We start from the raw sequence: 144179 nt of genomic DNA, 5'->3' as shown, positions 1-144179 counted from the left end.
ATTTGGTTTATCACGTACTGTATCATTGCAAAAGCTCACATAGATTTCTATAAATTTCTAGTGTTTATATTAAATCCTACAGTCCTACAGTAACTGTTGCATCTAGGGAATTTCTGCTTGTCTGATTGAAATAACGCTTTAGAGTTAGAGCACTTTGTTACAGATGTCAATATATTTTCAGTAGAGCAGCTTGAACACCAATGCAATTAATGTTGCATTGACTTTGATCAAAAGAAGACAACTGTCTTTACACAACAAATTTGACTCCACTCTTATGTAGTTATTCATAGGGCTGTACCAATAACCTCAGAATTGAAATATCACATTACAGACAAGCCAACCACAGTGCATGGTAAGCAACTGTCACAACTTCGGGTTTTTTTTTCTTTTCTGAGGCTTAAATAATTTGTGAAGCCTCAAGAAGATCAAGAATGTATTTTCTTTGCAAAGCAAAATGAAAAAAAAAAAACTGGCCAACTACTTTATATGGCCAAAACCTTAGTTAATTGTAGAGCATTGCATCGATTTGATCAACCCCTACTTTCATGTTTATTTTCTCGCTCCCTCTCACAAACATACTGTTATCTGTCAGTTGAATTGGCTAAATAACAACATATTTAAGTGCATCAAGGAAGTGAGATCTTATCACAAGTGGTCACTCAAAATGCTTATGGAATTGCATATAAATGCATTCAATTCAGGTATGAATTGACAGGCTTAGAGTTGTCCACTTGTGAATATGAAACTCACAATAAAAAGCAAATCTGATTTTAAGATTCTGCAACCAAAGCACAACAGCAATGGAAACAGCGCTACAGTGCTACAGCACTGGTGCACAGTCCTAGCAGCTTAAAGTAAAAAAAAAAATGTCAAGAATGATGTGTTATGCGAGCTGTCCCCCAAATAGTCGACCAAGCACTGGTCGACCAAAAAGTAATTTATTATTATCATTATGATTAGTCGTAGGAAAAAAAAAAAAGGAAAAAGAAAGCCAGCAGCAACACTGGTTTTGAGACAGTTAAAGCAGAAGTAAGCGGAATGTTTGTGTTAATATAAGTCTTAAATAGTTATATCTTCCGACGGCAATCACTTACATAGACTGTTTGGTCTGAAACACGGGTCTGTCAGTCACTCTGCTCTGCTGTAAGCCAAGGAGAAAACTTTCCTTGTATCCTACAACCTTTATCCAATGAGGAGAGAGAATGGCATAAAGGGGCGGTCCTCTGTGTGTGTGCAGCCAAGGGATGCGCGTGAATGTGGTGACGTAGGGACGAGGGCGGGGACTGCTAACTCCATCAGCTGACAAGAAGTTAGCCAAAACGACCAGATCACTTACAAGTTCATAAGCTGTGTGATGTGTGTGTGACTATGGCGGGATGTGTCTGACAGGGGATGTGGGGGATTAGTCGACTAATTGCCATAAATGACGACTATTGGTCGACCAAGAAAATCTTTGGTCAGGGGCAGCCCTAGTTATGCTCAACATACTACTGTAGGGATGGAATGGTTTATGAAAACCATCCGAACCCAATGGTTCGACTGTCTCAGCTCGGTTCACGTGTGTTGCGTTTGGTTCATAGGCGTGCACTGCTCCTTTTTCTCATTTACTCCAGCACGACCTGTGTTGCAGCAGGAGGAGGGGGTGACTGACACCACAATAATAATAGTTTTTAGACACTATGGCAGGCCCAAACGAGACTGTGGTGGGACCATAGACTGTAAAAAGAATGGACGTAGCACCCGTGACGTCACCCATTGGTTTGGGGGAGTCTGTTTTGTGCCGCTACTACGGGGTTTGAGCTGCGCCATGTTGGATTCTACTTGCCATATTTGGAGAGGTGCGGCGGTTGGCCGGCCGAGAACCCGCCCACTGGCCTCGAAGCAGCGGTCTCCGGACCTGTCACTCAACGTTTCCGCGCCCTAATTGGTCAGAATTTTAAACCTAATAATAGTAAAACGGTAGAGTTTTAAAAAAAATTCACCCCCCTCAGAGTGTGTGCGGGGATAGAAACTATCGGTTGAGACCAAAAAAATAAAATGTACCAGGCTGTAAATATGTTTTTTTAAGCTGTAAAGTCGGCTATTTTAACATGGGGCTCAATTGGAGTTGCTCCCTTCTGGAGCCAGCCCCCAGCGACAGCCGAGGGGATTGCAGTTTTTTGAACGCGGAAGTGAGCTTCACTTCTCAGACCGACAACTGCCCCCTTGGGTGGGATGCCTATTCCTATGGAGCCAATGCTTCACTTTATGTTATTGGTAAATAATGTGGTTGTAAAAATAGTAAAGTTAAATTATTCTGTGTGCACTAATTCAAGGGTCAGAGCTTTAAAATACATTTTTACTTTTATATTTTGTAAGATACAATTTTTTGTAAGAACCACAATTGATAAAGGTTATACTGTATATTTCAGTGAATAACTAATTGTTCTGTTAAATATAACTTTCTTTGCCCAATAAATTAAAAGCATGTTGGAACTAGCAATGTCTCCTCTCTTGCAGCCAGGATCTCACCTACTTTTAATCTAAGACTGTCACAGTGTTTTATCAAATGTCAGACTGGCTTATTCTTTCAGTTTTAACCTGAATATAGGCTACAAGACATATTTGATTTTCCCAACGATCAACATATACTGAACCGAACCGAAAACCGTGACCACAAAACCGTGATGCGAACCGAAACTAACTGTGGATTTGTGAACCGTTCCACCCCTACAACGAAGTGAATACTTCTAAGTACAGTATTATACTGCTCTTAACTTAATGTATGCAATCATTTTGTAAAGTAGCAGGAAGTTTTTCAAGTGAGAATAATGTTGAGGAGAATAGCTCAAACTATGCAATGATTTCAAGTGAAATAAAGTCCCCTCAAATGTATCATGAGAATGTATAGCCAAAACAGCCATTATGTTCTGCAGTACATATTAGTAGTTATAACTTATCATGGTAAATAAAATGCCACTGCATGCAATTTCTGCAAGTTCAAAGTCACTGACAAAGTGACTAATGAATTCTTAAGCGGATAGTGAGGAATAATATTTCTCAACACACTCACACATACGTACACCCTTCATGCTTCCCAACCATACTATCACTACCATCACTGTATGTATGTGTGTGTGCATGCGTGCGCGCGTGGGTATACAGTAGGAGGGGGTTGAACACAAGCATAATTGGAGTGGAGTTGAGTACAGTTCTCTGAAGCACATTACCACAGAGCCCACAGTGTACCATGGTTCCACAGAGGGCAACACAGCTGCACAAAAACAGGTATATGGAAAACCAAGCTGACAGAAAACAGAGACGTCTGAACAGAACAACATGGAGGGGCGACGGGTGGGAGGAGTGTCTCTCCATGAGCAGGGACCACCAAAAAACGGATTCAGAGTATCCAGGGGGAAGAAAGTTGATATTGAGCCAGTATGCCATGGGATTTCTGTGTTGTCCTACACTGAGAGGCTGTTACAGCATGCTAGTAGAAAAACAAAAGATCCATTTTGACTCAGCGGTTTTTGAATAGACACGAGAAATTGTGATACACTGATCTTTTAGTTTTCTTTGCCTGAAGGGTGTGCAGAGTGTCGCCATGAAAATCAGCCCTCGTTTGACTCTTGGTGTTGGCTATAAAAAGAATGATGGAAATGTTTTGACAATGATAATAGCGGCTTGAAAGAAAATGGTGCACATTCATCATTTACAATCATACGAATGACAATTGCAAGCAATTACGGCTACCTGGTTACAAATCAGTGTCAACAACTCCACTATGATTACCAAAGAACTCACGGCTTCCAGTAATACCGCGTCAGTCTTAATTCAACTCAATCCTGGCACCACAGAGCAGAAGACACACCCCACATCTCAGTTTAGAGAGGGTGAATCCTCAAGATTGCAATGATGACCACCAAGTTAAGGTTAGAAAACAACATGGGTCTTAGATTAAAGGAAAGGGGAAACTGTCTCCCACGTCCCAAATTTTATTTACAAATCCATCTGTATGTAGATTTTGTTGCTCTGTAACAAACAACATCATCACCCAACTTCTTTGCTTCAGACCGACCGGTCTAAACTGCTAAAGGCCCTGGAGACTCTTTTAAAATCTGATCATAAATAATGTTGGTTTTGGACATTTACTGAAATGATTGATGCCGTTCCATTTCAGGCGTAGCATTTTTTACACTCAAATTTCAATACTGTATGCTTCCGTAATAATTGAGTTGCAGCCCAACACCTTAATCTACATACTTTTTTTTTTTAAATCACTTTCCAGTTATTCCGCCCGGGTCATTTTGATTTGTTGTTCTTAAAAGTCAGTATCTGGTAGGTGTTTAAAGACAAACCATGTGCTGCAGTGGAAGCAGTGATCATGTTTCTGGCAGCAGTTTCCTCTGAATAAACAGAAGAATATAGAAAAATAAAAGACCCACAGTTCTACAGATCTATAGCCACCTACAGAAGCTACACTGGCATGGACAGAGAATCCAGGGAAAAGACAACACAGCACAAGCCACATTGTTTGATTGACAAGTGAACTCTGGGAAGTACAGCACAGAAACACCACAGCAATGAACGCTTCACACCAAAGATGCTGCCAGGATGACAAAATAAGGCTCTTGTGGATTACCACTTGAACTTTTAACCAGATGAGCACAAACAGACACAAAAACCAAATGAAGTGCATTTCTTTCAGCATGTTATATCATCATCACTGCCATAACCATATGGTCATGAAACCAGAGTGCAGCTACACATTTTGTGATTACAAACATATGGTAGCGATTAAGCTCATGCCAGTCGGGCTAGCCTCTTGTGGCTAGACCTCGTGGTAGTCACACCAGTTTCACTGAAGTCATAGTGCCAAGTATGGTTAGTGTCACAGCAGATGATTTGAACCTGACGCAGCCATGTCTTCACAGAGAGAGCGCTGAAACCGTCTGGTAAGCTGTATGGTTATATGCCGGATGACGGTGAAGTCGGATTAGTCTAATATCATTGTCTGAGTAACAGTTTCCAAAGATGTTAAGAGCAGCTTGATGAGCTTTTTCCTGCTGTCCGTTTTCCTGTCTAAAGGTTGTGGTTCACCACGGAGGGCGGGACCAGAGAGTTTGATTTCTTTGCGACAGGCACTGAGTCAAGTGAAGTGATGCAGGCTGGCATTTCATCCAAGAGTGCGGTGGCTGGATACGTGCTGATTTGCAGAGGCACACTAACATTTCCTCTCCTAAAATAGCCTCTTTCATAAAAAAATGTATGGTCTTTCTTTCCCGATCAGTTTTAGTAGGCAAAGGGATGATCAGCAAACATTTTGATATTAAACAGCAGCACCACCAAAGAAGATAAAATAATGTAGGTGCGTCTTAGCTGCTTCCAGCTTCTCTGAAGTTCAGACTTCAAGGAACCAGCACTGAAGCTCCTGTTTTATTTCTCATGTCAGTGTCAGTCAATATCCCACAAGTAAGTTAACCCCCACAGATCCAGTTCAGCCCTGAAACCTTCAACATTTTGGCAAATTCGCCCATTGCCATAATCCCTATAGTTTTAGGAGTAGGTTTTTTACCTTTAATTGTCGGTGCAAGCTGTTTTGATACTGGCCGGGCAGAGATGCGAGCTGCTCAGCTAACGCCACAGAGGCTCATGGTATTTCCGGGCTTTCCCTCAAAACTCATGCACAATCCAACAACTCCAAAATGCTCTCATGGACAAGTTGTGACCTGCACTTTCACCACGCTCTGAGATAATAATGGAACGTTACGAGACTGACGGGAACACGCATCAGTGGCTTTGCATAATGCATTTGCCCTGAAAACAACTCCGTCTTGTAACATTCCATTATTATTTTATAGTGTGGTGAATGTGCAGATAACACCTTGTTTGTGGGAGAGTTTTGGAGTTGTTGGATTGTGTATTTGATGAGTTTTGAGGAAAAGCCCAGAAATACCATGAGCCTCCGTAGAATTAGCTGAGCAGCTCGCATCTCTGCCCAGCCGGTCTCAAAACAGCTTGCACCGACAATTAATGGTTTAACGAACCTACCCCTAAGACTATAGGGATTATGGCAATGAATTTGCCAAAATGTTGAAATATCTCTGTTGCAACGAATAACAAGATTCAGTGACAAAAACAGAAAATTACAAAAACAGATTTGTGCTATGAATGACTTTGGACTTTGAATGACTCACAGGCATATGCAACCTGTGACTGAGTCACAAGTAGATGCGATTTTGCTTTCGAGGGACATCTGTCAAAATGGTTGTGAACAAGAGCCATAAATTTAAGAAAAGGATAACATCTGGGACATCCCACACAGGTAGAGACTTCTGGATTAATGGATTTTGGTTTACAGTTTCCACCATCATGGATTCTTAACTAGATTTTAAAAAATCCAAAATAGTGCGATAAGGATGGAGCCTGCATGGACACACACAGACGAAGGAACCATATCACATACACAGAAGGCATACCATATCCGCAACCAGAGACTCCAAAACGATCTCACGTCTCTCCCACCATGAAACACAGGGGCACTGTAACAACAGTCTTCTTCTCGCTTGTTTTCACTGTGTAAACGGTCGTTGTCCATGGTGGCACCAGCAGTTTTACATTCTCCGGCTGCTAGCGATGGGGGGGGGGGGGGGGACGTGTCTGATTGCCTGCTACTCCTGCCCCCCATACCTGACTGGTGGAAAATCTTCGGGAGCGGTGGATTTTGGCAAATACAATTACAAGCTGTAGGGGGAGCCAGAGGAGTTGGATTTTGTCCTAAATTACCCATTTAATGTCCTACTATCAGAATACAGTGACAGTTCCAACACATATGACTGAATAAGTGTTACCAACTGAAGCTTTAATGTCTGATAATGCTCATTTGAAGGATACATGTCTCTTGACATAAAACTACAACAGGTGTGACCCTGTGCATTATGATACTGTTCAATAATAATCATGTTTATGCTGTGACAGAAACTGTTGCTGTTTCTCTTCACCAAAGTGTAGGTAATTTTCCACACTGAAACCAGTGTGGAAAATTACCAAATTACCGTAATATGGAGACAGAAGAAGATGTATCCTACAAACAGGAAAAGGTGTCAGCCTAATTAAAGACGAATGGATTTATAATGACTTATTTTAAAACAGCAGGAGAAGAGTACCAGACTGCTTCAATAAAGGCCAAATCAACCGCTCAGGTAAACTGCATTACCTGACTCATGGCAGTTTTGTTAGGCAATTTTCAGTAAAACACACCCCACACATTCTCCTCCTAATTAAAAAAGAAAAAAAAAGTAATGGAAAGGGCAAGGAAGAATTAAGGGTAATTAAACCTAGAGACCAACAACATAACAAACTGCTTACTAGGAGAGGAGGCATGTTTCCTGTATCCAAACTTATCTTTCTGGTCCGCAAACTTCTAAACAGTGTCAAATGGTAAAACAGAATGTTTGTCTGTTTGCTCTGAAGGCTTAGCCTAATTGTTCTTGTTGACTCATGCTCCGACTCCTCAACCGCAAAATATGCCACCATGGCTTCAGACACCCTGTCCACAGCCACATTTGTTTAATTTTGTTTTGGTGGAAAGTGACAGTGATTGAATTTCCACTTTTGCATTCAAAGAACAAATGAGAATATTTGTTCCAAAATTAGATAAGCACCATCTGAACTATTTTTTCCACTCTCAACTGGAAATTATAAAGTTGTGAATGTGTGATAACACATGGACTGACAGTATACTCCATCAATCAAAATCATTTTAGAATCTGATTTCCCCTTCAAAGAGTTCTTGATATTTTCCCATGTGCCCCCAACTTTCCACTGTTTTAGTCATCTCTTTTGTCCTTTTTACTTTTCCGCAAATAAACTGATCCTTCTGTTCTTGATAAATGACTTGGCATTGAGACTGCTCATTTGTATGTCTTTCAACACATGTAATGAGTGAAATTTCTGTGGCAAGTTGATGCATCATACAATGCCTTCTATTCAATATCATAGGACACCACAACAGATACAAAACATGCAACAAATTCCCTCACCCACTATGTACTGATATCAATCCAAACGTTGGCAGTGATAACTTCCTCTTTAACAATGCCCTTAAGATTGATGTTTATGCAGAGCGGCCCAGAATTACATTATCTAAACTAATAGTCTTGCTCTTAATGACACCAAGCCTTTTATTCTGTGCCAAATTACACTAGTCGAACGCCTTTCGGGTGTTTCTTCCTACTATTTGGTTTCCATCCCTTTATTTAGTTCATATCAACATCCCCACCCAGAACAAATGGTCTACCTAAAATGACTCTCAAAACAGATCACACAGGATGAGTCCAGGTCTCCAACCGTGTTTCCTATAACCTTTTATAGCCCTCTGAGGAGCCTCTCCTTGTCAAGTGTTTGAGTGGATCAAAGGCAGATCAAAGGTTTTTATGTTTTTCTTTGCTGTGTGTTTCCTGTCCTGTCAGCTGACCAGATGACTTCAACGCAAAATGAGAGAAAATGATGAATGAAATAACAGTAATGTGGTAGACACCAGAAACTGGGAAATGATTGCATAGCCAGATTCACCCTAAACTATTATGCATCATCATTTGTCGTAATAGAAGTCTTATTTTTCTGCTTTTACTTGTTGAACGGTACCCAGCCAGTTAATTGCATTTCATGAAAGACTTTTGAAGAGGAACAAGGCAGGTGGATTTTAGTTATGAAAATATCACTCAAAGCAAAATTAGACCCTGGATATCTCATTGGCTGAACTGAACCTGAAAGCCATAGTAGGCAGAGACCACAGACGGCTATTGCATTGAAGAAACTAACTTATCACTCATTCAGGAAAGAGAAATTGCAGCCCCAGGCACTGTGTTTACTTCCTTCCTCCTCCTTCTCTTCTCTTGCCTTGTGCAATGCTCCCTGGACAACAGTCTGACATTACTTAGGCAGAAAATTTGAGGCTTGCCCACTGAGGCTTGATTCAGCCAATGGGATTACTTTAAAATGTTTGCATTGTATAGCTACAACTTGTATTGGTGATCGTGCAGAAATGTGCAGCCCCAAGGGTTTGTCTGTCAGATGCAGAGAGAGAGAGAGAGAGAGAGAGAGAGAGAGAGGAATGGGGAGGAGGCAGGAGAATCTCCCTCAGGGAGGATACGGCAGGGCAGGAGACAACATGGCAAAGGCAGCAGGAACGCTCAAAGCACATGGCAGACTGCCAAGAGTAGTTTGGCGGACCTCGGCTGACATAGCAGTTCACTGCAGCGGCCACACAAGCTCTCTTTGGTTAAGGTTTACAGGGCTTTGCGCTGAAACAAGCTCCTCCCGTGTATGTAAACAGTGCACACACATCAAGCTCAGATGCAGTCAGACATGACAATACTCTTACAAAACCAATATGTGCACACTTGAGGGGCCATATTAAGCCAAAATGCCATGCTAACACAAGGCACGCTGCCAGGTAAACAAAACCAATGCCAGAAGAGAGAATTACACAGACCACACAAAAACACCCAGTGCACACCCAAACTTGTGATCTTGTCAGAATTTTTATGGACAACATTTATTCTCCAACCTCTAAACATTTTCCTGTCTCTAATAAACGTACTTAAAAAATGAGGTGAAAACACTTCATTCATATTATTAAACCACACACATAATACACTGAATAATTAATTAGGATGCACTCTCATTCAGATGCTCAAACCGTTTTAGGTGTTGCTTTCACTGAAGATCAGCATTTAGACCGCGTTCAGACTGCCAGCCAAAATCCGATGTTTAGCCCATCCAGATTCTTGTCGCTGTCACAATTATATGACGTAACACAATACACACGCTGGATGACGGCTCTGCTCCGACGTCGTTGCTACAGCAACCTGTCAGATCGGTCAATAATGTGGCCCAGTCTGAACAGAGCCAAATCCGATTTGGAAACAGTGTGGACAGTCAGCCCTAAAAATCTGATTTGAGAAGGAATCTGATTTGAATCAGGTCCACCTGCAGTCTGAACGCGGCCTTAGAGCTCAAGTTACCCCAAGAGTGCTTGCTTGAGGGATCTGATAATGCACTTGGTAAGGCAAATAATTTTGGATACAGTTACTGTATACCTGCCATTGTGTATTTATAAGTATCCTAACGTGTGTCCAAATGTTTAATTTAAACAGACTTGCATTCAGTATGCATGTATGCAAACATGCATGTACGACACACACACTCTACAGAGTAAGAGTGTACCTTATCCTGCAAAACAATTGTGTTTGCAGGTAGATTTCTTCAGTCAGCATGACAGGATAAGACAAACAGCTTGATTATATAAGTAGAGTCTTGATCTCCGAGTGTTTGAAGTTTGAAGCCTGACAGTTGATGCTGTCAGTGTTCGTAAAAGGGGTTAAGTAAAGGGGGATATTTGTGATGACAGCAATAATTCCTCTGTGGCAAGTGCTTAACAAGAACATTTATAAGACCTCCAGTGACTAATTGCTATTTTACATCTGTTAACCTCCTAAAATGCATTTTATGTTACGTTGAACTGAGCATTAATACTTCACAAAATAAACCCAGTAAATATTCTTACACATCACGTTTTGTATTGCTCAGGTTATCATTTGTTACTTTAAATATTTATGACACACTTATCTATTCTTAAGCTCAATAAATCAGGAAGAGTAGCACCAGCAAATTAAGTCAACTTTGTTAATATAATGCCTAACATATAAAATACAATAAAACACTATGTTATATACACAACAGGGTAGCTTAGCTGTGTACATCGCAATGAACACATAGCAAGGATGAGTTCTCAAATATGTACCTTAAAATTAGTACACACACCTAACTATGGTAAGGTAGTAGTTTAAGGTAACTCTACTGTAAACACTAGAGCTTTAGATAATTTATCACTGAGGTGACAATGCTGACAAGAGTTTTAAATGAGCCATAAAGAAATACATCCAATGACTCCAAATAAGTTTCCTTTGGCCTTACTACCCCTTTTTTTCCACATCATAATTGCAACAATAATAGCTTCAGGGGAGAAACTATGGCTTCTCTGCAGCAGAGTTTTTGGTGGTTGGGTTGTTGTACGACAGCCAAACTGATCACAGCACAGGTTTTGTTAACAACACTGACTTTATGGTTTTGAAAAAGACAGACTTTACAATAAAACAATAAAAGAGCATAAAAATGTTGCCAACAGCAGTGAATGAGCAGGTGGTGAATCAATGTCCTACTAAGAGAAAATCACAAGCCACACACTAAATGGTGGCTACAGACCAGCTTTATGGTAACGTGAACTCAGTGAAAGGTAAGATTGTGAGTTTGCCAGTGAGGTAAAGTAAGCTAATATTAGCTCACTATGACAAAGGAGCAATGTTGTCACCAAACTGTTTCATGGCTAATTACATGCCAGAGGAATCTTGCCGCTCCGGTGTTTGACACAACCATCCGGCGCTGTGCTGTTTTAGGAAACAAATGTCCACTTCCAATGTTCACTGCCAGCTGGTAGTGTAGCGACAAATGATGGCAATAATTTAGGAAAAGCTCCTCCCAGATGTGAGGGCAGCTTCAGGTCTTATAAAATGAATAGGTCTTGCTTTTACAGCCACCCACTCAACGTCTGTCGAAAGGTTTCCCTTCCGTTCCACAAGTATATTGCTTATTTGGAGAACCTAATAACGATTATTCAAGGTGGCAGGGTGGCCCAGTGGTTATAGTGACCGTACCATCATGTAGGGGACAAGGGTTCAATTGCAGTAACAGCCGTATGTCCTGGCCAAAAGCCCCTCTGCAAAATGCTGCAACCACTCAATCAGTCTCTGAGAGTCACTCTGGATATGACTGCTCGCCACATGTTAACATGCTCTGAATTAAGTGGAGTGTTTTTGAGATTTTCATTTTAACTCTTAGTAAGGGCATTTTAGCAGATATTTGACCAATCTGGGAACTAAATCCTTACCAAGAAATTTCTTCACAATTGTCTTTAGGAACGTGCGTAGTATCATGTCTTAAAATGTTGAAATTGAACTCCCGTGGGAAACCCCCTAAAAAACGACTCAAAGTTGGGGTACCCCGTAACTGGATTTTTGAACATTCCGAAATGTTAAATTTGGCCTTAAGAAACTTGTGAGGGGTCAAACTAGGGGTTTTTCATGATTCTGAGTTGATCGCAAACATTAGTTTTACACCCAAAACACTCCTTGGTGGAGAAAAAAACAGCCACACCCACTTTTCTTGATCATTGGAACCCCCACTACCACCAATAGAATGTTGGTGCAGAGAAGCCATTCCATTCATTATCATTGCAGAGGTTGTGTCACATAATACTACTAAATACTCAATATAATATAACTTTTATTCTACCCTTTTTTCTATAGGACATTATACAGACCCTCCAGGATTTTGTGGTGTTGCTAAATTTATTAAAAAAGTTATTATAAATGTCATTTATTATGCAGATCGGTAGCAAGCGGCGAGAGAGAAAAGACAGAGTGGACATGCACCAGATTTCACATACCAGCAACAACTGAAACAAGTTTGTTCGAAATGAAGATAGGAAAAGCACAAAAAATACACAGTGGTGCTACATTGATTGCAAACATGGTAATGTTAATCTGCACACACACTGAGCATCAATCTCCATCGAGCATCCAGGCTCTAAGAGGTCGTTTTTGAAGAATGGAAAAAGATGTTGCAGTGTGTCACAAACTTGTTCATTCCACCTTGGGCCTATTGCTTGGTCATGACCGTGGTAGCTGTTGTAGTGTATTATGGGATTTGTAATGTGAGTAATGTGAATGCTATATTGGTGGGCCATTATTACATAACATAATATTTTTCTTGACGGCCATATAAAAGTGTATCGCAGGACAGATCTGGCCCCCAGGTTTTTGACATGAGATTGACGTGTGTGCTAGATTAATGTCCAACAATGGAAAAAGGTAGAATATAGTTATATTAAGTATTCAGTAGTAATAGTCGAAGTTTTTTTGTGACATTAAAGAAAACCTCTGTCATGCACAGGAATAGCTTACTGTATCTCTAATGTATTCTATTGAGTATAGTAGATCACCGCCTAAACCTAACTGCAAAAATCCTCGTGAAGACAACAGGCCTACACCATGTTATCCTAGTTTGATAGCTAATGGAGCAGTCAGCTAGCATTTAGGAAAATAAAATGGTCAGATGGTCATCAGATTCAGTCGCACATTGGAGTTGGCTTACTAACCATATTATTTACTGTTAGCCAACTAATAACCATTTTGGTAAGACTTTGATGCCTATCTCTATAATGCATTATAACCATACTTATAATGAGTTATAATGTGGTTATAGCATTGTATAACTACAATTATAAACATTCATAAATGATCATAATACTTTATAACAATAATCATAACACACTATAAAGCATTTTATTGTGACTTAGGTATAATACGTTATAATTGTTAGTAACTCGCTGACAATGCCCATATCGATAATACATTATAAATATAGTTATGATGTGTTATAATTGTCTTATTAAAGTGTATAACCATCATTATAAACACTCATAAATGATCATAAGGCTTTATAACATTTAGCATAACACATTATAGAGCATTTTATAATGGCTTAAGGTCAAGTATTATAATAGAGTTATAATGCTCTATGATGTGTTATGCTTATTGTTATAAAGCCTTATGATCATTTATGAGTGTTTATTATGATAGTTATACATGTTTATAAGCCAATTGTAACACATTATAACTATATTTATAATGCATTATCGATGTGGTCATTGTCAATGAGTTACTAACAATTATAACATAATACCTGACCTTATAAGTCATGATAAAATGCTTTATAGTGTGTTATGATTATTGTTGTTATATAAAGCATTATGATCATTTATGAGTGTTTATAACTATAGTTATACAGTGCTATAACTGCATTATAAGTCATTATAAGTATGATAATAATGCATTATAGAGATAGGCAGGTGTGTGTGTGTGTGTGTGTGTGTGTGTGTGTGTGTGTGTGTGTGTGTGTGTGTGTGTGTGCGCGCGCGCTGTGTAGTCTATGTTTCCGTTTTTACTGGTATGTGAAATCTGGTGTGCATCTGATTTCTTTCCTTCTCTCTCGCTCCCGATCCGCATAAAACGTAATGTTATATGAAAACAATAACTAGTAATATATAATATCTATCTATCTATAATAACTAATAAAAACACAGACATGCAAATAAAATGGAAATGGAAAATGGAAACACTGTGGCCACAGCTGAAAACAGCTAGCCACAGCGGTCTATGATAGCAAATTTGCTGAAAAGTTGCAGTGGCAAGGCCAAAGAATTCATGATTGAATTTGCATTAATAGTTGCAATCGTGACATCATAAAATCCTGGAGGGTCTGTATAATGTCCTATAGAAAAAAGGGTAGAATAAAAGTTATATTATATTGAGTATTTAGTAGTATTATGTAACACAACCTCTGCAATGATAATGAATGGAATGGCTTCTCTGCACCAACATTCTATTGGTGGTAGTAGGGTTTCCGATGAACAAGAAAAGTGGGTGTGGCTGTTTTTTTCTCCACCAAGGAGTGTTTTTTGTGTAAAACTTATGTTTGCGATCAACTCAGAATCATGAAAAACCCCTAGTTTGACCCCTCACAAGTTTCTTAAGGCCAAATTTAACACTTCGGAATGTTCAAAAATCCAGTTACGGGGTACCCCAACTTTGAGTCGTTTTTTAGGGGGTTTCCCACGGGAGTTGAATTTCAACATTTTAAGACATGATATTACGCACGTTCCTAAAGACAATTGTGAAGAAATTTCTTGGTAAGGATTTAGTTCCCAGATTTTCATATGTTGCCCTTACTATCTAGAACATTAGGCCCTAAAGAAACATTGTGACTCATGGAGCAGATAAACATGCAAAAAGAATTTATCACGACATGTGCTGTCACCTAATATTAATACCACATCTCAATGATGAGAAAGACACATTTTGTGGAATCAGCTGTGAACTAGGTGAAGGAGTATGAAAAACAATGTAGGTATGAGTTGGGATGGAATAAGATAATGTCTTAAAAATGTGTCACATAGCTTAATGTCATAGTGAACCAAAAAGAGAGACAGATGGTTTTGCTTTACACTCAATGTAAATGTTCCTCGTGTATGAGGGGAAAGGACTTTCCACATAGAGTACAATCATTTTACATAATATTGACATCAATATTGTTGTCAATAGCCATCATATCTGCACTCACAGTCTCTGATTTTTACCAAACCGTCATTTAATAATACTGAGATAATGAAGTATGCCATACTGAGATACGAAATATTTGGATTTCTATACAGAAACAGATCCGGCCTCCCTTTGCCTTGTAGGAAAAGTATAGTTGAATCTTCAATTATGGTGACATCTACAAGCTATTGCTTCCCTTATCAAACCCCTTAATAATTCTTTCCTCAGATTCATTATCAGTGATCCCTGTGACACCACCATTACATACTGCATAACTAAGGTGGTTGGTTCTCTTTGACATTTTCATCCATAGAGCCCTTTATTGAACTTGTGTCACCCTAACATCTATGATTTACTCTGAGGAAAATCTGCATTTAGCTTTTGTGCACCAAACTATTTGTAGTTTTTATACATGGAATTATATTTAATACAGTCTCAAGATCAACATGCTCACCTCGCCTAGACAGTTCAAGAGAATGATCACAAACCACCTCACCTCAGAAACTTTCATTCTTTTATCAGTGTATTAGTGTATCTATCTCAACATCATTGCCAACAAGGGAAATATCAATTATTTCAAGGCTTAAATAATAATAATAAAAAAAAACATATTCACGCATACGTACAATTAAGATCCTCAAATCAAACTAAACTGAGTGCTATAGCAAGAAGCCCACGCATAAATATTTTGTTTACAATTTATCAGATAAGTCCTCTGATATTTGTTTTTATTAATAAGCAAGATTCCTATCAAGTAAAATTATTTATTATTATTCCCCTGTGCATGAATCTCTTATTAAGTGTGATGTAAGTGTAATGTCCTAGGAGGATCAGAAAGAATGAATGTTTGATTGCAGCACAAGTGTTGGCACTTTGCTGCCGCTGTAATGCCTTTAGGAAGGCATGTAGACTGAGCAATCAGAGCAGCGGCACTGACTTAGCTGCTATAGCAAAGTAAACAGAGATCATATCTGCTATTATTTCTGAGGGAATTCTGCAAGTCAGAATATGTGAGAACCTAAACTAGAATGACAGGTGTTGAGCAAGAAAGTAATCATTACGGTGCTGTTCTTACACATCAAAAGCCAAGCAAAGGAGTGTAGAGTACATTGCGCCAACAAAATGCCACAATATAATTTCAATGCCTTAGGGTCCCGCAGAGAAGAAAAAAAAAGATGATAACATGAGAGCTTCCAATATTTCATAAGTAGCAGTCTGGAAACACTTCAAATTTTCCTCTTTTTAATAATTGATATTTAAACAAACAATAATTCAGTGTTCACATGCCCAGGGGAAAGGGTATGTGAGGATAAAACTAACCAAACAGCCACAGTTAGTAATTAGTAATTGTATGGTGGCTACTGTTTACATATTCAAGTAGCTTCAAATGCTCCCACATTGTGATACAAAGCATGTGCCTGCAGTTGTTCTAGACAGGAAAATGAATGCTTACAAGGACTTTCGGTATTTCAGTTACTAAGACTTAGTGAGTAAACACAGCGGGATTCCGATCACACACACAACAGAGCAGGACATGCACCGCGATGTAGGACATTATTGGATTTTACAAACAACAGCAAAGCATGGGGCCCACTCATGGAAGAACAAGCATGATGTATGAGTTGGCCAATTATGAACATACTGTTGAATTGTGGAACATCACTCTCTCCCACTGATTTGTGCTTTTTTTATGTGTTTGTTGTTTTAGTTACAAATCCTCCAGATTAGTTGGTAATGAAAAAAAGCTGACAAACCCGCTCAGAAAGGGGGACGAAAGGAAATGCGGATGGGAAATGTGAGGTGGGCCCACGCCCTTGAGTATAATGCCTCCGACATGGACTTTATGGCCATTACCAGTCCCTAATTTGATTCGGCCTTATGATCCGGAACAATCAGGAACAGGCTTGTCTTTAAGGACGACGGTAAAACCCAGCCAATGGAAAAGTCAGTCTGCATAGCAACATGGAGACGATGCAAAAACAAGCTCTCTCAGACCCCTCATGTGTCAGCTAAAACGTCAGGAGGAAAAAAAAACTGACAATGCACACACCTGTAGCCACTAGAATGAAAAAAGGAAGGACAAAATGCAGACAAAACCTCGAACTGGACACTAAAAAGCCACTACATCAGAAATAATAGGACTATCTCACAGAAGAGAAGTCTATATGGCACTGCAATATCTGAATCCCTTTGTAGCTAGTTAGAACATGACGGAAACTTGTTCCTCATCCTCACTACCATGGCCATTTTAACAGCCTTTTCCATGGGAACGCTCCCCAGTATACCCCAGCTGCCGGAAAGGAGCCAAGAGATGCAGGGTTTGAATGTGGGCTAGGGCGAGCCTCCATTAAACTGGTGATCCCAGCATGGCGGTAAACCTCGGTGTGCTTCACTCCTTCCTACTGTAAAAGCCTGGTTAAGGCTTCAGGGCTGGCTAGGAAGAGACAGTCCCCTGCCCCTCCCTGACTAAGGCCCCGTCCAGACGAATTCGTTTTTTTCGAATCCGGATAAATACTTTATCGGATCGGCCTCGCGTCCACACGGATGCGGCGTTTTCGGGGGGTGAAAACGGTATTTTTTGAAAACGGGTCCCAGAGTGGGAAAATTTGAAAACGCCGCCCCAGCGTTTTCGTGTGGACGGCCAATACGGATTTTTTCTGAAACGATGATGTCATGCCCCCCGCTGCTCTACCTGTAACCTGACACACACACACACACACACACACACACCGCTGCAGCAGCTGCTGCACACTGACAGTCTATGCACGTAACAACAACAACGGCCGACTAACGTCGCGTCGCTCAGACGCTGCAGCTGAATCACGGCTGTTTAATCATCACTGATCGTAATATTTACTCTGACACGACTCCATGTCAACATTTAATCCATGTTTGAGTTTGAATACAGCGGGGAACTTCTTCTTCTATTGAATTACAGCGGGGACTTTCCGTCTTCTTCAGCTGTCTTAAGTGTTTATGTGTGGCAGGCAGCGCTGCAGCGACACACACACTCCACACACACGCCTGCAGTATGTAGGTACTACAGCGTTTTGGGTCGTTTTCAGGTGATCGTGTGGACGCAGATATTTCTGAAAACGATGCCGTGTTTACGGAGATTTTTTTCAAAACGGTTAAGAAAAAGATCGGATTCAGTGAAGCCGCGTTTTCGTGTGGATGGGGCCTAAATACTGCACCTCCAACCTGATGCTGGAGTTGGAGAGAATGCTTAACTTTCATCTATGCTAAAACCCTGAGGGATCCTCAGTGAAATCCTAAAGCCTAGTTAATGCTCAACGCAGTCGCGACTCGCGAGTGTGTGAGGTTCGCGCGCCAGAAATGACGTAAACGTGCACCTTGCGACGGCATTGCACGCTGGTGCGCACCTCCAGGATTTTGAAACTTGTCGCACGCTACGCAAGTGTCGCTCGGTTCAAAATGGATGAATTTGAAGGAAGACTGGCTGAGCTGGTACTGCTACTTCTTCTTCTCTGTTTTTTGGTTGCTTCTGCTACTTCCTATTGTATTTTTTCCTCTACTACCCCATCTTTGCTGCGAATATTGGAACGGATAATGCACAAAGTATAAACGTCTGTGCGCTCTGCCGAGATGTGCGCGGCATCCGTGAACGCCAGCAAAAGTATAACCAGGGCTTTAGTCTTCATTATGCACTTCTTTACACTGGTAAAGTAAAAAGTGGTCCTTACCTTTTACTTGTTGCTATTAGCTTGTTCACAGTGGTGTGGGTTGATCTACTCGTCCCATCTGTGACCTCAGCCTTTTGAATGTCAATTGATGTTTCAGTTATACAGTGTTGTTCAAAGCCAGCCTTGGAGAAATTAAACACATTATAAACTGTTATTGGATATGCAAGGGAATAAAATGTAGGTTATATACACTGTGTATCATTTTAACAATCAACATTTCAGGGGACCTAATGTTCTTGTAAATGTTTCATCCAATTGCAAAGAGGACAACCAAGCTTGGAAAATGAGCTTCCACTCAAATTGTGGAAGCCACTCAACTTCATATTTAAATTAAGGGTGTCACAAAATGTACAATAAGTTACATTTAATACAGCACAATTAACGCATCTCTTGAGCAGTGAAAATGCTGGAAAGGGTTTTGTTTCCAGAATATACTACAATGAGTTACAAAGAAAGTCTATAGTGTATATCAGTGGAAGTTATGAGGTTCTAACATTAGAAACGTCTTTAGCCTATTTGTTTTAATGACTGAATTACATAACAAATTGTGAGGTAAATACGTAGGCCTATATGTTGTATATTTTAGGAGGAAAATATTATAGGCCTACGTTTGGGTTGTTTGTTTTGTTTTTTTTACGTCATCTTATTATCTTACTCAGTGTATGAGGGGCTTTGGATTGTGCCAGAAGTGGCTGTGGATCATTGGGTCAAAGCTCAGGTGCATAAAAAGCTTAAGCAATGGATGTTGAAACGTTATGTAAATCTCCAGTTTAAAAAAAAAAAAACGTGTCTATTGTAGCTTCAATTGTAGGCTTGCCATACCTACCATATCAGCAGCATGGAGGAAAATCTCATTATCACGTTAATCACAAATCGGCAGTGATACTCCAGTTGTAGCGTCCTGATTTCCAGCAGTGTTGTGAACCATTTTTGGCTTCAGTCATGAGGAGCTGTAGCTGTAGTTAAAGCGCAAAGAGCCAAAACTGAACATAGCCTACCTTAAACTGTAGGTTTAAACTATATAACTGACAATTAACTATCAAGCTAAGCCTCAGTCGCTCAGTAAAGTTATCCAGAAATACATTTAAATCCATTCGGTGCACAAAGTAGTTAGGGTAAACTATTTTAAGTCAGACTGTGGTGCAATGAATTTTGGATAAGTAGTCTACTTTTTCTAAATAAAAGAAAGAAAGAAAAAAAAGTTCGTCCAAGCCTCCTACCTGTCAGCACCGTTGGGAAATTACGTTCAAAAGTAGCTACTGCCTAAAAGAAGAAATACCGAGTCAGGGAGCAACATCTCTGGAGGAGCCAAAAGACTGCAGAATGGACAGTGATATACGGTATGTGAAGCGATATGGCTGACAAGAGACTCGGCGCCATCCACCTGTAACGTTTGTTACCTGCTCACGTTAGCAGCCTATTAGCAGCATCCGAAAGGGACGGGAAGAGGCCAAAAAGTCAACAAGTAACACGGGACTTGTAATTTCTCTCACGGTTGCTTGGATGACAGTGGTCAAAAGAGTGAGAAAAAAGTTTTACTTATCAGTGTTTTCAGTATGCTAACAAGATTGTGCCGGTAGGTAGCTGCTAGCTAGCAGCCAGTCACTTATCAACAAACACAGGCAGTGCATTCTGTGTTTGTGCGTGCGTGCGTGCGTGCGTGAGCGTTTGATGACCGTGAGAGAGAAAAGGAGCCAGGTGCTCAGACACACAGGGGAGTGGACGAGAGATGGGGAAACAGCTGCAGCTTGCCCGTTCATTTATTGTTGTCAAGGTAATGTTGGTGTTAGTTATTTTGTTATTTCAAATAACTTATTTGGTGTGGTTACTACTTGCATTATGTATGCTAATCTATCAGCAAAAGTAAGACTGGCCAAATTTGACAGACAAATGTATTTGTGAAACTGGATAAAGAAGAGAAATATTGCTGCCACTTGTCCATGTCTATTTTGGGTGATAAACTACACTGATGAATGAAATAGATATAATTTAAGTAGTTTAAGGCTATAGCTGAGCAGCTGAGTGCATCAGCTAATAGGCATTAACCAGAATAAAACTACAAAATGCACATACTCGTCCATACAAATTAACAAGAATTATGAACATTTGTTTGGAATACTACCATAAACAGAACAGAAAATAAGCACCTTTCTTTAATGGTGACTGGGTTAGCTAGAAACCGCAGGGAAAAAAAGACAAAACACACAATTTTCTCATGTTGAAAAATTCAGAAAATATTAACAATGATTAAATAAATTAAGAGTATCTCATTCACAATAAGTATCTTCAGTAGTTAAAATGATGATGAGGATGAAGAAACCAAAAGACAGCTCTTATATTCCCTTGTAAATTAATTCTCATTTTTTGACTGCAGACAACCAAATAGTGGTAAGAAATGCACAGCAGGTGTTGTAAATAACATTAATTAGGCCTATATACCAGGACACTGCAAATGAAGCAGCAAATTAAATTCAGTCATGATTAATTTTATTATTGACACCTGTTACCTGAATGTACCATGGTAAAAAAAAATAATAATAATAAAAAACTGTCCCTTTGACTGCAAAAAGGAATGACTAAATGAGACATCAGCTGGATGTAAGAAATCCCAGCCATTAAATTAACAGCACTGGCATTGATCAGCTGCTCCTGCCAGCTCCTGCTCATAGTCATTGTCATATTGTGCAAAGAGCAGAGGAAATATGACTTATTTAATCTCTGTCTTGCCACTTAATCAAGTGTAATTTTGTTCTTGCATATAAACCTTTGCCACATTGCTTTGAGGATGCCAGGAAGTCTGTTGGTTGAAAGCCTGTATGACAATAGTGATTTTTTTCCCCTGCATTCAGTTGAGAGTGGTGCCTCCAATGGTTTGCCTTTTTAATTATGCCCATCTTTTCACAGTGGACTATCTCTTACAGCTGTGTGAGCATGACTTTATGTCAAGTTACTTATCCTGTAGCGGCAGCCAGTTTCTTACTGAGCTACACCTATTTAATCCCAACTCCAGTAGATGACCTCACTTTCTGGTTGATAGCATGTTTGTGGTTATTAGTATACGTATATAATGGTTACAATTAATTTTGGGGTGGAAGATTTGTGATTCAGTATCTGCCAGTCAGATAAAATAACATGATGTCTATGAACACTGACCAACATTGACCATTCTGTCTGGAACTGTCTTTGACCTCTGAACTGAATTATAATACAGATGAAGAAGTCACCTAAAGGGTATGGTGCAGTTCATTCACAGCTGCTATACAGTGTGTGACAGGAGTTTATGAGAGCAGTGCTTAACGCTGCTTGACGGCAGCCTGAATTTTCCTTTAATGTAGCAAATCAGACTCCCTTTCACAGCACTTGGGTTACTGTCTCTCTCATTTTAGGCTCAACTATAGAGGCATACTGGGTGAAAAGAGATCTTTATTGAATTAGCTCCTGCCTGTGAAGTTAACTGCCATCAAGTGAGAGTTTTTTTTCTCAGGTCTCAGGCCAACAGGTTTCTCTTGATGGATAAGGATCCTAGGCGTCTGCCTTGCCATTACGTGTGCAGTCGCACAAAGGTAAACGAGGCTTTCAGTTCAGTAAATCACACAATTAAATCAAATTCACAACATTAAACAATATGTCTACAACATCATACAAGATTAAATTCATGCATATTCAATGAAACCTGAGGCAAATGAGTTTATGAGCCAAATCCAGACTCCTAAGCACCTTGCACGTGTTGTATTCACCAACACAAACACTCGCCCCCACAAAAGAACACAAAAATTACAGAATATGCAAATTACACACATTCTGTAAATAAAAAGAGTCTGTATTTTGCTCTGTGCTAACTCGTTCATTATAGACCTGTGTGGCCTTTGCGCAGGTCTACCTAACTTGACGTCAGAGATCACCCACTAAATAGGAGGCACATGGAGGTTAGGTGTTAGGGTTATTTTGAAAAAACCCATCACCCAACTGGCTTGGTTTGTTTGATTTGGGTTAGACCTCACATTGTCATCACGCCTCTGGTTTAAAATTGCCCTCATGTGCAAGTGACTATCGCAGTACCAAGCTGCTGCTAGACTCCAAAAATGCGGGTTTCAGTGAGAGGCAAAGCCATAATGGCACCTCATTTCCAGTCAGCCAGAACATTCCCTAACTTTTCCAGAGTTTTTTTTTTACTTAGAGAAATTGGCGACTTGGCATCTGGCAGTGTAGGTTATGGTGACAAAAATCTTTCATCGGTAATATCACAAAAAAATAAAATCCATCCTTCTTGCTGACTTGTGGTAGACGTCTTCTAGCATGAACAGTGAATTTACTTAAAGCAGAAGTAAGTGATATATTTGTGTTAATATAAGTCTTAAATAGTTATATCTTCCGACGGCAATCACTTACATAGAGTGTTTAGACCGAAACACGGGTCTGTCAGTCACTCTGCTCTGCTCTGAGCCGAGGAGAAAACGTTTCTCGTATCCTACAGTTTTTATCCAATGAGGAGAGAGAACGGCATGCAGGGCTGTGTGTGCAGCCAAGGGACGCCGTGAATGTGGTGACGTAGGGACGAGGACTGTTATGGTGCGTTCAAGGCAACTCGTAACTCGTGTTTTTCTGACCTGTGAAATCGTACCAGTTCGATCTGGTACGAGTTCACGGGTCGGAAGTTACGAGTGGCCGTTATAGTGACTTTCACCGGTAAAACAGGTCGGAAAAACACGAGTGGGTTGCCTGGAACGCTACAAAAGTCGTAAGTTGTGACTTGAAGCTGTAATTTACGATTTCAAACGCCTGCCTGGAATGCAGCATTAGCCAAAACGACCGGATCGCTTACTTCTGCTTTAAATTGAGAGAATACAAGGATGATTTTCTGCTAAATTAATTTCCCAGCAAATATAACACACATAAAAAAATATAGTGATGTTCTTTATTTGAGGAATGACATGACCTAAAACTGCTTATCAACCCGAAGCAACAAGATATGCAGCTGCTTTTTTGGAGCAAAGCTAAGATAAACTTCCCCTTCCTTATCAGCTGTCCTTTCAAACTCAAATGCACAGTATGAATGAATATTAGCTGAGAGATAAGGGTGCTGGACTCTCCATTTGCAGCAATTGCAAAGCTTTAGTGCCTTGCCTCAGAGTAGTTCATTTGGGATTGCCACTGTTAGGTTATTAAACCTGCACCTTCTTGGTTATGGGACAGCTGCTGGACAACATCAAATTTTTTGGGGAAAAAAATAGTTTTAGGTACGAGATTTTACTAAAATGTTAGCTATTACTCTTTGTTTTTAAATGCATATTAGGAAGTTTGTCAACAAAAAAAATATTGCTGACTGTTAACTTTTCTTTGTCATAACAGGAATCCTGAAAGTAGTATTAAACCACTGGGCAATGTTCAGGCATGATGAGCCTTCAAAGTCATGGATGTAGAAGTCAAATTGTCCTTCTTGCACTGCATTATATTGTCTCACCAATCTGAAACCACTGGCCCTCACCACCGTAGCCACTTTGTTTTTAATCCAGTGCTGAACACCCAACTTTTTATTTTCAGGTCAGATTTTCAGTTTTATTTCTGTATCAGTTCATGACACTTTTAATTCCTATTTTTCATTATTCAAAACAAAAAAAAACACCACCAAACTGCCCTGTCCAACTTTGCTGGTTGACTTTAAGTGGCTCCTGGTTAAAAAAAACATTAGCTAGATGCCCTAAAACCTTTAAAAACCCTTTGAATTTCCTTTGTGGTTGCCCTGACACACATTCCTTATTGTTTTTCAAGTGTTGCAGTGACCTCACGTGAAGCGTCTGCTATAGCTTTGTGTTTGAAGTTCAGCTGCTGTCGGGTTACATCACACCCTGCATGCAGTTTGTCATCAGACATTACGACAGGAGCGATTTATACATCAATCGTCCCACACAGTGGGACACAGTGAGAATTTGTTTTTTAGTCTTAGGTCAAAGTAATTGTATCACACCTCAGTGTCTTGGCTGGCTCCTTTTGTTTTTATCCTGCAGTCATGTTGTATTGACACAGCAGTTGGTATAATTAACACCAACTGAATGATGCTCCACATGAATTGTTTGATAATAGTTGTAGAGCATACCTCACTCTGTAGCACTGATTAAAGGATTGTGTGTCAGTGGAATAGTGAATAGCAGCAGGTTGTCTTCTGTTGAGCGCAGAAAATGACTTTTAATACTTGCAAAACCATATACGACATATTTTACATCCTCATGACTCACTGCAAGTTATAAGGCAATTACTCATAAATTAGATATTGGGGAAATACTGTCCTCAAATAAAAAAAATAATTAGGGAAACAGTGTGTTACAGTGTGTTTGAGCTGCAGCAAGAAAAAGGACACTTCATTTACAGTCAAGCAAATTATTTGGAACCTTGATCCAAGATTATATATCTGCGATGAAATGTCCTGTTTCCATGTGGTTTTGTCACAGCTTGTGCCACCCAAACCCCAAACATGCATTTTTCCACATGGTTTGTAGAACACAAGTGACACACCAGTGTTAGAGTGGCTTAGAAAAACATCTCTGCCACCAAGTATGTGTGGCAATGCTGTGAACACTGGAATAAATGCCCTTTAAACAGTCTTTATATTATTCACTTTTATGATTTTACTAGTAATGGTAACATTGGCAGTGACATCAATAATAAAGGGGGCTATTTTAACATCTGAATAATTACTATTATGATTGTTGCTATCTATAAAAATGAAGCCATTAGGAGAAACATGCTGCCGCACCGATATCATTGGCTCACTATTTGGCAATGTTAGCAATTTGTGTATGCGCCGCTATATGGTCATTTCATCTGTTAAATACAAACCCAGCAAAATAAGGAGCCAGACAGCATCTCTTGCGGTCCAGAAAACAAAATATGTACAAGAATAACTTCTGACCTAAGAGCGTCTTTCATATGTCCTATCCTTGTGCCTCCGGATTGGAATGTTTTTGCGACTGAGACAATATGCCATGAGAGCAAAAAATTACACACGGGAAACAATCTGTGGAGTATTTTTGGTAGAGTTAAATATATGAACAGCAGTGGCATGTCATCACATGTGGTGCAACATTTTCTAAATTAAAATCTTCACAGGGAACATGGCCTAACCGTTCACTTTACCTTTTTCGATGTCTCCCGGTATGTTTGGAATCCAGCCGTGGTTTTCTTCTGGCTGTTTAATGATATCATGAGACGTTAAATCTCACAGACAATTCAAGTGTTTTGTAGATGACTGAACTTTTTCCACTTTTTAGTCATCTCAGTGTCTCCTCAAAAATCATCAGTATATTTTGGTTATGGAATTACAATAAAGTAACAAAGTGCATGTTTTGGAACGGGCAATAAAACTCTATTGTTCATATGACGATATTCCACTTGTGGCTTCTTCATCCTTTGTATTTGGCTTCATGCATGAGCAATGCTGAACAATATTTTGGCAAAGTTCCATAAGTCATCTGCCAGACTGTTGCACCTGCATCACTGGGTCTGTGACACATGACTAACTGGTCCACCAAGGCATGTGGAATTGTGGTTTTATTACAGGGCTTCCTGTGTTAATAGTATTGTAGAGGTGTGAGGCAAAGTGATTCTTGACATTTTAACAACATTTTAATTAATGAATAATTGTTGACACCAGACAAAAAAGCACCCCACTCAAAGCACCACCTTAGCAAAATGTAATACAACCACTTATAACAACTCGGTAGGTCAAGGAAAGATGGACTGTGAGGCCTCCTGTGAGACTAAAAAGTGTCATTATAGTATGTAAAAGAAAAAAGTGCACATTCACACTTTATAAGATGTTGAAATGTAAAGCTAAATTCTGAAGTGGTCTTGAATGTGCACATTCACACAGTTGAACATCTCACGCACGTATAACTGGCTCTTGTTTACGTTGCACAGTTTAAGGTTAAATGTCACTGCTTGCTGATTAGCAACAGGAACAACGATGTGATTGGTGAATAGGCGTTCGCCCCTTCCCATGGAAAAAACAGTGCAAAAACAGAAAAAAAAGAGAGTGTCTGTGTTTGTATCCAACCACTGACAAATACACAACCAAGATTTGTGACTCACAGTGCATGTCTTGTGTTAGTTAGTGTCCATTTGAGAATGATTTTTTATGCAAATTTACACCACTTTCCAAGGAAAAATTGCACCAAATGGTATCATGTAGATAAGTGTGTGTGTGTGAGAGAGAGAGAGAGAGAGAGAGAGAGAGAGAGAGAGAGAGAACGTGAATCTACAGAATGAAACTATTTTGGATCATCATATGCACAAATGAAAATGCACTGTACTTGCGGCACCATTCGAGAGATCCAGACTTTCATTTTTAAATTCACAAAACCTAATTTAAACTTGTAAATCTTCTATGTTAATATAGTATGTGCTCTAATTTCAATCCACAGTAAAACAAATGTAACATTTCTTAGTTCATTAAATCTGCCATCTTAAAAAAAGCCCACAAAACATGAAATCAAAGGGCAAAAGTGACAGCATTTCTGTAGAAAAAGTCATTCTTGACTTTATTAAGTGTGTATACATGAGTCTGAAGTAACCGTCCATCGCCACTGAAGGTAAGCCTGTTATTGGCAGATGCGAAAGCCTTCAGAGCACTTATGTAAAAAGCATTAAAATTCCCCTCGCAATAAAACCGTTATTTATAGGACCATAACAGCCTTGTAGTTTGTCTTACACAAACCCCAGAGGAGGAACCAAGACACTCAATCCTCCCATAGACACTCACTGTAAAGGCTACTGCAACACATGGCCACTCGGCTGGTTTGTATGGCTTCCTGATGCAAACCAGTCAAGTTGCTTCATTTTTTTTCAGCCACATGAAAGCTGAAAAAATCTATTGAAAATTAAGCGGATAAGACTTTGCGGCGAAGGCAGAGCGAGAAACGGAGGGAACAAAAGGCACAGAGCAAAATAGGTGCTCTCAGTAACCCATGTGATGTCATCGGGAAAAGAGTGTAACATTGTTAAACTATACAAAAAAAGACAAACTTGTGACACAACACTTGCGGCATTAAGGAAGAATGTGTCACTTACTTGTTAAAAATCAAAATAAAGGATTTAGCAATCAGAGAAAAATGTCCATGCGCAAAGCGGAGGAGTCGTCACAAATTTGAGGTCAGCAGAGTTCACTAGCTCCACATTCTCGCCGTGGAGATATGAAGCTGCTTTCCCATGAGACCCAGCATCCTTCACTCCCCTCTCACTACAGGTACCTCAGAGCGTGAGTGGGATTTTCCAGTTGCAGTTGCTGAGAGGGGCAAACCCTCAATTAGTTCATATAAAGAGCTCAATGAGACTTCCTTTCGTCTTAAGTATGGGAAACAAAAGCATCTCTCCTGACGATAGCTGGCATTGCGGCACCCCACTGCCACAAAAAGCTGCAAAAGAGCACAGAGCCTGTCATTTTTGGACAAAATCTTGATGACAGGGCAAGCCCAGGTCTGGAAACTTGCACTTGAACATATCAGAATTTTTCATGGGCCTTTGAATCTAACTGTCTCAGCTCACCACAAACACACCATATGAGTGTCAGTAAGCACATTGAATGTACATAACGTGGTGACCGATGTCGTGGGCATCTTCCCAGTATATCTTTTTCTATGACAACAAACAGGTGATATTCATTCTAACTGTTTTTCACATTGTTTTAGTAACATTCTGTTATTTTTGATATGCAGTAAATGTATGTATTTAACGTTAGTCTGAATACAAAAAGGTACAAAGTAGATCATTACCACACTTCAAGCTACCCACTCACATGTCACTAAGCTCCAGCAGCTTTCCATCAGCATTATATTTTCAGGTTGTCCATCTATGTCATTCTCATCACAATGCTATGAGAGAATCCCATCAAATTTGACACAGACGTTTGCGTTGACGCAAGGATGAACTGTTTCGATTTAGATGGTTAAAGGTCAAAGGTCACTGGGACCACACAAGATATGTTTCTGAATTCACACACTATTGGCTGCAACTTGAATGCAGGGATTTGTCATTTTTTTGGACAAAAAATAATACCTGTAAAAGTCTTCATGCCAACTGCTGAATCAAAATAAGCAGTAACTGAGAAATAAGAAAAAAAAAACAAAAGGTCCATGGCTGAATGACAATGTGCCCCTGACCTCACCCTCACAAATCACCACAATTCTGCAGCACCTTAAATGTGATACTACTGATTAGGGAAATGTGTCAAACTGTGCTGTGGTCAGAGGAGGGCAAATCTCAGGGTAAGAAATAATGCATGTTCAGTAAACATTCTTTGAATTAATAAATTCAACTCTAATCTGCTGTTTGACGAACGTGAACGTCTTTGTCCCTACAGACCCAGTTAGTGAACAAACGCATGTATACATACAGGAAGTTTCATTTATCTTACACAATCATATATAGCAAACCTCCAGAAATATTTTCATATCAGCCTGCTTTTGCTACATACTGTTGCTGGTGGGTATGGCACAATCGTGTTTCCCAGTTCATGAGAGGTTTAGAGGTTGTTGTTGGAGTGTCTGGTTGCTCCTTCCTGGGAAAATTCTGCCCAGCAATTCTGCTTATTCCTGGGCATACAGGAATGAGCAGAAGAGCTGGGTAATGATAATCACCATGGCTGAGGAGAAGCAGAAAAGAGCAGCCAGACACTAAAAGTCAAACAAGCAGGCTAATACACTGCTTTGTTCAGAAACTACCCCTGAGAAGTGGGGTGCAGAATCACCACCTCCTGATGAAACAATGAGGAGACGCAAAGAAGACAAATATTTTACCCGTGGTCACAAGATTGACAACCTGCATGATTTGGTTCGAACAAAGAAAATATCCTTTTGCAGATCATTGGTTTCCCCTTCAGTGATAGAGACTGAAGAATACACTAGTGTCTAAAACCACAGCCTGAGTCTCAGACTGACTGTTAAGGCCTTTCTGGATATGTTTGCTTGGTGATATATTGGGGGTGTTGGCATATAATTATAAAAGTGTAAATATCAGATACTGATTCCTTCCTGATAGATGCAGCAGAAAGAAAAGACTTTCCATGAAAAATTAAATAAGATTTCAGACATTTATTGTAAACTTTAACACTGCAACTTATTGTTTAAGTAACAATACTTCTTATCAGTCATGCCCTGGTAGTGCAAAGAATACCAAAGAAAAAAGAGCAGTGCATGTTGGAAAAACTGACATAATTATGATGGCCTAAGCAAATGGATGTCATTAATGACTTCTCTCACCGCCTTTGTTGCTTAATAGGAATTGAACCGACATTCACACTTCCTATATTCAGCTTTTAAAGCTGGTAGAACTCTGGTTGTAAAATAAATACGATCCACGCACAGAGATTTAGAGATGTATTCATTTTAACTCATCCATTTCCTCACCTTCTCTGCACGGCCTCATTGAGATTTTAACGTACCCAAGATTTGCTGTGAGCAGTGTCGTATTTTTCACAGGATGGTATTGATCCAGTAAACATGCGACTACAGTATAATGGGGTATTCACTTTTCGACACAGCAAATACTGCCACTCTGTGTTCCAAAACAGATGGTGCTGCTTAAGTTTGCAGCTCCGCTCTGCAGGGCCCTGACTGCTCCACAATTGTTCCACACCGCAAAAAAAGTCAGATTTTTAATGAGGCCTTTTGTTTCACCTCACAGTGTGCACATCATTTTCTTAAAACAAGTGAATCCGCCTCTCGATGGGGTGAAATGGTTACACTTTATGGTTCCTTGGTGAGGTGTCAAACTCCTGACACCAGTAAAATAATGAGCCAATTGCAACTTGTTTAACATGCTTCTAGCACATTGCTCTGGATGAAGCCAAAACTATTGCAAATATATGATATACATTCCCTAATATTGGATGTGCCTATGTGGTATTATATTTGTGCCTTATTTGAACACACTGAGGTAAGCATCAGAATTATGCTGTATCAGAAGATGAGTCTTTAGGGTTGTACTTAGTGTATAGCTTCTTCTGTGTTGGACTTGGACCTCTTTGGCAGCACATGGTATTTTCTTAAAAGCTTTATTAAACATAAAATAATAAACTGTGGCATAAGGCGCCTTCAACCTTCTGAAACAATAATCTTCCATTAATAGTTCTCTCTTTTTATTTCAGCAGGCTTCAAAGTGCTCTCTTATGTTCTGGACCTTCATTGTGATGTAAACACTTTAGAAAATTGTATTTTGGACTGACATTGGAGTAATTGTTATAGGCATAGGGTATAGAAGCTGTGGCAGTAATATAACAAGGGTACTAACCACCAACATGTCAATCAGCCCTTGTGTGTGAGCAGGTGGCTGTCTGTATGGAGGCACATACAACCTCATCATAACGCTGCCATGGCTGACGACCTGGTGCAACAGCGACAGGTCTCACTGCAGTACCCCCCCCCCCCCCCCCCCCCCCCCCCCCCCCCCCCCAAATAAAAACCCCCAACAACAACCACAGGATGCAGACCTCCAAAATCCACAAAACTGAATTATCACACATTTGTGTTGTGTTGAAGCTGTCATTTCTTTCGTATGATCCAAACCAGATCTATTTCATTATGAATGTAGGCTACCAATGGTGACACATCCAACAACCCAGTTTTCCAGTAATTGTTGCGCACAGATGCGTAAATCTGATACAGGACACGTTGACACCCCTATTTATTCGCAGCGAACCGCAAAAAAAAAAAAGGAAAAAAATCATATTCATCAATCCGTCACTCGTTAAAACGTCACATTAATTTATCACTTTTAAGATAGCAGACTTATCCGTTTAATTCTGCAAGGTCACTCGTTTAAGATCGACTGAGACAGGATTTAGACTGAGAATCCACTTGATCAGAGGAACTTCTCCAAAAGTGAGTTTGATTGTTTGATTCCGGTGGAATCAAATGAAATGATCAGTAGTTCAATCAAGTAGTCTAAATGTGTCAGCCTCACTCGCACAGTACAGTATATGACTTGTTAAGATGTTTCGCAGGCTGCTGGCATCTTCGGAGTCTTTCATGTGTCAAAGTCGCTCTTCAGCTCTTATAACCCTCAGCCTTTGAAACCACCTTTAATTTCAGCTTCTGTTTCTCAGCCAGAGGTACAAAAGTTAAAAAAAAAGAAAAAGAAAAAAAAGTGCCTTTCGATAGCTCCTAGCCTATCTTGTTTCTTCCCCACAGCCCCCGATGACCGAGCTTGTATCATTTAATTAATCCCCGGCGTGACGCGCTCAGAGGCAGGTAGAGAAAACAGGCATTTGGCGAGAAGGAGGACCATTACGCAGGTTGTCATGACATCACCATGGGTTGGCTATAAAGCGGTGAGGACTAATACACAGAGTTAGAGGAGCACTTGAGGAGCATTGGAGTAAAGGACGGACTGAAGCCTCTTATGTTTAACAGCTGACTGGCTGCTGTTACCGTCCCTCTTTCTGAACTTGAGCGTAAAGGAATCTCCTTAACAGAGAAAAAAAAAACAAGACTCAAAATGAACTTGTCGTACTTGGTAGCCTGTGGACTTATGGTCACCCTGCTTTCTGTAAGGATGGGGGCAAAACCTTTATCTCAGGCACAGCAGAAGGTAAGAAGAAGTTCTTTATTTATTCTCAACACTGAGAACTGAGGTTTAGCTGCATGATGGGAGCTGAATGCTGAATGAACAGCTGTTCTGTGGTTCAGGCGCCCAAGACTGTTTGTTTTACGCATCATATTTCATAACTTCAGTCATGCCTAGCAATTCAACGAAGGCACATTTTTCCACTCTCTCAATCTAAAACTTTAAGCATTTTTTTCTAGCACTTAACTTCTTAGAGACAGCATGTTTTAGTAATGTCTAACCCCGATTGACACCATCACCACCTCAGTCGTTTTCTGCTCTCCAGCATCAATTCTCAGTTTTGCTCATTTAGCGCACTTTTAAGCAATGTGCCAAAAACTCCAAAGGGAAAAAAAGAAATCAAATCCTTTAGATTGAAAACATTTAATTTCAATAAAGTCACTAAGCAATATATGGGACGACTTTTCCCAGTATGAAGCAATTCAATTCAGATTTGATTTAAACGAATCTTTGCCGCTAATAAACCACACCAAGCTCAACGTGTTGTGCGTAATTAGCTACTGGAAACAACCGAATAACACAGAACAAGTATTTTGAATAAGAGTTTTAGTTATTAACTCACATGGCAAGAAATAATTACAACTTTAAGTGTTCAGACCACAGAAGCCAGCTCCAGGCACCTGTCTTATATGACTCTTGACTGAGGACAATGGAGAACTGTTCTGTTACTACATTAAAAAAAGAAAGAACGTTTTTGATTTATAAAGGGTTTTCTTTGAGGTTTGAGTAATGACAGAACCACTTGCCCATCTCAGTTATAAAGCTGTGCGAAAAAACCTGCCAAATAAATAATGTTTTCCCTCTTTGCCAATGCACGTGTGGTTGGAAGTGCTTAATTACGCACCAAGCTGAGGGTTTATCTAAATCAAACGTCATTGTTCTGCTCAAACAAGCACAGAGCATGTATTCTCATCTTATCAAAAGCATATCTCTTTTTTTGCACAACGCACTTGCCTCAGGGAGACATCGTTTTTTATCTCTGTTCCAGTCTCTTAGAAGTTTGCTGGGCGAGGAGCTGGCGGAGTTTCTGGAGTCGGAGGAGAGGGAGCGGCGGCTAGATGCTGTGCGCTCTCGGATACGGTTACTGAGAGATTTACGCATGGACACCCGCGCCAGAGGGATGTGGGCTCGTCTCCTTAACGACCAACCCGCACCGAGGAGGCACAAATCGGGAAACAAGAAAGGGGGGTCCACGTCGCGGAGTGGCTGCTTCGGACACAAGATGGACAGGATAGGAACCATCAGCGGCATGGGCTGCTAAGGCTGGAGCAGCGCTGTGATGGTGAGTGGACTTATACTGTATTCACCACTTCAGCCTTTGATAGGCTGGACAACTTCACACATTGATAAACAGACAGAAGCAGTGTGGTGTAAAGGAAAAGAGAATGTGAAGTAATGGATGAAGGAATGGAAGGAAGGTGGGAAGGAGGAGTAAAAAAAAAGTGGTAGGGTGGAGGAAAGAATGAATGGATGGTAGTCTGAATAAAAGGGGAAGATGAAGAAAATAGAATAGAAAGTGACAGGAAATGAAAGGGAAGAAACAATGAAGCTGTTTTCTGTGACATCAAGGGTCTACACAAGGAAGAAGGGAAAGAGAAAGAAAACAAGCAAGAAAGAAAGATGTTCAAGTCCGATTACAGTTTTTTGAGATGTCATCTTGGGACACGGTGACTTGTGACATCCACACTTAGGCCAGTTTAGACTAATCAGCTCTTAATGGCATCAATATACAGTACAGCAAGTGGACAGTGGTGACTGTCAGGTGGTTAATTCAGTCTGCATCAAAGGTCAGCTTGATGGAAGGAATCACATGAAGTACAACACATTGGACACACAGCTCCTCACAAGCAGAATACTTGATACTTGAGATCATGTTAAGACGCATGGAGGGGTTCAGCAGTGTCCTTCTCGGACAGGAACTCCCATAAGACATTAGAAAAGCTCACTTAGACTGATGTAAACTGATGTATGGGAAACAGTACAAAGGGCTTTTAGGAAGTCAACTCTTGTAATTATGCGCATCATTATGAATGGTCCCATCTGCTTCATCTAGAAAAAAACGGGAGGAGATATATCAAGTTTAAGATAAAAGAGGACAGGGAGAGAGACGGAGGAAGGAAGTGGTGATGCAGACCCACACGCATTTATACACACTTGAAAACACAGCACCCTGTGGTGGCGGGAACCTTTCTGGGAAACCCATTCTCTCTACTTAAGTGATTTTGACAAAAACAACAAAGGGGCCTGTGGCTGTGAGTGAAGTAATGAGGAAGCTAGGTGGCGCACAATTAGTCCTGAGGCCTTTTTGTGGTTGCAGCAGGCTATGAGTTCCTGATGGGGGTGGGGGGTGATTTTGTGACTAACTTTAACGAGTATGTGTGTCAGAAGTGTGACTGTCCGTGTTGGACGTGCGTCGGTCAGTGGTGAAATGGTTAACATAAAGTAAATGTGGAGATTCCCAGAATTGTCTGAAGAGCATGAGAATGAAGCTGCTGGATGAGAGAATTGTTATGTTTTCTCTGAAAGCTCAGTCTAACCTTATGCCTCCTTTTTTTCCCTCTTCTCTTTCTCTGTAGATCTCTGGACGATAGGTTTGGACACCAGAAGGTTCAGTTTGTTCTAAACTGAGGGGGAAAAAGAAGACAAACTCAGCAAGTGACAGATTTTCGGTACGAAAGGCACCACGACCAGCATAAACAAAGACTGGGACGACAATGCTACAAAACCCTCATATAAATATATACATAATAAATATGCAGGTATATATACATATATGTATACCATACAAAATGGTCAACAGATACAAATACAGATGCATACGATAAGATGGCAGGCAAAGGTGTAAAAACTACAAACTGCAAAGCTGTATATTGTTGCTGCTGCTGTACATTCATGTACTTCATCTTCCCCTGCATAAATGTATTTATGTTTTAAAAAAACTATTTATATGTTTATAAAAAAAGAGATATTTATAAATATGAGTTTTATTTATGTAACATTTTGAAAATGGACGCAAACTGCAGGTCAATTCTGTTTGTAACTTTTTTTTTTCCTTTTGTCTCAAATAGTTGTAAATGTTTTCAAAAATGATAAAAAGAACATTCCATGTGCACTTATATGCATCTTCTCTGGGTTTTATGTTTCAACAAAGCTGGTTCATTTCAGCCATTGGTCATTTTCTGCATGCTTACCAGGTGGGGGAAAGAAAAACAGTATCTTAAACAGAGTGTTGGGTTGTAACAACAAGCTGTGATGCTTTTAACTTGACTGCAATTCATTCCAATGCAGTTGTTTTCACACCATTTAACAGTAAAATCTCCAAACTGAGAAATGGCATCTACCATACGTAATAGGAGTGTTCATATATTACACTCTGACTTAATTATGATGGATAACCCCGAAGTTGGATAGTTCATTTTTTCAACCTGGACCTGGAGGGAGTTGTATAAATGGCATCATACCCTTATTAGGTGGCACTTTTATTTTTAAGCTTCTTTAATCGACATGAGGTACCGTACAAAGTATCAAGCCACTTACAATAAATCACTTACTGAGGTATTTGCCAATGATTAATACAAGGAAAACATATTTTTGACACTCTATGGCCTTGACTGATTTCGACTGAGAGTAATATATGACAAAGCTTAATCCTCTAATAGTAAGGAAGTCACTGGGTTTCAAAAACAGGCATGTTCATGGTGGTCTTTTGGCCTAGAAGACATTTTCTAGGCACTTGCACCCTCTCGGAACCTAGATCTGAGTCAAGCCTTGAATTTTTAAGTGTCATGATAATGCTTTATGGTTTATGTTTTTATCTAAAACCAGTCTCCAAAATGACACAAAAAACATAATACCTCTTCACAATATTACAGTGCACTTTAATCCACAAAGTTTTGGTCATGAAAATTATGTTTCATTATGATTAATACAACTCCTCCTTGTTAAGGGGTCACGGACAAACATGACAGGGCAAGAAAACTCATTCTTTTTTATTGTGGGAGGCTTGAATTCATGGTGATACAAACTGCGACTCACACATACAACCACATGATGTGGTATTAGTGGAAAAGAACAAATATAACACTATGGCTGCTATGTAACACACTGGTTGTCTGACTGTGACAATAGAGACAATACAGTCACCAAACACTGAAACACAAAGACAGCACATACACACATGTCATTTAGTTGGTGACCCAAATGAACACTGGTCACAAAAACCTGAGAAAAAAGGAAGCAATGTGGCCAATCATGATAACACCTGTCAAACACAGATAAAGGCCTCTCACAAGCTGAAGCCCATCAACAGGGAAAGACGTAAATGCTGAACAGGATAGTTGTTCAAAACAAACCCCACAGAACGAAAGCAGCACCACTGTGACTGCACCATGCCGTAAGCTTCGTTAAGCCGATATCTGTTTTATTTAGTAAGTTTTCAAGTTCGGATCAAAGGCCAGCGTGAAGATAAACCACCTCACGAGAGAGCACAAACTGTGTAGACCCTCACATATGATGTCTGACAATTGCTGTGAATGGCTGCATAACAGAGTGGTAATATGGGTAATATTTTATGGGACTCATCTCTCCCTCTGGCTCACACACAGCATCCCTCCACCCCACTCACACCCCCAGCCACTGACACCACAATAAAACCTCCTTGCTGAGGTTTTTATGACCCTTCTTGCAATGCTGGAGTATCTCTAGCCATTTTATTATAATACCGCAAATCATGCTTAAAACAATTTTTTTCAGTTTTCTATTTATAACTGTCTGACTTTTTATATTACTGCATTTTTAAACCCTGAAGATTAATCTGAGCCATATTTTTGAAGCATTTGGGGCTGAATTGTTTTATAAAATGCCTTGGACAAATTTATTGTTTCTTTATTATGTGTGAAGCCTAATGGTAAGTTCATGGGCAGTAGAGTAGATATACAGATATTCCCGCTTGAAAAAAAGTCCCAGGAGGAGAATGTATATATGTTTCTGTTATTTTGTCCACCCCGTGTGATTCACTGATTATGTAATGCTGCTGTTCTTGTTGGAAGAGCTATTGCAGTCATTAAACACATAACAGACACGCGGTTTTAGTAATTATCTCCATTAGAAGGTTGCAGACGCTGGCAAAAATAAATGACATTTAAAGAAACATTACCAAGGATTTACTTCTGCTTGTTTAAATATTACTTTGGACCATTTTGGGTGGTTGCCTAGAAATAAATGTGCATTATCCTGTGATAAAGGAAATCCCTTCTGACCTAAAATCCCTCAATGCATTAATTCCCCTCTGTGTGCTTTCTGTTCACTGGATTCAGTCACTTTAATCCATCCCTGGAAGCAGCCATGAATAAGCAGGTAGAGACAGGGCTGGTAGACTGGGGTGTGAGGAGGGGAATTTGGAAATTCAACATAGTTCATTTGACAGCAAGAAGATATAGCAATTAAACGCATGATTGCAACAGGACTAAAAATAAAGACTGATTTTGTACCACATTGCCAGGGGGGAGTACAATTCACTAACAGCGATTAATTCTCATATGATAAACACTGAAATGTGACAAAAATGTAATTCAGGCACACACTGATGTTGACTGCGTGGATTAAATCGTTTTTGCTGTAACACACTATATATATGAATTCTCCAGTACCACTTGCTACATAAACCAATCAAAATTCCCCATAATATATTCTACGTGACAACTAGAGAGAACATGAGAAATACATGCTGTTGTGTGTAGCCTACATGAGCCTACATAGACATGCATTTATTGTTTTTCACACAAGGGTAAACAAACATTTACAGCAGAGTAAACTTTCTTACAGCTGGCCCTGTAATTTGTAGTTCAAATAAAGTTATTTGACCAACCATATTCATACTAAACTGACAAAAATACACAAATGTTAGCTAAATTAAACATAAATTGTGCTTTCAGAATACCCCCCACCCCTCAATCACTGTTTAAACGAAATTCTCAGCATGTCCAACTGAGCACAAGTGGTTTATTCAAGGAAAAAGGTAGGGCAGAGCTTTTTCACAGCAGTCATTTTGAATGTCAATGAAAACAGATGACTTTGATGATCTCTCCAACCCATCTATATGTTCCAGCACGCCACAATGAGTAAGACTGCACAATACCAAGGTGATTAAAGTACATGTCTTGTGGCTTTAATTCCAACTGTGTTTATCATCCTATTGCACATCCAGAAACTATTACAGAGAAAGAATGTTATTATACTCAAGCAAAACTAGATAATTTACTTACTTCATATAATTCACATGGGTTTATAATTATGCTATTATACACCTGTCCTCTTTTAGGGGAATACCCATCACACCAGTAATCATCTGAAATTACAATAGCCTATAGCCTATAATACTGTACACTTTATTATCTTCAGTGTCCTCCTTTATACTTTGTCCATGGGATTATTTATCACTGTGGGACTCCAGTAATAGGCTATAGCCTACAATGAAAGAGATGTGGTGCTTAAGGTGGAATGGTTATATCCACCCCTGTGCTTGCTTGGTGGGATAAGTGAGGGATGTAAAATGCAATGCTGCCTCTGTGTGGTGTTGAGGGTTAATTACTCAAATGTGCTATTCAATGTCCCCTGGGAATCAACATGGCTGACTGAAATAGCCAACTTTTATACAAACATGTAGGATAGATAGATAGATAGATAGATAGATAGATAGATAGATAGATAGATAGATAGATAGATTTGTGATAATGATGACTTTTCCAAACCATTATTTTTTTTATTAGGCATATCATTTGACACTTTTTTAAAATGTAGTTGCTTCACAAGAAGACTGTTTACAGGACTGAGATCTGGAACATGTTTTGTCAATGTAGTAGGCTATGTTTCCATAATACTGAACAGTCTCAACAATATGACATGTTTAAAGTGTTTAGAAAAACATCATCCCTTTACTTTGTAACCAATGCTTATTTTTTAATCTATGATGAAAAAACATATTTCATATGGCCCTGAGTCCTATAGGTTACCTGACTGGCTACTCTAAAATGTTACTATTCGAGTAAAGCAGTAGCCTACCAAAATCCTTCAACACGTGATTAGACCCACGTTATGCCAATACCGTTTCGTGTTCTTCCGGGGTAGTATAGCCTACAGATTGCCGTGCTCGGCATGTAGTCTACACACGTGGTTGATGGTTGATGGCAACTGCCCCAGACCACGTGGCTCATATAAACAGCTGCATGGGACATCAGAGTCTGTGGTGATCAGATCACACGATCAATACAATGCACAGTGGGTCTAAAGGTCAGAAGTAGTCCTAAACACTTTTTGATCCGACTGTACACGATTATTAAATGTATTATTTTCCAAATATTTAATTCCTACCAAATAAAATTAGTGTTTCTTGTGAGATGCATTAATTTGTTATTTAGTAAGTAGAAGTAGTAGACTAGTAGTAGTTGGTTTAGTAGTAGTAAGACATCGCGCTTTGTAAATAACACATAATCTAATATAATTAATGTATGTTTTTATTTGCGTTAACAATTTGTCTTTTGTTGTACTACAGTATTAAAAGCCCACGTCGTTTGGTCTGGTCTTGAGTAGGCGAGGCGCGGGCACGATGCAGATATTCTAACTTGTGATTGGTGGACACGGTCATGTGGGCGGGTCCGTGTGGACGCGCAGAGCAGGAGAGTAAGGAGCGCGTCTTCGACTAGTCTGTCTTTCCTGTCCAATGTCCCACCGAATAGGTTGAGCCACGTGCATGTGTTAGCCATTTCGTTACTTGTCTCCAAACGTCCAGTTCTTTGTGTGTCTTCGAAACACACGACGACACCATGGTGAAGTTAGCAAAGGTAAGACCACATTTTTATTGTATTTCACCGTGTGTAAAAATTGTGTGGGTGCGTTTGTCATAGAAATTAAGCGTGTGTGTGTGTGTTTTCTGCGTGAGGCCTTGCAGGGAGAAGTTACTGCGTTTGTGGGGAAAAGAGGAAACTGACACCGGCGGAGAATGTCCACTCGACTCCCACAACTTGTGCCTTTTGTAAATTAATTACACCGTGTCTACAAGAGTCCACTCGGTCGAATTTGCGTGCAGGAAATGGCTCCGGTCCTTAACATTTCTTCGTGGTCGAGATCAGCCATGTTTGTGCTTCGGTGATGGCTGTGTGGCCTGCTAATGTTAGCCGACTATTCAAGATGGCATTCATGCGCGCTCTCGATTTAAATGCATTATGGATTTGGAGCTTCACAGATTAGGGTTGATTTTGAACGAGCAAAAAAAAAGAAGACAATTAATCGTGGATTTTATTTTTAATTTGAATAAAGTGGACTCTGTTGGTTATTTTAGCTAACACGTAGTTGGTTAAACGTTAGCATTAGCGTGGTGATTAACGTTTGCAGATCGTAAGCGTATTTACTCCGAGTCATTACCATGCTATGAATAATTGACTGTGGTTACTTCTACGAATTTAGGTCAACAATTTAAAGCAACGCGGGTTGTCATTTTCACGCTATCGTCGTGTAAAAGCTCTACAGGAAACGGTGAAACTGCCCAGCATGTTAGCTTCCCCACCTCCTGAGCTCCACGTGGGTTGTGCGCCTGCTCGGAGTGGGACACGAGGTGAAAACCTCAACAGCTCTTTGCCGCCTATGCAGCGAGTACCTACAGTGGCTCGTGTAACCTATGTAAAACTATCGGCAAAATTATTAATATTTAGGTGTTGTCGGAAGTGCGAGAACTCGTGCAATTTGCACTTAATTACCACATGGTATAATCCCCACCCCCCACAAATGTAAGCAAACATGCTGAAGCGTAATGCATGCAGTCGTGTAGTTCTGTATTTTCTTAGTGTCACTACAATTGCCATTGCATGGTTTTCTGCAATTTACACATTATTCCTCTTTCTTACAGGCAGCAAATAAACAGGTGGTTCAAAAAAAGAAGGCTCCACCACCACCCAAAGAAGTGGAGGAGGAATCCAGTGAAGAGGAAAGCAGCGATGAGGAAGAGGTACGGTATTGTTGTTTTTGATCATTAATTTTGGTGTTTCTACATATTTACGAGTGGTATAACTGTTTTTAAAATAATTTCAGACTCCCCCACCTAAGGTGAAGAAGGCCACACCAGCTAAAGCCACAGTGAAGAATGGCACTCCTGCCAAAAAAGCAGAGAGCGAAGATGACGATGATGATGGTAAATAATATAATTTAAAACACCTACAGTTGCTAAGAAATAGGAGAAAAGATTGGGTTTTTTAACGGCATGTGATCATCAAATGACTTTCATAACTGGAAGGTGAGGGGGATTTTTGCTCAAATGTGTTGGTGGGAACTGCTGACACATGAGTAAGTTCAAACGTAGCGTTACATTTATGAGCCGAGCCCAGTTAAGTAAAGTTGTATTAACTTGTTTACATGTATTTTGGCAGTTTTGGAAGTATGCTGATTTTTAAAAATTTAAATACAGTTTTCCTTGAGTATCATTGTGTAAATACAGTCAGATTTGTCTCCATCTAGCAAATAAGTGTGGTAAGCACACCCCTTTGTGTGTAGTGGTTGTTATCCTTTATTTGATGCAGATCTAGCTGTTTTTAAGTTATTAAACTAGACACATCACAGTTTGACGCTCCATCTTATTTTCTATACAAAAAGTCTGATTCTCAACCTTCATATTCAAATAGAAGAGCGTAAAATCCATATTCAATAGAAATGTGGACTGAGGACACTGTTGTGGACATTCAGAATGTAAAAAAAAGAGTTTCACCCAACTATTTGATCCTATGTCAACATGAGTATGATGTTTTGACATGTACCAGTATTAAGTCTTGTTTTTTGCCACTCAACTTGCAGAGGAGGAATCTGAAGAGGAGGCCCCCCCACCAAAGAAGACCCCTGCTAAAGCTAAGCCAGCCAAGGCAGCCCCCGCAAAGGCAGAGGAATCAGACGATGACGATGATGATGGTATGACCTGCAATAGTGTTGACGGCTTAAAAAATGTTTTCTGTTTTTTGCCATTTCAACAGGGGTTTATGTGTAATTTAAAAGTTTGTTTAGATTTGATAAGATTAGTATTGACCTGGCCTTTGCATCCAATGTGAATGACTGCTTACCCTCCATTTCTTGGCACGCATGTGGTTGTTAAGTACCCATGTGTGATATGTACGGAGGAAAAGTGAATACAGTGCTATGTCTTCGGTGCCGGTGTGTGTTATCGTCTGCCGGTTCTATCCTCAATCGCTGTGACACTCTTTGCCTGTAATGACGTTAGTAGATGTTTTGCCTCTGCGGATGTTCTACCAGATGAAATATTTATTGAAGACCACCATTTTGTGTGCTCTGTCCAGATGAGTCTGAGGAAGAGGCCCCACCACCAAAAAAAGCAGCCAAGCCTGCTGCCAAACCTGCCAAGCCCCCAGCGAAGGCAAAGGAGTCCTCTGACGAAGATGATGATGACGAGGAAGAATCAGAAGAAGAGGCTCCACCTCCAAAGAAGGCAGCAAAACCAGCAGCCAAACCAGCTGCAAAGGCCAAGCCTGCCAAAGAGGAATCTGACGATGACGACGATGATGAAGATGGTAAAATTGAGCATTTGATTTGTTTAATTTATCTTTTGTTTTGGTGATACTGCTGGCGTGGAAACCAGTTATATCTGTATGATGATCAACAAGGGACTTAATACTGATCATGTATGATGTCACCTTTTTTTTTTAATTTTCTGATGCAGGTTGTCGTGTTTTTAAATCTGATCATCATGATCGTCTGATGAAAGGTTTAATAACGTTTGTGCTTTTTCAGACTCCGAGGAGGAGATGGACACCGCCCCAGCTCCCGCCAAGGCTAAGAAAGCAGGCATGGTTAAGGCCAAGGAAGAGTCTGAGGATGATGAGGAAGACGATGATGAAGATGACGACGATGAGGAAGATGGTGAGTTTTTTTTTTGTTGAAATTTCCAGTAATTTTTTAATATGCACATCGTTACATCTGCTTTTTAACTTGAAAAAATCTGGTTGTGTGAAAATCCTAAATTCCTTTGAAACTGAGAAGTAGGTGTTGTATAGAAAATCCTTTTTAGGACACAAAAATTTGGTCTCACATAATCTATGCAGAACATAATTTACACTCTGTACATCAACAGTATGTGCAGCATAGCTATGATACTCAAGTTGTAACACCATTTGCCCAGTCATTAAATTTTCCTTATTTTCAAGACGGTTAAGTAATCATCACTTTTGTATACCAACAGATGCCCCAGTGACCGCTGGAAAGAGAAAGGCGGACAACAAGGACACACCACCTGCTAAAAAGGCAAAGTCAGAAGGAGAAGGTAGGAATAAATGTTGTTACCCCTCCATCCATGCAATTTCAGCATTTTATGATGATAACAAGGGACTTAATACTGATGTGTGATGTCACCTTATTATTCTGAATGAGTAGTTAATGAAGTAGTTAATATAATTTTTAAAGAGTGAAACTCAGTGCGACATTGTTCTCTCTTTGTCAGGTTTCTGTCTGTTTGTTGGAAACCTGAACTCCAACAAAGACTTTGATGAAATTAAAACAGCCCTGAGAAAATTCTTCACCAAGAGCGAACTGGAGGTTGCTGATGTCCGGTTAGGAGGATCCAAGTAAGTAGTCATTTAAACGATATAAAATTAATTTTTGGGGCTTTAAAGCAAGAAGCTCTAATTGTTTCTCCAGTGTGAATATGACTGCATACCCTCCATTTCTTGGCACGCATGTGGTTGTGAAGTACCCATGTGTGATATGTACGGAGGAAAAGTGAATACAGTGCTATGTCTTCGGTGCCAGTGTGTGTTATCGTCTGCTGGTTCTATCCTCAATCGCTGTAACACTCTTGCCTGTAATGACGTTGGTAGATGTGTGGCCTTTGCAGATGTTCTGCAAGATGAAATTCCACAAGCTTTTTTTAAATTAAAGACCACTGTTTTGTGTGTACTGTCCATATGAGTCTGAGGGCTCTTTAAAGCAAGAATGTCTAATTGTTTCTCCACGACTTGCCTCAACAGGAAATTTGGCTATGTGGACTTTGCATCTGAGGAAGACTTGCAGAAGGCGATGGAACTCAATGGCAAAAAGTTCATGGGTCAGGAGCTGAAACTGGACAGGGCCCGCAGCAAAGACAGTTCACAGGAGGGCAAGAAAGGTAAATGAATGTGCACACCTGGTGAAGCAATACAAAGACATTTAGGATAAAAATGATCTTGTGAGAGACGTTGGTTGATCCCGTTTCCTTTGCTGACGTTAATATTTATCCCACAGAGAGGGACACAAGGACGCTGTTTGTAAAAAACCTTCCCTTCTCTGCCACGGCTGACGACCTGAGGGAAGTATTTGAAGATGCGGTTGATATCAGGTTACCTCCAGGCCAGAACGGGTCAAACAGAGGGTAAGAAGAAGCATCAACACAAGCTACACGTGTGTCTTAATTACTGAGATGAGAGATTCAGACATTGTAGGAACCTGACACATCTGGACACTGTAGTTATAGTAAATAGGAAGTCGCTTCAGTTTTCACAATTTTATACAAGATTGTCGAGATTTAGTTTCCCACTGCTCAAACGTGTCATCTCTTGATCCACACTAATCTCCCTTTTTACATTGACAGCATTGCCTACATTGAGTTTAAAACTGAGGCTGAAGCAGAGAAGATGCTGGAGGAGGCCCAGGGAGCTGATGTGCAGGGGAGGTCCATCATGGTCGACTTTGTTGGAGAGAAGAGTCAGAAGGGGGCGAAAATGTCAGGTAAATACTACAGATATTTTGTGAAACTACAAAGAAATGTGTTCTCGGTTTAAATATGTTGGGTGTGTGCCACCTCACTTGACTCACTGCTCTACTTCCTCTGTCCCTATAGTGGCAGGAGCAGCCAGTAAAACACTGGTAGTGAATAATCTTGCCTTCAGCGCCACAGAGGAGGTGTTACAATCCACATTTGAGAAGGCTGTGTCTATAAGGATTCCACAGAAAGATGGCCGAGTCAAAGGGTAAGTATTTGTACTGACTGGGAAAACTCCTGAAAGACTAAGAGGACTTTCTGTCCCATTGGTTTTAAATTGGATTTATTGTTGATCTGAAAGTGCTACCCCTTCTCATGAGCTCCTCTTAATCTTGCCTATGATTATGCATGGATTCGCACGAGAAGCAGAGCCAATGCACCGTAGAACAGGCTCACCCTGGATTCAAATGGGTGTTGCCCATGTCTGCTGTGCAACAGCTAGAAATATCTAGTTGAGGAGTAATTTTTACTAATGTTACGTTAATTACCATAAATTTTTTTTTTACTAATGTTGTGCCTCTTTTCATAGTTTTGCTTTTGTAGAGTTTGAGAGCACAGATGATGCTAAGGAAGCTTTGGATAACCTCAACAACACAGAAATCGAAGGCAGATCGATCCGACTGGAGTTCAGCCAGAACAGCGGTGGCAGAGACGGTGGAAGAGGAAACTCAGGTTGGTCTTCAAAGTGGGCCGATGTGAAGTCACGTAATTGACTCGGCCAGATGGGATGAAAACTTGATCACCTGAAATTCTGTGATGATTCCGATAGTCAAGTACTGATCTGGTCTGTGCATGAGGAATCGGGTTTGCATGAGTAATCTGGGCTTGGTGTGGTTACATCTATCTGACGAAATTAAATTTGAACTCTTAAAGTTGTAGATTTAACAATGGCTTCTCTTTGTCCAGGTCCAACAAAAACCCTCTTTGTCAAGGGACTCTCTGAGGACACGACAGACCAGACCCTAAAAGATTCGTTTGATGGGGCTGTAGCAGCCAGGATAGTCACAGACAGAGACACAGGTTCATCAAAAGGGTAAGTCTGGAGAAATGTAAATGTCCCACCTGGCTATTTGTACTTGTTGTGAGCACCGCTCTCCACTAGTGACAGTGTAAGGATTCGCATGAGAAGTAGAGCAGACTCGCAGTTGAACAGGCAGCTACCATAGTGGGAGTTGCCCATGTCTGATGTGAAACAAAAGCAATACAGTAATGACTGATAAGAATTTAAAGTATTGTGAAAGGGAATCACGCTTTGAGTCAACATTTTAAATCAGATTTGTTTTAATGATGCAGCAGTGTGTTAGTTTCAGTTTTTGATCACTTCAAACCACTCCAAGTTCCTTGTGAAAACGTAAGCCCCTTCTCTCTTGTCCTGCAGCTTTGGCTTTGTGGACTTCGACAATGAAGACGACTGCAAGACAGCCAAGGAGGCAATGGAGGACGGCGAGATTGATGGGAGCAGGGTGACCCTGGACTACGCCAAACCCAAGGGTGAAGGTGGCTTCCGTGGAGGCCGAGGTGGTGGCGGATTCGGCGGTGGATTTGGCGGTCGCGGTGGAGGCAGAGGTGGTCGCGGCGGCTTCGGAGGCGGCTTCGGTCGTGGAGGTGGTGGAAGAGGAAGGGGCGGTCCTCGTGGAGGTGGAGGCAGAGGCGGACGTGGTGGCTTTGGAGGTAAAGAGAAAATTTGAGAGGAAAAGCAATTAAGTTTTGTGTTCTGTTTTTTTTTTTTTTTAAACCACAAAGCAGTGGATAGAAGGATACTGCTTGGATACAGGTTTAAGTCCTGTGAACAATGAAATGTGACAAATTATAATCGGATCATCTGACGATGCCCAGGCAAAATATGGTGTTGACTGATTTAACCACATACTGTACAAAATACAAATCTTGACCTAAAGCATTAAAAGTACATGTATTTTTCTTTAGCATGTGTGTTGCTGCTGGCTGACGGTTCTGTTTATTTTCATTGTAGGTGGAAGAGGTGGCGGTGGATTCGGAGCCAAACCCCAGGGGAAGAAAATTAAGTTTGATGACTAAATCCTTAGTCTGTTTTACTTTTTGAATGGACTCTGGTTTCATCAATTTTCAGAGCTTTTGGACATTCCAGAAAGCGTCATTGATATATATTTAACTGTTAATGGGCATTTTAGCCCTTTATTTAGGTCCCTCAACCTTCCCCACCCTTGTGTGCCAGAATGGTACGTTTGACCTTCTCAGCTCAAGTACTACATGCAAGTACTGAATGTCCCGAACGCAAACCTGCACCTCTCGCCCTCATTAGCTTACTTGCTTTTTCGAAGGAGTAAAATGGAAAGGGTCTGGCAAACAAGTTTGCTGTGAAAAAATATGCGCGTCTTTGTCAGATACATTGTGTAAATTTAAACAGTTTGTATGATTTTCATTTTACCTTTTGTAAAAACAAAAATTACACTTGTATCCTTATGTTTTGTTTTTATTTTGTTTTGTCATTTAGTTTGCTTTAGGTGCCAAGTTTTACTGTAATGTGCAAAGCATATTTTGATAGGTTTGACAGTTGGGTGATAAGAGAATGGCAAAGATGTTGTCATGTTTGTTTTTTGGCAGGGCACAGTTTGTGTCCGAGTCATAAAAGGATGAATGACCTTATCTATGTAACATAAAGTATTTGTAGTGCATTGACTAATTTTTCCCATCTGAAAATCTCAAGATTTTCATGTGATTGAATAAAACCTTGTAGGTGGTGATTTTTAAATGTCTGTCCTCATTGCACTAGTCAATCTTGAACATTGAGTTAATTATCAAATTCCACAGGCTCTTGAATGTAGAGTGTCAATTATGAGCAGTCAAGTATGGTACATTATCTGAGTTGCTACTTAAATACATCTTATTGCAATACACCCATCCTTGAAATAAATTCTGCCTTTGTGAAGCTTGTCAAAGTCTGTTAACACTGTCAGTTGGTGAGTAGGCTCTAGTAAATGTGGTGCTAAAGTATTGCATTATGTTGATGGTTAAGTGTCCAATCCAGTTGACATAAATGGGAATGGACAATTATAATAAACAGCTGTTTATCATTTATTCCATATGTTTTCTTGAATGGATTAGGTATGAGCATGTTTGTAAGCTAAACTAAATAATTGTTGGTTTACATGTATCGGTGAAAATTGAAATACCTGGAGTTTTATTCTTTACCCTGCCACATGTCCTAGTATACCTAGTAAGTGTTGATTCTACAAGTCTCAGGAGTCTGCTGGAAATAAATGAATGACAAACACTTCCCACCAGGGGGCAGTCTCAGTCAGGTTAGCCTTTTTGTGTGGCACTTCAGACAATAGCCACAATGGGGATCTGCAGTCCCTGCATGCAAATGATGCTAAATTAGGCTCTAGTGTTTATAAAAGAAACATAGGGTGACCTGAGTCTTACAAGTCTCGCATGTCATGTCATAAGACAATCTACAAAAGTTAACTTTGGGCCATTGACAAAACTAACAATTTTTAAGCCTGTTTTGGTGTTCTGGTGTTACTTTTTCAACTCAAAGCTTAGTGGAGAGGGTGTTGGCACAGGCAACAGTCCTACAAAGTGATGGCACAAAAGAGTCTGGGGCTCCATCACAGATTTTTCGCATCTTGTAAATCTGTTGTGAAGTGCTTGTGAACTTCAGAGGATAACTTTTTCGCCATTGTGAGCCATTTTAGTCACTCAGCAGTGTCCTCGGTGCTCCAGGGACGTCCCCCAGACTTCCTGGAAAATGAAAAGAAACAAACATGAAACTGCAGCAGGTAGATGTGGTATATTACATCCCGAGTAAAAAAAAAAAAAGAGGGTTAGGTTCTTCTCTAGAGGCCAGCAAACCTATCAGCACCTCAATAATCAGATTCACAATCATCGTAATTCAAGAAGTCTGCTCAGGCTTCGTGATGTGTCACTGGTAAGAAGACTGACCCTGAGCTCCTAGGGAGGTGTCTCTTGTCAGTGACACTACCAGACAGGGGACAGCAGTATGCTGTCATCCCATGGCCCTGCTAACTGAACAGGGAGCTTTGTTCCTGAAGGTGCCTGGGCAGGAGGCACTGATGATGGCACCACTGAATACTCCTATTTAGAGATCTGTTGCCCCCTGCCTTGAATGGTGACAGGGGTCGTGCTAGTTTTTCTCTGTGGCTCTATGTCAGCCATCTAGAACGACCTTTGTGCTTTCTTCTCTGTCACGGAGTTGTTCTTTGAGTGTTGTTTTCTATTCAGTTTAATTTCATATTTATGAATAATGTATTTTGTTTTCATTATGTTTTTTTTATGTTTCTTATGCAGTAGAGCTTTGATGGAGCCTTTCCACATGCAATCATTAATAAATAACAGTATTGCCTTGTAATTCAGAATAATTTTGAGGAAGAAACTCATTGAAAAAAATCACAGTGTAGGAAGCTATTGCAGATTGTTGATTAAGGAGGTGAGTGGTAACATTTTTCTCTGTAGTTTTCACTCTGTTTCTTTATCATCAATGGGGCATTGTAGAGAGAAGAGGACAGAGAGTTTGATACTTTATCTCATTTGTTTCGTGGCTGCTCTAAAAAGGGTCCTCTTTAAATGGGAGTATACTGCTCAGAATACACTTCACAATGCATCTTTGTCAAGTGCATGGTGTCCTATAGCACGGATGTACTATGAAGTCACATTGCCATGGCCTGTTTTCCAATGTGATATGGGGAGTCAGGGACTGTGACTGCGTTTATCTGCCTAGTGGGCATACAAATAATTTATTTTCTTTGCATTTCCTGTATGTAAGTGATTGTCAGCATCCTTGGGTTGGTATGATGCATATTTTGAGAGAAATATTGTGTTCTTACTAACTGAACCAAACCATTATGAGGAAATTCAACAGACTTGTTTATTTTTTTCAGAAACTTAGATAAAGATTGCACATCATGCCTGTGAAGTAAAGTATTGGCCAAAGGACCCCTGTCCAAAAGGTACAAGAAAAAACAACAACACTTTTTTAAATTTGTTTTTTAGACGGTACCCAGCCAATAAATAGTAAAACAACCCATTGATAACCACAATGTTGTTTTCATGTATTTATACGTAGTTACTGGCACTGCATGCTGTAAGAGATGCCCTGCATTGTCTGGGGTGATAGCTCTAGCTGTAGTCATCCTGTAGCTTGAGGAATGTCTTTTTTTAAATTTTAGCCCCAGCAGCAATATTCCCATCTTTAGCCATGCCAAAGATGGTGCTTCAAAGCCCCTTTGAAGAAAGTCAAGGGTTGGTGTGAAAGCTTGCAGCCCCTTCCAGCTGACCAACTGACCACTCTGACATCAAAAGCTTCCTCCAATTAGTGTCAACAAATACGCAGCCCACGGTCTACAGGCTGGGTGTGTGTACTCACACGCAGTCAAATAGCATCACAGTAGTGGGACATTTACACCAGATGGCTGTAACTTTTTGCTAGTGGTTGATAAGTCACTTCTTCCAGCCACAAAGGCAGTTTTTTTCAGTCATTTTGGCATGCTGGGAATGAGTGTTTAAAGGTCATGTGTGTCATTAAGGTAGAGCATGAATTACACTTCAACATTCATGTCGTAGCCAAGGCTTTGAGGAAGTTGAGGTGACTCTCAGCTAAGCTTCCCACGTACACATACAGTATACACTTAAGAAATGACCATTCATGACAATGTAATGGCGGTGAATACAATGGCATTAAACACACCATTAACTGAAATTGGTATTACACATAGCTGGTCAGGATGTCCAAAAAAGAAGTTCAATGATTTTCAAAATAGACTGTCATGTAGTAACATCCTTGTGGAGCCTGTGTTTCTATTGCAAGTGTAGAGCTGTCTGGAAATATTACAGTAACTTCCACTAATAAGCGGCTTGTCAACCACAGCTCACACACCCATGTTACTAGTATGTACTCACATGCCTTTAAACCCATGCAAATAGAGGAAATAAGAACTTCTGAATTCAAAGCTGTAAATAAAAGATCTCACACACTTGTCTTACTATTCTGTTTAATTGTTTGTTTCTGTTTGACAGTGTTGATTTCTCTATAAGGTCAGATAGGATAAACCACACTGCTCGATGTTATAGAGATCACAATAGGGTTGACTCCATTTCACTGTAAATTGAGTTCAACAAAGAGGAGAGTTAAAAAGAGATAAACCCTCTTAAGCTAGGCATCTGTACTGGTGAGTGTGCCCCTCATGAAACACAATACAGAGAAGATCCTGTTTCTGAATGGCTTTCTTGTCTTTGTCTCGAAAGAGATGGCGAAGAACAACAAGACGGTATTTGTATTGTTTTGCCATCTTTGTCTTTTTGGGGCAACTTTGATCTCTAAACATTATCTTACACTTTTAGCTGGCAGTATCAGTCTCAGAAGTTAAAAATGTTTGAGAGGACCACTTAACATAAACAACACGAAACATTGGAAAGTTGTGTCATATTTCTTTTGAAATGCTAATCCAGAGGTCTTTAAAGTGAATTATACAAACCGTGGCAGTTCTCTATAACTCCTACATTGGAAGCAGGGTACACTGTTGGGCTAGGCTTCCAATCACTCGTCAAATGAACACTTGATTTTTTGTGTGAGTTCACCATTATTACTTTCACGTTTGTTCGAACATACATGTTTTCTTCACTGTTCAAGTTGCGTAACTGATACCCATATGACAACACTGGACACCATTGTTGGGTGACCTGATAGAGATTTTCACATAGATGTTTGATGCTGATAAGGCCAAACACAAAAACAGATGATCTAGGACATATTTTTCAAAGACGGCTGCATTGTCAAGATGTTTATTTACAAATGACAATCTATGTACATTTTGATTTTTACACATATTTACATCACAGAGACATAATCATCATCACCCGCTACACCCGCAAAGTTCAGCTTTATAATCATTGAATATCCCATTAATATGCTTATCTGCTTTAAATTAAATACAAGAACACCACATTACCCCCCCTTTTACTGGGAAGGCCATTAAATTAACTTGGTATATGCTCGTACCAGCAATAGTTTTAGTTCACAGTGTCATTATAAAACCTCTACCAAATTCACGTCAAGTATATCAGCACATTCAAATCCAAGGACAGCATACATGTAAAACCTTTACACAATTGTTTTTTTTTCAGTAGGTTCCAGTAGTATAGAAGCAGTACAAGTCCAAATCAAGTCAGTCACATTACAAACAAATGAGTGCAAGACACAGCAAATGATTAAAATCTTTCTTTAAGAATGTGTACTCTGTATGCAGATGATTCTATCAAGGTAACATTTAAATAGAGACTGTGACCAATGATGAAGTTAAGATTTTTCTGACCAAATCACTGAGGTAGAAAGAGTTGTTTCTTTTTCCCCTACTGGACGTATTTTGAAGCCAGAGCAACACTTAACACAAACCCCAAAATGCTAGCATAACAGCAGCATGTGCAATGGCTTTCGAACACTAACATTTACTGTGAACAAACTAAACCAAACATTATTTCCCCCCTCTTACCAATCTGAAAGCACAATATGCCACAGAAATTAAAACATAATATGGTTTTGGTTACCACTTATCCCAAAAATAAAAATAAAAAAATCACTTAAGTGTAATCACATTAATTGTTACGCTATCATTGGTGTTTTTGTGACAGCTTGGAACCACGGGGCTCCTGGCCAGTGAAAAACCTTCACCATTTCAAAGCAGAAAGACAGATAAAGAATAGGTGTTGGCCACAATAGACCGGACGAGCAGGGTGTTTGTATACGTCCCAAAATTATTGTTTTTTGTTATTTTTTGTATCAGGGCCCAAACAGATTATTAATACAAGAAAATTCAAACCCCATAACTGTAGAGCAAGTCAATGTTCTCCTCATTGTGCCGATTGATGCAGCAGCCTCTCCACATAAAGGAGACTTTACTGGTAAGTTTGCCTTCGATTCATACATTGTACTGTACTTCCTACCAGTATCCACCAAGGTTAAGCTCAGCGAGTTGGTGCTGTCCATACCTGGTGTTTTTCGTGAAGCTATAGGATCTTCACTTTCTGTGCGCAGACCAGGTCACTGTTGACCAGATTCCACATGTGCATGAGTTCTGACGGGAGCAGCTTGTGCACCACAATCATGCTCTTGAAGAAACAAGGTTCTCGGTTCAACTTACTGCTCTTGTTTTTCACCAAGCCAAACGTCTTAAACGCATTGTGCTTCACCGGCGCGACCTGAAGCACCTCCAGACACATGCCCAAGAAAACGTCATCGATGGGGTAGAGCTCCAGGTTGTCGGCGACCCAGTAGAGACTCCTTGCCAGAGTCCCATCCATCAGAAACCCCCCACCACCTGCATATGGAGGGTAGTGCGTCTTGTTATACAGAGCGTGGGGTATGTAGTATTTGTTTTCTTTTTTACGAATGGGCTTAGCCTTGAAAATCACATCCCCCACAAACAGGTTCTTGTCATCTTGGCTGCTTTCCAGGAACTCGAAGATGTTCTCCACCCTGACGAATACATCGTCATCCCCTTTGAACACATAGCGCACAGTGGGGCAGTATGTGTTGAACCACTTGAGGAAGTGAGTCTCTTTAAGTGTGAGGTTGAAGAAGCTATCCAAGAAATCCCACTGGAGGATATCGCCGTAGATGTAGTCCTCATACTCCACAAGCTTCTGATGGTTCGCTCTCTCTGCCTCATTGGAGGGTTTTCCAAGGAGGAAAAGGGTTTTTATCCTCTTGCCATCCACCACCTGCTCTTTGCCCCAGGTTTTTCGAATGACCTCCCTGCGGTCATGTTGAGTGGCCACTGATTTAACTACCATGAGCAAATATATCTCCCCCGTGCACCTCTCCGGGTGGTTGAGGAGCATGGGGAAGTATCGACAGTGTCGATAAAGCAAGAACTGCTTGAAATTGCCCTCAAGGCTCTGGAACCACTCCTGGCTAGTGAGGTTGAGGTTGGCACTACAGTTCGAGCTGGTTACATCCCAGGTTCTGGGGCCGCTGCTGTCAGTGATTTTGGGCTCCTGTGTGGTGGCATGAGATTTACGCTGTGGGTGGTGTTTACTAGCTTTCCAGAAGGTTTTTATCCCCAGGTTCATGCCAGTTTTCTCTTCTAGGGCAGCTCCAGGCTCCGATCCCTCAGAGGTATCCATGCGAGCCTGCCTCTGCAGTTCAAAGGGAATCCCCATATTGATGGTCCCTCTCTGGACGACAGTCAGCGCTACCACAGCCAGGAAAAACATGACACTCAGCTTCTTGTACACCCTCCAGCGATCTCTGTTGTTCATCCTGAGTGAAGACAAAGATTAGATGGGTTTGGGTTAGGGGTAAGGCCTAGATAGGTCAAAAATATCTAAACCAAATCTATTAATTTGTATCATTACCATAATGTATTGTTTTTAGAAGTTTCACACCCACACAAGTAGACAAATATCAAACAGTGAGCTATTTAGAACGTGTTCTGTGTTTAATCTCTAGAAATCACATTAGGTGACATTTTTTGGTAGGAATGTGTATTGTTTTTATCATTTTTAATGATTAAAGCATAAAGACACATAAAATAGTGTAAAGACTAAATAATCTGATACAAGCTCGGGGGGCCCTATGCTCACCAGATGGCCCACAAGAGAGCTTCATTTTTTTTCTGATTTGGATCCCACATATGCACAGCATTGTCACTGTGATGTGTTTTGTAATGTGGACAAGATCAATTGAAATGAGAAATGGCCACAAAACAAAGACTGAGATAACTCATAGCTTTTGCTTAAATAGCATATAATGAGTCATATAAAACCCAGAAGACAGCAAAAATATTTCTCCTTAGGTTTTAACGTAGTTACATAAAGTAACACTTGTCACGTTTTATTTAACCACTGTCACTTCTGGAGGAAGATGTGGAATGTACTTGCGAAGTGAAGTAACTCCTCCACTTCAAATTCTCACATTTCCATCATGTCATGCCAGGGCTCGTTGCATTCACGACCCCAGAGACACTCCCGGGGGGAGTGGGCCCCTCTACCTTTGAAGGAGTTTTCTCTCCCTACAAACAAGGTAAATCCAAGCCTGTTCTGTAACGGGGTAAAAAAAAAAAAAAGGGTCTTGTAGGCCTATCTATTAAAAAAAAAAAAATCAGAGATAGTTATATGTAGATCTTGAATCATTTATCCTCCCTTTACTACTTCAATAGGCGGCCTGCTACAGCACCTCCAAAGTTTCAGCATGTCCAATCCTCCTCTTTGAGTAGCCGAATTGAATAAGTCAAGACAGACAAATGGCACTTAACTGCAAGAATCATTAATTTGTTTTGATGAGTAGCTTGAAAACAGTTAGCTTGTCTACTATAAACAATTGATTGGAATCAGCCAAACAGAAATAGTTTATCTAATTGCAGTTATAAAGTAGCCTGGAGTGATTATAAAGAAGATGACACTTACATTTCGTCGCTTCAGTCTCCGATGGTTGCTGTGAGGCAATAAGCCCAATTAAAGTGCTGATGATCGAGACCAGAAAAGTCGAATGGGTCGATGTTAATGTCCCCTCGGTTTTGCGAATTGATTAAATTATCCTTTGCGCAGAAAAAGATTCGTTGCACATAGCTGTGGCGAAAAACGAGCGGAGCACTGTGAGATGATGCAGATGTGCTCTGTGTGATCCACGCTCCTGCTGCTGCTGCTGCTGAGGACTGTTCTGTTCTCACTCCTTCACTGCGATCCATCCGCCTTTAAAAGCTTTGGCCGCGCGCGCGCGCGCGCGCACACACACACACACACACACACACACACACACACACACTGGCGTGAAATAATGAAACCATGTGACGAGGGAGACCGAGTATGGATGTATCATTTTTAGTATTTCTGTCTAGAACACAAAATTAAAAGTTACATTACCCCATAGTCCAGGTTATAGCTGGAAGATACTCTGGGCTGAAATGTAACATAGCCTAGTAGATTACCCCATGACAAAAACTGACATTGAACACTTTAAACTTAGGCTACGTAAATGTAAGGTAATCAATTTGGGAAATATCACAAATGAGCAAACCAGGTCTGCCATGAACTGTTTTACAACAAAGGATATATCACATGAATAGTGAGGCTGTTTAAACACCTAGGGAGGAAGCTTTCAGATCAAGTTGTAACAGACACCTTGACTCATATTTTGTTTTTATGATTATTATTTTACCTTTATTTTAGTAATGCTGTTTGTACTGCCTTAACTATTGTTGTTGATTTGTGCTGGTAATTTATGTTGTTTATCTTACTGTCATTTATATTGCTGGCATTTGATTATATTTTTGATGTGCAGCACTTTGGTCAACTGAGATTTTTTAAAATGTGCTATACAAATAAAATTATTATTAATTTTTAATGTATTAAGAAAAAAAAAGTTTATTAATTATAAACTTTTGACTTTTAATGTTGACCTTCAGGTTACAGAATGGACCCCAGGAAGACTAGCGGCGTTCTAGAGCGCAGCTAATGGGGATCCTAACAAATAAAATAAAATAAAATAAATAGAATAACAGCTCCGTAACAGTCGGACTAATAATGATGTTATTCAGTCCAAACAGTGGACTTTCTGGCATGCATGTGACATCAGCAATAGGTCCTGCTATTCATTTGCTGTCATAGAGCAAACTCCACAGCTTTTATCAGTTAGCCAGCCTTTCATAGCTATGTGTAACAAAGGATTCGGTGTATTGGATTGAAAGTAAAAAAGCATTGGTCAAGTAAGGTGAATGCATTCTTAAAAGTTGACTCAGTTCCTGGGATAAGACAGTCAGCTATGTTTTCTCTCAGTGATATGGTGTGGGGAAGGGCAAAAATGCTGTAGGGCCATATCACCAACAGTTATGGAAAGATCTCTCAGCCTGAAAACAAAACAAGGATTGGTGATAGCTGAAATGCTGTCACCACCACAACTACACTCAGCCCTTGCTCTGGCAAACTCTGTTCTTCCGCCTCTTTATGGTCGGGGGGAAGAACAACAAAATATCTTTCTGTGCTTCAAAACAGGATTTTTTCAGTTTGCACACAGCTGTGATCCAAAATCTCTCCTTCCTACTCTTCTCTCTCTATTTCCTGCATCCAACCAGCCATCCTTCTCTGGGCCATGTGCATCCTGTTGCCTGCTGGCAGTGTTTTTTCCCGTTTTTATTTTTTTTCCTCTCTGTGGATTCATGCTCTGCAAGTGGTGTGGAGAAGCGAGGTGGTGATGGACACCACTATCCCTTGAGCTTTACCTTGGCTGGAAAGGCAACATTTGACACAAATTTCAGGCAACAGCCAGCCAAGGAAAACTAAGCTCTGTGACTCATTGTCGCATGATTTGTGTCAGGATGTGACCTGTGATTCTGTTGATTTTAATGGGTTTCCTCATGATGATTTCACATACGGTCCTTTGGAAATGAACCGCACTCAGTCCAGTGGATCAAAAAGAGGACAGGTGGAAAGTCCTCTGTAGGTTTACAGTATATTTCCATAGGAGCTCTATTGTTTTGGTGTATGGTAACTTTCTCTTGGTACAAGGTGGCATTAGGTCAACTTACCTTCTATAGAGTATCTAGTTGAATTATATAGTGTATTCTGTGTGTACTGTGTCTGTGGCAATATAACATTAAACTCAGCACAATAGGCTTTCAGCATTATTATTGACTTTATTAATAAATCCAAATTTATAAGAGAGGGTATGCGCTGCATGTGTTTGCATGTGTATGAGAGTGAAAGAGAAAGAACACGTGGGAGGGGTAACGGTGGTTTCGTGTGTTCAGTCTACATTCGTTAGTGGTGGCATCAGCTCTGAGGTGGCATCAGCTTATTTCTGTGCTGGTGTCTGCTGGGGCAGCAGAATATGCAGTGGTGCCAGGAAAAGACTTAACCGACTGAACAAGGAAGAGCAGCTGAGATGCCCCCATCCAACCCACTGAAGGCAACGGGCGACAAAGGGTGATGGCAAAGGAATCATCTTTGTTGGAGAACGTCTCCCACCTCAAGCAGGACACTCTGCTGCACCCACAATGTGTGTGTGAGGGAGAGAAACCGCACGTCTTTCCTTCCTGCTGCTGTCAGACATTTACCAACCACTGCATTCAGTAGACCACATTCATACCAAAAATAAATTACAGTTTATGTTCAAGTTACACAGTAGCAAGAGGTGAAAAGAACATTAAGCGCTTTGTGTTAACAATGAACTAGGAGTATTGACGTGTTTCCAAAAAAGTGCATCGCTTAAGTTCAAGTAATTCCAAAGGCAGGAACAATTATCACTTGACTATGCAGTTCTGCAGAGAATTCTTGGCTTCTTTCAGCTCTTTTTTTCTGTTTAACTCAAAAATAAGTGCTTATCATATTATTCATAACTTCAGCTCAAGAGGTTGTCAGTTGGTCAGTATTGTTTCTGTTCACTACACACATTGATGCACTGGAAGAAAACTATTTCACTTATTATGTAAAAACTGGAAATATGAGTTATAAGATTTTATCAAGGCCTATAGTCAGGACCAGGATACTGTATAAAAAGGTTAATTATAACAGAGGATAAAAGGACACCTGTGTGCTGGGATGTGGTAGCAGAGTTGTGAAATCTTAGTCCTCAACACATGAAATGATACAATGGGCTTGTCTCACTTGGCCCTCTCTCAATTGCCCTATCAGTGATAATTTTACTCTTTGTGGCTCCTTTTCACATCATAGCTTATGCAACAAAATGAGGGAGTCGAGGGAAGGAGGTGGTGGAGGGAAGGGGGTTGGTAAGGAAAACACACTGTTAATAAGAAATGGAAAACCTTGCGGCTACTTTTGACTTAGAGGAAGTACGTGCTAATCCCTTGTTGGGTTTAACACACCTGAGGGAGGATTGCCTTTGGCCTGTCCGACTCTCATCAAGTATCTGACTGGAAGGAATGAACCCTCATGTCCCTCCTCCCTTTGTCAGGTGAGGGGCCCTGGCTGCTGGGTCCTCAGTCACCATGAAAGAATTTACTGGCAGGATAGAAAAACTGGCTTCGATGGGATCTACCACCCCTCCCTTTCCTCTCATCTGCCACTTGAGGATGTTCTTCCCTGAAAAGACACATAGAACAAAGGTGATGTGATCAAGCTGTGTTATGAATGTCCCTGTCAGCTGCGGTGATAAGTAAGCACCTGCCTTATCTCTGAAAAAACAAAAACAAAACAGAGACCCCTTATTGGCTCTCTAGTAAGACAATCTGAAATACTTGTTCTCCTAGGTTACATGCTGTCATTCCCCCCATTCCGACATCCCACCACTCCAACATACCACCATTTAGACATACCACTTTTCCGGCATACCGCTATTCCGACATGCCATTGTCCACCATTCCGTCAAGGCTTTCAATATAAGGAAATGTGCGTTACTCAACAGGTGACTCCCTCCTACTTATCTGGACTGTCTACTTCTGGACTCTATCTATCTGGCCTGTCTAGCATCTACCTGGTCTTTTTACTAAACTTAACCAATTCCAAAAAATACTGTCATTCCGACCATAGGAGGCAAGAATTTTCGGAATAATGGGACATTTGATAGAAAAGTGTTGCCATTTAGACTATTAGAGACCTATGTCAGACTGGTGGGATGTCGGAATGGCGGTTGCCCCCAGTTCTTCTTATTCAAAGATCAATTTTTGTCATGTTTTGCTGTTATTGCTGACTCAAGGTCCCGGAAAGACTTTGGCAGTGCTGACACAATACATTACTTATTTAGACCCTACGTAAGTGTCCCACGGCAAAGTCATGAGAATGACATTAATGATTACATGATGTTATTTTGGGAAACTTGGTGTGCTCATTTGTTCATTGGAATACTGCAGCGTCAAAACAATTTGAAAATAAAAAACTACTAATAACTACTAATAAACTACTTCAAGGTCTGTTTCTGACTTTATTCGCAGTGGCTGTTTTGTCAACTGTTGTTTCCTAGTTCAACCATGAGCAGTCAGGCCTCGCCACTAGTGTAGCATTACTGTGATAGGCTAAGTCATAACGGGCTGTAACCCACTGATTCTGTACAGAGTTGGCAAGAACAAAGTTGCAGTGGGTGTTTTCCACAATGGCCAAATGGGCGACAATGGGCCAATCACACACTTGGAAAAAAACATAGATAAGACCCACAAAGGTAAGATTTATATGTTTAAATGAGGAAAGACTTCAAGGGTGAAGACTAAGCACGGTGTACTTAGTGCCTTGTCATAAGTACATCTGGTTAACTTCCCCAACTCAGTTATAGAGCAGCACACAGTTGCGTCGTTGCTTCCTTCACCTTCTTGAATGTTTATTTTCACGACAACTGAAGAATCCCCAGCTTAAAAATAAGTGATTCATGAGTTGAGATTATTTTGTCAAGTGTCAGTTTGATGTCAGAAGTCAAGTGTCATGCTCAGATGCAGAGACGTTGCTGTTGTCCACAGGCTGGGTGCAGATAAGCCCAGGGGAAAGCAACTATCCTGGCTTGCTGTTGAACTGATTAAGCTGTCAACTGTGAGTGTGATTAGTCTTTTGCCCCCCTCCTGCTGAAGAATCAACAGCTTTAGATTGGCATTTACCACGTCCCACCAAACATTGTAACCCACAGTTTGGTCTAGTGTACGTAGTGAAAATGTGTAGCTGCATTCATGGTAAAGGTTAATGGGTATTTTGTGAGGACATTCCTGAGAAGGTCAAAAATATAAAAAGTGATTTCCAAATAAGCTTTACAACTTACACCACTTTGACCTTAAACATTTGAATGTTTTTGAAAATACCCAAAGCGTTGGCAAGAATGTCCTCTGTCAATATGTAGGCTAATGGCGTTTCCAAAAGAGTGCATTTTGCTTAGCTGAAAGGGAAGGTGTACATCTTAAATGTTTACAACAAAAGGGTAACTGTGGGAGTCATTTTGATCTGGCCGGGAGGAAACAGGAGGCGCAGGAGACAGAGACACTGTCTCTTCTTGGTTGGCGTCACCTTTTATCAGTGGACCACATGGCTGTCTACTGATAAACGCATCTGAAAAGGGTGCCAGTGATCCCGATGACACTCGGGGCTCTTGAGAGGATGCCCCTGTCTCACCAGATTAATTGCCCAGATATGGGGATGTGGTGCAACTCCACTTTCATTCACACTTTGAAATAAAGGGTTCCAGACGTTTTTTTCCCCCCCTATTCTAATGAACTCCTGTTTTGCAGAGTTGCTGTCTCAGACTCAAAATGCCATGATCATTCTGGGATTTGATGGCCAGAATATTACTTTGTCTGAGATTTTGACAAGGACCCTCTTCTAGACACGGCCTCAGGGTGAGATAACAGGGCAGACATACCTAAAGGCCCATATCATGTCAACCTTTAACTTAATTTGACAAAAAGAAAAAAGTACATCTGAAGCTGAAAGTTCTGCAGAGTTGACAGTAGAAAAGCTTTTGCAGCTAATCTTGAAACTGAAAAAAGTTCCATAAGGCCTGGAGCTGAAAACAGTCATGGAATAACTCTGACTCTTTTGAGCATAGTAGAAGCCACATTAACTACCGTATTTGATATTTGTCTTTATCTGTGAGCCCCATTCCTTAGTCTTTATCAACACTTTTGTTTTGATAGAAAACAGCAGCTTCCTCTCTGTCACTGTAACAGTCCGGCAGTACCAGCGTGGCTTGAGCTCGGGGTTACGCGGCCACCTGGTCGCAAGTGCGTCAGTGTTTCATGTGCAGCTTGTTTCCTCACATTGTGCTGCTGCTCGCAGGCAGCATCCACAATATTCGTTTGTGAGCATGTCATCTCTCAGGGGACCATCTGAGAGTCACTAAGACCTGCTCAGCCAAAACTAGCCGTGTCAGTCCTGCAGTCTTTATACATCAGGAGGAAGTTGACTGTCTAGATTATTTTTCTCAGAAAGCAAAGGCACCAATGATGTTTCTGGCCTATATTCAAATGTTGTACTAAGTCATGACGGTGGAGGTCAAGAAGAAATTAAGATGGAATAGCCCTAAATGGAATTTAATATCCATTTTTATTATTTACAACTGTGTAATCTTCTGTGTCATGTAAAAAAAAACACCTGCCATGAAAAAGGCTCACTGAATGGCAATGAAGCAATGATGTCACACAAATAGGAGGAGACAGTCCTTGAGTAGTATATGAATGGAGATGATCTCAAAAAGGCAGACAGTTTTATTTGTTGCTTTGTTTGCAATGTGGAGCAATCTGAGAACTTTTGCCAGAACATTTTATTCACTTACTGTCCTGATATATCAAGCATTTAAACATATTACAGGTGGCTGCTTCTTTCAGTTTGAGCTTACTACACAGAGCTGTGTATGAAATTTGCTTTAAAACCAAAGCCATAATTGTGAGGACAGAGGAGTGTTGCCACAATAATACGTACTTAATAAAAAAAGACTAAAGGTGGAAATTAGATTTTCATGTTACACACTGTATCAAAGAACATAAGGAACCTTCATTTGCAGTTAGAAACTTTTTAGATAAGAAATGTATTTGAAGTAGATTGATAACATTTTCTAATCTGAGTAATCTCTGCATAAAACCCTGTCCTTCACATCATTTAAAAGACATATCTGACACTTTTCAACCTTTCCACTGAAATAATGGTGTTTGGACAGGGTGTCAAGAAGCTGGTTTTCCCAATGAACATCACACTTAAATGAGGTGTGGTTTTAACAGGCAGTCAGGAATGCATTTTTCATTTGGTGAAGTTTGAGGCACTAACATACCATACCTGCTAAGTGCAATACATCATGGTTTGTGACACTCTCTTCCGTGTTTCTAGAAGTTTCCATTTAGTAGACTCCACTTACAGACTTCAGTGAGAGCACTATTAACTGAAGGTGGAGAGAGGCAGAGGTATTGCCGGTAATGTCACATCACCTTAGTGCTGAAGTAAAACCCCTTATCAACTGTATGAATCACATCGTTGCACTCCTTCCTGTTGTGACGTCCCACCTGCCTCTTCACCATGCTCACCGTTTCCAACAAAAACAGGCTGAACAATATCAGACATACCACTTCTAAAAATCTCACATGACCTCTTAGACCTCAACAGTAGAGCCGTCACACAGTAGTCCACAGTACACTTAACGTTACTTCTTGTCTGGCCACAGAACTTCACAGAGGAGGGCTTTGTTCCTGATTCCCAAATAAATTCCATATCTCTATCCATGCATTTTCATTGCAAATTAGTACTATCAATTAAGTAACATGGTGCAGGAGACGAAGTACTTGGCAGTAAAGAGTGACAACAAAAGTTCAGTATTTATCTTGATATAGAGTCAAGTATGTCCCCAAATCATAAACTAGTCTAACTGGTAAATTCAATCATTGCTAGTAGAGAATTTACATTAAACAGCAGAGGGCAGGTAATGTCACGTCACACATTTATTTATAACCACTTAAAATGTATCAAAAGTCAATTACCATTTCAACAGAAATGTAGTAAAGATCATAAATACACATCATGACACATGAAACACAGATTCAAAGGTACAATGCAAAATTGCTGGATTTAGACATTCAAACAACTTCAAGTTTTTTTGTCGGACGTTTTATAGACCACAGTCGACTGTATATCAATAATAGTAAATAGGCTGTTTCTAATATCACTTAAAAACATACATTAGCCTGACAAGTTATGTCAGCACCTGTGTCATTCTTGTAAACATTTCTGGAGCAGCTACTCGGATATGAGCTAATGTTTTATATTTGAAGTAAAACTGGTGCAATTATTTATTCATGTGGATGGATATTTTTCCACCACAGCCAAAAATCAATATATACAGTACGAAAAGAATTTCAGAAGATTATAGATTTGTAGGATAAAGATGAGAACTTTACAAATGAGGTTTTACATTACAATAACTGCCAACAAAAAGAAAAGAATCTTTGTTGTGTCGCATACGAGATGAAATGACACTTTACAATAATCACAGAAAGATTATCAAACATTTTATCTCCATATCTGATCATGCCAGGTTTCCTGAACTCTAAATCCCCTGTTTACATTTTGTTAAAATGGCTAAAACTATATTGTGCTTGAGTCTGAATGCTTTAGCTTGTAGCCAGCATCTCTTATCTGGGATGTTGCACATATTTTCCAGTGGCAGCTGTCTTGGGCCGCGAGCGGGGAGACTGACGGCTAGCTAAGGCTACAAGGTGCGCAGGTTTGCATGGCTGGGGGTTGTGATTATTGTCTGACCTCATATTAGGTTACAGAGGGAAGTCTGTGCTGAAGCAGACGTGGTGGGGGGAAGAAAACACAGAGCCACAATCCTTCACATTGTTCCGGCCCCTCTTCCTCCTCCTCCTCCTCCTCCTCCTCCTCCTCCTCTCCGTGCTGATTCTCAACCATTTCTGTTGCCCTGACCCTGATCATAACCTAGGGGGATGATGTTACAGGAAGCCTGATGCTCCAGGGGAGATAGCGCTACTTCATGGTGACAGCTCCCTCTTCACCTCCTCTTTGACTGACTGCCTAGAGGAGGAGAGAGAAAGAGGGAGAGGAGGAGGGAGGGGTGTGGGGTAGTTGGGCAAAGAGAAGGTGGAGGAACTTATCAATAAAAAGCTCATATTCTTGTGATATGAGATACATGACAGGTTGTAAGGCATCTGAAATCACTCTGCTGTTATAGATTTGCCAAACTTTTTCAAATATTCTTGCTTATCTTGAGTATCTTTCCCAGAATCTATGAATATATATTTTCCCCTATGTAATAATCTGGTTTCCCCATGGTGTTTATCATTCAGGTACAAAGTGACAGTCCTGCGAGATGCTCCTTCTTTTCCTTTGTCTTCCGTAATGCGTATCTGTCATCCCGTGAAGTCAGCGTTGTCAACATGACTTGGGTAGAATAATGCTGCTCTTAACGTCCTCCCAACATGGCGTGGCAGCAGTGGTCCCCCACCCCCTTGTTTGCACTGGCTGAGTGGGTGGCCCAGTTTGCTACACAAACGCACCCTCTATCTCTCCTCAGCGAGAAGGAGTGTCTGTCACTCACAGCGGATGTGTTTACCAAATGTGGGCCTAAAGGGGGTCCTGCCCCAGCGTGTAGACGATGTACCTTCCCTGCAGCCAAACTCCACCAAGCAACAAATATCAGGCGTACTAACAGTTGGCAGTCAGAATAGGCTGTGTTCAAGAGAACATCATGTTAACACACGATTAAAAGGCCCAAATAAGTGTAAAGGTCACTGGGGAAGTTACGTCAAGTCCAGATTTTTTCTAAAAATCTTGAATTTTTGATGTAAAACAACTAAAAGTAAGAGCTTCCAGGAAGCGATGGAAACTCATGGCGTAACTGGTTTTAGTTTGTTTGCCATGCCATGCTTATCTGCTTATTGCCCTTTAAGCAGAACTATGATTAAATGACTTCCTTCGAGATAGATGCCTGACACTTGCCAGACCTCAAAAGTACAACACAAGCAGGATGCGGTGGCTTTGAGTGACCATTAGACGCTATTACAGGCTTTATGGTAAGGGCACCCAGTGTAAGAGCCGGAGGTAATCGCTCATCAAATGCAATTAAGATGCATGAGAGCATCGGGAGATGTTATCGCCCAACTAAGAGCACCAGAGCAACTGATCGGGCCACCTTCTCTGGAGTGTCTCAATTTAAAAGCTTAAGATTTGAAGTTGACAGCGGATAAGATTGGGCCGACTGGTTCAACAAAAAGTAACAATTTGCTTCTCAAATTTCGTAAAAGACGATTTCTTTTATATACCGTGTTAAGAGTCATGTGCTGCTTTGTTTGCATTCTAAAAAAAACAATTCCCTACTTTTAACACCAACCAGACCCTAACTCTATCTGACATAGTCAACTCAGACACCTGCTTGTGCTCATGCTTAAGCTTTCAGATAAAGCAAGAGTTTATTTTGTTACAGGCTTCCTGTTAAAACATCTGATCCCTCTGTGTAATTCTAACCATGAGCTGCAGGGAAACTGAATCATGATTTGTCATTATTATTATAAATTCCACTGCTTTTGTGGACACTTCTGGTAAAACGGGTTTGTAAGGAAGCAGGAAAACAAAGGTATTTCATGCACGTAAAACAGGTGTGAGATTAATAGGGAAAGGGGAGGGCTGTACAGTCTCGCCTCTGGGCTTTTCTTTATTGACGGCAACACTGGCTGAAATGATGACTGAGATTTGCTGGTATTCTACTGCAGCTATCCCTTCAATGAGCATGACTGCAGTATGGTAATATTGCAATTAGAGGAGTCAAGTGCATCAATGAATTTGTCACATTTGTAATACCAGATTAGGCTTTGTGATTATTTTCTGGGGTATGTTTGCCAGTGAAATTTCCAGATGTATTATATCACAACATTAGCATAGGGATATAAAATGTGAAATCGTTGATCTAAGATGTTTTTCCCAACACAAAATTATTGCCCATGCCTACCAGTTATGGCCAACTTCAACTGGCATGGTGGGAAAAATCAGAGAGGAACGGACAAACTCTATAAAAGTCTATTGAGACAGTTCACTTTGAATTACAACTTGTTTCTGGACTGGACTTCCAAATCACAGCTGGTTATTTTCCAATGTGACTGGCAAAGCAGAAGAAGTAACCAAGCGGAGTCGACATTCACCAACACTGGCTGGCAGCCAGTGTTCATTTCCCACCCCTTAACATATGCTTACTTCCACTTTGGCGTCCTCCTCCTCCTGTGGAGCTGGCAGAGGAGCCTGGCCGGCTGCTCTGCTGTGGCTCCGACTGCGAAAACTGGGGGGCCAGAGCCAGGCCTCGACCCTGATGGGTCTTGTTCTGGCTGGCTGCTGTGTCAGGTGTACGGGGAATTTTGGGCTGGCTTGCGAATGCAGGGATATAATCACCACTGCTGACAGGGAAAAGAAGAGGAAGCAGGAGAAGAAATTAATGATGAGTTATGAGTTACGTATGATTTCTTTAATTTACTTTTTAATTACAGCTCTTTTTTTATCACCACTTAACAATTTTTTTTATCTGATGTGCTCCCATGTAGCTGTGAGATTTTGACACACCTTTTATTAATGGTTGCAAGATACCCATACCCACTAAGACAATTATCAGCAGGGACATCAAGCATGCAAGTTATTGTGATTTTAAATCATGTTTATAATGTATTATTATTATTATTATTATTATTATTATTATTATTATTATTATTATTATTATTATTATTATTATTATTATTATTATGTTTTTGTTTTACATTTCCTTAGTTGAATGACAATGCATGTCATTTAGGCTGTGAAAAATATTCAATATTAACAGTAAGACCTGTTAAAGAGTGACATGAAAAGGATAGTGTTATTTAAACCCCAAACTGGGACATCTGTGGTCATGTCTCATGTGAATATAAGGAACAGGCTCACAGAGAGGAAGTGGCTCTTCTGCCTGCAGCCACACAGTGAAGGCACAAACTCAATGTCGTTATCAGCCGGGCACCGAATGATCTACATCCTGTGGAGAAATCCTATACCATACCATAATAGATGGGTTTCAATCAACTCATTCTTGTGTCTGCTCACAGTAGCCATATTGGCTCCAACATCCCTGATAACATCTTGGTGTGACTCTGGTGTGTTACAAACGTAAGCTCTTGGAACATAAGTGGTCAGCAGCAAAGAGAAACTTTATTTTTTCATTAACAAAGGCAAAATGATTCTCAATCGATATCTGCCAAAATTTCTGTTTTACTAAGATCCTGTTCACCTAAATGTCCACGACTGTCCTCGAAACTCTCCTCGCTATAAAAATCTTGTCACCAGACTGGGGTAAGTTGAGGCCACTTGAGTCTGACTCAGCCAGGCTGTATTGTCGAGGTGTTTTACGTTCCAGGGAGATTGGGGGAGGGAGGGAAGAGGATAACCGAAGTGGTTCCCTGGGACTCGTTACTGTTGGTGGGATTTAGGAGTCAAGTTCCTCTGGGAATTTAAAGAAGAGGAGAAGCAGGGGAGGATTGGTTGAATGGGTCCCTTTGTCGGCACTGCTCGTTTAAACGCATGTCACAGTCTCGGAGACCAGCTTGGCGGTGCTGAGTCACCGATCGGTCAAACAACATTCTTGCCAAGTCCCTCCATAGACACAAATACACTGACAAGCAACTCAGGGGGTTTGCAGGAAGCTCGGCTGAATTTTTATTTGCAACACTTCCCTGATCCTGAACAAAATCTAACTAAATGCACCTACAAGATGACAACGTGTGTTTAATTTCTATAAGTTTAAAATAAACAATGCAACATAGAGTGTAAACTATATAGTAGTATAAATAATATATAAATATATAAACACAACGTATTGTCTATTTAGTGGCGATGGCCACTGTCTGGCTCCTCGTCCAAGACTCTTTGTTTTGGATGTCGGCTGTATTGTTTTTAACGTAACTGAATGATTTGGGAAATCATTGGGTAAGCTTCATCATGTGTGTGTGTGTGTGTGTATGTCAGTTTACCTGGAAGTGTGTCCATTGTGTTCATCCCGGAAACGTCCTTCTGTAGCTCGCTCTTCATATGGCCCGTCCAACTCTGACTCTTGGGACAGGCGGCCGCACTCTGAGTCTGAGTGTGTTTTCGTATGTGACAGAGAGGAAATATAAATGTTTCATCACGATCGTTTTGGATTCATACCAAAATGGCAAAGCTGGTTTTCAAATGTACAGTATATAGAACTTTAAAACTTTGATAAGGCAACACAGGCATACCGTTACACACTGTCACTAAAGAACACATCAGCAACGACTTAATACCATGCTGACATGGCTTGTTTTATGGAAAGCCAAAATGCCTCATTAGTCATTTGGTGCCCATTTCTCTGTGTCTTTATCCTTTCTGTTCTCTGAGGAAGTTGCTGGAGCTTCCTTGGCTGGAAGTGCCTTATGTTCCTTGTGGACACTGGGCATCACTTCAAATAAATCCAATGTAACTTCAAATGAAAAGCAGCAGGTGGAAGGGAAATTAAACCGTCCTACAAATATGCAGCCGGTTTTCAATGTGCATATTAAGTATGAGAAATCTGACTGCAAACATCTGATGAACAGCCACAGCATTTAGACAGGCTCATAGCTGCGTTGTTGAATTTCTATGTCTATTAAATGTGCAAGAAGGAAGATGTACACAATGCACTCACCTATGCTGTGACGTAGGGAGTCAGCCGTGCTGGGTCGACTGCCGGAGCGCGTAGGAGGTCTGGAGTTATATCTGGAAGGAGGCAGGCTTCCTCCCTTCTGTCTGCTTAGAGGGTATTCCCTGTCTCTGTTTACCTCACCTCCCTGACTGCCAGGTCGATAATCCCTACACAAGACACATTAACACAAACAATACAACTCAAATTATGTAAGATGCAAAAAAAGATTAGTGTTATTACCATTAGTTGGTCATAAAACAACTTGCTGTGAGTCTTATCTACAGGCCCAGGTCATCTGTAGGGCGCTGGTGCCTCACTGCTGTCATATCCATTACTCTAAAATAATACAGTGTCTTCTATGCTTGCTGTCTAGTTTACAGTTTGTATTGACAGTGATCTGCCTTTCATTACAAAGCAACCCCTGTTCCAGTCTCCTGCTGACTCATAAACAATACCATCAGGCTGTGTGATGACTGATGACAAAATACATTTGACCCCATTCTTGCTATACTAGTTTTAGGAGGTTTATTACCAAAAATGACCTTTGGGTGGGGCTGTAAGCTACTGTACCTGTGCTGTTGTAAAGTGATCAACTTAAAGAGGCCAGATGTCTGGTGCCTTCATCTAAACATAGTGTTCTGTGGGTCTGTCATCTATTGACAGTACAAAAATGAAACCATATCCTGACCACATCACACACACTGATGCTATAGGGCAGGCTTAACGGTAACTTGTGTGCGTGTATGGGTATACATGGGTGTGTAACATACGCTGTGTTGATAATACGGTGAGAACTAGGAGTGACTGGTCGTTGAAGCGGCTCATCAACACTTGGCTGTGGCAGAAGTGTAGGCTTCCTCTTCAGTTTTGCCATGTTGGTCATAATCTATAAAAATACAAACATAAGATTAGTAGCATAGAAGCAGCACAGTTCAGTTAGTTTGACACAAGGACATCAAGAACATCAAGAATCATTACAGCTATAATATGCAGGACTTTCTGGGCACCAGGCTTCATTTCTTATATAAATGATTAAAATGGCCATGATTGCGTGTCCCCTGAACAATTCCACTTCCATGTTTCTCCATATCTAGTCTGTACACAACATCTTTTGCACATCTGCCTGTCCTGGCTGAGGGATCCCCTCCTCTGTCGCTCACACTGAGGTTTTTCCTGTTTCTTCCCTGTTAAAAGGGTTTTGGGAGTTTTTCCCTCTGTCGATGTGAGGGTCTAAGGACAGAGGATGTTGTTCTGATGCTATGTAAAGCCATTTGAGACAAACTGTTTGTAAAAATGGGCCATACTAATAAACGTGCCTTTCCGCTTGCATTGATTTGCCGATTATGATGCATCTATGATAGCATAGTTATATCAAGATGCATTTTCACATTTTTTTAGGTTTTTATTTTCTTTAGCTGCAGCATCTTGATTCAGAAGGAACAGTATAGCAGGCAGGCACCCTAACCCTATAACCAGTCAGTTTGGGCTTTGTGGTCTGATGTTGCTTCCTCAATGCTGGCTGGAACATCTTGCTTAGTTCAGTGAGTTTCTGTTCTCTTACTCCAAGGTACTCGGTAGTGAGCAGACTCTCGCCAGATAGTTCCCTGGGCTGTGGTTGGAGAACTTCCTCTTTGTCAAGGTCCGTCTCCATCAAATCTTCCTATGACAAGATGATGACAGAGTCAGATTTGAAATTTGAAATCACCTAAATTGTGATGCATATAAATATACAGTGTCACTAATGTATCTGCAGCCTTTATGCAAAGCCTCTCACCATTAAACATTTGCAGTTGAAGCCTCACACACTATGGTTACTTTGATAGTACTTGGCTACTGTATATTTAAAAATGAACCTGTTTGTGGTAATCTTCATGCAAATCTACAAACCAGTTTACACACACATATAGTGCCTGGCACCAATCCAAAAAGTACCAACAAGAGAGCCTAAACTTTTGGCACTCTCTTTGTTGAGTATGAAGTGGGCAACAGTATATCTGTCCCCTGTTGTAGCCAGGGTAATTGGATAGGAGGTACAAAACCACCAGCTTTCACAGGTAAGATCACAGGCAAAGGAATAAAGGCACTTAGACTCAAGTGCACACACACACACACACACACACACACACACACACACACACACACACACACACACACACACACACACACACACACACACACACACACACACACACACACACACACACACACACACACACACACACACACACACACACACACACACACACACACACACGACTATAGCCATTCCCACTTTAACTTACTACCATATACCTTATCTTGATAACCGTCCCTGTCCCACTAAATCCAATCTGCCAGGCTCACCACCCCCCACATACACGTGAGCAGACACACAGCTGGGTGACACCCAATATCTGTGTCATACTTAGATTGCCATCTACAAGTTTGGGAAAGGTGTCAAATATGAGATGTTCTTTTATTGTTGTGCTTCCTCTCACCCTCCTTTTCTCCCTTCCTCAAATTTGCTCTTTTGTTTGTTTTTTTGGTCTATACATTCCTGAATTAATTGCTGCCTTCATGTGATATACTCCAATGGTGGAAAACATCAACTCATCATTGTCTAGCTAAAAGGAAAACTCACATCATTGTCATCCTCTTCCTCTTCATCGTCTGATTCGGGCGCCTCTTCCTCAGCTGGGAGGAGCACAACCACAGGTTGAAAACGTAGCAGATATTTAGATACAAGAGTAACCATTATTCAATTTCCTCTTGCTGAGCTTGTAATGCACCGTTTTTACAATAATTTGATAATATATATAGCATATACTTAGTTGTATATACTATATACTATATACTTATACTTAAGTGCTTACTGTAACAGTTAATTTGACCCCACTCACCTGAGTTCAGCTGTTTAATGATGAACTCAATCTGTCTGTTGAGGTCTGGGTTATCCTCTTTGCTGTAGCATCGAAGAATCTCCTCTACACTCTACACACATGAGGGAAACACATGTCACACACATGTGGTGTGGTGTACGCACACAACTCTGCAGCAAACAGACAAACCCAAGGACTGCCGTCAATAAACACTACAATGCAATTTAAATGAGGGTAAAAGTGCTCAGTTCAAGCCATAAAAGTGACCTCATACATTGTGACTGAGTTACATGGTCTTTATAATTGCTATCCGACGTAATGCCTGAATATGATATTTGCTGCACAGGACGGACTCAGGCCTGCAGCCTGCAGCCTGCAGCCTGCAGCTCCAAATGTCACCGCTCTAAGAACAATTACATAATTTTTGAGTCATTTTGAAGCACTGACACAAACACAACCCACAGGCTCAGCAGTGTCTGGGTACTGTTACTACGTCCAATGACTGTAGACAGCTGTTGTTTCACCATCATATTGACTGACTGTGTGGTGACATGAAGCCAGACAAATGCACAGTGAAAAAACAAACTGCGTCTGTTTCCTCAAAGCAGGTGAAGACATTTCTGCTATCTCACCATCTCTCTGGCTTCCTGCCTCACAGATGGAATACACAGGATACTGTACAGCGCTCCATTCACGTACGGTCGGACCTGAGGAAGGCAAAGAGACTCAGACACAAACACACAACATCTATTTTTACCGTCTCAGGCCATGTGGTAACTGCTTGTGTGAAGTATGAACATGAAGCAGCTAGAAAGTATGGATACCCAGTACAAATGTGTGTGTGTGTGTGTGTGTGTGTGTGTGTGTGTGTGTATATATATATACAGTATATATATATATATATATATATAGGTCTGAAAAAAAACAAGAGACCACTTTCACAAATGTTTCTTAAAAGCATCTCTACATGTATGACAGTCATTCTTTTCTTTTCTTTTTTAAATACCAACACAAACATGAGACACTGATGAGGTCATCACCTGAACCACATCTGATTTTATAGGAAGATTATAAAAATCACTGCTGGGATTAAACATTGACATTATCCCACAAAAACTGATTTATAAACTCTTCCTGAGTTAAATGATTCTTGCTGTGTTGTTTAGGAATAAATATGAACATGTTTTCTTTGCATTATTATTATTCAAGGTCTGAAAAGACTTGATATTTTTTGTTATTTTGACTAGCTGTCATTTTCAGCCAATAAAAGCTCTAAATGACAATATTTTTATTTCAATTTTGGGAGAAATATTGTTGGTAGTTGATAGAATAAAACACATTTTTTTAAATTTAGTTTTACTCAAACACACACCTATAAATAGTAAAACCAGAGAAACTGATCATTTTGGGAGTGGTCTCATAATTTTTTCCAGAGCTTGTATATATGACCTGCTGACATAGAGTCACAGTAATCACATTAGGTCAAGAGATTAAAAAGTAACAGTAGTACAGCAGACGTTTTGATGACTTGTGATAAAAATGAAAACAGTCACTGTTGTTTATTATATTTGACTTTTCTCAGTCAGTTTGTGTTTAAATATTCGTTTTCATTCAGTCTTGCCAGCTGCTGCCCGCTGCACGTGTTTCGTTGTCTCCTCTATACTGCATGCATTGATGTATGTCGTACTCATGTTTTACACCCTCTGTGAGTGTGTGCCTGTTATGTACATTGTCGATGTAACAGCTGTGTGCAAGTGTTGACAGATGTGTGTATCACCTCGTGGTTCTCATGTCCAAGGAGGTCAGTTAGAACCTTTAGCACATGCTTAGCGTTTTCCGCACACTTCCTTTTTCCTGTACAAAGACAGCCATGCACACACACAAAAGTAAATACATGCTACAACAACAAAAATGCTGTTGAGACAAATGCAGTACGGCATTATTATGGCAATTTCATTTAAAAAAATTTAGCCTTAAATACAAAGAAAATACTGATAGACTTTGTTTAGTGTGTACATGAGGTAAAGGGGGCTGGTATGACCAAATAAACAGTCTATGATCTAAAAGAAAAATAGGTTACAAGCTGAAAAACTTACATTTTTGTATTGAATTTAGATTTAAACAATAAAGGTCTTTGGTCTGCCCACAATCAAATCATGCAATAGGAACAAAGTTAGCCAAAGATACCATGATGTTTTAAAAGGGATCAAATTGATTTACAGTGACATCACGGGCTATTAAAATGTTTAGATTTACTTCCATATCTTTCTTGCATGCACTTCATGAGATAGAGTTCTGATATAGTATAACAGGCCTATTTGGATAATGTGTTACACATAGATTGATGGATAAAATAATTAGGAATCTTAGCGAACAGGTGGACATTTTGGGACATACAATCTAGCGAGAGGAGACCAATAACATGTATTGCAAATGTTAAAATTAGCAGCTGGTTAGTTTGGCTTAGCCTAAAGACTGGCTTTGTCAAAATAAGACAAAACATGCTATATCTCATTTATGTGCTGACCTATTTATTTTCTAGGACCAGTAGTTTCAACTCTCCAGAAGCAAGAAATTCTGACACAAAAAGTCAGAATTTCCCAGTACCCACATTGGCCTGGGAAACTTGTCTTTTGTTTATTGTCCAAGCTTTAAATTTAAAGATAAAGCGTTTATAATTTAGGGGTCACACATTGGTTTAGTGTATGCTGTTATTCCAGCTTTGTGTCCACCAATGCCTCGCTTTTACCTTTAGTGCGCAGACACAGATTCATAAGCAGAGCTGCAGAATACTCCAGGGTGTAGTCAGTAAGGCAGTCTGAGTCTTGCAGCTCATCCACCAGCCAGCCAATCAGATCATCTGCAATCATAGCTGTCTGCTGGCTCCTCCTACCAAGAGATGATGAAAAATGATGCATTCAAGGCAAATTAGACAAAAATAGTTGTGCTCTCACATGAGGATATCGATTTTGGTTATTGCCTACAAAAAAACAGCTGAAAGAGGTGTATATTTCCTTTTGCCATCACTGTTTATGAGAAATTGTGAATTCAGCCGTTTGAATTAAACACTGGGGAATTTCAAATACAAATTTCCATTTGATTCCAGTAATCTCTTCCTTCTTCTTGGTCCGCTGTTTGGGTTTTCATGTCATGTTAATGAAGTTTAAACAAATAAATATCACCGTTTTGAGGAAGAAATATGTGCTGATGATGTGCATGATTACTTACTTGACAAAATCTCAGTTATAAAATGATTTAAATCTGGCCTGAGTTATTCTTAAAAATAATTCCATTTATGCCAGCTTGTCTCTTTGACTCATTGTTCATTAGAGAAACTGTGAGCAGTCACTGACTACCCTGTAACGCAAAGAGAAAAGGCACATATTTGAAAATATACTTGTCATTTTAAAATGTACCTGAGGCTGAGTTTCTGCAGAGCCACTAAGACATTCTCTCTGGCCAGGGAGTCTTTTTCCTCCCTCCTGAGAGCCTCTGTCAGAAGTTTCAGAAGAACAGGGATCTGGGAGAGGTAAACCCGACCTACAAGCATCACCACAAAATGGAATGATCATCAAAAGGAAAGGCAATAACACATATACTATTTGAAATATATCAGTTTCATTTAAATTAAAAGTAACTTCAACAATGAAAAGACATTAAGCAGCAAGAACACTGCAAAATCACTACAATGGATAAAACTCTAGTTCCAGGGAGTCCGCAAATTGCCAGTGTCACGTTACATGTTTTCTAAGTATTTAAGTAAAAAAAACAAAAAAACATTTGAATTTCAAGAATCAGTTTCCTTCTTCCAGTTGAAGCTCGTTCTGAGAACACATTAAAGTGATGCTATCACGTCCGCTTTTCCCGATAGTTGAGAATCAATGTTAACTAATTACTCCTTCCTTAGAAGATATTCTTACCATAACCTCTTGCTACATAACAGTAAGCCATCTCTCTGATATCTGCCTTCATATCTGCCTTCCATAGTTACTGGCATGCTGCTGTGGAGGATTCTTAGTGGTTTTGAAGATACAATAAAAAGGTCTTCCATGAGTCGAAATGTATTTGAGTGCATCCAGTTAGACAATGAGTCACCTTACGAAAGAAATAATGATGCTTTACAAAATGTATCGGCGGTTGAGCACTTACCCTCTGCAAGGGAAGCGAATGCATTGATGAGACGAGACATGTACTGCCGGACAATCGCGTTCTTCGACCTCGTCAAATGAAGCACAGTTTTCTATGAAATCACAAAATGGAGGACACATTTAAAATTCTATTTAATCCTAACAAGCACATTTTGTAATACTGTACCTTATTGGTGCTTTGAACAAATGAACATCAATAACATGAACAGGCCTTACCAGTGCTGATGGTAACCCTCCTCTGTTATATCAACAGCTGCCCATATTTCAAGATTTACAAAAAATGGAAATGTGGAATATGAATAATCATCATCATCAAACCAATGATGCTAAAAATGTAGATATAGAATTTATTGTAGCCAGTGTTGGCAACATAGTCCATGCTTAGTTAATCGCAAATATAGAGACTGTACAGTACAGCATTGCACTGCATTGGCATTTTATCAAGACCCTGCTTGACTCTCATTGTGCATTTTTGTTGGGCAGTTTGTCACATTATATAAACATTATAAAAGGAAACATCGAATGAGGCATGCTTTTAATATTTATATCAATATCCAGCCTCACAGCTTCAGGGGGCTGGCCATGGTCAAACCCCAAAATTGGTATTACGGCCAGGCATGGAACCCAATCACAGTGGGTAAACTCACTTCTCAAGAACTGTTTCTTTGCTATTGTCAAATGTAGAGAATTTATGGTTGTGATGTGATAACAATAAACTTGACACCTTACTACTGTTATTGTGGCTGTCTACAGTAAATGACCCTCACGTTGTTCAGAGCTGGCTTGGAGCACCGTGGCAAGTACATGGACAAAGAACTCATCTGTGAGGTGAGGATCATTTACTCTGTGAAGGGATTATCTCTAACATGGCGCCCCACAGCTGAAGGCTAGGTGAGGGGAATGTGAAAAGAAAACAAAAGAAAGGACAAAAAAACAAACAATAAAGCGTGTAAGAAAGAGATTCTGATATCCCTTTGAGTGGGTGAAATCTGGAATATAATGTTTCTTACTCCGGCCTTTGTTTAGCAAAATAGGGAAATTGCTGAAGAATGGTAGACAATCTGGAACATTCCATAAGATGTTACCACCCAGATTAATATTTAAATGAAAATGAAATGTACAGACTATATTTTAGGGATTGAGCTGTGAATTGGGATGAATTGCCAATGAGTGACTCCAGCTATATATGTCTTAGAATTTATGCCACATGAAGGATGTGCTGATGGCAAAAGCATTATTGACACCAAATGTATTTTAAATGGTAAAACACCACTGATCTGATCTTTTCATTGCTTGTACTATACTATTTTCAGGGTTCTATAGGAAGACAAAGACTTCTTCCTCATGAAACAGGTTTTGGAAAACATTTCTATACAGTTTTTTGTATAGTAATATAAAGAGTGTCCATGGGGGAAGCATCCAGCTCCAAACCTCTCAATTCAAACTATGTGGTACATATTGATGACTGATAATGGGTGATAATGACTGTACAACAACAACAACAACATGTGGGTATATTAACGTTCTTCCATTCTTAACAGATATGTATCTAAGTTTAAAAGGATAACATGTCATTTGGACAGCATCCCAGACGGATATGGGTGATATGTGAGATGCTATGTCTGGTTTATCGCCACTCTGTGACCTTCACCCATGTTGCAATATATCAAGCTGATGGTGAGAAACAAATCTCAGTGCGAGCAGCACAGGTGCCAATTCACTAGCTCAGACGTGCATGAAATCAGAGCCTGGGGATTAATTATTCTTTGTGACCAGTGGAAGAAGGAAGAAGTTATTTTTCACTTTGGCTCTGGTGGTTGTGTGGGATACTCCTTGGGCTTGGAAGTGTGTGAGAAATAATCTAAATAAGAAGAAAATCTTGCAATGTTGTAAATATTATTACATGTAAAGCAATTATAATTTGAAAAGTTACAATGGCAACCTTGGCATGGAAGTGGCAAATCAATCATTTTATTTCTTTTTATCAGAAGTCATGGTTGAACAATAACTAACAGTACGAGAAACACCACAAAATGATACAATCAATGATTTAAGGTCCCACCTGTTCAGTGCTGTAGCGTTCCAGCAGGTCATTGCTGATATAGGCCTGAAGCACCGTGTCTCTCTGTTCACCTGGGAGCGAGCGAGTCAGTCTCTAAACATGGTGAGAAAAAAAACCCAACAATGAAGACACAAAATAATACTAACTGTCCTTTAATGGTACTCTGCTCTTCTTGGTACTTACGAAAAGCTATACAAAGAGTTGGCCTAAAGCAAAACATAGATACGTATATTGGGCTTTTATGTAATGCATTGCTTTGTTAGTCTATGAAAAACAGTAGAATGCACACACATCCACCAAATCTAAAGGCTACACAAATACACAAAAATCATATGACAAACATCAGGCACGAACCATGTAATATAATATAAGGCAAGCCACTGGGTCTCAATATGTGTGAGTTGTGATGTTTTTTATATGTATTATTCTTCCGTTCTATGGTCTTATTGTTCATTTGCCATTGCTGTGAGATTTTTGTTTAGATATTTTCCTGTTGCTTCGGTGACTTCTGATGGACCTTTTTCACATAACTACTGTTTATCACCCGATTTGATACATTGAGACGCCTCTCATACCCAGTGGCTTGCTTTATATTAAATTATATGACAAGTATGACGGTTCTTGCCTGATGTTTGTCATGTGATTTTTGGGAAATGGCTTTGTGAGTGCGCGTGCACAGATCCCCCTTTTTTGTATAATATGTGTGTGTACATAAGTGTATTTATTATTGATAGATTTGGAAATATTTAATGGACTGTTTATAGATCGTTGTACTTCATATTCCTCCGAACACTATATGTGCTTAATTATAAGAGTATTGTTTTCATAAAATTTGTATCACATGATTTGTCAGGTGACCTCCCACTTCGTTATAATCAGAGGTGTGTTTGATCACCTTCTTCTTGTCCGAAGAAGGGTCTCCCCCGAAATGTCACTCACATAGGTGATAATAGATCATTACCTTGGAGCTGCTGTTGCTTTGTTTAGTCTGCCATAAAAATATATAACACCTATTGAGTATCACACTGACCTTTCTGTAACATGATGGCTCCTATTACTACCAGGGGCACTGTTTTAATGGAAAACACACTGTATAGCACTGAAGAAATGAATCACAAGAGCTTCAATAAGGATTTGGGAATCTACTTTATCCATTGTGATGACTAATGAGATAACATTTCACTCTAAACACAACAACACAGTTTAATCAGCTTCAAATAACGAGTGACTTTAGCACTAGATAACAATGCCGGAGAAAACAATCTATATGTACTGCAGCCTAAGGCGAAGAGCAGTGGTTGTAGACATTAGAGACAAAAGACAGTGAATGTGTGTAAGATGTGACATAACAGGAACAGGATAATGAATAGTCACCCAGCGCAGTGCCTGAAGCAGCAGGGACGTGAGTCTGTCTGGGCCTTCAACCAAGTCTTTCTTCAGCTTGTCATAGTCAAGTGACGGCAGCATTGGCACCTCTTTGGATCTCCTAGAGATGAATCGGAAACATATGTTAGCCATTACTTTCATCGTATTTATATTATCATTACCAATTAAGGTTATTTATTCCTTAGTTCTTGTAAGCTGCTGCTTGTTAACACTTACTGCGGTGCGATGGACGCTCGTAGCATCGAGGAGGCCTAGAAGAGAGAGCAAAATCAAGAAAAGAAGACAAAGAGGAGCGAAGCTTGTGTCAAAATTTGATTATTCAGATATTTTACTTTTGAGTATGGAAAACATAACCCATGCGACTGTTTAAACAAATCTTTTGTAACCTTTTATCATGTGCCTCTCTGGTCACATTACTCACCCTGTCATGTTCTCCACTGAAAACAATAAAGTTAAGTACTGTCTCAATAAGTCATTAGTATTTTTTTTGGACATGCATACTACATCATGCTTGTTGTACATGCTATATCCCCCCAAAATACCATAAAGTGCCATTTGGCAACATCGCCCATGCAGTCAGTGACAAGTAAGTGATATTTCAACCATTTAAAACGACCACAGAAGGCGGGTTAGTGTGAATCAGCCATCCCTTCATTTTCACACTTCAGTTCACTTGTACTGAAGGCCTTTGTAGTTATTTGAGAAAAGAAGGAACAGATTTTTGTGAACAATATATAGTTAGTTTTAGTATAGTTGTGGGAGTGCATGTGAAGGAAAACTAATTACTACTGTTTTTTGAAAGGGGATTTTAGGGATTGAAATCCAATCTTAAGTACTAGGTGGTTGGGTCTATGGCAGGAGCAGTGTAAGGTCAGGGGAGTGATCCATGTCGTCTGGTGTATCAGGTGGTCCGGCCACATTTTTGCTTTGGTGTGCAGTGGGTAATACACAAGTGGGGAAGAACATTGAAACCTAGATTCTTCCCCAAATTCCTTTCTCTCTAAACATTTCAGCAGCCTTGAAAAATGCCAAAGGACAAGGGAAGTGGTTCCTTGAGAAATCTGAGACTGACTGAGGCCCTGATTAAGAATTTGATCTAACTTAGATCTATTACATTATAATATATGGATAGCAAGTATTGCCAGTTTCTATAGCTGCTAGAGTGGGCTCAAATGAGATTTTACTAGATCGCACAATAACCATTTTCGGTCAAAATGTGAATGTAAGGTCACATTGACTCTCAGATTTCAGCTGGTCACCTACACAAAGCAAAGGCTTGACCTCAATCCTCTGACAATGCAAAGTTTACATAAGAGGTGCCTTTACTCTCTTCACCTTTTTTTATGAGTCTGCTCACTATTTACTCCTCCATGACACAGGGGACAACTAAAGGTCATCTATTGTTGATGTTATTGTCTAAGTAGATGGCTTTGCTCCCTGGTGTCTTCCAGGTTTCTCCTCTTCGGAGAAGAAATAAAAGGTAAATGGCTGAGACAGCCATTTCAATACTATGAAAGCTGAAAGAGTCAGCAAACGTGTTATGTTTTTGCTTGCCTATGTGAGGACAAATATGGTCCTGACTCAGCTCCAAGCTACAACTGAAACTGGAGTGTTACCCATGATAAGAAAATGTTGTCTCATTTACAGCTTATTTCAACCCGAGTGCCTCTTATTAATGGTTTGAAGACTTATCACAATTACATAAAGTGTTCTGGTTGTGTCTTTTCAAATGACTGTAATTTGATCCACCCTGGTTAACAACCTAAGTGTGAGAGAGGGGCTTTTACATCAAAGGGCCTTGTGTTGGCTTTTCTTGACCTGTCACGTCGACTGTCTAAAATGTTTCAAAAACTGTAACGTTAAAACAAATGGTGAGAGGAGAAAGCTGAAACCGTTAGCGTTTACCTTGAAAAAGAAGACTGACAGCCAATAAGGAGAGCTGAGATGACTAACAATGTGCTTGTAGTCTTTGGAAACAAGTGAATTTAATGATGAAGCACATCCTGAAAGAGACGCTCTTGTTTGGCTGAACAAGTGGCCTGACAAAAGGGGTCATTCTAACTACAAACAAGGCCAAACTTTAAACTGGGGCAATCTAGTAGGAACCATAGGAAAATGACAGGGGATATGGAGGAAAGACAAAGGCAGGCTGAGAGATGTATAACTAGTAAAGAAAGGGGAGGCAGACAGGGGCAGGAGATGGAGAAGATAAGACGAGTTGCAAGCAAGGTGAGAGGGTGTACAGTACATTAAAACATATTAAACTTACATAGCCATCATCATAGGGACTCATAGAGTAATATCCCTTTGTGGACAACAGCATCACACACACGCAAAAAAAACACAAACACACAGGAAGAAGTTGTTCAGTTCAAAACAGAAAGAAATCAGATTTCACAAGCCAGAGTTCAACACAATGATGAATGCAACCGACAGTAAGCGAGATTGTCCAGGGGTCACGCTGTGACGGCTGTCAACAAATGGCGACAAGGATGTGATATGTTTCACGTGCAGTTTGCTAATATTTCCTTTCCACCAGCTAGTCTGGGTTGCAACCGAAGGACAACTGTTTTTCTTCAGATTTTGTGAGGCACAGTTAATATCCTGCATCCAGAGTTGTGTCCTGTGTATTTAACTTCCCAACAAGCCCTCCACATAACTGTGTATTTGACCAGGATCCAGTTATCTTTTACCAGGATACAAACTGTGGGGGGATTACTACATGGCTTAAAGTCGGCCGCACAGTGCGCAGAGGACAAAGGGGTGCTTTATGGCAAATAAACACACCTTTCTAAAACATCTTTTGAAATTCCTATTCAAACGCAATGCAGATTTGACCAGTACGTCACCTAACATCCTGAGAGCAGTTTTCTCCTGCTCATACTTCACACTGGAAGAGTGACATTTTCTACGCTTCAACTAAAAAAAGGCCCAAGTGTTTTGTTATTCCTCTGCTGGTGAGTTGTGAGGTGTGAGGGGGGGGGGGAGAGGAAGAAGAGAGGTGGCTGTGTGTTCTCACTCACGGTGCCAGGTCTGGTGAAGTCAGTGCTCTGTACCACGCTCTGTCTCATCTGGCTGCTGAACAGGCGAACACACACACTCTGCAGGTACTCAGGGGAGAGCTGCAAACACACGGCATGCCCCCTTGAGCTTTGTGGGCAGACGAAGAGCAAGCTTTCCATTTTTGTGTTCCTGTTTAACAGCTGTGTATAAATGTGTATAAAAAGTGTTTCCATACACAGCATTTTACAATTATAGGTGTTTACCTACTGTAAATGTGAGAAAGGGGCTATTCAGTGCCTTTATGTGTATATCCAGTGTTTGTGTGTGTGTGTGTGTACCATTCATTAGCTCATTAGTGTTAGTCTCTGTCTATGTAGTTTGTGCTTGTAGCTTGTGTGTTAGAATGTGTGTGTTTGCTTGCCCCGCAGTCGAGCTGACCTACCGTTTTTCCGCTGACGGTGGCTTCCAAAGAGTCGACCAGCTCAGCAGTGATTCCAATCAGGTTGTGGTAGTCGGCCTTCATCTTGTTGAACTTGCGCACGTAGCTGCCGATGCGCCGGTCTGACTCGACCAGTTGGAGCTGTAACTGCTGCATGGCCTCTGCACAGTATCACACAAATAGGCATGAGTGACATTCTCGGTGTAACATAGTGTTTGACATAAAATATGAAATTATTTCATTTGAAAATTCAAATAAAATGTGTTTATGTTGGTTGACATCTAAGTTAATATTAGTTCATTTTCTCTAAGAGAGCACTGAGTAACTATTAACCTTTTTGCAACCGGCTCCCACACTGACAGTTAATGTTCATATTCATTACAGAAACATTACCGGTAGTTAACAAATATGGAATATGAATGATATTGTTACCTACCCAGTGATGTCTTGTAATGACAGTTGCAATATAAGTTCCACCACTTTCATGTGTGACATGGGACAAATATAATAATCACAGTATACAGTAACACGTAGACTACTTAAGAGGGATAAATTTACCTTTAGTGCTCCTTCCACCCTCCTTCTGTATGACGTCTGTTAAAGATGACACACTCAAACTCAACTGAACACATGGAGTGCTACAGACGCACACTGAAAGATTATGTAAATGTCATGCTTTAGTTTGAAGTTACATTAGACAAATGTATCTTGCCTAATGTGGACAAAGTCGTCACAGAGCCCATTTATTTAGACTTAAGTTAAATCAATTTATTGTCTAAGGGGATATAAGTGTTCAATACGTGTTTGTTTTAGAGGAGGGATCGATCTAAATCACATCCCATGGACTTACACCTGGGCAAACACAGCTGTCATTCGGTGTATTTACATGCACTTAAGCCGATGAGCTGTAGCCACCTTTCTGCAATGGATTTCCCTAATGTCATCAATCATGTGTACCCACTAGACCCACAGTCAATTTTCCTGTGTTAATATGTAGTGCCAGCTACCAAAAGTGCTGCCTCTTTAAGTGTTTACACATCGAAAGATTATACATATTAAATAACCTCACTCCTTCATGATTTATATACATACAAACAAGTCAGATTTTCTTTGGTCAGCTCTCAAGATAACAGTTGCTATGTGAAATCTGTATGCTTTGATCACTGGCCGGTAGGGACAGGGTTTAGTTTCATGAATGTGCAAGGAGGAAAGGCGATCCACTGCGTTTTCCAGTAAAAAAAACAACAATTCTTGTTATCCTTCACTTGCCCTTCTACTCTGAATGGGTTAGCGTGAGTAAGTGTTGCATTAAGTCCTGCCATGCTCAAACATTGCATGTAAATGCAAATCAAGACGGGATTCAGTTGCAGGATATGAAATGACCCGATCAGGTCAACAGTGTGGCTTTTATTTAAGATTTAAATGTGCGAGGAGGAAGAATGGAGACCGATTAGCCTGTGTTTCATGCCTGAGTTATATTGCCTGTTGTGTTTTGCCCACCTGCTGATTTATTATTAAAAGCCACTTTCTATGGACCTTTGTGTTCTTTGTTGAGTCAACACAACTTTTACGTATTGTTCAATTTTGTAAGCCACCTCTGTGAGAACTGCGAGGTGCTGGATGACCACAGTGCTCGAGAATTAAGAACTGGCCGTTAAGTAGGACACAACTGCCAATGACCCAATTTAATGGCAGTGTTAGAAGTTGAACTGAGCATTACATGAATCTGTTTTTACTGTAACTATTTACCTGTGGTTTTAGGGTGTCTATTTGTAATACAGAGAAGTTCTGACACTTAGAAATACTATAAAGTTACCCAGCTGTACTCCATCAGAGAGCCATGAGAGCGTGCCATGATAAAGGATACATACAAATTCAGCAGCCTAGGGATGTTGGACGGCTTCAGTGTCACTAACAGAAACTGCTCCAGCTTAGCCTTCAAATTTGGTATCCAGGAATCCTAAATAAACCATTATGGAGGTTGAAAGAAAAGATGGTTATTCTGAGGGTAACATTGAGTCATAACGTTGCATTTTAACAAATAGTTGACAATGGATAACTAGATAATGTTCCATAATCAATCATGCACCTTGAATAGGTCTTTGAAGGAGGGGTGGACCGGGGGGTTGGGAACGAAAGGCAAGGCATAGTAAGGCAGGAACTCTGTGGTCTGGCTCAGTGCTGCTCCTCGAGTCTCCAGGTACTGCTTGAAGTGGGAAATTCTCTCTTCAAACTCGGTTCTGTCCTGGAGACAAATTCAAGTATTCAAGTTGTTAAAGGTCAGGATCATAACATAACACATCCTCTGCTGAACAAACTTAGAAACCTTTATTTCTCCTAAACCAAGAAAAACAAATCTGCCTTTTAACAAACGCATAACATCTATATAAATACATAAACTGAAACTAAAATGACCTACGCAATAAAGGGAATAATTACAGATAGAGGATTACTTATATGGTGCAACAGCATCCTCAATAGGCCACTAAGAAACAGCCAATAGTGCAGCTTAGTGGACATTTTGTGAAACAGCACATAATGGTGTTTAGTTGCAGATGAATCTCATTCAAAAGAATGTTCTGGTTAAATGATCATTTCAACAGAAAAACAAATAAGGGAATTTGGATCTACATACGTGTCTACTTGGGTGCCTCCTCAGCGGGTAGATGGTAAAATGGATGTAAAGGTAGAACTCCAGGCTCTGGGCCTCTGCATCTGTGTCTTTTACCTCAGAGGGAATATTCTCTGTCCACAGTTCAAAGAATACTTTGTGATCTCCATCATCGAAAGAGCAAAGGAGGTCTCTCTGGAAAAGTCACAGATAAAGAAGAATAGTTTGCAACTCTAGAGAATAATCAATTATATTTCCATATGACACAATGAGCAAGACCTTAAAAAAAGAACAATAAAATTTACAAATAGGATCAATAGGAAATAAAACCACAAAAAGGGTAAGTTAGTTTTTTTTTTTTTTTAAGTGACTCTGTCTGTCTTAACTCCTCTAAAACATCCAGCTCATTTGCTTAGGAGCTACTTCATGAGCTGTTGAGTTTCATAAATCTAATTTTAGAAACATCAGCCTCTCAAGTTGTTAATAAAAGTCTTCTTTTGTTCTGCTATTCAGCACTCAATCAACCAACATGCAGCAGCAACAGGTTATAAGACCTGTATCTTTACCTGAATGACACGAGTCTTTGAGTCTCTGAAGGTACTTCCTTGCGGCTTTGATACCAGCTTTCCTTTGCTTTTGCAGTCCTTGTCAAAACTGTGCACCGTCTCTTCAAATTCCTCAAACTTGAGATACTACAAAAGACACCAAACAAGCAGAAAGTCCACCTTAACCTCTGCAAGAAGTGTGATGTGCCTCAAGGCATCCAAACTGAACAAGCTGCACAACCCTTCTCTATATCATGCTATACTGTTGAAGAAAAGTTATACATCTGGTTTAAAAAATTGAATGTGTTACCTCCTTAATCATTCCAAGAAGATCTGCTTCAGTTGCCAAGATGTCACCCATCTTGGCTGCTTCCCTGGAACTCATGTGAGTGACCAAAACTTTCAAAACACTTACTGACAGCGAACACCTCTGCACTCATGAAATGGCATTTGTGCATCCAGTTAGGATTCTGCAGAGCCTGCAAGGACATGAGCGCACATAGTGCCTATGATAACGTTATACAAAATATATCATTACAGAGCGCTTTCGTTTAATAGAATACCTTTTAGAGCCTTTGTGATTCTAAAACTCAGGTAAAACTGCCATATTAAAGTAAAGACACATATCCTATTGCCATAGCGTGAACACGGAAGTCTGATTTGTTCTGATCTTATATTTTAACATTATCTTTCACTTCAGTGACAACAGCCGCGTTAGCAAACATTTGGCAAGATAGTAGCTACTGGTAGCTACTTAACGACAAGCTCAGTTACATTATCTAACGTCAACGGCGGAGAGCAAAATCACCTTCACCTCAGTCGTGTATCGCTTAGTTGTTGATAAAGGCCTATTTCGCTTTCATCATCTCCATCCGTAATTCCAGACCTATACGGGCCATTTTAGACTAGGCTCGAGGGCTTCAATTGCACTTAGTGCTAGTCGGCTAGCCATTAGCTAGCAACCGTACACAGACAGGACGCTAAGACACCTAGCAACCAAATGGCTGGAGAATACCTGCTGGAAAGTTGAGGCGAGTGTCGTAAATGATGACAACACTACAGTCTATCAGAGACGTTGAGCCTAGAAGGACTTTGAGTCTATGCACTGCACGTTTTTTTAGAAAAGCATGGAGTTTGGTTAAATCAACCGCTTAACATATTGCATGGTTTTACACCATTTTCTTATTTATTATTTTTTTCTTTATTTCATCTTAGACTTATTGATGGCCTTTGAGCAAAACATCCATTTTCAAGGTGTAAAATTCAATAACATACTTCATCCAGTAAAGACGGCTAAGTAGCTATAACGTAAGCTTGCGTTTACATGTTTTAACCATTATGTGTGTTACGTATACTGTCCTTGCGTGTGTAATACACAATTCTGACATTATTTCCAATGATGCTAGCATGATTAGCAAGGAGGTTGCATTTTCAACCGGAAGTACTTTGCGTGTCACAGGTCGCGCACATTGTTCCTGCGCGGTACAGTTTGTTTCATATAGTAATGAATGAAGTGTCAGTCTAACGTGTTTTCTAGCATACAACCACAGAGAGAAACCGGGTTATTGCGACGTTGGAGTGTGCACAGACTAATACAAGAGCTCCGTCTTATTTGAGGTAAGTGGGAGAGGGGGAGTGTGTGTATTCAACATGCTAAAGCTAACAGCTAACCTGAACAGGATACGCTGCTAAAGTTGGTAGTTAACGTTATTAAAACTATGCTGGAATGAAAGAGATTAAAGACATTGCAACTTTGGCTAAAAGTCAAATTATGAATGGCAGCACCGTTGTTGGTCGAGTGAGTGTAGTAAAGAGTCAACAATGTTTTTACAATAGTTAAGAGTTGGTGTTCATGTCTCACATGGGCTACACTGAATTTGTCCTATTTTGGTCAGTGGGAGCCGGTGTATTGTTTTTAGTTGTGAGAATGCACTACCATTATGGATTTGAACGAGGTCCAGGACAAAAGGTGTGATGGACATTTATTGTATTCAAGTAAATGAATGTATCAGAGTGGTCTTAGTCATGTAAAACATTTAATCTCAATTATAATATTTTCAATCTTGGCAGTTTGTTTGATGTGATCTTGGTATGCAATTAGGTTTGATATAGTGCTAATGTTTGTTTACCATCATGCTGCTACCCTATCAATGCTTTGTTGCTTGAGGATAATTATTGTATAGCCTATTTGTCAGTGCACATGGCAATACACCATTAAACTATATAACACACTATTTTTTTTCTATCATGCTAATAGATAAATATTTACGTGTCATATAGATCTAGAAATGACAGATATTTAAGTCCTCATCATACGTGTGCAGCATTGAAGCCAGATGCCATCTACACATGCCATTCAATATTAATTTATTTTCCTTTTGTTCTTCCATTCTTTCTACCTACTTAATTTCTTGTTTCTTTCCAGGTTCATAGACCACAACAGAGATGGCTGGAATTCTGTTTGAAGACATCTTTGATGTAAAAGACATTGATCCAGATGGCAAGAAATTTGACAGAGGTTTGTGAAATGTATTTATTAAACAAGGCTGAAGAAGAGGGCATTCGAAGGCTTTGCATTCTATATGGTAACAGTCAATGGTCTCTACTTGCTGTATTACTTACTGTATATATTCAACATTGCTGTGAATAGTTAATCATCATACAGATTGCTTGTAAAAAATAATTAAAAATCATAAATTAAGTGTAGCATCCATCAAGCTGATGACCCAGGTGTTTTTTTTAATTATTATTTTTAGTGCAAATCAAAGCAGAGATATAATGGATGTGATTTTTCTTTGATGCAGTGTCTCGTCTACATTGTGAAAGTGAATCCTTCAAGATGGACCTCATTCTGGATGTGAACATACAGATCTATCCTGTCGATCTTGGTAAGAATGTAGCCTTTTGTCCTTTGTTTATTTTTAAAGATTGGAAATAAATTGTTGATTATGTCGCATTAGTCACAGTGTGATTCTTCTTTGTACTAAAACACAAGGCCATTAATTTACACCTTTTTTAAAAGTAAAAACCATCACCTGTCATTTGAAGAAAGTGATTGCTTAAATGTTTTGGGTATAGGCCTACTCACTGACTCTCACAACGTTTGACTTTTGTTTGCGAACTCTAGCACACATTTAGTTTAACTGTGTAATGTACCACTCCACTCCCAACCAAAAGTTTTATCTGAGCAGTAGATATCAGTGAACCTTGAGATACAGACACATAGAACCATGCATCAAAAACTCATCACTACCCAAGGTCCAATGGTACAGTGTCACGATAAACTCAGTCTGGTCTCCTGTCTCCATTTCATCAAGGTGACAAATTCAGACTGGTTATTGCCAGTACGTTATATGAAGATGGAACTCCAGATGATGGAGAGTATAATCCTCAGGATGACCGGCCGTCAAGGTATGACATTTGCTTTTCATGTTGATGTGTGTAATATTACCAACACATGCTGTTTGTTGAACATTTTTATCAAATGATCTAATAACATTTATCCGTAGTACTCTTAGGTCAACCCTTCCTTGAGGTATGAACTGTTTTTGCTGGCTAAGATTTGAGCTCTCATTTTACTCTGTTTAAATTTCCAGAGCGGACCAGTTTGACTACGTGATGTACGGGAAGGTTTACAAGATTGAAGGCGATGAGACTTCAACAGAAGCAGCCACACGCCTGTGAGTTATACATGTGTTAATAAAGCGTTTTAGCAAATTATATGATGATTCTAATGAATTTGGAACACAATACAACAAACATGATTATAAAATCTGCTATGGTCATTATTTACCTTGCCTGAAAAAAGCGTTATAGGTGTATCTATTATCAATAGGTCATAGTGAAAAGGGAATGCATGCACTTGCACATAAAAACTTTTGAGATAGTGACATGTACATCAGATATGGCCTATATATATAAGATAACATTATCTTATTAAGTTTCATCCATGTTTCTTCTTTCAGCTCTGCCTACGTGTCATACGGTGGCCTCCTCATGAGGCTGCAGGGAGATGCCAACAACCTTCACGGCTTTGAGGTGGACTCCAGGGTTTACCTCCTCATGAAGAAACTGGCCTTTTAAAACCCGACTCTGCCTGTCCTCTTACCCTGGTCCTTCCACCGCTGCAGTCAACCTTAAAGTCATACTGAGCTGCGGACTGAAAACATTTTTATTTCCAAGTCTGCAGCACATGGCCAAGAGCTCCGAGACCGGCTCACACACAGAACACATGGAGGATGTAGAAAATATGTTGTTTTTTACTCTTATAGTTATGAAAAGGTTCCTCCATGGAGAAGGACGGACTAAAGACTGTGATACTTAAAAGAAATACTACAACTTCCATCTGCTGGCAAACTGTAAATAAAGATTTTATACAAAAGGATTCTTTTCTGTCAATTGTCAGTCACCTTTTATCATTCATTCGTTATTAAAAAACACCCTTTTTCTTTAGTGTTTAAGCTCAAGTTGAAGTATAGAAGGAATAGATTTGATGCATGCTCAACACCTCTCTCCAGAAACAAGGTTCATCTAGGTAACAGCCTGTTGGTGCAAACTGAATGGTAAATCGACTGCAATTACATTGTGCTTTTAGTTAGACACCACTCAAATCACACCATAGAACATGTCATATTCACCCATTCACACACATTAATGAAACAGCCGTCAGTTGCAGTTTGGAGATCTGAATATTGCACAGGGACACCACCATCCCTCTGATTTAATGGACGCCCCACTCCACCTCCTTAGCCGCAGCTGCTCCTTTATTACAGTACTAATGAGAAGTATTCAGTCATATGGAGTAGCTGGAACATTTATCTGCAAGGTGCTGCTTCCAGTTAATTGCAGTTTTTAAATCATTTTTTCTAAGACCCAGTGCGTGGCTGTCTGCTATCTTTTTTGCTTTAGATTTTTTTCATCTAAAACCTAATTTTTATTGCTTTGTGTTCATGAAAAATCCTTCAACCAAACAGCCTCGGCTTGCTGAACTTGAGATCTTGACTTGATACTCTGCAAGTATTTTAGGAAATTAAATTATTTTGCTCCCAGCTTACAGATGGGACGTCATTACCCGAGCTGCCATAGGCAACTGTTCTATATTTGCTTGGACTGCAGCAAACTAAAATGTGGACTCTGGGTGGACAGAAAATTGAATTAGGGGGTGAAGAGGCAGCATTTGTGTGCAACACAGGCTCCTCAATGTCAGCGGTAATGGATGTCACAGGATGGAGCATAACACTGCCAATGACTCACAGACTCCTGATATCTGCTTGGAAATGTTTTTCATTTGGGGAAACATTTGGAGTGATGCTGTAACATGAACATGTAGCCTTTAGGGGGGGGGGGGGGGGGGGGGGTATATTGCATACTGTTTAACACAGATGTTCCTTAATATCATATGACACCTGAGCAAGTGCTTACTCGTGCAAATATCAACTAATCTTATAATGTGACAGCAGTGCAATGGGTCAAATCATGCAGGTACAGGTCAGGAGCTTCAGTTAATGCTCACATCAAACATGAGAAATGTCCCTGTGGTGGAATGTGAAATGAAGAGGTGCTGTAATATAGAATTTCCCTAAAGGGACAATCAGTCTAAAGTCTAAAGTCTAGAAATGAGGGGAAATTTGATCACGGTGGCGTGAGCTGTTTTACTTCTGATCCCCTGGGATTGTCACACTTTAGAGTTTACTCAGAATGGTGTGAAAAACAAAAAATTGCGAGAGGCAGTTCTCTGGTCAGAGTCAACACATTACTGAGAGGCTGCTTTCTTTCTTTAGGCCTCATAATACCAATCAATTATCATTTGAATCACATAGCCTATATGACATTGCTGATCATGTGCACACTTATATGGTTTCAAATGACCATCTTCTAATAGATATTTCCACCATAATAATACACCATGAGCAAAACCCGTCTCAAACAATATTCATGATGACAATGACATTAGTGTCCTTCGGTGGCCTCCCTATAGTCACCAGATCTGAATCCAATTGAACATCTTTGGGGTGTGGTATGATGTGCAGCTGACAATGTGCAATATGTGATCACAATTCAATATTTTGCATCAGAGAAGTTATTCTAGAGAAAAAAGTCTCAGAAATCTTTAAAATCACCATCATGGGATGCAAATTAGAGTTTGTACCTCTGATGCATCATGATGACATATTTTGAGTCTCTGGTTCACATGTCCACTTGGTTAAGGGTTAGGGTCAGCCATATAGTTCACTGGAAATTTGGTTCATTTGTTGGCATGGATATCTAATTCAAAGTAAGCTCCCTGCAACCTCCTAAGGCACATTATGTTATGACATGCACCTTTTTGAACCTTTGATATGTTGCAGTTGATAATAGTCCATATTATTGTTGTTTTTATATTCATTGTGATTTACTTTGTTTTAACATAATATTAAAGAAAGATAAAACAATAGTATTTTTCTATTTCAACTTCTTCCAAGATGACTTTCTACTGCACCTTAAGATGTGTGTTCACCCACTTCAGTCTTTTGAATGACTTCCTTCATTTTGCTGTGACAATAAATGACATGACTCTTGCTTTGGCTCAGTGTCAGTCAAGTGACTACACAGAATGATCAGATAAAGCATTGAGGGATCCGCGTTTTTGGCTTGGCCATGGTGTTTGTTGTTCAGTATAGATTTTTCTTTGGTTTCTGTTTTTATTATAAGCACAATAACCCAATATCAAAACATAACAATTTAAATGACATAAGAGGGGAAATAAGATTTATTAAAATTGGAAAATAAATAAATAATTAAATAATATAAATTGATAATAAAGTAGATCTGGAGCCAACAAATAATTTGGATATCAGCAAAAACGTTTCCATAGGCCATCCTATACAAGCTGGACCAATTGAGTCGACAGGAAGTGATGTAGGTTGGCTGTAATCTCTGCTGTAACTGCGCAGGAGCGACTCGGGTGCACTCACTTGTGCAATGTTTGCAGAGCTGCAGGTTCCGTAGGTATTTTACCTGTGGAAGGAGTTTGTTTCGCCTTACGGAAATTAACTTGAGTCGATCCTATTTCACCGTGAACAATATGCCTTTCTGTCTTATGCATTTCTCCAACAGGACGCTGGCAGACTTGTTTGTATAGCTATGTCCTCGCTGTCGGCTGTAATTGGAAGCACCGCACTCAGGATTATGTCAGATGCGGTGTTTAGTGGAGAGACAACCATGGAAATGTATGTTGGAGAAGAATGAACTGTGGACAGTCGAAGTGTAGACAGGTTGGAAAAGACAAATACGATGGATTATAAGCGGAAAAGGAAGCTGACATTCTTCACTATTGGGCTCATTTTCCTTCTCAGCGGTGTGGAATATGGTGAGATCTATTTTTGGGATGTTGTCGTAACCCTCCTGTGAACGTCTAAATGTTTGAATGCGTGTAATAACAACAAAGTCATATTTCATTATGAAGCTGTTGTAGATTAAGGCAGACATAGGCTATGCTACAGTACATTTAAAACCAGTGTGTTAAAGAGACTGAATTTGCCTAATCACTGTCACACTTTGGGGATATGGAGCAGACAGTAACTTGATGATGTGCGTATCTGGTCATCCGCCTATTCTATTCTTTTTCTTCTTCTTCTTTTCTTTTTTATTTGAAGACTTGGAAATAATACAAGAAGTAAGGGGGAGTCAAAAACCTCCCACTGCAGCCTCAACCTTACAAAAACAAGTCTGTCAGGTCCAGTGAATTGTTTGTTTCTAAAAACAGCTTGTGCAATGGTCTGGCTGTTTCCTCCCTAGCTACTTTGCAATACTTGGATGTTCCTGATCCCTACTCTAGAATGGACAGAATTGAAGTCAAACTTTAGTTTTAGTCAGCACATTACATGGGCCTAGTTAACTCAAATGTCACTTAAAGCCATGATTGAAATTATGGTCGCCATATGTAGGCCTAATAAAAACATTAAAAGAAAAAAACGCTGATCAAATGCTACTGAATATTTGGTTCTTTATTTTGGAAGGTGTATAAAATCATATGCTCTTATAGTGGTGTCCAAATGTCTCTATTTTGGGCCCTCTTCGACTTTTAGACCCAGCTGAAAAGACATAAGTGTAAGCAATCTCACAGAACGGCCTGATTGCTTTGCTTTGCAGCTCACTGTAATGGAATCAAGTAAAATATGCTGTAACAAATCGAGCCTATGCAGGGGGTTATATATTCTTTTGCTTGCTCAGTGCAAATGAAATGTCCGAGAAACATGTGACAACAAAGCAAAAGTCCATGTGCATGACAAGTAGGCTAGTAGTAGTTTTACCACTCTCACATAAAAAGTGTCTCAGAGTGATTCAACCATAACATTCCTGCAGATGTCAAGAAAATTTGAGCAATTATTTCCTGTCTGGAATTTGCTGAGAACTTATTTCATTGTGTGTCTTCAGACCCTGAAATTGAATTTGTGTTGTAGTGGATCAGCACTGTCCTTTGTTTATGTGATAATATGTCTGGAATGACTAGCGGGGACACGAAGCTGCAGCTCAAGTTAAATTCACAGTGTAGGCTTCTCGTGTAGTAGCCTAGCTCTTGCAGTAGCCTATAGCACTATAAAGGAAAACACGACAGACAGACATCATCTGAGGCCTCGCACCACCCCCATCTTTGCTTCCCTCTGGATCTTCATTCAACAACATGAAACACAAGCACTAATTAAAAAGAATTAATACCACTACACATGAAGTAAAAAGTATTGCGTTAACTTATGGTAATTAAGCCGACTAAGTGAGGTCATTTTGGTCACAATGTGATGCTAATGCATCTTTGTTGTGATTATCTGTTATTATGCTCATACAAGTGCAGTGTGGGTGGTGTATTTCCAAAGCATCTGCTAAGAGATGACTCAGTAATATATACATTGTCATTGCACCCTATTAATAAGCCCAAAGCCTTGTTGAAATGATAAGTAAACTATGCTTGGATTTTTTAAACTCTTTTTGACAGGCATGTACCTGTTTTTAAAAGCAAATATTGAAGAATGGCAATATTTTATAGGATACTGGCCTTCAATGAAACTGAAAACTAATGCCCCTCACTTCTGTCTCCACAGCTGTAATATTGCCCACAATATGGATGTACTTGCAGACTTTAGATGCAGCACCTTACTTCCTGGGTTTGGCCCTGTCAGCATTCAGCTTGAGTGGCCTCCTGTCAGGACCGCTCTTTGGCCACTTGTCTGACAGAACACGAACGACCAAGAAGCTCATCTTGTTTGCCAATATTTTTGAGATAGTTGGTGAGTTTTCTTTACTCAGAGAACAACAACTGAGTTTAACGTGGTGATGTTGCAGTTTTAAGTTAAGCATTTACACATGGTCCATTTGAAGTTTAATGTTTTACCATTAACTTTGTTGTTCTTCTGCTCCTTTTACTCTCCAGGTAATTTCATGTATTTCATGGGCTACTCCAAGTGGCTCTTACTGTCAAGCAGATTGGTAGCAGGTCAGTATGTACAAAATAATACTGGTACCCATGATCCATTTAGCAGATTGGATGCCTGTAGATTACAGTACATCAGTCATCCCAAACAGCATAGCTTGGCAAGATCAAGTACTCTCATCTGAAAAGACACAAGTTCACATCACGTAATGATGATGTATATCACTTTCTGACCAGGACGCAGAGCTCCAGGTTTCAATCTCAGTGTTTCAGTCATGACAGTTTCTAATGAAATATGTATTTTCTTCAGGCATTGGCACGGGTGCCGGCTCATCTATCTTTGGCTTCCTGACCAGAAGCACTGCTCCGGAGGATCGTGCTACAGTGTTTGCTGCTGTTATGGCATGTCGACAAGCTGGCCTTCTGATTGGTTAGTCTTCTCCCTGTTCTCTGCTGGCAAATATCAGAGGCCGCCTGCTGATCATTTGGATTGCATGTTATGAATTGTAATGGACCTTTATCCTTTGCATGGAAAATATCACAAGATTCCCGCTGCTTTCCCAGATTTGAATGAGCAGAGATCACTGGCAGTCGAGCCTCCTGACACGTTTCACATAATGAATGTTCATAGGACATTAATGAAAGGTCACGGGCAATTACATACAATGAATCAAACAAAAAGACTCTTTGATTGTACTTCCTTTTGAGATTCATTTGCTGCTTACCCAGACTATGTAGAGTGATTCATTGTGGTGTTTTACATATGGTTAAATACATGTTTTTACTTTGTGGTTGACACAGGTCCAGCATTTAATATCTTCCTGAGGCTGTGTGATTTCCACGTGGGTCCTTTTGTGGTTAATAAATACACTGCACCTGGGGTAAGGACAAAAGTTTGGTACTTTGTCCCTTAGTAGCATATTCTTGCACAAGCCGTAACACTTCTCCTTCGCCACCTTGCAGTTGTTCATGTGCCTGCTGTGGATTCTCATCCAGCTGGTGGTGGTCTTCATGTACTGGGACCTACCACCTCTGGAAAGAAAGAAGGCACAGGATAGTTCAGCAAGCAAGAGCGAGGAAGAAGAGCACGAGCGAGGGTTCGCGGAAGATGAGGAAGAGGAAAATGCTGAGGAAGATGATGAGGGAAAGCCACTAATGAGGTCCCAAGAGCTACAGGGCTCCTATGGCTCAGTGGTGACACCCAGCCCCTCAGGAGACAACATCTCTGCCGCCTCCAATGCCAGGCCCAATCATATCTCCCCACCTCCCTCTCCACCGCCGTCAGGAACCCAAGAGTCTCCCAGCTCCTTTAAGAATTTCAGCATATCCCGAGGTAAACAACAGTTAATTAGGTAAATAAGTGAATTTCTTCTGAAAGCCTTCTCAAACCTTCCTACCTAAGTGGCTTCTATTTATTTCTATACAGTGTAAGAGTGGATTAGTAGACAAATTGCTTTGATTGACTAATTAAGTAAACAGGTAAACATGTGTCAAAAAAAAGTACATCCAATTTTCTCAAACAACAAAGTGTGGTACTGTATGTCATTTAAAGTGGTGGAAATTCCAGTACACAACTTAATTTATCTCTCTCACGCCCTGTGTCTTTCTGCTCTGGCCTTGCGGTCCTTTGTCTGTCTCCTCTCTCCAATTTTCTTTTGGCCCCTGTAGAGTTCCTGAGAGAAGAGGTGGTTGTGCTGCTGGCTGCTCAGTTCATCACTCTCTTCAACCAGACAGCATTGGAGGTGTAGTAAAGTTTATTTCCCCTTTATATTTCCTAAATCAGTCCTCACTTGTTTAATCTTAGTGCAGTGCAGTGATTTAAAATGACAAAATATGTTTAAAGCAAATTAGAGACTGTGAGACTTGTATGAACTCTTCACTGTTCCCCTCCTCAGACCATGGTGACTCCAATGACTCAGAAGTACTTTGGCTACGGGGAGCTGGAGAACAGCGTGATGTACTGTCTCTGCGGCGTGGAGGTGATCGCCGGCTTCCTCTTTGTGCGCTGGCTGAGCCGGCGTGTTGCCGAGAGGGTGGTCCTAGCCATCGGTTTGGCCATCTGCAACATCTCTGGTGTCTGGTGCCTCATCTTCCTGGCCAACCCACTAGGTCGGCCAGCACTGCAATTTAAGTTATTATTCAGCACTGTCAAGTCTGGGTACACATACTCAACATATGGCCTGAACTAGATCCAAAGTAAGCACTACTCCGCATATGAGTCATCTTTAATCACTGTTTTCTCTTCCATTGCACTTTTGTGTGTCCTGTAGGTGGGTTTCCATGGCAGCTGACTGAGTTCGTCATTGGGGTGTTTCTGCAGGTTTTGGGTTTGCCATTTGTAGCTGTGGCCCAAGTTTCCCTGTTCTCCAAAGTCACTGCTGAGAAGACGCAAGGTGAGAAATGTCACCATCTAGTGGACACAGGGACACATTGCTTTTTGAATGGTAGCCTATGGGGTGTGAGAGTAAACACCCAATACACAGCTGCTGTGTATTGGGTGTTTAAAATTTTTTAATAAGTCTATGTTTTAAGCTTGTTTGTAGCGGAAGCTCCCAGCACTGCTTTTCCTGGTCCGTCCAAATCTCTCGCGATTTGCATTGACACCCAGTTCACGGCTCCGCAAATCGCGCGAGATTCTGGCAGAGCAACACTGGGAGCTTCCCATGAGGTAGCAACAGGCCCAAGGCAGGTTCTGCAAAAAAAAAAATCTCACGTCCACCCCCCCCCCCCAAGAACTCTGGCGGTGGTTTGAAAAACCCTGGTATATAATATTCTTTTGCCTCTTTACAGGTCATTCAAAGTGTTTCATGAAGAATAAGTGTTTTAAATTCAGTGGCAGTGGGTTTCATTGAATTTTATGAATTAATTTGTTGTCTTTTGATTTGTAGGATTCAGTCAGGGGGTGCGGCGCTCAGTGGGAGGTCTAGCTACCATCCTGGGCCCTCTGTGGGCCGGTGGCCTTACTGAGAACATGTATATCATGTTGGGGGTGATGATGGCACTGCTGGCGCTGCTAACGGTAAGTGACAGAAAATATTTAATCATCTGATCTAATCTGAAAATTAGATGACAAATTTTTTGTTTCTCCTGAGTTGGGAACTTGCAGAATCTCCACAAATATAAATATTAATTCAACATTAAAAGCATATAGTCTAATCTCCAGCACATTACCAATTTCCATTTATTCGATGTGAGTGATGTTACTGTGTGTGAGAGGATAATTAAAATGAATCCCCACACCCTCTTGTCGCCCAACACTTTTGCCTTCGGCTCATATAAATAAAAATAGACAAGTACTCTTTGGTTTGCCCCCACTGCCCATGTGGCAGTGTTGAAAATCGGACCCTGTAATTTGTGTAAATGTGCATCTCATTCCCTTTTTGAGCCAAAATTACAGTGAGAATCTAATTGGGACAAATAAGAAACAAACAAACAACAGTAAACAGTTTAACGTTAGGAATAGTAGATGTGAGTTGACATCTTATAGCTAGGAGCTTTACTTGGATTAGGGAACAAACAAGCATAACAAAATGCTTATAAAGCTTGAAATGAAGCGTGAGCAAACCACAGCCCGACGAGCAAATGTTTCCACTATCACAGAGAAATAAGAAAACAAAACCAAGCTGTGTGCCTGTGAGGGACACACTAACTGTGTGTGCACTTAAAATCAGGTAAAAGGAAGCCATACAGTTCCAAACTGGCTGCACCACGAGGCTCCGTTCACAGCCCTGTCTTTTGTTTTTCATTATTTTCTCTCTAAAGGATGTTATTATAAAAAAATATATTTCAACTTTGAAGTTTTCAGCATTCACTCAGCAGCAGTCCTATTTAATAATTACCATTTAATATACTGTAGCTTTGTGCTACAATTAATTTTTAAAAAAAGTGTTTAAAATGTGGGATGTATTTTTCTTTGGATTCACAGTAGCTCTTCTTTTTGTTGTCCTTGGTGAAATATTAGAGAAAGACCTTTTAGGAATCAAACCTTTAATTCAATCCTGAGAAACTTTGGTGGAAAAAAATAGCAAAGCCGTGACCGGAAGGTAGATAACAGAAAACATTATAGAAGGGAGGCTTCTCACCAAACAGCTTATCACGTTTTGCATTAATAGTGATGTAATATTTTTAATGCAGATGATGCTGGCTTTCTCATATGAGCGCCTGGTTGAGCCTGCTGCTGAGGAGGACGCTGACAGCCCAGACAGTTGTGGGTAATCCGATGGGAAAAGTGGATATGGAAGGTAGCTATTGCAGTGCAATACATGTACAGTCAATTTTAAATCTAAATATGAGTCAGATGGTTTTTACGTGGTCTTCTAATCTAATCCTTCATTTTCCTCTTTTTCTGCACACGCCCAACAGTGCATACCTCACCATCGTTAAGAGTGGTTCGTTAAACCTGGGACTTCTCTGCTTTTGTGTGGAGAGGCAGATGAAAGAACTGTGTATATTTATATTTCCCATGGAAATATAGAATTCTGATGGCACCACATGTGCAAGCTTTGGCTGAAAACTGTTCACGTCCGTTTTTGTGCTACACAGCACCAACTTGCATCATAAGTTTTTTTTAAACGGTTAAATTAATTAACATGGAAAATCGTGGTGGATTTTGTGGACCGATTACTTTGTGCTGCAGCTGGAGAATCTATTAGCTGTTTAGCCTTTCTACTTATTACCTCATCTCCTGAACAAATAGGCTTTCAGAATATTTTACCAGCCCCCGGAACAGAACCGTCTTGGTAAAATTACCACTTGTAATGTTTGTTTTTTTTGTATGTAATGTTCAAAACATGGCTTTATTCTCATCTGAAGTGAAATACACAAATATTTTGGCCAGGCTTTTACTTTGCAGATTTATCAGATGGATTTTAACCTTGGTTCTTGATTAACAATTATTTAATCTACATCTGAATTAAAGAAAGTTTCACCTTGCACACACCTCAGTAAGCTCATGTTTGATTTTTTGGTCTTTGCAAATTGTAATTATTCAAAGTTTTCAGAGCAATGTTTGGGTTAACCTCTGCAAAAGAGCTACTAACACTAACATAAAAGAATTGAATTGATGTGGCTTTTAATAAAATTCTCAGGGAACCATCAAATACTTGCAGTCTTTGTTGTGCAAATGGTCACATCAGGAGATATTACACTTTGGCTCAACATCTTCCATCAGTAAATTAATTCTATAAATATTGAAATCTGCCTTAAATATATATATATATATATATATATATATGTTGATATCTCTCCGCACCTAGCTGAAGATGGTGATCTGCCTGGTGTCTGGTGTAAAGGCTGCTACATGATAAAATAAGTTTCTGACTTTAACAAGAGCTGAGCAATACAAATTTCTGATGCTTTGATGGAGATGTAGTACATATTTTCAACACAGGTGGGCGCTCTCAGTCTTTGTTCCAAAGTATGTGGTCCCCACTGTTTGATGTGTTAATGCGTGATCCATGTCAGCTAGAATATTTCTGAAGTGCACTAGGCTACTACAAAAAAAACACATTTAGGGAAAAACTTCTAGTTGTTGTTTCAGGTTGTGGCACAGGAAAAACACATCTATCAATCTTTTTCTTTTAATGTTTAGATTTTTGTTTTTCCAATTTCTTCCGATTTTATATTCACAGACACCAAAAATATGTTATGAACTGAGGGTATTTATTTCTTTATTTATTATGTTTTTATTTATGAGATCTCTTGTGGGCACCTAACATGTACATTCTTTTTTTTTTTTGTATTTCTTGTCTATAATACAAAAGATAAACTTTCACCACAGTTGACTGGCTTGTGTTTTGTTCTATTGGAATGGTTATGTTTGGAAGGTTTCACCTACGGAACTGGGAGTATGTTTTTGTGAAAGATTTTTTAGTAAAACAATAAAAAAAATTATCATTACAATTTGTGGTAGTTAGGTATATTTTGTTAAAAAAAAAGAAAAAGTAAAATGTTAAATGATTATATAAAAAATATTTCTTTTCCTGTTTAAGGTCATTCAACTCATGTCAAAATTATATATTTATTCATATATATATTTTAATATATTAAATCATTTTGGTATCTGTAGATATTTGATTATTACATTTTAAAGAAACCATAAACAAAATACTGAACAAATATTGTTTGATGGATAGTTTAGTGCCAATATATGTTTCGGTTATAATGGACCTTTTCTTTCAATTTATTATCTTTCTTATATTTCTCTACATTGAAAATGTTAGAATAATTGCTTTTGTGTGTGGATTTAATAAATAAATGTTTTATTTTATTTTTACAAACTCTGACTTAAAATACATTTCTGAAAATTAAGTTCTCTTGAGCATGTCTTTGAATACAGTATAACATGTGATGTATACTTTAGTAAATATTTTCAGTAATTTAATACTTTTAGCAAAATATAAATATGTCAAATAAAATGAAAATAAATAGAAAAAAGACATCATAGTAGTTTTAATAGAATAAATAAGTGTATCATGAATAACAGAAAATAGTCTAAAAAATTAAATGAGCATAAATAAATAAAAATGACAAACTTTTGTAATATTTGTGGTATGAAAATATTTAAAGCATGCAGAAATGTTTTTCATATTATTCTCGGGTTGTAACAGATGATTTTGCTTGCTAAAGAAATAACTGAATTACTCAAATTGTTATTTGTCAAATCTGCAGTATTTAAAATATATAAGTGTTTTTGTGCTCATATTTCAAATCTGAAATATGCCTTTTTTATAAAAAAAAAATACATTAATTTTCAAAACAGTTAAGTAAAGTAACTGGAATTATAACTGTTCATGAATAGGAAAAAAGTTAGCCAACAAGAAATGTAATTAAATAAAAGTACACAAAAAAGTAAAAAAAAAAAAAAAAAAAAAAAAAAAGCCACACAGAAAACAATCTCAGATCACAACAAGTGGACGAGGCTCCACTTGGGGTCGCTGTGACCTAACTGACCTAGCATATTCCTCGCTCATGACGACATGTTGTCTCGACGTGGAAGTCGAAGGGGCGGGGCCTGAACCGTGAACTTTAGTTGAACCCATTTTGGTTGTCGGGCGGGGCTGACTCAGAAACGTTACGACACAGGGCCAGTAACAGAGATATTTTGGGCTTTTGATTTTTATTTTTTTTATTTTTTTTTCTCTGACTTGATCCCCCCCGCCCCCTACCACCCTCTCACACCGATTCACCAGCCCCCACACTCACCCATCACGCACACAAACCCCAAACACACTTGGCCTGCAGCGGCAGTCTGACCGAACAGCGACCCTGCGTATCAGGGTCAGAAGTGTAGAACACGTCGTGTGTCATATTAGCAGTAGTTGTGGGGGTAAGTTTGGTAAGCCTGCTCCTCCTCCGTCCCTGCCAATCGCGGGGATCGGTTATGAGGCATATACAGCCAAAATTCGGTGATTATAATGGACGTGAACTTTTGGTGAACTGTGTTTTTCCTCGACCGGGGGGGCTACGAGGGCAGGTGGAGTTCAGTAGGACTTCAGTGTTTTTCCTTTTTATTTTTTTTTGTATCTCCTCCTCTTCTTCTTCTTCAATCTCATTCCCCGGGCTTTATCACTGATTGACCCTTCCAGAGTGTCCAGGGTTAGATCTTAGGATTTGGATGATGCCCTGCAACACTGGGGCTTTCGGGACATCCACAGCTTAGCCTGGCATACATATTTTACACTTGGGAGTGTGGATAGAGCCACACCGCAGCATCAACCTCCACTTTTCCCACACATCTACTTTTTCTTGCCCTTTCACGTGCACTTTACAAGAACCTTTTCCTGTTCATGGGACACCTTGACAGTTCAGGAATAATACCCTCAACTTGGTCATTATAAGACTTTCATGAAGTGAGTTGAGATGGGTAATAAATGGAGAGAAGTGCTCTCAAGCTTGAACTTCTGAGCTTTTGAGCTGCCAAGCGTATGAAATATTTAGTTTTGCACTGGTGTCACGGATTCTTAATGTTTGTGCAAAAACTGCTCTAGCCTCAGTCAAATCAAAATGGTGGCACCGATAGAAACCTGTGAAAGTCTGTGAGTGTCCCTGCATGGATCGCACTTGAATTCCGTGTTAATAATACATGTGTCACTCTGAAGAGGTGCAACATCTCGAGAGCAAGGCGGTTATGGGGAAAAAAATAGTAGAAGCAGAGTGCCTGAGTTGTGGTATAATGGGGAAAGAAAAAAAAGGATGCACTGCGACAGAAACTCTGCCACAACAAAGGGTAAAATACAAGACATTCTCATGCCAAAGTTAGACTTTAGCCTAGTTTCTTAAGTTTAAAAGGTCATCTGTAGAGTCTGGTTTTGTTGGGTTTCTGCACGAAATGGAACTCCTGGAGGAAAAAGTTAGCTGATACCCAAGGATGTGTGACATGAGGAGGATTTTTTGTCCCTCATTGGTGCTATCAGGAAAGCAGAGTTGTGTAATGGTTCTTTTGACTGAATGAATAATTAAGTCTGCTTATAGCCTATAGCCGCAGCACCCATGGGCTGTGTTGTGCAAGCTAGCCAGCTGCTGTTGCGCCGAGTTCTGTTTTGCCAAGTGGGTCACGCTTCAGCCTTCTTCACTGCTCAAAGTTTTCTTCTAACTCTTTGATCTTAAGTCATTATACACTTACTGTGGATTTGTAATTCTGATGGTCTGTTTGACCTTTGACCCTGCACTAGTTGTGTTTCAAAGCTTGACCTGTGTGGTCGATGGGATGAGAGTGGCACATGAGGGATAAAGGATACTTACGGTATGTCTTACTTTTTTTTTTTTTTTTTTTTACACCTTCTCTAACCATTTAATTAGCTTTCAAACTTTGTGAATGGAATACTAATTGTCATAACAGCACTTTTCCCCCTTCTTTAGTTTTTTTTTCTGGCCAAGGACTCAGCTCCACAAATGAAAAAACATGGTACAAGAAGAGCTACCCAACAATGAGAATATAAGAAATACATCTTTATATTATACTTTTCATTACAAACATGTTCACATTGTGTTCTGCCAACGACTAACCAACACCCGCACCCACCAGGCCAACCACAACGTACCTCCACCCTCGTCTGTCCCCTCTGCTCCAAGAACAGAGATTACTAGCCCATCTGTATCACCAGAGCCAGGCCACGCTAAGCCGGTGGGAGCCCTGCTCAGCAAGGCACTGCCGCAATTGTTAACCCTGATTAACTTGATGTGGCGTTCGGTAGAGGGAACAGTGTGAAAATCAAGCCAGTGCCGTGACCTAGTGCCCCGCCGCTGAACCGAGGGGGAATTGGGCAAACTTAGGGGAGGGAGGATGAGAACGGGAGTCAGGAAAAAGAGAGAGGAGTGAATAGAAAATAAAAAGAGAGACAGAACGATGGCAGAGAGATTAAGGCAGCTTGGGGCTCTTAACAAAGATTGCACTACAGAAACTGATGGATGCACAAAAATATCTCTCTGTTTTAGTGCAATGAAATCAGGGTGTCAGTTACAATACAGGCTCTTGCAGTACAATATAAATTGATATGACTTTCATTGACCTGGGATGGGCTTCCTCAGGGTTTCTGGGTAGGCTGCAGCAGTTACGCATTAAAGATTCAGTTCTAACTACTATAGAGAGATCATCCTCACACAGAGAAGACAGTGTAGATATTTTCAGCATAGCATGAACTGGAGCATAGATTAAAGATGGGTCCATATGGAAATGCATACACTGTTGACTTTATGTCATGAATTAACGTCATGTTTTGTCTCCAAGGCACAATAGACCTATTACTACTTTTGCTTTTGTGTGGATTTTAAACATTCAGATGATATGTGTCCTTTTAAATATCAGTGCAACCATTACCTCATTTATTCTGGCACCTTTGCATTTGTAGCTATAAATAATTAAATACAATAAAATCCCCTGTCAGATAACATTTGAACTCTTTATATTATCTTTGACTGGATATAACACTTCTTATTAAATCATTGCCGTGTCATGGTTAATGCTTTGTTTTGTTATGTGGAGGATTCCTCAGAAGAAACGAGGCTGGAATTACTACTGTTTGCAAAGATGCATTTGAAAACGTTTCCTCCTCCCTTTTTTCCTTTTTTAGCTAGAAATGTATCACTGCCGGTGGCGCAGTTTGAAAGGTCATGTTAAACCATATGTCAACAGCAATGCCAGCTTTAATATTTTGCTTCTGACAGTGGACGAAGTCTGCAGGAAACCATCATCAGGCATGTTGTCTGGCTGGATTTTAGCTGATGTGTTCAAAGTTAAAGCGAGTTAAAAATGCAAAAACACTTAGAAGTAGAATAGGCTACTGGCCAATGTGGCTTTACATAAAACCAACCAAAAATCTACAAGCTCTTTTGCACCTGAATAAAGAAATATTCCAGTTTCCATTCCAGAAACATTCCAGTTCTTTTTTATTGCTTGTGAAACCTAGGTGTAGATTTATGAAAGGAACACAGTTTTCATTTAATACTAAACAGAGACATGAACTGAGAATTGAAAATGTATTAAATAAATGAATAAGGGATGCCTGTGAATAACATCGCTGCGAGGCAGTTTGCAGCATCCAGTGACGACTGACCAAGTGACATTTGGTTGTCGTCTGGTCTGGGTGAGGGCACGACCTGTATAACACTATGGCTGCAGACTGCAGGGTCTCTTTCCGCTTCTCTGGCTGTTGAAACAGGGTGAGATTACCATTGACACATCTACCACATCTATATGATTGATTGGGTAAGGAAGTAAGAATTACTCTGTATCTGTTTCGTTTTAAATACACAATTTAGAGAACTGCTGTTTAGGTTTCTCAGTACTTTGAAAATGTTTTACCCTCAGGATTTGGATGGATTGCAGAATTAGAATTAGAAGCTTTGTTGGATATAATCACATTGCATTGATTTTAAAACTGTGCAGATGAAAACATTCATCTAAATGTGCTACAATATTTATATAAAAGCTATGAATAATACATGTGGCAAAAGAATGAACAAAATATGCTTCAAATAAACTATTTATTTAGTTTTACTGTATAAAATGGGAGGTGCAGAGAATTCCACTTAACATAGCTCCATGTGTGTATGGTGATGTTGTGGATTAGGGCGCTTTAAGAAAATAATACCTTGTAATGACACCCCCAAACAAATGGCAGAGATAATAACATGTTGAACCCTGTAACAACTCCAGCAGGCCCCTCCTTCTCTGAGCTCCTGGCCCTTTCTCCTTTGACCTAATAATTAAGCTGCTTTTGGCATTATAAGTTGAGAAACAGCTTTGCCAATCTGCAGTGACAAATCTCTCTCAACTGAACCACTGCTTTGTGGCGGCTGCCGCTGTCTCCCTTGCAATGCATGGATGCTCCCCAGCTCCGTTGCTTCAACTCCAAAGATCTTTTATCATCCCACTGAGAAAGTAATCCTACATTTGGCATCTGTGAGAATGAGCACTAAGATATCTCAATCAGCCAAGTGCTGAGTGTGTTTCATCAGCTGACTTAACATTTCTCACATTTATGACATCAAGTCAAAAGACTTTTAGACAATTTTAATAAAGGGGAAAAAAATAGAAGCTTCGGCATGTATGAGTGATGGTTCGGGCCTGTAACCTGTATCTTCTTGAAGTCATTAAAACGTAAGTTAAGTCAGAGAAACATGTGTTGGGCATTGTGGTTAGATGTTAAGTGCTGTAACTACCTTTACTTCAAATCAAATATGCTGTTCATTAAAACGAACATGTCTGCAAGTGATGCTGTGGTGTTTTTAGGCGCATAGTTTGCCTATTAGTCACACATTGATTTCCATTCATTTCCCCATGGCATAAAAATCACTTGCAGACTCCTGAAACTTGCTTATGATGCATTTATGCCTCACAGTCAACATCAAGTCTGCACTGATTCACTGCACTGAAAGGTCCTTTTATAGGCACATGTAGACTGATTGGAAAAGTCTGGAGACTGTTACCTCACCAATAAGGCAACTTTGACAAAAACTACAAGTCTGCAGTAGGTTCCAAAATGGTCTGCAGGGATTAGAAAAATTAAAACATTTTGTGAATGTGTGTCAGGTACAGTAAGGGAGGGCAGATTTATTCAAACGAGCAGCAACGACTTCAGCATTTTTGGTCCGGTGTGAAATGATGTTTATACAGAACCAAATGCAAACACAAAACATCTTCAGAACTTAATTTTAACAATTAGAAGAGAAAATGCACCTATTGGTGATTGCAGTTCACATATTATACCCACAGTCTTGATTATTGCTTGAAATAAACTATTTCTCGGTTTCTTATTTAAAGAAATTCAGCAACGGGGAATAACTCACAGAGGACTCTAACTTCTCAAGCTGAAGTTGCAAGGCCCGAGATCAGATTCCTTTTGACCTGTAGGTGTGATCGCACCCTGGGCTCAACAACAAACAGTCAAGGACATCCTTCTCTAAATGCAACTAGTCGTGTGAAAACGTTGTTGCCACAGTTTTTAGACGGCGGGGTATCTCAGCCTGCTGTGGGTTAGACGGGGCGAACAGTAAGAGAAACAGACAGGAGGAGTGAGGGAGGAGGGAGAGGGTGTGCGATGCAGGACCCAGCAAGGAAGGTGGAGGAGCTTTGCAGAAGAAGGGGGTGGGAGTGAGGGGGGGTTTGGGTACATGCTAGCATTACAAAGCAGTGACCCAGGATTAAGCGTGGGGGACAGTAGCAGTTTGATTTGATCGGTCAGTGCTGTGTTGTTAAATCGCTCATTAAATCCAATTAGGGGGAGGTAGAGTGAGACAGAACTGAGGGCGTGTAGGGGCGCTAGAGTTTCACTTCTCCTGGGGAAGATTGCGTGCCAAGCCGAGCAGGTGACAAACTCCGACTCTGAACTCCTGACCTGTCTGCGGGACTCCCCACTTCTTCGCTCCTTCTCACCCCTCTCCTCCCTCAGCCGCCCGGTTGCAGCTTTCACCTGCAAACCCCCTCCGTCTTTGTACTGCCACGGTGAGGTGTGAGGGTGCTGGATGTCCTGTGACACAGCTGAGATGTCAAAGAGCAATCGCTGACCGGCCTTCAGATGCAAAATGGACTGTCAGAGCAATTAATGTCTCATGAAATTAAAGAAAAGTGCTGCCCGAGTGTTGCTCTCACGTGGTGCCGAGCGCAATCACACCAGAGTGCTGCCAAGACAAATGCCACACAATTACATAGCATAACATCATCCTGATGTGGCCTTAGAATAACCTTTCTCAAAACTGTCACGCACAAATAAATTAACCATGGACAAATACCCCTTTCCCCTATAATTCTGCCAGTTTCTCCCCACTCTTCATTTCAGTTTCTTCCTTCCTTAAACTTTTTTCTTCGGTTTCCATGGTTTGTAATGTCTTTGTGTCCGGAGCTGAGCGCAGTGGTTTTAGGCACAAACAAACAAGTACGGATTACAAGAGACTTTGACAACTTAGTCATTCTCTTGGTCATCTATGAGTTCACTTTTGTTTACTTCCCAGGCTGTCACAACACTGCTGCTTTAAAGCACATTGTTTGTCCAACTCTTGCTCCTCTGTTGTCCCTTTTCTGTGACTCATGCGTCATGTCTCCGTGTTGCCTGTCCTATCTCATCCAAATCTTCTTCCCTTTTTTTCAAAGGTGTTTTTCTCCCTGTTCTAAGACCTCAACTTTTCAAGTGGACCTATAACTTATATAACTGAATCAACAGCACAATACAATATGAAAAAAACACATCAAATCACTCTGGACAACTAATAAATTTGTTTTCGTGCAACATGCCTTTACAGCTGTACATTGGTAAGTAAAAAGCCGAAGACATCAAAGTGACACCTGTCATGTTAGTTTATCATGTCAACTGTGTGGTTTTGAGTCAGAGTAACATGTATTGGACATTGTAGCGAGATGGCGAGTGCTCTAACTATGTGTGTACCTTTTACTTCACATCAATTCTGCTTTTCATGACAGCTAACATGTCTACAAAGTATGCTGTGGGGCTTTTAAGCCACATATTTTGCTTTTAGGCAGCCATTGATTTCCATTTGTTTCCCAGTGACACAAATGCCATGTTTAGAGTAAATGACAATACATAGTTGGACAAATTACTCATTACGTTTATTATATGCATAATGTCTGTCAATATTTAGTATTCTAGACATGTTTATTTTTATTTATTTATTTTTGATAAATGTAAAATACGTCACAGCATACCACAAATTCATTTTTATTGTGGTGCTAGAGAGATGCCATTACCTACAAATATTCTCCGGCACCAGAACCATCAAGGAATCACATCTTTATTATGTCAGAGGAAATGCAAAAAAAAAATTAAAATTCAAACTGAAATGCATGACTTTATCAAATGCTAAAATTAAAATTATTTTAATAATTATTATTATTATTAGTAGTAGTAGTATTATTATTTTGGCATATTGTTTTTTTTCCATTCAAAAACCGATTGTCTCACAGTTTTATTACAAGCTGGTCTAACAACTGATTTCTCTACAACATTATCTACTAACAAATAAATCAAAATAAAAATTGCTTTATTTATTTGCTAATAATTCTTCCCCTAAAAATTGTCACATTATCCAACCATAAAGAAGATGTCTATGCATTTGTAGCCGCAGTTTACTTTTGGCATGGTCCAGTGAAGTAAAATGTGATAGTGCAGTAGTGCCACACTTGGAGAAAGTTGGAGTTGAGGGTTAGTTTTATTTGTTTTGTAGTGTATTCTACCCATTTTCTATCAAATGATTAATAGCTAAGACAATTAATTCATGTAGCTATACTTATAATTGTCTTTGTATTGATATTTTAGAATAATTAAAGTATTAACGAATCAATTTGCCACACTAATATTGAATTTCATGACAGCCATATTGATGCTAACTACTTGGCTATCCATAATTTACAGTGTATCAACACTCAGCTTACTTTGCCCTGTGGCTGTCTGTAAAAAGCACTTCTCAGTCACGGACCGCAGAGTCTGCTCTTGCTGTTTTAGCTGTTTTCTTGCCAGACATTTGAGAAAAGTTGGAATTGCCTCTGACTGTGTAGAAGTGCCAGGAGTGGAGCCTTGAGGAACACCATGTTTGCTGATTACCCATTCTAATTAAAAGTGCATTTAAAGTGCTCACAGAAAAAAATCCATTTTCATCTGAGAGCAGGCATGTACCACTTACTTATTGAATACTTTTGTAAATATTTAATAGAAATTTTTGTCTGAACCACTGTATATTACTGTATTGGAGTGGAACTGGGTTTAACACAAACTGAGTCTGAGCTGAGGTGAACCCCCATGAGGAGACTCAGCAAGTCTCCAGCTGTCTTTCTTTTGAAATGCTATCTTCTTCTCCTCCACTGAAGTTAGCATGCTAAGCGCAGCTAGCCCCAGCCAGGTTGGCCCCTCTGGATACTTTGTGATACCGAGTCTGTGTCCTGTTTGCCCTGAAGAAGCACTGCTACATAGAGGGCATATTAAAACTTAAATGCAACAATGCTGAAGCTTTCACCAAGAGTGGTAAATAAGCAGCTGTTAATGGTGGCTGTGCGCAGTAATGGCAAAACTTACAAATAGCTCTAAATGCACATTATATAAACTTGGAGTGCAGACCTTCTATTCACTGTAGGCTACTTCATGTAAATCATGTTTTGTGCTTTATTCTGTTATCTTTATTCTGATCTCAGTGTCCCTTTACAATGTCTCCGTTTTACATGTGTACTACCAATCACCGGCTGTAAAACATTCCCTCTTGGTTTTACCTCATGTTCTCTTTTATCTTCTTGTCCTTAGTTTGTATGCAGACATTTACTGGTTCCTTCTGGGTCTGTATGCAGATTATAGGGGCTCTTATATCTTAAAATCCTCAGTTGAAATGACTTTTTATGTCCTCAGGAGCTGCTTTGGTTATCTGTCCCTTAGGTCAGACTGAGTTACTCCTGGCAGAAAGGCTTTTAGGTTCTCTCTTTCCTTTTATTGGCGCTACAGCAACATGATTTAGAAACTCAAAGTTCTGCTGGTTTGCGATGGACTTGACAGAGTTGATTAAGTTGATGGTTAAGATTATGCCAAACTTAATTTTTAAAAATGTAACAATCACACTTTTGGCCTATACCCACTCATTTAGTAGAAATACTGCTTTCTGCTGGAGGCATGTTGAATTATTTCAATTATTCAAGCATTGATAAGTTCAACTGTATGCATATTTTATATGATCTTTTACCGTTCCCATACTTTACTATTTTATATGTGTGTGTATGTATATATATATACTTAAAAAATTGATAAGTTTTAATGTACTTGAGTACTATAACTTCTCTGCTTGCATTCATTGTGATACGTTATTGTCAATCTAAAGTGAAACAAATAGCATTAAAACGATAATAATTTCACACAAAAAATTATGAATAGTCTACTACAAATAAAAATAGACAAAACATATTATACAATATATTATGGTATAATATAACAGATTGAACCATTAAATATATGAAACCTAAATATATTTGAAATTGTGGTAAAACCATAAAGTTTTTTTGTTTTGTTTTGTTACAGTAGTACCATTTAGTTTCACAAGTTACATTTTGTAGTACAGTTAATGTCTTATTAATGTTTGATGCACAAATGCAACTTCGGTTAATTCAATAAATGACTAAATAAATAAAGATAAAAATGGATTTAATAGATTCCTGGTTAAATGCATTATGCGGACAAAATGCAACCGAGAGCTAGCCAATGACTCAGTATTTGTGCCATGATATATAGCCTATTTATAAGCATTCAGTTATTTTGTACTTTTCAAAAGATAGATTTTCCTGACATTTTTTATTTATTTTTTATTAAATCATAAAATTAGTTTGAAAAGTGCATATATTAGAATATAGGCTTGACACACCAATGTTGATGTCATACAAACCCATCTTTGTGTAATGCAGTGTTCATAGTGGCAGTGAATATACAGTAGCAGTTCTTAGGTTGTGGCTAATATATCATCAGCAGAAATCAGACTGGAATGCAACGATTTGCCTTCGTCATTATGTAGCACCCAACCGTTTAACTGTAAAGTTTTGAAAACTAAGTCTTGCAGCCAAAGTCAAGTGTTCCCACCCTTGGCCTAACAGCCCAGAGCAGAGCAGTCGCCACTATAATCTGTATGCCCTAGTTACACTGGGAGACGTGTCTTTGTGTGACCACCAAGGAAGTCCTCCAGGCCTCTGGAGTCACAATAAAAGTCAGCAGAGCTGCCGTAACCTTTTCTTGACCTCTGCCATTCTGTAACTGCGTTCGCTGGGCACTTCATCCTTTGGCTCTCCAGCCTCTTGACTTTTTCCAGCTCAGGAAACAGACATACAGTAACAACTGACAAACACCTCTTTATGTGTAGCATCACAAACGACCCAGAGAGATGTGCTCAGTGGGGTTTCACAGCACATCCAGCGTATTGTCTTGCCATCTTTTCCTGAATATGTATCAGGATGGCTGAGGGGGACAGTTATACCAAATCTCTTTGTCAATCCCTCAGGAACGGCACAGAGATCTTCTCTAACAGGCTCTTCGTCCCAGAATAGATGACAACTTTGACACTGATGTATCATGTCTCAGTAGTTCAGACGTGGAAGGCGGCCTGCCTGGGCTTGATACAGCACAGGCAGTGAGCCAACAGAGGTGCACGAGGACTATAGGGGGGGAGACCTATTTAAAAACAATCCTATCTGTGGATCCACTGTGGGCTAAACAAAGGATTGGGCCTCATTAAGATAAGAGTGTCCACGAAAGCAGACCAGTTGTTATGTGAACATGCTGCCAGGGAGGCCACCGCGAGGCAATGGCCCATTTATTTTCTCTCTCCCTCCCTGAATAATGTGTGCCGTTCCAGTGCATCATATGTCTTTGCTAGTAGCGAGCATGCTCATCTGTGTGTCCCCTCCATCCCCCTTCATCACATCCATGTTGCTGCCAGTCATGTGTATATGTCAGGAGTGGGAAAACAATAATAAACATTGACAAACAGGCCTGGCTGTTTTTCTGATGTGCCACAGAGCAGAAGTAATACTAGGTGGATGGGTACAGAAAACTACTCAAAAAATAAAAATAAATAAAATTAAAAAATAAAACTTCATATTTGTTTTCCAGGTCAGCTCACTAATGACAACAGTATTAGAAAAAATGTTCTGGATTGCAATTTGATCAGTCTGTAAACATCAGCATAAGCCTACTTTTGTTTGCTTGTTATTTTTCTTTTTCTTCTTTTTTTTGTTACTGTTTTCACCATAATTGTTTTCACATTTAGTTATGATCCTGCAGTGAAGTCCCTTGTTAAACAACAAAATGCACACAAGATATTTCTAAATATTTGTTATCACAGTTATAAAACTATAAAAAGTCATAATCAGTTATTAAGTTATATATGTACATCTTATAAATGAAGTTGGCACCAAAGTAATGAAAGAATCGCAAACAAAGAAAAAGGCTTTTACTATATTGCTTATTTTACTTTAGTGCATTATTATCCCCTAAAATTACTCAATATCATACATCATGATACAATTACACTGCAGCATTATGCATTAAAGTGAGCAAAACAATATTAGGGGATATTTAAGGCCAGCTAACTTTGCTGATACAACATATTTTATAAAGTAAAAGTTGATGTGTTTTACATTAGCGCACATAAAGCAACTAGTGACAAGATTCCATCATAATAGTAGAAATACAACACAGAAATATCATCAACTATCATATCATTGTATTTATATAATATATACACGGTTTGGAATAGTTTTGTTTTCAGACACATTCCTCTTTTTATTCCTATTATAAAGGTTAATTGTGTTATAATTTTCACAGTGACATGTTTGGAAGAGATTGATTAATAAAGTTTTGAGAGGATATACATTTTATCTATCAAGAATACAGTAAATCACATTGTCACAATCATTTCATGGAGAGAGGTAAAAAAAAATTCAAACTTTATAGGCAATCATTCATATGTTATTGTATATATCATAGAACAACAGGAATTCTTCCCTGGTTGTCACTATTAGTAAAATGAAATGTTTCCTGATTAATAAAAGACTACTAGTTTCAAGAATACTTGAAAACATATGTTTTTAGCTTTTTTATTTTATTTTATTATATTTCTAAGATATATAGCCTAATGTAAAAAAGAACACTGACCATGGGTTAAAATCTTTTTAGGGACCGGGTTGCTGTGAGCGTATACATTCTGCTATAGGTCCTGGTGGATTTTAAAACTTAAGAGCTATAACCCAAAATCTGATGTCTAGACCTGGTTATTAAGCTGCCTAAAGGGATTTAGTGGGAGAAGATGCTCTTTAAGATTTGATGAGTTAATGCATGGCTTTCAGTAGAAATATGTGTCATCTGGAATAAAGCAAATTTATGTTAAGATTTCATAAGAACATGTTCAGTCTCCTTTCTGGTATGTTATGACCTGACAGTTAGATTTAATGAACCTTTCATCATAAATCTGCTTCCTATACTGCCTTTAATATCAGTATTAAGGCTTCTTTAGATTCCCTGTTATTGGTGTGTTTTGTCCTTCTTTGTGTCCAAAGCAACTTTAAAATCATGCACACCTAAAATGATCCACTCAAATCACAGATAAAATCAGATGGGGAATTTCTGTAACTTTGGCAGTGGCACATGTATTTAAAATGATCGTGCCAGCCTTCTTCTATTGTGAAGTAAAAACATGTCTTATGTACACTGATGAATAAATCTGAAAATTCAGGTGTGCTCTTTAAATCATAAATTATAAATACATGGAATGAATGGTGGGGTTAGGAGATGGATCTGGGAAAACTACTCCTTTAGAAAAATTACAACTATTCAAAATGGCCTGGGGAACGGTCTTTTTAATTTGATGGAGCGGTGCGTGTTTTCCGTTATGTGAATAGGGCCTTAGGAGCAGCTGAGCCTGGGAGTTGACACCATCACCAATGGGCAGCCGCAGGAGGATGCGCTGAATGAACAAACAAACAGCTTTCAACTTGTGTAGTGTATCAGACATGTGTTTAAGCTTTATTATTAGAGAATAAAAAGAAGCTTAGCTGTTAACTCAGACACCATGAACTCTGAATGACACAGGGTTCACTCAGAGGTTATCAGTTCAAATTAGCTGAAAGATCCACAGGGCAGAATGAGGCTGTTTGTTATGTGGCGGATGTGCTCCACTAGGGGGCAGTGAGTTACCTTGGTTTTTGAGAGGATGCTGCTGTTAAGGGCAAAGTAATGAATGAATAGAGGGAGAGAGAGTGAGAGAGATATGACCCTCTGATGAACTGCAAATCTGCTGGGAGCTCAGCGGGGCATTGCTGACTGGTTAAATGCCAACGCTCCACCTGCGAGAGAAGAACAGTGACAATGATGCATCTGTATGTGTGCGAGCCACTGTGAGCCTTTGTACATGTGTTTGTATTTGAATTAGTCTGTTAGCATTTACATGAGCCTTCGGTGAGTTTTGGGTGCGGTTAATCAAGCTAACATGTGGCCAGCTGTGCAGCAAAAACACGTCCCACATTTCAGGTTCCAGGTTTGGCTACTTCGTGTTTTATCCTGTCTTGTTCCTACAGATGAAACACAGCGATCATTTTCCTCACAAATTAAATTAAGACTATTTAAGACATTTGCTGCAGACCACTTCTCTATACAATCATGTGGCCTCTATTTTCTTGCTCTACTTTCTGGACTTTTTTTTTTTTTTTTTTTAACCCCCCCGACACAACCCTCCCACCCCACTTTTTTTTGGCTCTCTCCTTTTCTTTTCTCCATCACTTTATTTCGTTTCTTAACAAAATCCAGGACCTGGAGGCACATGATTAGGCCGCCACTAATTGGTATCAGATTCACAGGTTTGGATCAGCACTGCGCTGGCTGGAGCCAAAGTATTGCTCACATCTGCACTGAGGGCTGGTCGCTGAGAACCCGAGTGTGTCGAGCCGTTTGGCCCACCGTCAGTTTTCCCCTCACAGAATCGCAGGCCTGCCATCACGCACAGCGCTTAGGGGGCCAGGCAAGCTCCAAGCACACGCATGTATGACAGCTTTCATGTGCGAGCCAAAATCTGATCAGAGGACCTCCATATTGACACCTTTCATGGTTTGTTAGCACCTTGACAGTGAAGAAGTCGAACAGCTGAGATGTTTGCAGTGTGACGGGGAGAAGTGACTGGCTGAGGTTTGGAGAGGTGGAGCGGACATGGGGATTAAGCAGTGGGGTCTGCCTCCCATGTTTTCGGCATTTGCGGCAGCCAGACGGAAAAAAAAATTCAAATTCACAGACTCACAAGGAAAAATATAAACATGAAATGCAGACACACTTCCTTGTCACTGCTAATAAACTCTGTCAGTGAGCAGCATGTTTTCTGTGGGTTTTTTTAGTTAATGAAGGAGGAATTTTATGATTGGCCTTGCCACTGAATATGTTTTGGCAAGACAGCCCAGTTTGTTTCGACTCTATCGCAGTGACAGGAGTTGGCAGGCTGGGGGTGGGAAGGTGCAGTGGGGTGGGGGGCGGCTGGGTGGATTGCAATGCCCACAAGCAATGAGGGGCAACAAGGAGTGGGGAAAAGAGACAAGATGAGTGTGGGGACACCTGCTTGCTCACATAACATGTCCTCCCTCCCCAGGGGACGGCCCTGACCCAGAAAACAAGTACCTAGCAGGTTGTCAGTGGCTAAAGGATGGTTTGTGGCCATTAAGCTAGTGGAGCGATAGCATGCCCACCACAGAACACAGACCTTGCCAGCAGCAGACACTTGGGAAGCTGCCATTGGATATGAGACAGCAGCCACAAGGGGTTTCCTGCCAATAGTCCAACAGCGCTCCAGCGTCAAACACTTGGCAGCTTCAGCACCACCTCTCTTTTGGTTAACCCCTTATTTAACCTGACAAGTTCAGCAAGAACACGTGTTTGTTTACAACAGGCACCTTGAGGGGTGATTCAAAGGGGAATACTGGTTACACAACTGTCCACTCCTACCTGTGAGCCTGTGTAGCTGTGCCACCAGAACATTTAGATCAGTATTAGCAGGAGACCTAATGCCTTTGTGAAAGGTTTTGTGTGTCCATCACAGTTTTACCATGAAAGCAAATAGGCCTAACCAACATTACGATGATACAATGATCAAATGTTGAGATTTGTGACAGTTCAAGGACAATGATGACAAATCTTGTTCTCAACTTAAAAACACAACAAAAAAAGTAAATTTATTTGCACATGCCTCTGTACTAAAATGTCAGTCCAGTTAGCATGAAAAAGTATCCAAAAGCGCTCATCAATAATTGTCTAAAGCTATTACTTCAAAAGGAAAAACGAAGGCTAAGTTGTGTCAGAGACTGATGCAGATCATGAAAAGTTTTTACCACTGTTGCAATTCATACTGGCTGATAATGGTCATAAATAACTTAATATTCATTCATGAGAGCGGGTGGCATTACTTATTAATTCTGCAGATCTTCTGAGTTGGTTGGATAAGTAGAGCTGACGACTTTCCCCGTAAGGGACACGCCATATCTAACTTATCTCAGGCGTCTTGTTACACCCCCTGCCGGTGCTCTTCTGGCAGATCTCCACCAGTCTGAAGGCCTCTCACTGCGTCTCTCCGCCTGTTTCCCACTGGTATTGTCTGTTTTACCCTCCTGCTGCTTCTCATCCAACCTCCTGACACATTTTCCACACGTCTCCCTCTTGCTCCTATTCCCACCTACTCATCTCTCCTCTGTCAGTAGGTGATGGCTGTCACAACCTTGGGGGGAACAAGTTGGATAGTTCCGAGATACGGGAGAAGAACTGGAAGTGAGCTGGAGACACTGAAGGGATGAACTGATAGACTGATGTATATTAATGGAGGGATTGAAAATTTTGGGAGCAGAGAAAAACTTTTTGGACAACAGTGGAGAGTGCACACATCCAAAAACTTTTTTTCAGTCAAAGAGTGAGACAACAGAATATGTTGGTTGGTTGTTGGTTTGCCTTCAGAAATTTGAATAAAAGTTGAATAGTTGAAGCTTTTGTACTGAGTTGCTTAACAGGGCCTTTCAAGTCAAGGGAGCACAATGCCTATGCATTGCACCACCACACATTCTCACTATAAGAAACCGCATAGAGAAACACTAGAAAAGCAGCCTAATTGCTTTTCATATTTCATTTCCATCCTCATATTTGGCAAGCGAACAGCCTAAAATAGCACCAGTGAGTACAGATATGAGGCATATGGTTACTTCCAACAGCGACTCACCCCAGACCGGTATTGGCCAGCTATTTTATTCCAAATCCTCCATCAGATAACACAACAATACAAATGGTGAACTTTGATTGGAAGGGACAATTTCCCCGCTGCACTTTCGCGTGACAGTACAAGGCGGGAGAGCAGGGAAAAATGTACTTTCATATCGTATCGTTTCCACTTGTCTTGACTGACATTCATCTTGCTTGCTCTTTAATTAAAGCAAAGTGAGGTCAGAAAGATTGTTATGCCACTTTTTAAAAGCTTTTTGTGGAAACACAATCCTGTGACCATTTTACTAAGCTGGAGTCACCTTATCCTTGCTCTGTGTGCCATGGCAGCCCTCTCACCCTCTGAACTTCTTCCAAACACAACAACCAAGGGACTGTACACAGCACGAGGAAAAACTGATATAATGTGATCTCTCTTTTTTTCCTTGTCACTCCTTCATTCTCATTGTAAGTCTCTCCCTCTCCCCTGCTGGCACATCCAATCAAATTAAAACTGGATGGATCGGGAAGGGAACTGCCGTTATGGGGCCCTGTGTCGCTAAACTCATTGAAGAGAGAGACCGGAGACGGGAGTTTATAGCCACCACCTCACCCCCTTTACTTCTTGTAATCCTGGGGAGAAACCGAAGAGAGGAAGAAAGGGCAATGTCTGCCGCCCTGAGACGTTACAATAACAGAAAGAAAACCAACCGGCCTGAAACACCAAAACCCTTCCATAATCTAGGCTACGGAGGGAGACCTTTGGAGCAAGTGACATGACTGGTGTATGTGTGTGCATGTGTGCATCTGCGTGCATGGAAGGCTCACCACTTCCACTCATGGGTAACAGATGGTGCCTTATCATTGGCCAGGATCGGCCGTGCAGCACACATTCCTAGACATGCCGGTAATGCCTTTTGTGATGTTCAGTTAATGCTATAACTTCACGTAGAATTACACACCAAATTGCCGTGAGAGCGCACGCATTACTCTCTGCGTTATAAGTGTTATCAGACAAACACTGTTGTCTAATGATTGGATGATCTAATACACCTCTCATTGTGTTTTCCTTTTAATTATACATCCACACATCTGTAGCAGCGCGTTTCCACCAGTATGACCCATTTCTGCCCACGAATGAGCGCTGGTCATATAAACAGGCTTCCTCACCTGGTCGCCCCAAAAAGCTGGCCTTTTAGCTCCTCTCCCTCCCCTTTCGCCCTTTTAATAATGCTCTTTTATTCTTGAACACATTATTAAACACTGTCACTCAGGCTAAATACCAGGAATAGTTGGATAAGAGCCTAAACAAGGATGGGGGTGGGGGGCATAAAAAGAGGGAGAGGGTACATAGAGTACTCTGAGTGATGGATATGTTTGAGTCCATAAATGCTGGTGTTGTGAATAGCGAGAGAAAGGTAAAAGCTGGGGGGGCCGAAGGCAGGCTGGATGGAGGCCAAATGCATAATGGTTGGGGTGAGGAGTTCATGCTGGAGTGCAGCAGGGGGCCCGGTTCACCGCGACTGCACACCGTGATGTAGCTGGTCAGTGAGGAAGATGATTGACACCTGGTATAACTGACTGGACGATTGACAAAAGCAGTGGGCATGTTAACGTCTATGGGTGGAACGATGGCGATGATGGCCTGCACGTTTGTGTGAGTGCAAGGATGGGTTGCTTAACAGACGTCTGTGTGAGCTTTCTGGGGGTATGGACACATACAGTATCTGAGCCCATGTATTTCTCTGGGTACAATCATGAAGGTTCACCTTCTCTCATACACATCTGGAATATCTGTTTCTTTTTTTTTTAAGGCAAGTGCTAACTTCAAGGTAATGTAGCACATCCTCCAGCTGCCATTCTGACGTTCTGCTTGACATAATAGTGACACTGAATGTTTGATTTCCATCATGCGCAGAATGGAGTATGATTTTTTTTTTTGTGGCTGTCAACATTTGGGAAAACAGACTTATTTGTTGCTTTGCTGAGAGTTAAATGGGAGGCTAGATACCGCTCTTGACATGGGTAGGTCACATCTTTAATCACATATTAACATGTTATATCATGATGTTTTTAAAATGCATCTGGTGTGAGTTCAGATGTTAGCTTGGTTAGATAATTTAATTAAGTAATTATAAGCCTAAGCAGGCACTCAATTGGCATTACGTAAAAGAACAATTTTGTAAGAAACTGCCTTGTTCTGGATATAAAATTGCAGGTTGATTGAGTAATTTCTGTTTGATTAATATAAACATTACACTACAATACATCCAAAATACTGCAAGTAAATTGTTCAGGAACCCATCCACACATTTGACTGACACACCACACAAATGCAGATGTTTTTACACAGTGTTTGCAAGAAGAAGCTGAGCAAAAGCTGCCTCATGAAATTAATAAGGATGTCACCTGTTGTTTTTTGTTGCTGGCAAATTTGTCAATCACATCAATCTAAAAAAAAGAAAGAAGAAGAAGAAGATCAAAGCTTAAATGTTGGAATAAGAGATTTGTAGAAGCACGGTAAGCCCTCTAGATAGCAACTGCACTGGTTCTACTCTAGTTGCTGATACACTGACTGATGGCAGCACCAAAGTGCCCTTGTTTTGATATTTAATAGCCCTAGTACCCCCCAGTGAGAGACAAAGCACATGATAAGGCTTAACCAGGGCTGTGACGGGCTTAGCCTACTGGTTACTGTGAGGAGTGACAGGCTGATGGGAAAATGAGTTTCCAAAGCATTGTGAGAGTAGCCACAGTTTGCTGATGTCACCACTGCAGCTAGGGCTCAGCACAAAGACATACACACACTCACACAAACACGAAGACACACAAGGATCACCTGCCTGGAGACAGGGTGGATTATGGGGAATTAGGGGGCACTGTATGACTTGGCACCAAAACTGGGGGTCCTGTTGTTGTCGGTACAAGATCTGATCTTCTGCCAAAACACACTGGCACACTCTCACTTTAGAGAGCGCACAGATGACTGAGGACACACCGATATGAACACATGCACAAGGTTAAGGCAGACGTGCTCGCTCCCACGTGTTTGTCCAGACACATGCTTAACTGTGCACACCGTACACTGCACTTGTGTGAGCTCAGGCACGCACAAACACACAGTTAATTCTGTAACACTTTCAGAGACGCCAAACATCTCTTATACACATTCTCCCATACGCACACACAAACACCAGATCCCGGCAGCGTAAGTGTGTCCCCTATCCAACAGTAGCAACTGTAACAATGACAAGGCTTAGCGGTGCAATAGCAACCCCCCTGTAGATTGACATACGAGACCGCTGTTCATACAGTGAATCCATTCACAGCCGCAGAGCTTGATAACTATGTTTTAGCCAACACTAACCTGCAGCTGTGCACTTTTATAATTAACAGTGAGGCCTTTACATGAAATGTCAATCTTTATTCAGGCTTTTAGCGACAGGCATGTCCAGCTAATGTAAGCTGTAATGCGATGCAGTGGATGGTGGGCATAATATGACATAAAGAACCTGTTTGATTCCAGAGTGTAGAAGCAATGCTTACAACTCAGTCCAACTGTTTACAATTTACATTTTTTTAATGAATACACAGCAACAAATGAAACTTTAATGGTAGGCTACCACTTTACAATAAGACTGCCGTTACAAAGATTTATAAACAGGTGGCATATGGGCTCACTATTTGCATTGTTTGTTTACGTTGTTGTCCTTTTCATCTAATAACGTCTTATAAATGATTTATAAAGTGTTGACAGACTAATTAATGAAGTAGTTATGAAGTAGTTTTAAATCCTTCATAACTGAACTCTTATTATGAAGTGATACCACTTTAACTTATAGAACATTTAAGATTCATCTTAACAAGTTAAGTATGGCTATAAAGGTAAAGGAGTGGCTGTAAAGGAGAGTCAAACTACTTTAAAAGTACAATAAAAAATAACATACAATAAATACCAAAAATATAATTAATTGTGAGAATCCAAACTCTTCCTCAAGGACCGTAAGTAGGCTTCACTGTTATATTTGATGGATTAAATCGTAAACTTGAAGTAACTTCTTTTTCAAAAAGAAAAAATGAACATTTCACTTTATGAGCTGAGTTGCCATCCCTCTCTTCATGGTTGTAAAACACAGATGGCATGCACAAGAGGGAACTTGCACTCAAGAATAATAGTGTGACCGCACAAGCCCACTGTAAAGCAGTCAAGAGCTGCTGGATGTCAAACACACACACACGCGCACACACATACACACACACTATTCACATTCATGTAAGGATTAAAACTAATTTAAACCGTACCAATACAGAAACACTGGAACAATAGACAGACACAGTCATGTATACTATTGGGAAGTAACCATGTAGAATCATACATACTGTATGCACAGTTGTGAAGTAGGTATATGTAGAGAATAACACTTGTGCACACACGCATACACACACAATTACAGTACACCGAGTCATGCATATTTCTCACCCCCCCCCTGCCAGTTGTCAGTCACTGCCTTTGAGCACAAGGCCTGAGGGACTAGATTAAATCCTTCTGGAGACAGGATGACGGGGCACAGGGGGCTGCGCCTAACACACACACACACACACACACACACACACACACACACACACACACACACACACACACACACACACACACACACACACACACACACACACACACACACACACACACACACACACACACACACACACACACACACACGCACACACACACACACACTGATTACACACACAGAGTGAATGACGGCATGTCCTATGCTAACTATCTCTTTGTGATTAAACCTCGAGGTCTCTGTTGAGATCCTATGACAAATTTGAAAGAAGACACAGTGTTTTTGTCATAAAATGAATGACCTTCCAGTCCTATATCTAGACTCATGATATAGAACAGCAAAGCTCTTTCAGAGGAAACATTTAAAGCCTTTTAATTTCCCTGAAATGTAACAAGAACCAAGCAAACTAGAATGTTTAAACTTCTAGTCGACTGTTACTGAAACCAGACCGGAAATTAAAAGCCCAACAGTAAATATTTTGTTGTGATTGCCTACGAATAATGAGAGACAAAATAATGTGTGCTCGTAACATTTCATTGCCTCGGCCTCCCAGACTAATATAACCACATGGCGGATTTAGACTTTATCTGTGTGATGTAACAAATAAAAAAAAAATGGTGGTTTGGTGTTGTGCACAGCTAATTTAACTTCTCTTGAAGTATTGATAAAATAGCTACATCGATTCGGGGACTGAATACTTGAAATCACCCAGTTGCTGTATTGTGATTTGTAAGGTGTCCCTCCCCTGGCTGTTGACAAAGTGTTGACAGCTGTGGATGAATTACAGGCATATTTTAGAGGATACTTTGTTTTTGCTTGTCGCATCACAAAGTGGCAGCAGCTAGGCAACCATGAGTGAAAGCCAGAGTCTCCAGCTTTGAGAATGAAAGCTATGCAGAGGCAAACAGATGGTGATGAGATGGTGAAGTTTTTTGGCACGGCGCGTCGCAATTTTTTGATGCGCTCTTTTGTTGTTCTTGAACGCCGACGTCAACTGTCTTTCCTGGCTCTGCTGCAAGTGGCCGTAGCAGCTGTAACAATATTGTAGTGACAGATTATGAAGGGTTTATGACCTAGTTCCTGCAGTGAAACAGGGGCTGGTTACTGCAGGCTGTGTGAGTCAAACCTGACTGAAATGATTGCAATGTGTGTCTAAGAACTAACAATTTTCTCATGTAATGTAAAAAAAAAAAATTGCTTTGTGTGCATGTGGTTGTTATCCTTTGTTTTACTCAAAACAGCTGAAAGAGCCATATTTATCAGCACATACTCTTTGCATTATGGGTAAGACGATACACATTTCAATCTGCTCAAACCCGGATAGTGTTGAGCGGCTGCTGTGGGAGCAAGAAAAGTATTTTATTGACAGATGACATAACATTATGGCTGTCTCCCCCCTCCCATCTCCTCTCTCAGATGAAAACTATGCTGTGAATTGATGGAAGCAACATCTGAAAAATCCTCCATTTTCTCACCCAACAAGCATTAACTGAACAGCTCCCAGAAGAGGGAACTTGCTGTCAAAGATACTTATGCGCCAATATATTTATGGCACTTATGGCAGTGTATTTCTCTGAGGAAAAAAAAATAGTTTGAGCATTCAAACTCGGATTTGTCTTTAGTGCCGAGTGTATAGTAGTCATCTAGTTTCTGAGTAGACCTCCAGCAATCCTGTGTCCTTGGCTTTGGAATCCGAATGTGTGATTCCACTGTGCCATTCACCTAGAGTAATATTATATTTTTGATGAACAGGCCATGCGGGCGTAGTCCAAACTCAAGGGCACAGCCCATTTATCTGCCATCTGTCAGTGACCTGTCACCAGGCTTTAGTAATTACACCAGCATAAATACGGCTAGGAGACAGCAGTTTGACGGTTGAATGAGATCTATGTCCAGTGTATTCCTGTGTGTCTACGCTGGGTTATAAAAACAAAACCAAAGAACCATTCTCAGGTCTCAGGACGTATTCCTCTCAGGAAGTGACCAGAACTTTTACGGGGCAACATGAAAGTGGCTCAGGCTTCTGACCTTTAATCCCACAACATGGTTTCTTGATTGGGTGGTGACCTCCAGTGCGGGCTGAGATTCATGACATGGATGGATGGAGACTATGTAGAGACTGTGCAAGTGAGTATAGTGAATATATGTGTGTGTGGCTGGAAAAGAGCAAGACTCAGAGCTTAAACCATATTTCCTTTATATTTTTTATTCACCTCTGTGTTAAAAGGATATTCTGTTTAATTTATTTCCATTTTTTCCATTTGCTCTCTGCCACAGGAGCAAAGGGGTCAAGCCAGCAAGGCATCATGGCAGAATAAAGGCAATAAGAATAGACTAATTATCTCTAACTTTCATTTATGCAGGCATGATCGACTTACAACAGTCATGGCACATTTGTAGAGGTCGCTTGACAGCAGCCTGTTTGCATGTCTTAAAAAAGATGCTGCAGTATCTTGCCTAATGATGCTCCTCTTCAGGTGAAAAAGTATTTTTCTTTCACATTCCTCTGCTAAATTCTCCTCTGGGTATGATCTGACATCTTTTTTTTGATGAAAGGATGGTTTCTTTGTGCCCTAAATTGCCACTGATTCCCAATTCATAAACTAGCAGCATCTTCTTTAAAGAAAATATGGCTTCTTTCAAGAGGCATTTACTGCTTTCACAAGGCAACCAAATAGTGAAACAGCCAATGAATAAAGATGAAGAGAAGACCATTTTATGCATGAACATCCATGACCGGATAACCTATGGGAAACAATTCGTGGAAGCAATAAAAAAAAGGGCCTATAAAGCAGTTGAGGGAGATCAAGGAAGCAGGCATTTGACTCTGAGGCTCAGTAGGGAGGGTAAAACACCTTAAATCTTCCATCCTGAACACTCCACTTTAGACTTCAGATAGATTATTTATCTTTATGTGTCGGCAGTAGTAAAAGATTAAAGTTGCCTGTATGCACTGTGGGTCAGTCGTAGGTGGTCTGGCTTCGGAGACCTCACAGGCACTGAGGAACACTGACTCTTCCTCATGGTAGAAAATAGCCCTCACAGCGGGAGCTTTGTTTATGTTATTGATGCTTCCACGCCAGAGTGGCTCTTTGACAGTGCAAAATGACATGACAGAGACTGTTCAGGTTCATCTTTTAGATAAACTACACAATGTCTACAATCAAACTTGGTCATATTCATTTGTTCTTTGCTGGAATTGTGAACAAATTTCACCTTAGGATGACAGATGCTTAAATGTAGCCCTCAGACTTAGCTGTTTTCTCCTGGGATCTATGTAGTCAAGCAGTTTTTCAAGGTGAGGTAGTCACTGCTGGTCTTGATGAATCCATTGTGGGCTGAGGGTAGATTCCTCATCTTTATATGGTGGTGAAGTAGAGGAGTAGAGCCAGTAGGCAGTGAAGGATGAAACTAAGTTGTATGGATTCACTGACACGGCAGGTGTTTGAGCAGTGACTGACTGAATATGTTTGCCATTGACGGTGCCTCTGGGAAAATTACAGATGTGAAGCTCTAGCCTTTTGATGCTGACTGACAGGTGAACACCACACCTTACCAGCCCTGAGGCTCGGTCTTTAAGATGTGTACGGTGGAGCCAACAGAGGGCAGGCCAGTGTGTTCACCGATAATACAGTGTTAGGATTGGGTATGTTATGAGGGTTAGAAATGAAATACTGTTGAAAGGATACAGCTAGAGGCTACAGTATATTTAACCCGAAGCATCAACTGCTTAGCTAACAAGCTGAATTACACATTATCTTTAGACTGTGGGGGTCCAGGTACCAGAGGTGGCAAAAGTACTCATATTCTGTACTTAAGTAGAAGTACAGATACATGTGTAAAAAAATACTCTGGTAAAAGTAGAAGTACTGATTCAACTCCTTTACTCAAGTAAAAGTAAGAAAGTACAGGCTCTGAAATGTACTTTCAAAGTAAAAGTAAAAAGTAAAAATGAATTTTTGCCGTTAATGAAACCTACATGCAAGCTGCCTCCATGTTGCTGCTACAGTAGCTACAAGTTGGTAACTCTGTTCTCTCTCTACCGCCCCCCCCCTCCCTCCTCTTTCCCTCTCTAGTTCGTCTTTTACCGGTGCTTTTACGTCGTGTCAAAAAAAAAAGTAACGAGCCTGTTTTTACAATGTGAGGAGTAGAAAGTACATATTTTTACGTATAAATGTAGGGAGTAAAAGTAAAAAGTCGTCAGAAAAATAAATACTCAAGTAAAGTACAGATACCTGAAAAATCTACTTAAGTAGGCTACAGTAACGAAGTATTTGTACTTCGTTACTTGCCACCTCTGCCAGGTACAGTAACAGAAGGCTTTTAATTATCATTGTACTTTTCAATGGATTTAATCAAAACAATTTCAAATGATCTAACTTCTATCTATTTTTGTAGGTAATTTCCTGCCACAAACTGCCAGTGCACTCGATGAGACATTTCCTGTAGCTTATGGTATGGACTTTGCTGAAACTTCATGAGGACATGCAGTTCTTGGCTATTTAAAAATGGCCTGATGTATGCAAAGAAGGTTTTTCCACAGGACCGTACGTTCTGTTTACCACCCTGAAGTTGGAACCTGTTTTACTTACTTGACTGGTCAGCTAGTTGGCTTCTTTTGGCTCAACTCACTCTTTTTCTTAGGGAGGTACAAGGAAAGAAAGACATCCCAAAGTTCCCGAATTGTTACACAGCCTAAAACAATACATTTAATAAATCTCTCCTTGACATCTCTTTTACTGGTGACCTGGCCTACACCAGATGTATTGAATCAGTTGCTACAGTATTTACATATACGTTCTTGTTCCCAATGTTACATCAGCTCTGATTTTCCTCTTTCTATGCATTTCAAAACGTATCCACTATTCTGAGTTTTCCTGGAAACAAAACAGTAGGTATGCTTCAGAATCCAAAATTTGGATAGGGAGCAAGTCTCTTAGTCTGCAGGTAGCAGGAGTCCAAAGTAATATCCACAAACTAACAAGGTAACAGACCAACAAGCACCAATCCATTGAGTGCTTCACCCCCATTATGATCTATTGTGCATTCTTTGATGTACCGCCTGCAGTTGTGCTTTGACAGGAATTCTCAAGCGCTGGTATCACCAGCAGCTGGGTCAAATCGAGTTACAGGTACAGGTTGGTGGTACTAGGGGCTGTGTGAGCAGTTAGCATTACAGCGATGGCAAGCGCAAAGTGGAAAACTGGATTCTGTCAGTTGCCACTTGCACTGCTTAAATCAAGCTAAAAACCTTGTCACACAGCACTCAAGTGGATTTGTAACAGCTTGATTCCTCTGATATGGCTGACAGTTAACTTGCTAGTAAATAATAAGTGAGTGAAGCGTAAAATATTTTGTCAGGATTGGACTTTGGGCATAGGGTAAATCTTGAAGGCATACAAATATGAATGGATTTGTGTTGAGTTCAGTTTAAGCACAAATCTACACTGGCATGCATCTGCTGACATAACTCAATGTTTCACACTCACACGTCTGTTTTCTGTAACGCTCTCGACTCATTAGCCGCTCTGCTTATTTTTCCTCCTGCAGTTTTTCCTCCTCGCTTTCTCCTTCCTCCTCTCTCCTTGAGTTCTTTCACTCGACTCTCCCACTGTGTTTCCAAAATCTCTTCCCCCTCTTTTCCACTCACTCTTGAATTCTCACTATCTACCTTTACTTGCCTCCCTTTCTCTCCTCTTACCATCAGCACTCTGTCTCTCTCCTGTCCTCCTCCTCCGTTTGTTTACGAGCGATTGCTGACCCAGCAGCCCGGCTGTCTCTCCACCACCTGCATTCGAGCTGTGAGAGGCCAAGGACGACAGGCAGGGGGGGGAAATCTGACATTCTAACCTTAATCTGATGGAGGTTTTCCTTAGACAGCTTTTTACTTCTATTCTCTATTTGTTGCATTGCTTATCTGGCCGGTTGTTTGAGCCTGCGTGGCATTATGGAGGGCTGACTGGTCAAACCCATATGCCCTGTCTGAAATGCAAATAGAAATATGTGATTAGCTGAGTGTAATGAATTTAAAATAACTTATTTGGGTTCTGCAGTGCAAGGATTGTTCACACATTTATCCTCTTTGTGTAAGGTGAAATGAAAACTGGCAAAGGAAAAACTTTTGTGGCAGTTTGTTACATAAATTTACCAGACAGTTACGAGGGAGTCAACTACAGATTATGTGATATAAGCAGCCGAAAAAGCAGAAAAACTATTCAGCATATGTATATCTCAAGCAACATGCAAAAAATAAGACAATGTTCACAACACCTTTAAGGAATTGACTGGTGCCTCTAACAAATACTGGGAAACAGAGAAAAGGCTGTAACTGACCTCCATTAGCCACCTCAGCACCCGGTACACCAGTGGCTGCAGAAGCTCCATTACTTTCTGCACGCATACACACACACATGCACACACACGCACAGAATGAGCACAAACTCATCACAAGAGAACAGAAAGGCCTGCAGTGTTCTTGCAACGAAACAAGTCAGTTAAGAAGTGGACTGCTGTAAAAGGAGAGAGTGTAGCTCAGGGCCTTGAAGAGTGGCATGATGGCAAACAAAAGAGCAACAATAACAACAACCACAGCCCCTGAGAGCCTTCTTCTATCCTACCTGAATTATTCATGAGACCAATACAGTGAAAATAAATACTTACATTGCAAGATTTAACAATTAAATGACTTGCTGGTGGTTCAGAAAAGCCTCCCGTGCCTATCAAATATTCACAAAACTTTTAGGAGTTTTGGTGTTTGGTGGAGAGGGTCCTGAGTACAACAGCATGCAGATCTGGAGGAAGGCTTGTCCCATAGTGTATAGTAAAGCATTGTTGTGATGCATAGATGACCTGTTTTTTTTTCCTATGCATAAATTTAAAGTACTATTGTGTTTAGTATTTTGTATGCCAAAAGTGTTGTTTTTGTTATTCTTTTTTAAGAAGAGAACATTTAAAATATTCCTTCCAATAAAAATGTTAATGGAGTATCTGCATTTTCCAGCAGTGTGGATATCCCATTACTGACCTGCTATCTCTGTTTTCTGTGTTTGTTTAAATCACTGCTGCAAATCAAGACTGTCAGCTGAGTGCAGGAGAAAATTAATCTTTCTAACTGAATGAACATGTTGACTTGACTGTACTCATTAAAATCCTCCCAACACTATATCACTTGTTTAGACTCTCTTATAGACCTTTATAGACTTAAACATTCCGCTGCTGTGTGCGCAGCAAACGTTTTGGCTGTACATCCAAGCTGCGACCTGCAGCTTTGGGGTAATGAATTCTATTAAACCGTTCCCTCTCACTTATTAAAGCCACATTAAAAAGAGGCCAAAATCTGGAGCAAAGTACACAGAAAAGAGGAAAAACAAACCACTCAATACAGAATGGATCAGTCCCCCTTTTTTTTTTTTTTTTGGGAACCAGAGATGGGCTTCTCTTTTATTGGCTGTCAGCTACCAACCCACTACAGCAGGCAAACAGAGAGTTGAAAAGGAAGAAAGAGAGAGGGGACATTTCAGTAGTTAGAGAGGCTCATCCTCCGGACGTCCTGGGTGAAGCATGAGAAAGAGAGAGAAAAAGAGAGAGATGGACAGAGTGTGGGTTGAGTGCAGGGTTCTTCAAATGTGTACGCATTTTAATGAGGTTTTTGTTACTGCACTGTGCACATGTATAGGGAGGTTTTCTTTTTCCAGTATGAGGTGTGTGTGAGGCAGTCTTTGTGTTTATAGATGGGTCTTGAGAGGCAGCAGTTGGAACACAAAGCAGACCTGCTATTGCGAGTTTTCACCCTCTGGCTGCCAGAAAAAGTTGAAGTGATAGTCTGTCTCTGTAGAGCATTTCCCAGATTAGATATGAAGACAATAAAATGTGTCACCTTTAATGTTCCTGGACAAGTGTGTACACCGCAGGATACTGTTTTGACTAGATTTTGGCTGTGTCGGCAGATTGTGTGAATGCATGGTTTGTGATTTAGACTCTGCACAGTTTTTATCTGTGATTTAGTGAAGTTCACACATTTTCAGGAGGCAAGTAAGTGGGTGGCCAGAGCCAGAAACATGCTAAAACAAATCTTTCATTCTTTGACAAGAAAATGCTGCACTTCCATTTGTTTGTTGATTAGTACTGCAGATAGCAATGGCATGCTCTTGTGTTTGCAGATAGGCAGGAAGAAACAAATCATATCACTGCTATGGAAATCTTCAAAACTTTCATCAGTAACTGACAATGAAACACTCTAAAACGTTCTGCAGATTTCCCACACAAAATGTAATATATGATATAGGTACTGTATATATCCATGTTGCCCTATATGTCACCTTTATTATAAACATACTTGTTGTACATGAGAAATAAGTTTCTAAAATATACAAAATACCAGTGGTAAGAGGGATATATATTGATGTAACATATGTAAGTCTAAAATATAAGGAAGCATAGTCCTACATAAACATTAACATACATATTATTATGGGCTAGATATATACACATGTCAATATATGGAATTGTTTCAATTTCTATAAGGTTTCATGTATCATTTTTATTTTATATGTACGATATTCAATACATGGGCATGTCATTTGCATGTGGGCTTGCACAGAGAAAACTGTATGTTGATTAACAGAAAAGTAAAGCTATGAATATGATAACTAAAGAGCAGAACAGATTTAAAAGCTGTGGTGTAAACTGAACAAATATGCCTGTGAAATTTCTTGCAAATTACAAATTCCCCCCACCAAAGTGATTACTTAGACATCTCTGAGACGATACACCACAGTTTATTTATTCATTTACTTACCGCTGCTGCCTCTAATTCTTAGGAAGAAAAGACTGTTGATATAGTTCAAGTGCAAGTTCCATTTCTACACATTTGTCAATGTGTTTAAACAATACTGTACATGTAACTGACCTGAGAACAGTGGTAGCTGAGTCAAGGCTATGCTAATGTTGCCCCCTCCTCTTGATAAGCCCCATTATTATTATTATTATTCATTCAATTTATATAGCGCTTTTCAATGACCCGAAGACGCTTTCATTCATACAACAGTCACACCGGTGGTGGTAAACTACGTGTGTAGCCACAGCTACTGACGGAAGCGTGGCTGCCAATATGTGTCTTGCCCAAGGCCCTGGGAGAGAGCGGGATTCGAACCTCCGACCCTTCGATCATTGGACAACCCGCTCTACTGCCTGAGCCACTGCCGCCCCGTCCTTTGTCAACAGGACACGACCACACCCTCAAAAGTGACAGCAGCCATGATAGATGCAACGGTTGGTAGTCAAACCAGCTTTCACAGACAATTGCCTGCTGTCAGGATTTATGGACAGGAGGCAAAATTTTCTAAATTGGGCCCCTAATCCACACCCACACAGCACCACCACCATCAAGCTCTCTTTCTGTGTTGGCTGTCAGTCTCACCTGTTGCTACTGCCCTTGCTGCCTCCCCCACAGCAGCATTTCGGCTGCTCTCTTCCTCCTCCTCTCCTGCATCTCTCTCTTCATTTGTTGCTATCCTTTCCTGACCCTCTCTTGCTGCTTCAGCTGCCACAGCAGCACTGAGAAACCTGGAAATATTCAAAACAAACTAGTTAATTAATCTCACTGGTCAGACTTTTCAGCCCTCACATGTGTGTTTTCCTCAGTTTCAAGGTGCTTTTCTAATACCTCTACAAACTGTGTTTTTCCTCTTGAGTCTGAAAATATTTTCAATATCCATCTGGACTGAGGGAACAAACATTCATTGTCAGAGTCAAAGACATATCTTTCTTATTTTGCATAACCATATTTTGATTCAGTGTGCTGGCTGTGTCGGGAAAAACACTTTCTAGTTGTCCCTTCATGCTTTTCTTGTAATTATAAGGAGGGTGACAATAATTGCTTTTACCATTTGTTTGTTCCTAGATAAATGTGTATATTTTGGCATCAGAAAAAAGCAAAAAAAAAGCAAAAAAAAAAAAACGTATTCTCCACCTTTCCCTTTCAAAATGGCTGCCAGCAGAGACTGCAGGTACAGTAGGACACCTTACTCCTGACTCAAAGTGTGGCATAAAGCCCTAAATACTAGAGGGGATGAAATGTCGTTCCTGATTTTCTTTCCTCCTTCTTTCCAATAAAAGTTGGATGAGATTGAGCTACATAGAGCCCCAAATCACTTCATTGATCTTTTTTTTTTTTTTTTTGCAAGACTTATATCTGATCCATGTATTAGCTGTAAAATGTGTCTTCTATCTCAGTTATACCATGTCTTGATCCTGGCTCTCTATATTACTTTAAGACATATAGCAGACCTATATTGTTCTTAGCTCTACAGAAGACCTGGCAAACTCATTCCATTCGATTGTAAAGATTGAGTAATCAGGCTTACAAAGCAACTGTGAAGAATGAGACAACAAAGGGAGTCCCTGTTCTATTCAATTACCTTTCACCCCCAGCTTGTCTCAGTGTGTCCACTAAAATGGTTGTGATACCTTACATCTCTCTTACTCTGTGCCCTAAACCCAGAATCTCTCTCACGTTCACAGCCTCTCTTTCATTCTCACTCTTTGTCTCTCTTACACACAATAGGTCTCCTCAGTCTGGGTCCTGTTTGATGTTGGACCCCATACAGCCGGGCCCTCTCTCCCTTTCTGTCGCCGTCTTTATTCTCCCTTAAAAATTTGCCCACTTTATTTATTTATATCGGTCCAGCCGAGGTTCACTCATCGCCTGCCCGTCTGAGCTTGTCCCCTCTCTGCCCTTTTTCATGATAACGGGAGCCTGCCCTGGTCCATCACCACCTCTCACTCAGGCATGGCCCAGGACCGTGTGATTGACGCGACTGCTCGAACTTCCCAACCAATCGCCAACCCCTCCCATCTGGTCCCACCCACATCCTCTGTGCCTATCCCTTTCCTTTCCACAGTCTGCTGTTGCCAGCTCTCCCAGTCTGTGGCCTCTTTCCATCCAACTGTTGAGCATCATCTGGAGTTTGGACTTTCATAAGATTAAAATCTCAATAACAATGTACCCATTATTGGAATCAGACAAAAATCTTTAAAGTTGTAGTTGCAGGCTCTTTGACCAAGAGGAAACAAAAGAAACTGGCTCATGTCTTTATTTATAAGGTCATGTTGTGGCAGAACTAAGGAGGGCCCAGGCAGGGTTTGAACCACAGTCTCCCGGGTAAGAGTCATGCGCGCTGACCATTCGACCAAAGGGATGTCCCTCTGGCCAAGTAGCCAGGGCACATGATCAATTGGAGGCATAGTCACAATGCCATCAAACATTTTTTTTCCCATCAACACAACATGATAACCACTTCCCTTTTGGAATACAGACATCTCAGATTTGTTGTTCTTGAAGTGGTGAATGCTCTCAGGTAGCAGATGAGTGTGTAGTATATTATGCTCCTTAATGTTCTTAGTTTTAATATCTTGCTATTACCATTAAGTATACTTCTTTGTATGTGTGCCTTGTTTGGAACTGAAGGAGTGTCTGGACAGATGCTCTACTTCATGGGTTCCACAATTTGCTTAGAAGTCATCTAACCTAAGGGGATAGGCATGGTCCAAGACGACTGAATGACCCGGTTGTCTTCTCTAATGGGTAAAAGACATGGGATACAGGACATGGGGTTTTTCGCTAGCCTAAAAGTTAAAGGGTCAAGTCAAAGGTCATTGGACATCTGGACGGGAGGTTTCTCTCTGTCCGGAGAAGGTGGAGTGTTGGAGATAAGCCAACATATAAAAAGGGAAGGTTTTTGGGTTGAGAGAGAGAGGTCTCACATTGGCACCATGAGATGCTCCAGGATTCGGCATTCTTTGTACACTGATTCTTCTTCTTGTTAATAAACTACTTTTTGAATGCAAGTGAAGACGTGTCGGCGGTGATCCCTTCTTTTCATCAACACATCAATATACCACAATTTTGGCGTCACGAACTTGGACGTGTTTGTGGCTCTTCAGTTTTTCTTCAGCTTTAATCAGCCGGCTCCTGCATCGATCTGGGCTTCTGAAAAGTGTGAGTTTTTCACAATATTGTGTGCTGGTTTGTTTGTTGGAGCTGTTGTCTGTCTGCTGTTGGGTCACACCGTTAAAGAATTTGTGTGGGTGATTATTGCTTTGATGATTGGAAGTTGATTATCGTTCTAAATTTTTCTAAATTTGGTTTTTGGTTTTTGTTTGCGCTGCTGGCAACGCAAAAAGGGGGAAATAGGGAATTTGGGGTAAAAGTAAAATAGGACATTTGGGGTAAAATGGGTAGGTAAAGAAAATGGGTAGGTAAAGAAAAGGGGTAAAAAGGGGATTAAGTAATGGGTAATAATATAAGTTAAGAATTGGTCTTAGTGGGTTTAAAGGAACTGGGGTTAAAGAGGGTTAACTAAAATAAAGGGGTTAAAGAGGGTTAACTGAAGGGATTTTTTGAGTAAAAAACAGGTAAAATAAAGGGACATTTTGGGGTAAGGAATAAAGTAAATGGGGGATACTTAAAGAATAAAATAAAGTTAAAAAGAAGTAAAAAATAAAGAGAAAGAAAGAAGCTTTAATACATATGTGATCACCTTAATGTTTTGTGTTTGTTTGTTAAATCCCCATTTTTGTGTGTGTGTGAAGACTGATTTTCTTTTGTGAATAAAGTTTATGAGTAATTGATATGATTGAGTGTATGTTGAATAAGGTATAAGAGTGAATAAAGTATAAGAATAAGAAGTTTGAGTAAGTTATAACATGTTATATTATATATATAATTATATATTCTTTAAGTTTTTACAAATATGAACCTTTAAAGGATGTTTAATAAGAAATAAACCTTAAGAATCTTCTAAGGGGACTTTGTGATTAACTTGCTATGAGCCTCTATTTAAGGGGACTGTTGGGAAAATAAATCTGTAAGAAACTTATGAACCCCGGAAGAAGAACTTTTTGTGTGGTGGAGAATTTTTTGATAAAGCCTGATTAATTTTGGGAAAACACTTATTTAAAGTGAGAATGTTTCTATGAAAATTATAACGTTCTAAAGTTATAATACAGAATTTTTGAAAGAAAGGAAAAAGTTGCAGTAGGAATGTGTTTTGTGTATCTAGTGATTTTATAAAACACTGAACTATTTGTCTGTCTTCCTTTCATGGTGTGAGAGTTCAAAGAGGAGGCAAAAGGACAAAGGGTGTGTCTGGAGGAGAAAGGACAGCTGGTTTGCATCACAGGGACTGAGGCTTGCGGACAACAGCGCTTGCATCCGGATCCAGTGATAAAGGCCAGTTTGATTTTATCCACAAACTCTTTCTGACAAATGTATCTGCATTTATACCTCTGTGCATACATTTATAGTTGACATTGTTGATGCATATTCAGTTTGATTGATAATAGTACACTCATTTACATTTAGTACATACACCTGCATCATATGTTGTAGTTAATTAGAAGAAAGCTTGGCAAAGGACTGATCATTTCATTAATGGGATAATAGTGTTTGGTTTGTGTGAGATTTTGTTGTTGGCTTGTGATTTGGTTTGGTTATTGCTGGGTAAAGATGGTTGATTTTGTGGTTGAAGAGCTTTGTGTGTGGACCTGGCGTTGTGAATTTTTACCTATAGAACTCTCTTTTGATTTCTGAAGTTGGTAAATCTTTTCATCTGTTTTTTATCAACTGTGACAATTAAAGGAGCATAAGTAATTAAAATACAATTAGTAGTAATTCATTAGATATAATAAAAATCACAATAAAATAGAATAAAGTTAATTTGGTTAAACTGAATTAGAAAATAATATCAAAATGCCAAAAATAGACAATCCAAAAGTAATCACTCCTGTTGAAGTTGTCCAAAAGAGTAATCCCTTAATTAAAGGTATAGCAGAAATTTCAGAGAAGTGGCATGGGCGTTGGTCTAATGTTGACCAACCATGGCCAGTCGTAGGGACTTTTAACCCAGATGTAATTAAAACAATGCAGGTGCTTGTGTCCACATATAAGGCAGGTGAGAAGAAAGGGGAAAAGGGAGAGAAGCGTAAACAGAAGAGACAGACGGAGTTTGACATGCTCCAGCTGTTTGAGAGAGAGGGACAGCAATGGGCAAAGGCTAAGAAGGAGGAGAAAGATAAGGTTCAAGAGGAAGTAGAGAAGAATGTTAAGAAAGTAGAAAAGTTGATGGCAGAGATTGATATACTCCTCTCACATGTGGTCCCAGTACAGAGACCCCCACCTTATGAGAAGGAGGAGGAGTTTAGGGAAATGTATCCTCAGCTCCCAGTAATTAGTCAGGAGGAGGAAGATCAGAGTGATGAGGAAAAAGCTGTGGGAGGATATGATTCAGCAGTTAGAAGGTTATTGGCTAGAGCAGAAAGAAGAAGAGGTGGAACAGAAAGGAAGACAGATCTAAGAGAAGAAAGTGAAAGGGAAAGCGAAGATGAAAATGAGAATAGTGATAGTAATGGAGATTTGGCGAGTGAGAGTCCTTCATTTTCAAGAAGGCATACCAAGAAAAAACATGTTTCTAGGGAAGAAGAAGAGAGACGACAACCTTTGAGTAGGATTGATAAAAGTATAGATCAATGCCTTAAATATTTGGACCAATACACCACACCAAAAGGCCGGAGATTGTTACAGGAACAATTACAGGACTTGTAAATGCAAAAGAAAAAGTTATTGAAAAAAGCCTCCCAAAAATCAGCAAGGGAGGAAGATAAGTCTGATAAGATCTGTCCAGTGGTTATCAGAGGACAGAATCTGGTGTATAAATCTGGGGATGATACAGTTATGCCAGATTTATTTGACCAATTACCCATTCTTCAAGATGGAGCACATCCTTGGATTTTAAAGTTGAAGGAGATTATGTTGGGGACAAAGCCTACCATGGGAGACTTTAAGATACTTCTGGTAAACATTATTGGGGTTCCAGCCATGGAAGAGATTTTACAGAAAGCTGGATATAATCGATATGTGGGATCTACTGTGAACGATTCAGAGCTGTTTGGAGCAAATAGAGGTCGACTGTATAGAGCGTTAAGAGATACATTTCCAACAAATGTACACCCTGATAATATTCTTATTGAGCCATTAGGACAAGAAGAAAATCCAAGATCTTATGTGTCAAGAGCGCATCAGATGTGGAGAAATGTTACAGGGAGTGATCCAGAGGAGAGTCAGATGGAACAATCAATCTTGCGAGCTAAGATTCAGAAGGGGTTGCCTCTGTCAGTGAGGAGTAAATTAGCAGAAGTGGTTGGTCTAGGGAGCATGATAAAGAGTGTTTATACAGATCACATAGCATACCAAGTAGAGCTGTATAGGAAGAAAGAGCATGAACAGAAGGAGCAAGATCAGGAGATCCTTAGACAGTTAAACCAGATTCAGTTGGTAGATAATAAGAAGAAGGAGAAGAAGCAGGCAGTAGTTATGCAGAACCAACCTGAGATAAATCAGCCCATGTTACAGCCACAGCCACAGCCACAGCTGCAGTCACAGCCAAATCAGTTCCAGACACCACAGCCTTGTGCAGCGGTACCTTTTGTTTATAATGCACAGCCGACCTTTGGCCTGCAGCAGCAGGCATGGAGAGGAAGAGGTCGAGGAAATGTAGGGAGAGCAAGGGGAAACTTCAGTCCAAATTTTCAACAAAGTCCTGAAGTGTGTTATATCTGTGGACTGCTTGGACATTTTGCCCGTGAGTGTAACAAACTAGGAGGAGGAAATTTCAGAGGGAGTTTCAGAGGAATCACAAGAGGAGGCTTCAGAGGTCAGCTAATGACATTCCGAGGACTGTTGAACCCTCTCAGGGGTCCGCAGCTAGGATTCTAGGGATGCCCAGAAAATCTGAAAGGGAGGTGTCAGTTGGTACCTCTTACAAAATCAATTGAGCTCTGTTACAAAAATCAAAAAACTACAATACCTATACTGGTATCAGGAGCATATACCTATCTGTACTTTTGGGAAGAGATGCTTTGTGTTCTGTGATGACACTAGCATTAAAACCAGTTAATTTGTTCTCCTTCTATGTCTCAACTGTCCATTGCTTGCCTGGCATATTATTAGAACAAGATGTAAACATGTAGGAAGTGTAGGGTAAAATATCAACATCAGGATAAGGACATATTTTGACTTATACTTGTCTGAATGAGGTTAATGTTGCAGTGTTGAACAGCCACTCCTCAACACTCATGTGTGGTATTGTTTTGATTTTTGTTGTTGATGGTGATGAAACCTCATAGAATTCATAAGTTGTAGTTTAACATTTATTGACCAAACTGACATGCATCAGATGCTAAAGTAAAGAAAGTAAAATTGCACTGCTTTGGCAGTAACATGTAGTATGAGTAGAAATCTGAAGTTTAAACAGTTGTTTTTTGTCATTCTCCATCTTTTCCTTTATATAGTTAAGAATTATTGTTATTGCCATAGTGTAATAAAATGAAACGTAGGCCTACATAAGAAATCTTTCTTAGTATGTTTAAACTCATTGTGTTGGTAAATGTTGATTAGTTGGTTTACTGTTGAGAAAAAGAAAAAAAAGAATATCTTATCCTATAAGTCTCACTCAATTATCCACAAAACTGGCTTTCTCATAATAAAATGAACTAGAAAAAACATTTCCAAGAATGGAAATGGTGTGAATGCTGAAAGCAATGCTGCATGAGCTGAAGAAATTGTTGAAAGAAAGAAAGAAAGAAAGAAAGAAAGAAAGAAAGAAAGAAAGAAAGAAAGAAAGATTGAAACAAGAGAGAAAAAAGAAAAGGACAGAAAGAAAGAAAGAAAGAAAGAAAGAAAGAAAGAAAGAAAGATTGAAACAAGAGAGAAAAAAGAAAAGGACAGAAAGAAAGAAAGAAAGAAAGAAAGAAAGAAAGAAAGAAAGAAAGAAGTAAAAAGACAGAAATGGAGTGAAAGAAAGAAAGAAATGGAGTAAAAACAAAGGAAGAGAAAAGGAGTAGAAAGAAAGAAAGAAACAATCAAACAAACAAAGAAGTAAAAAGACAGAAATGGAGAGAAAGAAAGAAAGAAAGAAAGAAAGAAAGAAAGAAAGAAAGAAAGAAAGAAAGAAAGAAAGAAAAAAGAAATGGAGTAAAAACAAAGGAAGAGAAAAGGAATAGAAAGAAAGAAAAAACAATCAAACAAACAAAGAAGTAAAAAGACAGAAATGGAGTGAGTGAAAGAAAGAAAGAAAGAAAGAAAGAAAGAAAGAAAGAAAGACAGACAGAAAGAAAGAAAGAAGAAAAAGAGAGAGGGGGATGATAGATAGAAAGAGGTAGATGGATGGATGGATGGATAGAGACGGAAGGATAGAAAAAGTTACGTAAATTACAAATGAAGGAGTAGAAGAAAGAAAGAAAGAAAGAAAGAAAGAAAGAAAGAAAGAAAGAAAGAAAGAAAGAAAGAAAGAAAGAAAGAAAGAAAGGAGACAGAGGGGTTAAAAAATAGGGAGGGGTATAGATAGATAGATAGATAGATAGATAGATAGATAGATAGATAGATAGATAGATAGATAGATAGATAGATAGATAGATAGATAGATAGATAGATAGGACACATGTTAAAAGCTGCATCCTATGTCCTAGGCTCCACCTGTAATTGTACTACTATTAATAGAGTTGGAAAGACTAAACGTCTGAACTTAAATTCATGAGAAAAATATAAATTGTTGGAGATGTTTACATCAAAAGTATAAAATAATTGAGAGACTGATGAATTTGAGCTGAAAACCTGTGTGTGTGTGTGTGTGTGTGTGTGTGTGTCTGGGTGTGTGAGTCTGACGGTCTCTCTGTCTGTGTGTACATGTGCAGAAAGTAAAACTGTTGATAAGCGCCACAAAACTCCTCTCTCCCTAATGATCTGATTGATTACACCTGCGTGGCAGCCTGCCCTCAGAAGTTACCATGGTGACTACCATGCTTACATTTTACTGTGTGGAACAGTGTTGTGTTTGTGTGTTGTGTCTGTTTGTGTATGCGTGCATGTGTGACTGTGTGTGAGCGTCTGTGTGTGTCTGTCTGTGTGAGTGTGATGCCTGTGTTTGTGCGTGGACATCCTCTGTCAGTCTGGTTTATCATGTGTGTGTGTGGGGCTGTGTTTAAAAACATCTTAACGAGCGGCCAGGCTGCACCTGCACTGTTCTATTTATAGACGTTGATAACGAGCTGGCCAGTACAGCTGCCACTGCACTACACAGAGCAGAGCAGAGCAGAGAGATTTGTGCTCTGAGCAGCTTCCGAAAACAGCCCAGTAAAAGAGAACCGTACCTTTTATCAGAATGTGGCCATGACTACTGGGGCAAGGAGACCTTCCTGAGCACATTGATGTGCATTAAATGTTTGTAGGGCAAAAACTTTTCTCAGGGTCGCAAGGTAGAAAAGGGGGGCATTTCTGCTTTTCTAAAAAAATCAGCTCCTACTTTTATATTGAAGTGGATGAGCCACTGGAGCGGGTCTAGCTGCACAATTAGGCTCATAGAGACAATTCTGTAAGTCTGTCTGCTGTATTGAGCACATCAAATGAGAGACGACAAGTGTGGTACAAACCGGTGAGGAAATCATGTGTCTAGAGTTTAATTTGTGGCCGTGCTGGCAATTTATCCAGAAAAAATCCTGAATGTTTTTTCGATCCCTCTCACTCTAACGATGATGTCACTCACTCTAAGCCCTGCTCGTTAAGCGCAATACACAACCATTATAAAGTTGGATTTTGTCGAAAATTTTAATGATTTTAAAACGGCCACATATCAGAAACTGTTGAAGATATTAATAAGCTGAGTAATATGTGAATAGATTAAAAGTTTGTCTACAGTTTAAACGTCAAATGGAGTCTGTGGGAGAAAGTATGCTGACGTTTGACAGGTTCAAAGTAGTAAGAAGATTTTAAAAGTTTGAAGACGTTTTCAATGCATTCCTATGGGAAAAAATTTGCAGAAAAAGTTAAATATTTTAAAAAGTATAAATGGTTAAAAAGAGAAAAATAATGCCGATAAAGTTCAAAAAAAGCTGCACATTTTGATATATGAATTGTTGAAATCGCACAAAGTATGAAGGACTAGTTTAAGTCCGTAGAAGGGCGGAAAGTAGTCAGAACTAGAAAAAGCATTTCCAAGAATGGAAATGGTGTGACTGCTGATAGCAACTGAACGCTGTTGCAGAATTAGCAAATAGTGCAAGTAGTGATCACCATACAAATGTTTGACCAAGGTCGGAATCGAACCCACAACCTCATGGTCATTAGACTTCCACTCTGCCTCTAGGCCACAGTGCACACACAGTTGCAGAGACTGTTGTCTGTTAATGATCTGCACACTGTCAACATCAAGAAAGCTTGAGAGTCAAGCTTGAATGACTTAGAATGAAAATTTCTGTGAATTTCAGGCTGAGAGCAGCAGTTTCAACATGAAGCAAGTTATCAGAAGTCAACAGATGACGACAGGGAAAATAATTCACTATAATTGTTGTTGAGGCAAGATTTGAACAAGCAACCTTCAGGTCTCCAGACCAGCAAGCTAACCACTAGGCTACAGACAGAGACAGTATGTGAGGGGTAAAGAAAACCTTTGATACAATGAGCTTTATACTATGAGGAATCAAAGACTGTCCAATGACAGCTGAATAATTGGAATCAAAAGTCAAGCAATGATGTGAAATGACTGAGGCAGGAATCGAACCCATGACCATATGATCACTAAACCTTTACTCTGCCACTCGGCTACAGAGAGCACACTGCTTTCAAGACTGTTGTCATTCATTGTAATGTGATGATGTGCTGCAAACTGGTATGAGTAATCAAGGAGATAACAAACACCTGTGACCAATTGAAGGCGGGGGAGGAGAGCAGAATTCAACATAACATAACAAGAGTTCTTCCCTTGGATTCGAACCAGTGACCTTAGGGTTGGGAAGCGGCCACCCTAACCCCTACACTACAGTGGAGTTGTCAAGAAGATTGTTGTCTGTTAATCATCTGCACACTGTCAACATCTAAAAAGTTAAATATTTTAAAAAGTATAAAGAGTTAAAAAGAGAAAAGTAATGCCAATAAAGTCCAGAAAAAGCTGCACGTTTTGATATATGAATTGTTGAAATAGCACAAAGTATGAAGGACTAGAAGAAGACCGTAAAAAGGCGGAAGAAAATGGCCAAACAGAAGAACAATAGTGTGACTGCTCAGCAGTCACACTAACTAGAAAAAGCATTTCCAAGAATGGAAATGGTGTGACTGCTGACAGCAACTGAACGCTGTTGCAGAATTAGCAAATAGTGCAAGCAGTGATCACCATACAAATGTTTGACCAAGGTCGGAACCGAACCCACAACCTCATGGTCATTAGACTTCCACTCTGCCTCTAGGCCACGGTGCACACACAGTTGCAGAGACTGTTGTCTGTTAATGATCTGCACACTGTCAACATCAAGAAAGCTTGAGAGTCAAGCTTGAATGACTTAGAATGAAAATTTCTGTGAATTTCAGGCTGAGAGCAGCAGTTTCAACATGAAGCAAGTTATCAGAAGTCAACAGAGGACAACTGGGAAAATAATTCACTATAATTGTTGTTGAGGCAAGATTTGAACCAGCAACCTTCAGGTCCCCAGACCAGCAAGCTAACCACTAGGCTACAGACAGAGCTGTGGAGAACTCTC

At 40.0% G+C, this 144179-nt stretch overlaps 6 protein-coding genes across 8 annotated transcripts; 4 read left to right on the top strand and 2 right to left on the bottom strand.

Annotated features, from left to right (window-relative positions):
- Positions 1-32389: 32389 nt before the first annotated feature.
- nppc (natriuretic peptide C) lies at positions 32390-35231 on the top strand (the record flags this gene model as incomplete). Its single annotated transcript, XM_083969699.1, has 3 exons — positions 32390-32482; positions 33507-33800; positions 35095-35231. 2 exons carry the CDS (start codon positions 32390-32392, stop codon positions 33777-33779), a joined length of 366 nt encoding a protein of 121 aa, XP_083825825.1. The 3' UTR covers positions 33780-33800; positions 35095-35231.
- A 4939-nt stretch (positions 35232-40170) lies between these two features.
- Positions 40171-48025, top strand: ncl (nucleolin). Its single transcript, XM_083970974.1, has 16 exons — positions 40171-40356; positions 41418-41516; positions 41600-41699; positions 42356-42466; positions 42850-43080; positions 43301-43429; positions 43749-43829; positions 44007-44130; positions 44533-44669; positions 44786-44912; positions 45132-45268; positions 45381-45510; positions 45832-45974; positions 46209-46335; positions 46681-46973; positions 47275-48025. The coding sequence occupies exons 1-16, from the start codon at positions 40339-40341 to the stop codon at positions 47337-47339; spliced, it is 2052 nt and encodes a 683-aa protein (XP_083827100.1). The 5' UTR covers positions 40171-40338; the 3' UTR covers positions 47340-48025.
- A 5278-nt stretch (positions 48026-53303) lies between these two features.
- b3gnt7 (UDP-GlcNAc:betaGal beta-1,3-N-acetylglucosaminyltransferase 7) lies at positions 53304-54557 on the bottom strand (the record flags this gene model as incomplete). The annotated part of the gene is made up of 1 exon (XM_083969821.1): positions 53304-54557. One exon carries the CDS (start codon positions 54555-54557, stop codon positions 53304-53306), a length of 1254 nt encoding a protein of 417 aa, XP_083825947.1.
- Positions 54558-63812: 9255 nt separating this feature from the next.
- On the bottom strand, positions 63813-87441 carry armc9 (armadillo repeat containing 9). The gene is made up of 26 exons (XM_083969667.1): positions 87245-87441; positions 86741-86909; positions 86452-86577; positions 85910-86080; positions 85364-85519; positions 85142-85234; positions 83833-83857; positions 83278-83435; positions 82856-82954; positions 82102-82137; positions 80049-80083; positions 79821-79932; positions 78447-78539; positions 76386-76476; positions 75653-75776; positions 74986-75125; positions 74014-74090; positions 72869-72943; positions 72258-72348; positions 71999-72051; positions 70940-71038; positions 70149-70264; positions 69382-69545; positions 68708-68813; positions 66915-67111; positions 63813-64742 (listed from the first exon to the last, which is right to left on the bottom strand). Exons 2-26 carry the CDS (start codon positions 86813-86815, stop codon positions 64720-64722), a joined length of 2535 nt encoding a protein of 844 aa, XP_083825793.1. The 5' UTR covers positions 86816-86909; positions 87245-87441; the 3' UTR covers positions 63813-64719.
- Positions 87442-87878: 437 nt separating this feature from the next.
- polr2h (RNA polymerase II, I and III subunit H) lies at positions 87879-90751 on the top strand. Its single transcript, XM_083970233.1, has 6 exons — positions 87879-88047; positions 88856-88948; positions 89235-89318; positions 89748-89841; positions 90027-90110; positions 90396-90751. Exons 2-6 carry the CDS (start codon positions 88876-88878, stop codon positions 90511-90513), a joined length of 453 nt encoding a protein of 150 aa, XP_083826359.1. The 5' UTR covers positions 87879-88047; positions 88856-88875; the 3' UTR covers positions 90514-90751.
- A 2592-nt stretch (positions 90752-93343) lies between these two features.
- Positions 93344-101566, top strand: mfsd8l1 (major facilitator superfamily domain containing 8-like 1). 3 transcript variants are annotated; one of them, XM_083969681.1, is made up of 13 exons: positions 93344-93417; positions 93526-93778; positions 95508-95693; positions 95837-95899; positions 96147-96266; positions 96638-96717; positions 96800-97169; positions 97505-97578; positions 97732-97945; positions 98107-98229; positions 98725-98855; positions 99971-100077; positions 100199-101566. In XM_083969681.1, the coding sequence occupies exons 2-12, from the start codon at positions 93703-93705 to the stop codon at positions 100049-100051; spliced, it is 1518 nt and encodes a 505-aa protein (XP_083825807.1). In that variant the 5' UTR covers positions 93344-93417; positions 93526-93702; the 3' UTR covers positions 100052-100077; positions 100199-101566. The 3 variants fall into 3 exon arrangements, with proteins under 3 accessions (XP_083825807.1, XP_083825808.1, XP_083825806.1); XM_083969682.1 differs by having other exon boundaries at positions 93371-93413; XM_083969680.1 differs by having other exon boundaries at positions 93375-93778.
- The last annotated feature ends 42613 nt before the right edge of the window (positions 101567-144179 follow it).

The sequence above is a fragment of the Trachurus trachurus genome (assembly GCF_905171665.1).
Source record: "Trachurus trachurus genome assembly, chromosome: 4".
Lineage (NCBI taxonomy): Eukaryota > Metazoa > Chordata > Actinopteri > Carangiformes > Carangidae > Trachurus > Trachurus trachurus.
The sequence above is the reverse complement of the archived record's forward strand: the minus strand, read 5'-3'. Positions and strand labels throughout refer to the sequence as shown.

Excerpts from the sequence above, each read along its gene's own strand:
- polr2h (XM_083970233.1), top strand. The coding sequence starts at position 88,876 with ATGGCTGGAATTCTGTTTGAAGACATCTTTGATGTAAAAGACATTGAT. Across the intron at positions 89,319-89,747 it reads GATCTATCCTGTCGATCTTG|GTGACAAATTCAGACTGGTT; the intron begins GTAAGAATGTAG and ends CATTTCATCAAG. Across the intron at positions 89,842-90,026 it reads CAGGATGACCGGCCGTCAAG|AGCGGACCAGTTTGACTACG; the intron begins GTATGACATTTG and ends TTAAATTTCCAG.
- mfsd8l1 (XM_083969681.1), top strand. The coding sequence starts at position 93,703 with ATGGATTATAAGCGGAAAAGGAAGCTGACATTCTTCACTATTGGGCTC. Across the intron at positions 93,779-95,507 it reads TCTCAGCGGTGTGGAATATG|CTGTAATATTGCCCACAATA; the intron begins GTGAGATCTATT and ends CTGTCTCCACAG. Across the intron at positions 95,694-95,836 it reads CAATATTTTTGAGATAGTTG|GTAATTTCATGTATTTCATG; the intron begins GTGAGTTTTCTT and ends TTTACTCTCCAG.
- armc9 (XM_083969667.1), bottom strand. The coding sequence starts at position 86,815 with ATGAGTTCCAGGGAAGCAGCCAAGATGGGTGACATCTTGGCAACTGAA. Across the intron at positions 72,349-72,868 it reads GGCAGGAAGCCAGAGAGATG|AGTGTAGAGGAGATTCTTCG; the intron begins GTGAGATAGCAG and ends TCATGTGTGTAG. Across the intron at positions 71,039-71,998 it reads AGGAAGAGGATGACAATGAT|GAAGATTTGATGGAGACGGA; the intron begins GTGAGTTTTCCT and ends ATCTTGTCATAG.
- ncl (XM_083970974.1), top strand. Across the intron at positions 41,700-42,355 it reads CGAAGATGACGATGATGATG|AGGAGGAATCTGAAGAGGAG; the intron begins GTAAATAATATA and ends CTCAACTTGCAG. Across the intron at positions 45,511-45,831 it reads AAAGATGGCCGAGTCAAAGG|TTTTGCTTTTGTAGAGTTTG; the intron begins GTAAGTATTTGT and ends CTCTTTTCATAG.